The 144179-nt window shown below is 40.5% G+C and overlaps 5 protein-coding genes across 7 annotated transcripts in view; 3 read left to right on the top strand and 2 right to left on the bottom strand.

Annotated features, from left to right (window-relative positions):
- sacm1lb (SAC1 like phosphatidylinositide phosphatase b) overlaps positions 1-33410 on the top strand; it is a 38616-nt gene extending 5206 nt beyond the window's left edge. The window contains exons 4-20 of the mRNA XM_048260798.1: positions 5034-5161; positions 14825-14974; positions 15083-15142; positions 15371-15404; positions 17428-17529; positions 17981-18066; positions 18523-18609; positions 18732-18800; positions 18950-19029; positions 19120-19218; positions 19346-19484; positions 21056-21125; positions 21214-21286; positions 24392-24485; positions 30472-30564; positions 30674-30731; positions 31009-33410. Of these exons, the coding sequence (XP_048116755.1) occupies positions 5034-5161; positions 14825-14974; positions 15083-15142; positions 15371-15404; positions 17428-17529; positions 17981-18066; positions 18523-18609; positions 18732-18800; positions 18950-19029; positions 19120-19218; positions 19346-19484; positions 21056-21125; positions 21214-21286; positions 24392-24485; positions 30472-30564; positions 30674-30731; positions 31009-31145 (1559 nt within the window). The 3' untranslated portion in view covers positions 31146-33410. The remainder of the gene's footprint in view (positions 1-5033; positions 5162-14824; positions 14975-15082; positions 15143-15370; positions 15405-17427; positions 17530-17980; positions 18067-18522; positions 18610-18731; positions 18801-18949; positions 19030-19119; positions 19219-19345; positions 19485-21055; positions 21126-21213; positions 21287-24391; positions 24486-30471; positions 30565-30673; positions 30732-31008) is intronic.
- A 6331-nt stretch (positions 33411-39741) lies between these two features.
- Positions 39742-42354, top strand: LOC125305821 (small nuclear ribonucleoprotein Sm D1). Its single transcript, XM_048260812.1, has 4 exons — positions 39742-39887; positions 40127-40203; positions 40515-40706; positions 42107-42354. The coding sequence occupies exons 1-4, from the start codon at positions 39874-39876 to the stop codon at positions 42181-42183; spliced, it is 360 nt and encodes a 119-aa protein (XP_048116769.1). The 5' UTR covers positions 39742-39873; the 3' UTR covers positions 42184-42354.
- Positions 42355-42530: 176 nt separating this feature from the next.
- Positions 42531-94885, bottom strand: LOC125305810 (sodium- and chloride-dependent transporter XTRP3-like). Of its 3 annotated transcripts, XM_048260795.1 has the most exons (12): positions 94643-94885; positions 65459-65655; positions 61441-61581; positions 60729-60820; positions 57267-57494; positions 56551-56661; positions 54986-55227; positions 54290-54452; positions 53165-53369; positions 45662-45821; positions 44666-44831; positions 42531-44165 (listed from the first exon to the last, which is right to left on the bottom strand). In XM_048260795.1, the coding sequence occupies exons 2-12, from the start codon at positions 65586-65588 to the stop codon at positions 43986-43988; spliced, it is 1818 nt and encodes a 605-aa protein (XP_048116752.1). In that variant the 5' UTR covers positions 65589-65655; positions 94643-94885; the 3' UTR covers positions 42531-43985. The 3 variants fall into 3 exon arrangements, with proteins under 3 accessions (XP_048116752.1, XP_048116754.1, XP_048116753.1); XM_048260797.1 differs by lacking the exon at positions 94643-94885 and having other exon boundaries at positions 65459-65739; XM_048260796.1 differs by lacking the exon at positions 94643-94885 and having other exon boundaries at positions 61441-61516; positions 65459-65532.
- On the top strand, positions 93454-101112 carry ggctb (gamma-glutamylcyclotransferase b). The gene is made up of 5 exons (XM_048260808.1): positions 93454-93584; positions 96855-96976; positions 97174-97319; positions 97860-97992; positions 100504-101112. Exons 1-5 carry the CDS (start codon positions 93512-93514, stop codon positions 100666-100668), a joined length of 639 nt encoding a protein of 212 aa, XP_048116765.1. The 5' UTR covers positions 93454-93511; the 3' UTR covers positions 100669-101112.
- A 21680-nt stretch (positions 101113-122792) lies between these two features.
- On the bottom strand, positions 122793-124656 carry si:ch211-198c19.1 (uncharacterized protein LOC100151013 homolog). Its single transcript, XM_048260809.1, has 2 exons — positions 124621-124656; positions 122793-124120 (listed from the first exon to the last, which is right to left on the bottom strand). The coding sequence occupies exon 2, from the start codon at positions 124117-124119 to the stop codon at positions 123514-123516; it is 606 nt and encodes a 201-aa protein (XP_048116766.1). The 5' UTR covers position 124120; positions 124621-124656; the 3' UTR covers positions 122793-123513.
- Positions 124657-144179: the final 19523 nt, after the last annotated feature.

Here is a 144179-nt window from a genome sequence, read left to right as displayed (position 1 = left end):
CCTCTCAGTGTTTCCCACAGAATTGGATTCAATTTGTGACGGTAGCTGACTTGGACGACGACGGGGTGTTCGTGATTAACACAGTTAAAGGGGTGGACATAGGACCTCATTTCCAAGTAAGCAAGTGTGATATTTATCAGTGGAGACCGTTTTCAACACGTTTCATCCAGTCCTTCTAATTGCAGAGTTCGCAGGTGCTAGGCTAGCGCAAGTCAATGGTATGTGCTAGCCTGCCACTAAAACAGTCTTACCTACTCCAAAGGACACTTTCGAGGCAAATTCCAGACAATCGATGTAAATGTCTGTGTTGATAGAATAGTGTAAGAAATACAACTACCCTCGCATCGCGTTGCAATAGTTATACTTTGTTCCCTGAAGTTGGTAGTAGTCATTTTGCATCTCAGCGGCGGACTGATATTACCAAGGCTACTACTAGGTATCCCCATTGGAGTGCGGCTTTACTGTTTACTTTTTGGCGCAGTACTACTAACTGGAGCAAGTATAATTCCGCCGCTGCTAAGACACTAGTCCCTCAAAATGTAATGCGATCGTTGAAATGCAAGGATAGAATAATGTTAGAAATAAAACTATCAATACAGACATTTACATCGATAGTCTGGCGTTATAATTTATTTGCCTTGGGTGTACTTTGGAGTGGGTAAGACTGTTTTTAGTGGCAGGCTAGCACATACCGTTGACTTGCGCTAGCCTAGCACCTGCGAACTCTGCAATTAGAAGGACTGGATGAAACGTGTTGAAAACGGTCTCCACTGATAAATATCACACTTGCTTACTTGGAAATGAGGTCCTATGTCCAAAATCCTGAACCACCCCTTTAACGTTAAAAAGCTGCTGAATGTGTGAATGCAATTCATAACGTTTTCTACAGAGTTAAAATAAAGGTTCCTACTTCTCCTTGGGACAAGCACTTTTGAATTTTGGAAAACCCTTTTCCATTTACATCGGGATTTTGCAAACATTCAGTGTCAGAGTCAATAAAATGAGCCCTTCAACGAAATTGACAAGCAGCTGTAAGTAGGCTAAGCATGCCAAATTTGACATCCAAACAGTATTCTAACGTTAGCTTTGAGATACTGCTTGATTGCATAACTTCACTTAGTTTAGTCTCTTCAATGTAGCCTACTATGTTGTGATAAGACCTTAGCAGAGTTAACTTCAATGCAGCAGTTTTGAACAAATTTGCGCAGCATGGTCACGATGCTAAGTGGATTTAATAGCAATTTAGCCAGACGTCTTCTATGCAATGCTTCTATGTGGTAACAACAATCCTTCAACAATCGTGAATATGTTGTTAAATGCACATGCAGAGGAGGGGCAGCAGGCTACGAGAGAGAGCGGGGCGAGGTAAGGAAAGGCTGTGTGCGTAAAAAGCGCAGCCGCAGCTCAATGGCAATGCAAGGATTTGATCTTCTATTTAATTTAAATTAAATTAAATTAAAACATAGACTATTCATCTGTGGCGGCCGATTTTGATTTCATGGCGCCCCGCCACAGATTAGTCAATGTATGGGAAACACTGCCTCTGTTTTGTAGGCTAAATCAGCATATTACCCTGGGTCATATTGGAAACGTAGCCTACTGTACCATAACATACATGATTATGCTGTAGGCCTAGAGGTCTTTCCTTCATAAGCTAGGCCTACCCATTTTTTTTCTCTCTACAAAGTAGGCCTAAACATACTAAATGTTGATTATTCACATTACTGCAATTAAAAGGAATGAAAGCTAGCAGAGGACAATTGACATGGATGCATACGATCTCTTTCCAGAAAGCTTTGCTGGAAAAAACATAATTAGTTAAGCTATTCGAACTGACGCATATAGGCTAGTTAACATCAGATGGCATAGGCTAGGCCTATACAATGTTTTCAATATATAATTTGACTGCAGCCTTTAGGCCATTGATTTCATTAAAACATATGCTAATGATATTGATGAGGGGGTGTTTACAAGGCGGAGACCTGAAACCATCCGGCTGCGCACAGTTTGATGTTCATTTGTGGTTTATAATGGGCACATCTGGAAGGGTGGCGTACACACGTTTTTTTTGTGCTTAAGTTAATTTTCTCTGAATCACACGTACGATCATTTCAGAAATGATCTAAGATCAAATGAAGGAATGTTTCTACGCAACCCTTTTATAAATGAGGCCCCAGGAATAGGAGGGCCCCAAATGGGAGATTTATTATTCTCAAAATGCCAGAGGTGCAAAAAGTATTTACAGTGACTAAATAATAACATATACACATAAACACATAACAATACCATAATTTGCAATACCATAAATTCACTGGCCCAACACACAGCACAGAGAATGTTCTCTCTCTCATAGCCCAGAACATACTCAATACAAGTTCCATACTGCCCCTATAAATAGGCCAAAACCCCACCCATAGGCTATACCAACACATAATTTAATCAATTAACAATATAACACATGAGAAGTGACAAAAATACACAAAATACATTGCAACACATTCCCCGTGACAGTATCATAAGCTTTAAATGCATAAAGAAAATGTACTACTTAATAGCATTCCCGTAGCACATTATTTCCCCCCTGTGGCTCTCTTATGCAATGGTAGCCAACCGTACCCCACTACCTGAAATAGGGGAGCAGTTGCACCACTTCCTGTTTGCCAGTGGGACAGTGTGAACCCCTTCTACAGGTTGGCTACCTTTCTATCGAAATTATTGTCCACCACACACATTGTTCCACCAATACAATAAACACATACTTTTAGATGTAGCATGTTATGCGTGTCGTGATGTTAACTACACTGTTACGTTGCTGGTAGGCCTTTCCCGACAAACATTAACAAACATCTTAGCGAATGAACGACCAAACAGCACAACTACGCACATAACAAACGACATATCAACTCAGACAGCTTATTCCATATCATGTTGTAATTATGCCGGCATATGTGTGGAACAATGATGAAAAGTTGTGAATGTTGCGGGTTACGTTTGTCAGTTTATTGATGTGCATGCGTAACGTTTGTGATATCAAAGGTGTCCACCGGCATGGACTCGCGCCGTGACAGAGCCCTTTATATCTATATTAGACTGCAATGCACTTTTTACTGGTCTCCCCAAAAAACGTATAAATAAATTGGAACGCCTACAGAACTCTGCTACTAGACTTTTAACTAAGATCAAGAAGAGAGAGCACATCACCCCTGTGTTAGCTGAACTGCACTGGCTCCCTGTTTCCTGTAAAATTGATTTTAAGATTATGTTAATTACTTACAAAGCTCTGGCATATCTTATCAACCGCAAAGGCAACTTAGATCTTCCAATGCTAGTCTTTTATTTGTACCCAAAGTGCTTCACAAAAAAAGTGGAGAAGCTGCTTTTATCCATTATGCCCAAAAGCTATGGAACACCTTGCCTCTGTACATCAAACAGACGAGTTCAGTGAATATCTTTAAAAAAAGACCTGAAAACATACCTGTACATGAGAGCCTTTAGTTAACTCATTTTTTATCTTAGACTGCTTTTTCAGATTATTCTACATTCGACTGCTGCCATTAGAGCTGCAGCCAGCCAGAAGCAAATGGGCTCCCCCTATTAAGTCAGGTTCTGCTCAAGGTTTCTTCTGGGAATATGGGAGTTTTTCCTTGCCAGTGTTGCCATATGGCATGCTTGTAGGGGGTTAAGGGTTAAAGCTGCCAGTTCTACTGTTATGTTCCTTAAACGTCTGTATATAAATTCATATAATCATAACAAATACTAACAACATGCTAAGGCTAACCGCTTAAAGTCTACATCAACGGGGCCTAAGCATAAGCATTTGTTAGCCTAACCATTTGTTAGCAAAGCCTATACTACCGCAACAACTTGCTGTGTTAGTCTCAAAATGTATTATTATTATTATTATTATTATTATTATTATTATTATTATTTTCTTCTCTATTATTGTGTTAAATGTTCCAAATGTAAAGCACTTTGAGCTGCATTCTGTGTATGAAAGGTGCTATACATATAAAGCACCATCATATTGATAGTGACCTAAAACAGACATACTCTGCTCTGCCTTTTGAGTTCTCACATAAGTGGTAGTGTGGCTAGAAGACAGGGAAAAAATGTGTAACCTGTCACGTCACTCGCTCTAGTAAGCTAATAGTGATCACACTGATGGGTGCATAGAAAGTACGCTGGAGTAACTTTTTTTATCTGGAAATTCTGAGCAGTAGCCTAATGTTACACTTTTGCCCATACCATGCCATGAAAGCAATCTATTTAATGTGCATTCCGACTGGAATCACAAGCTTTTGCTGTTATAGTAGGCCAAGGCCTTTGTGCTACTCCCAAGTGTTTGCACAAAAAAAGTTTTGTATGCTGATAAATTCATTGCTGTAGCCTACATGGGCATAGTATAGCCTCATTTGCGATCTCTAAATGTAGCCAAATGTGTGACTGCTTTTCATAGAAAATACAATAGTTTTCTTGAAACACCATGGCATATCTGATTTAGATTTTCTCCATGTTGACACTGTAGCAGGTGCACTTTCACAGCTGTGGCACTTCCAACTTTGCTACTGTTTTGTTCATGGTACCTGATGGAACACTTTTAGTAGCTGCTTTCAGACCTGGGTGTAAGTCCGCATGTTCTGCGAATGTCAATCGGTTGGGCCATATATCTGAACAACATAACCAGACATTTGGAACTCCAAACTTAGCATCAGGCATTTTTTTAAGATATGAATAGTAGTGATCGAATAAGTGTGGGATAATTTTAATTGACCACATAAAAATGATCAATATACATATATCAATGTACCATCAAAATTAATTTGATGATGATGCCAAAAGTAGTTGCCTGATAAAAATGTAAATACTTGTAATATACTGCATAGGGTTGCTTTAAAGCATTTTCTTACACTTTCTTACTACCTTTTATTGTTATTGTACGTTTTATTGTATGTTTTCATTAAACCTAATTGTTTATGATATCATGATTCAATTTCTGCTATGATGGTATAAGTTGCATGTCCTCATCTTCTCAGGCATGTACCTCATTGTGATCACAAAGAAGAAAAAGGTGGGGGATCTGCTTGGGCACTTGGTTTGGAAGGCTGTGGAATTTGATGTCATCTCGTACAAAAAGACAGTCCTTCACCTCACCGATAATCAGGTGCGACCGCTGTCATTGTTTTCCAGAAAGCCTTGTGGTACATCTGAGATGAGGAAAAAATCTAACCAAGTGTTATTCATCTTATATTAAGATTAACAAAAATCTTGTTGATATTGTTTTTAGTATAAAGACACTTACCTAGCGCTCTCTCATAAGATAATTTTGACTTAATTTATTAAGAGTTTGACTTATTTAAAGTAATCTTATCAAAAGACACTGGCATCCAAACTGGCTTGTTTTCATGATGAGACGTCTTAAAATAAGTCAAACTCTTATTAAATTAAGTTAGTTGATTTTGCGAAAAGTGTTAGGTAACCAACTTCATTTTTTGATCTTAAAGTAGTTTTTGCAATGCACATATGGGTTGAGGGGTGTGTCAATGTGTTTGTGTGTAATTGGAAGGGCTTAAATATGGACTTAGGATGCTTGAACTGGGATTGTCTGCAGTGCTTGTCCATGTCCATGTTCAGGTACAGGCTGAATTTGCTCAGTTTCTTGCTGCTTCAGCAGGGTCCGGGAAACTGCTAGATTAAAATGAAGTAGATAAAGTTACTGTCTTAAAGCAGGTTTATAGAGTGATGAGTAATATGTTGCTGCAAAACAAAAAGGTAACCGGTGCAGTTTGCTGCTTTTCATCTAGTGGTACCATGTAGTACTGTGATGGTGCTATTTACATATGACTAACTTACCTAACTAGCAGGCAGGTAAATGGCATTTGTTTTCATGACATTGTGAACATTTTTGACTGATAGTGTAGGCCTAAGGTTACACTGGTGTTCTAAAAAAGATGACAGTCCTCTGACTAAAATGCTGCGTGTTTTCTGTCAGTGACAGACAAACGTCACCAATATCATGCTGAGCTAAATAGCCTACTGCAACTGCGATTTGAAAAAAACGATAGTGTTGCAAGGTAGCCTATAACAATGAAAACCGTTATTTAAGTTAGCATTTGACATTTCGCTTTGGCAGTTCTAAGGCTAGGGGTGTCCAAACTGCGGCCCGCCACGCACTTTAATCCGGCCCGCCGAGCATTTATTCGTTTATCATAGATCTGGCCCGCCACGCACTTTAATCCGGCCTGCCGAGCATTTAATTAGGTTATCATAGGCCGCTCGCTTTTTTTTCCAGCAATAGACGACATTGTGGTTAACTTCAGGCTACTGCTTTACACTCTTTTTAAAGAATGTTTACAATGTCAAAACAGCTTGTTGCAGCACATCTAACTACAGTTTGCTACTTCATTTAATTGGAAATGCATTTGAGTGTGCACAAGAGGGTGAGAGTGCGGCAGGAGAGTAGCCTTATCTGACAGCTTTGTGGTAATTTCCCACGCTACTTATTGTTTTCACTGATCTGTGGCCATGACATCACACCAAACTGACATTGAAATTAAAGACACGTGAAAATAGATTATTGACAGAATGTTTTACAACCCTGTCCGTCAAAACGATGGACAATGAGAACGTCTAGTGCAACTTCAAACGAGCCAAAAGCGCAATCTCTGAAAATGAGTGTTGTGTGAAACAGCAGATAATTAATGTTAATAAAATGGTGTTTAATAAATTGTTCAGAACTGACATGGTGGACCAGAACGAGTTAATTAAGTGATGCAAGTTACTGATTATTATGCTGTTTATTATGTAGAATAGGAAAAAACAAGAACTTGAATTTGGGACACTGGTGTTTAAGTCCAGGACAGTGCCAAGTAGAATTCGGGACAGCTGCGGGACACTGAGAAAAAAAGTTGATTTTGAGCCCTGGTGGTTGGGGCATCATATTCCATTTTCATCATAGTCCATTATATTTTAACTGAGTGACTTGCTGTGACAAGAATTTTGCCATTCAGCCACTGTTGAAAATCCGCCATGAATGGCCTGTCTTCACAACATGTTGCACTACATGCTATAAACCCAGTTTTATTTTTTTATTCATGTTGTCAGTGTCCCCATGGCACCACTTGCATTTCTGTGCAGCGTAGTGGATAGAACCTCTGCCTGCTAAGAGTAGAAGACAGAGCTTGACTCACAGCAGCACACAGACGTCTGGCGCAGTAGTGAAACGAGGATGTGCCAAACAAAGATTCTCTCTGAAGACAAAGATTTTCCTGTGTGCCTAAGCTCCTTCTGACCTGCTCACATTCCTCTTCCGTCAGGCTTCTGTCAAGCACTCACTCACTGTTGCATTGTTTTGTGCTCAAGTAACATGAAATATTTGTGACTAAGTTATTCTTATAGCTTTAGCAGCAGGTTTACATTTGTGTTTCTCTTTGTAATGTAGATATGATCTAGCCTGACGTTGTCATACTCATTCTAGTCAGAATATGAGTCTGATACTGCTCCATTGGGATGTAGTTATGGGGCGTGTTTCAACCGATACAGGGGGGGAATGCCTCTGCACTCAATTGGATAGACCTAACCAATCAGAGCAACGAAATAGCTTACCGTGAGATGTAGGAAGAACACACAAATCATCCTTCTTCTCCACAAATACCTTAACATTGTTTTCTGGTCTTTTGTAAAAGTTATTGTGCCGTCAATATCTCCTACAACACTCGTTAGCGAAATCTAAGAGATATGTAGCAGGGTAGGCTATTAGGAAAAACTGATATTTCCCCTTCGTTTTTAAAAATAATTTCGTCAAACACCGATATGCTACAAACATGTTATAATAGCTGGGGAAGGCTGTCGCAAATCCCTCGAACTGGTGGTCAATCAGAGATTTCAAACGAACAAGGGAACAACATGTCACAATGCAACTCGCTGTTTTCCCTTGAAAAATGAAAGTGAAACCATGAGTTTTCCCACATCTCAACTTTGGCCAAAGTTTTCAGAAATAATCGTTTTCAGTGATAACCTCATTGAAATAATATGCATTTTTCCATATGGGGTCTTAAAAGCCATCTGCCTCCTTTTAGCCACAGTGTTTTTGTTGCAAACAAAATCAACCTAAGTGTGCTCAGATGATGTGATAGACGAGGGGCTGTTGCTCACCTGTCCATCATCGTAAAGCCCGATTTGATTGGTCTGAACAGCTCTGGTTCGAGCATAGTCGCTCCACAACGGAGCAATGCCAGACCGAACTTCCCGACCTCAAATGTTGTGGGCGGGGCTAGATATGATCATGAGGTCCCTTTGCAATACCATACTCGAAAAATGCAGATCATCGATCATATTTCAGGCCATGTCATAGTCTGCAAGAATTGGATATTTCTCAGTTTGGACAAAAGTAATAGGGATTGTCAAAAAATTGCTAATTGTGAAGGAGCTATAAGCTTAGTGCAATTGGCTACTGATTCTGCACCACATTTGGGTCCAAGTGCCCACAGGGAGCTGGGCTGGAATCTGACCTGCGGTCATATACTGATTTCCACCTCATCTTTCTCTTTCATTTGCTTCCTGTCACTCTTCACTGCCCTAGCTGAATAAAGGCAAAAAGGGAAAAAAACTAATGCTGTAAGCAGTCAATCCACTCAAGGTGTCCTGTGAGAAGACTGAGGTTCCCGGCTTCAGAAAGTAAAAGTCCTGCCATGTATTCCACTGCCTGTCCACTTAATACAGGTGTTTCTTAGCTGAGCTACAGTGGGCATTACTTTGAAATGGCCACTTCAGTCGCGCATTACGCGGTGTGAAGCTGCGTGAAACTTTAGTACCAGTTTCAGCCACTGTGCGTCGCTCTGCCACTGTACATCGCTCTGTCAGTAGTATGCCTGCCGCCCCCTCTGAAAAAGCAGGAGGCTACCTTTAAACATCATTGTTGCTGAGAGGAATCCCAGCCTACGAATTCAATAACAAAATAAATCATGCATAATTAAACATTACCTCGATTTAGGCTACTTGGGTAGCCAATGGTATAAGGCTTGGCTACACAGTGGTACTGGTGCCGCTCCACAAAACGAAAAAATATCTTAATTTGCTGTCTACGTTATTGTCAGTGTTGGGGTAACGTGTTACAAAGTACAATTCGTTACAGTTACTGAATAACGCGTTACTCTTGATATCTCTAATATATTGACTTATTGTTTCCATAGGCATGCTTGCTTATTGAAAATATAGATTACCCTAGAAACATTATTTTATGGTAGAGATATGCGCGGGACAGAGCACGCATTCTCTCCTTGCACCGTTCTCCCTCAAACAGGTTGGCTTCAGCACGCACCTCCCCTACGCAAATCAAAACAGTGTCTTGTGCAAGAACTGTTCATGCAGACTACAACTGGCGCGGTGTAGCCTACACAACTTTGTTCAGAATTGATGCAAGTTAACTTTGCAAAGTTAGCGTTATAGCCTACTTATCACAACGTTGTCAATCGCAAACGCTAATTTATTCTAACGTCTCTCGACGGAACTACCTGTTTAATTTGCGGAGGACGAAAGCACCTTTTCGATAATTGAGCCAATAACTGTTCAGAACTAATCTGTAGCCTAGGGTAGTCTTCTGCAGAAAACAATGTTGTTGGCGATTTAATACTATCTAGCGACGTTTTTAACAGGCTACGCATAATAGAGGCTTAGACAACTATGACCCGTTTTGGTTTAAGTAAATTAATTTGCCCTACTTCTTGACTGCAATGTAGTCAATTGACTGCTTGACAGGTTATTTTTATTTTTCTGTACAATAAACAAATACATCTGCTTTATGCCGCAGAATTACGCACTTGGCCAGCCTACAGAACGGGCACATTTTGGAGAGAATAGAGAATACCCACGCAAGAATCTGTAGACTATTTGTGGCGGGTTACCAGCAAACAATGTTTAATGCATTAACTCAAGACTGTCTGTGGGTCTGTAGGTCTGTGAGTTAGGAGTCCTCTCGACGACTTTTAAGCTGTCACAGAGGTGGGAAGGTGTGATTTGTTGGGCAGGGCCGGATGAACAATTCATAGACCCCTAGGGACAAATGTCTGATGGGCCCCCCCTGCCCCCCAGCCAACGTGAATCGGGCGGTCAGTTAATAGGCCTAAATCGTGAAGATTTTTCTTGCCATCTAAGGCACGAGCGCATCTGTGAGGCCAAGCCTCACCAAGTAGCCCATTTGTTTACAACTAACATTACATTTAATTAAACTGCTTATAGGCTATGACGAAATAGTTTTTTAACATTTTGAATATCAGTGTCGGGTGAATTAGGAAATGTTCTCAAAGTAGCCTTATGGCTGAAAGCTGCTTGGGCTCCCCCCCTGTCAAGCAATATAACCATACAAATGCACGGCCTGCACTCATTGTTTCAAAAGGAGTAATTTCGGCTTTGTCGGAACTGGCCATTGTAGGCTACGTAAAAATAAACTTCCAAAACTAACGAAAAATATTTATCTTCTTTCAGTTAATTCAAAAGTTTCCAAAAAGTTAAAAACAGATCACGTGACGCGCATCATTGACATAATGCGCAAATAATATAGCCTAGATATTCCAATATATTTGAATACATGTGTTTATTTTAGAGGGAAAATTCGAAAGTCATTTTTGAGCAATTTTGACAGCCCTAGTCCACTGTAGGCTATGCCAATCGGTTATTACTGTAGCACCTTCCACCTAGCCACGGTGAGTGGGGGTTGTTATTAGGTTGGATTTTGTAGTTAGGCTACTGCAAATGTAACACCCTCGTTTCTATGAAACTGGAAACAACTGAACCAGGAGACTTTGTCACAAGACAAAACAGATGTCTCAAAGCCCATTAGATTAACGTGAGCCTGTGGTTTAGATTTGTAAGACAAATATTTGGTTAGACTAGGCTAGCTAACTTTACACTGACACAACGTAACAATGCTCTGAAGTCGCGGTCAACATGAAATCCAAAACTTTTTGATCACCAAGTTGAAATTTCCAGCTCAACCACAAATAATTCCGATTCTTTTTAATATCATCCAATAACTAATTCAATGTTGATTTAGGCCTATAGGCCTAACTCGGCCTACTTAGCAACACCATTGAACACCACTTAAAAGTTCAAGGAAGAGTTGCCATTGCTGCTGCTGTGCCGAAGAGATGTGGACGGCACGGCAGGGCATTCCCAATGAAAATAAATTAACGCAACACAACACAGACCCCGCTTCTCTCGCGGCAGTCACTGAAATGAACGCAACACAGAACCCGCTTCTCTCGCGGCAGTCACTGACAGTAGCCTAGAATAAATGCATAGGGAAAAACACTTCCCCATGACAAAGACATCGTAAAACACTGAAAGTTAATATTTTGTCACTAGCAATATACATCTGTACTTTGTCAAATACAGTTGCATAGCTCTGAACAAAACTGTTCAAGAGTTATTTAAGGAGAAGTTGAACGTGTGTTTTGTTTCATTCGTCCCTCCTGGCTGGAACAAATGAAACAGCATGGGGGACGAATGAAACATCCTACAGCTTAAATTATGTAAACTTCCCATGACTTCAATATTTGACAACATATCCTGAATGGTACTTCAAGTATGTGTTATTTTAGATAGATTGCTCCTGGGCTATATGTCTTGGTTCATGTCTGTTAACAACTCGTTGCCGTCAAGCGTGTATCTCGCGGTTGCATCCATTACAAACAAACATGCAATGTGAACGTCTGGGATTGGGGAGAGCACTAAATGCTCTACTGAATAAGCACAAAGTCAAACCTTTAAATGAAAAACACTCTTTAATCAAAAAAATAAACCGCTAATGAAGTAAACTTGTGACCATCAAAAATCGTTTATAGCCTGTAACTCCGTGATAACAGGATGTAACAGGAAGGCATTTAGCTGAGCAACGGAGGTTAATATGCTCTATATTTTGTCCAAATGATGTCTGTCTATCATTGTTGCACTCGGAGAAAACCGGAATGTTTCATTCGTCCTGCATTTCTTCTACGGCTGCAAACAGGATTCACTTGCAGTTAACCAAATATTTCTTTATTAGGGCAGGGCAGGCATATTTCTGGCTATTAAATTATTTCTAAACCAGTCTGCTAAAGTCTGTAGTGAAGTCTGTGTAGGGTTTTCCAGGCTCCATTTCTTTTTACGAGACACCCTGCTCACAAGAGACATCTGCCGGTTGTTGCAGCGTCACTGGAAAAATACAAATTAAAGTCGCCTCATCCCATGTGATGGTACGTGCGGACCGCGAGGGAAACTGGCCTATTTGAAGTAATGCCCACTGTACCTGGCTGAAGAGTGTTAAATTAAGTAGGATCAGTTAATGATTGGTTGAAACAAATTTTTCGTAGGATTTTTTTACTTTCCGAAGCCAGGTTGTTGGGTCATTCCGTGTCAAATCACCCAGTGGCTGGCAGGTCACCCTCTCCCAAAAAATCTGAAAAATAAATGTTTGAAAAAAAATGAAAAGGTGTTTGTAGACCAAACCTATGCATAAATCTTAAATAGTATATCTGTATCACTAATGGTTCCAAAACTACAGCCCTTTGAAGTTTCAAGTCATTTTAAGCATCGTGGTGAACAATCCTTTTTGTTCAACTTCCAACATTATTGGCTCTTTTGGTATTTCACACACATTAGTGAAACTATGTGAATAGAAGTACATTTTCCTGTTGAATTAAACAATCAAAATCAGGTGTATCTTGTGTAATTCCCCCTCTGCAAAGCTCTGAAAATGGCTATAAATTCATTATGTGAAAAAACATCACCACCTTTGAGGGCTTGTCATTCAAAAAGTATGTGACACAAATTCATCAGATTTTTTTCCCACTCATGTATGGATTATAAGGTCATGTCCATGCATTAACTTTGGTTGTTAACATTATCATATTGTCAGAGCATTTTTATTAAATTGGGCTTGATTTTCAAAAAGCCCGTTTTCATCTTCTCATTTCACCACGTGGACAGTTAACAGGATTTTTTAAAATTTTACCATATATCATTCTGTATGTGAGGATCATCTGCCCAAGTTTCTTCATTGAGAAGATTTTTTACAAATATTGTCTATAAATCCACTGAATTTGTTCTTTATCTGCAGTACCACTTTGCACCACATGTGGTGCTCTTTTAATACAATGGAAGTCAATGGAAGAGTAAGAGAGTCACTTGTTTGCGGCACATACCCAATCTAAACACACAGTTTATGGTTCATATGGTTCAAGTAAAAAGGGGTTTCTAAAATTCAGTGCATTGTCAGATGCAGAAAAATCAATACTAAAGATTTATCATCTTTTTACAAATGCCTCTTGGATCCACGAGTCCTCAAACCTTGTTATGAATACTTGTGATGGAAACACACATGGTCATCTTCATCAAGTGAAATACCTTGATGAACTGAATTTTAGAAACCCATTGTTTCTTGAATATGTTCCAACTTCTTTCCCAGATCACATGGAGACAAAGCACTAATCTCCATCTTGATGCTCTTTGTCTATGTATCACAGAGGACTGCATCCCATACATATGACGATGAATATAGACTTTGCCTAACCAGCTGGCTAGAAATTATTAAAGTACTCACATAGGCACTGATAGGTTGAAGCTGGTGTAGAAAACTCATTACAAAGATGGTAATTATGCTAAATCCTCTTGCTGCATGTATGATGACCAGTCAGTCTTATGTGTGTATAATTGACTTGATCAGTTTATTTTCTCTAAATAAGATTTATGTATGAGTAGTATGTTGTTCATGTTGCAATAATTATTTGGACCAATTCAACTATGAACCATAAACTGTGTGTTTAGATTGGATATGTGCAGCAAACAAGTGACTCTCTTACTCTTCCATTGACTTCCATTGTATTAAAAGAGCACCACATGTGGTGCAAAGTGGTACTGCAGATCCAGTACAAATTCAGTGGATTTATACACAATATTTTAAAAAAATCTTATCTAATGAAGAAACTCAGCAACAAGCCCAAATTTTGGGCAGATTATCCTCACATACAGAATGATATATGGTAAAATTAAAAAAAAATCCTGTTAACTGTCCACGTGGTGAAATGAGAAGATGAAAACAGGCTTTTTGAAAATCAAGCCCAATTTTAAAAAAATGCTCTGAAAATATGAAAATGATAACAACCAAAGTTAATGCATGGACAGGACCTTATAATACATATATGTGTAGGAAAAAAATCTGATGAATTTGTGTCACATACTTGTTGAATGAGAAGCCCTCAAAGGTGATGATGTCTTTTCACATTATGAATTTATAGCCATTTTCAGAGCTTTGCAGAGGGGAAAGTATACAAGATATGTCTGATCCAATTGGATTTTTTAATTCAACAGGAAAATTTACTTCTATTCATATAGTTTCACTAATGTGTGTGAAATACCAAAAGAGCCAATAATGCTGGAAGTTGAACAAAAAGGATTGTTCGCCACAATGCTTAAAATGACTTGAAGTTTCAAAGGGCTGTAGTTTTGCAACGATTAGTTATACAGATATACTATTTAAGATCTATGCATGGATTTGGTCTACAAACACCTGTGATTTTTTTTCAGATTTTTTCAGAGAGGGTCACCTGCCAAATTGCGCTGAAATTGGGTGATTTCACACGGAATGACCCTGTTCCTCTTTGCCAGAGTCTGAAGACGGGACAATGTACTTACATTCTAATGAAAAGTCTATGTCTTTACTGCAGTTGCAATATTGCCATACCTGCAAAAGATGCCCTGTCAGTGTGATGGGATCTGTTCATTATTATTGGCAAGCACAGCCTAAAAGGTGGTCTACATAAATACATGTTCATCCTTTTTGTCCCACTATTAGATGCAGGACAACAAGACTTTCCTGTCCATGATCAACAATGTGTTGAACACAGACGGTTTTTACTTCGCCACAGACTATGACCTTACCCACACACTGCAGCGCCTGGCCAACACCAGCCCCGAGTTTCAGGAGATGACCCTGCTAGAGAGAGTGAGACACACATACACACACACATACTTAAAGAGCTACAGCCTTGTGTAAAACTTGGCCACCGTAAAGCAGTTGTTGCATGTAGTCACGTCAATGTTTGGTTTGCAGGCGGACCAGAGGTTTGTGTGGAATGGACATCTGCTGAGAGACTTCATGACTCAGCCTGAGGTGAGAAGAGAACCCCCTGTAATCCCCTGAGTACCTGTTACCAGCTAGTGACGATGTGTGTGTTCATCAGGGGCTTTCTATAGTTAATACCATCATATGTTTACATACGCCAACATTGATCTCGGTAGTATATGGACTCAGGGTTGACGGTACACACAAAGTTACAAAGGTAATGGGCTGTTAATGGAGTTAACTGTTTTCACTGCTGTTCTGTCTCCCTCTCCACAGCTACACAAGTTCGCCTACCCTGTGGTGCATGGTTGTATCCTTCAGTATTGTTACACTAATTACTTTTAATGTTGCCAAACTACTGTTTGATGTCTTTGAAGAAAATTATTTATCATTCATTAGGGATGCACGATATATCGGCGGCCGATATATTATTGGCCGATAAGTGAAAAAATGAAAATATTATTATCGGTCCGATAATTTGCGCCGATATTTTTTTTTTTATAAAAAGGACTTATTTATTTTTTTATAAGTCCTAATTTAGGCCTACGTAAGGTCCGTCTGGCTACACTGAGCTACTTGAGCTTGGTTGGCTATACTTTTTCCTCAACATAATGTCAGCGGTGTGAATGTATTTCACCACTCTAACCAAATCTGTGGATATGCGTTCATTTGGGAATCTGTGCATCTCAAAATCGTCTCGTGAATGATCCGCCATTTAACCTCACCAGAGCGGAGCTCAGCCCTATCTAGAGCCGTCTTGTGCTGGTGTTTTTGCACCTTACCGCGCTGATCGGGGAAACAAATAAGCAAACTTGTTAGTGGGATGAGTACATAAGTAGGCCTAGTTCTAAGTTGTGTTTTAGTATTATATTTGCATTACGTTAGCTTGGGTTGTGTATTACTACCTAGAAATATGCTAACCATTCCTGCTTCAGTTCCAGACCGGTCATCATAATAAGTTATTAAAACCTTCGGGGCTAACCCCTTTCATTTCTGCTGCAGCAGGTTGTGCGCAACAGAGTAGACGGACATAAGATACAGTCTGAGGAGTTCAGGAGGCTGAGGAGGCTTTATTCAGTTGAAACTAAACATAAGTTTCCCTCACAAACTCTGATTTGGTCACTATACTGTAGCTTATTCCCAGCTGAGCCATTTATGAGCGTTTAGTCCTAAATTAAAACGATTCATACTCTAGCCACTCGCTCGCAATTCACTGACGTCAGGTTCACTTAAAGGAGCCACACATACTGTAGGGCTAGGCTACTGTTATGTTGTTGACTGCTGCACTATTGAGGACTATTATGAGTTCTGTCCTATCATTTGATGGTAGGTAAAATTTCTGCAATAAAATTATGCTTATTAAATGCTTTCCCCAAATTACTTTTCACAATTTCTTTTCAAGAGTAATATTATCAGTTATCGTATCGGTATCGGCCACAACAAACCAATAAATATCGGTTATCATTATCGGCCCTAAAATTCCATATCGGTGCATCTCTATCATTCATACAGGCTTATTGATACCCAAAAAGGAGGCATGTTTTACAAGGCAAAACTTGTAACTCAGCTGACAGAGAATATGCAGTGTGGCCTTCTAGCCACTGAGGGGAGACAGAGCATCAGGATTACTTACACTATTGGGCCATGGCCTGAACATGGTGAAAGCTGCTGTCTTTAGTTCAGTCAAACAACTTCCTAAAATGTGGTACTCTCTAATGCTCAACAGACATTTCGGTGATGTAATGTAAAGATCTCTGCAGAAATACATAGGTTTAGGTTGTGCCTATTGTGAGTATTCCGGTTTGTTACTATATCTAGTTTTACCATGCTGTGTGCATTATCATGTGTTATCTGAGGTATATGCAGTCCTTTGTTGCTTTTCTTTGTTGCTTGCTTTATCAAAACAAATCTGGCTCTGTTGCTTTCTGCCATGGTCGTGGCATTGAGTCACAAGTTCATTAAGGCTTTTAGAAGACTTATATTTAGCTTTATGATTCTGTGTTTAGTTCCTTATCAGTTAATGAATAGTACATCAAGGACATTAACCTATTTTATGGGGGAAATGAGTTGGCTTTCTGTTGAAAGATTGGTGTCGGTAAAGAGCTATAACAATAACATGTAAATGTTTACAATGTCTCATAGTGGGTTGTTGGAAGAGTTGGTAAACTTCAAGGTTTTCCGCCTGAAGTGATTACTGTTGTATTTAAGTTCCTCTGTTTTATATACGTTGATGAACCACGTTTTGGTTTAAATGCTACCGCATTTGGTTTAAATACTACTAGGAAGTTTCTTTCATGGCTTGAGAAAATCCTTAACCCGCTCCATCCCACCAGACATCACAATGCACTCCTGCTGTATCAACGGCAAGATCTTCGGCTGGAACATCATCTCCAGGAGGAGCTGTTTCCGAGCAGGAGTGCGGTATTATGTGCGAGGTGACTGGTTCATTGTTTACTTTACCTGCATGGTTTGACTTATAGCCCTACATTTCAGAACCTCCCAGTTCATTGCTAATAAGTAATATGTGTTATGCCCAGGCATAGCTTAATGCACAGTCTATTTGTAGAAGTAATGCAAACACAAAATTCACCATTAGAGAATATATTATTGATTAGAGGTCAGTGGTAACATCCTCAGGTGAACACAGATAGACAGCAATTAAGGGAGAGAGAGTGACTCCTGACTCCAGAGTAAGAGCTTTTGTCTTTTCATGCCCTTAAAGGGCATTTGAAAGAGTGACAAGACAGCACCCTGGGCGGGATACAACAAAGACTAACTGTACACATAAAGCTATGCTCAGTTGCTTTCATCTTTACTGCCATATGCTGTTAGCATAACTTTATGACAACATAATACATAACTTTATTTAACTTCTCCCTCATTCAGGCATTGACTCTGAAGGCCATGCTGCCAACTTTGTGGAAACAGAACAGATCATTCAGTACAATGGCTCAAAAGCCTCATTTGTGCAGGTGAGTTATAGATAGCCCCTGTTGTGGAATATTTTAATTATTGCTTAATAGTCATAGCACTTATGTCTACACATTTAAGATTCTGTATAGCACTTATGTCTACACATTTAAGATTATGCAGAAGACTCTGCATAATCTTATTGCAATGCTAGTCTTCTTTTCAAAGGAATGGATTACTTGCCCAACCAGAACATGTACACATGTTCAAGTTTTGCATTTAGAACTTCCAAGCTATAAAGAATGTAGTTTTTCCCTTGCTTTTCCATGAGGTGTTTTTAGCCTAGTTTAATGGAAGTTTTACATTTGGGGTTTAATGAGAGATTTAACTACAACGGTTATCTAACTCCTGCCCTCTCTTTGAGTATAAAGTTACCTTGTCTGGCCTTGCAGTTCCTCGGTGTTTGGTGGTCTAATAACTTCTTATAACTTGTCCCTCTCCCCTTCTCCTCTGCACAGACTCGAGGATCCATTCCCTTCTACTGGTCCCAAAGGCCAAACCTCAAATACAAGCCCAAACCACAGATTAGCAAAAATACCAACCATGTAAGATGACCGCTCCCTATGCATCACTGGTGAATTTATGTACACTTTTTAATTGTTATATAATGGCCTCCATCCAGAGAATCTCTGTAAGTAATGATTATCTTCTTCCTGTTTTCTTTCAGCTTGATGCTCTCCAAAGGCATTTTGACTCTCAGATCATCACATATGGGAAACAAGTGATTTTAAACTTGGTAGGTGTTTTTAACCCATTTAAATTATATTCTTTTTTAGTCCTCGACAAATTATTTTCATTGTATTTGTCTATACTTAAATTTTCATAAAGAGTAAGATTTATTAAAAAAAACTTTTCTAAAGGAATGATACATTTGTCCTGTTCTAGATTAATCAGAAAGGTTCCGAAAAACCCTTGGAACTTGCCTTTTCCAAGATGGTGTCCAGTTTAGGGAATGGCATGGTGAAGTAAGTGAGCCTGTGGATTCTTCTCTGAAACATGTTGTATTTGCTGATCATAGCCTCTCTGGCTAACTGCACTGCTTGTCTCCCTTGTAGGTATATAGCATTTGATTTCCATAAAGAGTGCAGTCGGATGAGGTGGCATCGCCTGCAGATTTTGGTGGACATGGTGGCTGAGATGCAAGATGAATTTGGGTATGCATTACCTGAAATTTGTCCACCTTCACACATTCACGCAGTCTTCAGCATTCCACAGATCTGGTGCATTTAGTGAGGTGATTGCCTTGTCTGGTGATGGTAACTAATCTCATCACTTCCGCAGTTACTTCCTGGTGGATGCCGATGGCTCTGTGATTGTTCAGCAAGAGGGAACATTCCGCAGCAACTGCATGGACTGCTTGGACCGTACCAATGTGGTGCAGAGCCTCCTGGCCCGCCGCTCCCTCCAGTCGCAGCTACAGGTGACGCTCCCACAACGACCTTCTTGCTCACACATTTACTTCTCTCTTCAGCCCCCCTTCAACGTAACTTTGCCTTTGCTTTATTTCTTAACTTATTTTGGGGATAATTTGTTTTTTTCTGAGGCGCAGGTCATTTAAGCAATAAGCTCCGAGAGGCCATAGGTTACACTGATTTTAGAACAGCTAAGGGGCGTTGTTAGGCACGACGCGCTAGCGGAGTAAAACCCTCCTTAGCTGTTCTACAATCAGTATAACCTATGGACTCAAGTGGCTTATTGCTTTTCTAAAACGGTTACTAATAAAGGCACAGCAACGAGAAATGTAACAACTTATTCATAGATAATAATCTTTCCGCCAAGAAAAATATTTCTTCAGTCAGAGTGGTTGCCAAGCAACGTCGAGATACAGCTACTCTCTTTTGTATCACGTTAGTGCAGTAATATAGAATGAAATGCGGTCAAGGTATGTTTGTGCTGGACTTTACAACGGCATTGAACGTGATTCAGTCAATCATTATAAAGGACCGGAACTATCCGAATGTGTGTGTAGCTGTGCAGTACTGTGAAAGGCACATCATGAATTCAAATTGAAAGGAACAGTAATTGCAGCAGTTCATTAGCCTGACGAGCCAGACCCACATTAAAATGTAGGATCTGGGCACTCACCGTTCGCAGTGCTCAGTCCGAGGGGCGGGATAATCGGTTGTCTTTCAAATTCTCTCTGCGCGCAATAGGACAGCGCTATGAGTCCCACCAGCGGAGCTAGTTGGCTAGTTCAAACTTTTGCCAACTTAATAAAAGCTTAACTCGTGTCACACTGCCAACAGCAACATTATCTTATTTGTTTTCAAGTAGCAGGGGATTCAAGCCAAACCGTTGCAACTCTGCCATCAATCATTATGTTAAGCCCGCCTAACGACTCTATACACGATTTGATTGGCCTGATAGAAGTTTAATTTTTCGAGCTCACAAGCCAACGGAGAGTTGCTAGACTAGCCCTGATCATCGCTGATCACTTCCTGGAAAGTTTACACAAGTAAGTAACAGGCAACACTTCATATTTCATGAAAGACGTTATATCTCCATTTCTAGAAAAAAACAGCGATTTTGATGAAAACTAGCCACTGTTTAGCTTGGGATTTCTCAGGAACAGAGGCGTGTAGAAAATACACGTTTGCACCCACCGAGAGCTTAAAGTCTCACCTTTTAATCGAGCCATTGTATGTGTTCATAGCTATAACACAGAATATGCTGTGGCTGTACAAAAATCATCAACAATGGTCTAGATTGCTGGCACTCTAGGACAAAGCTCCCGAAAACAGCTTGGCATTCAATGAGTTAAAGGGTGATGTTTATCAGAGATATGGTTGTAAAAAGGGCTTGACATGGAGCCATCCCAGGAGCAGTAAATGATTCAGCGGGGGCTTGTGTGTGTGTGTGTGTGTGGGATGCAGTTGTTTGTCATTTGTATTGTCACACCTGCTTGACATGCAAATACAAAGGTACAGTAGAGTACAGTAGGCCTGTACAGTACAGCGCTCTGACCTCAACTCTGTCCTGTGGTCCCTGCAGAGAATGGGTGTCCTACATGTGGGCCAGAGGGTCGAGGAGCAGGCCGACTTTGAGAAGGTCTATAAGAATGGTGAGGTTACACCCACTAGTCACTAGTCACCCTTCAATTAATTACAGTTTATAATTGCTTATTTTCTCTCTCTCTCTCTCTCTTTCAGCATGGGCGGATAATGCCAATGCATGTGCCAAACAGTATGCGGGCACGGGGGCGCTGAAGACGGATTTCACACGGTGAGGGTATCACTTGGGCATCACTGCTCCTCGCAACAGCAGGTCCCACTGCTCCAGGAGAAAAGAATGATTAATGTAGCTAGGGCTCTTTTACCCAATCTCTTCTAACTTTTTATTTTCCTAGTATGGTAATATAACCTGAGCCATATTCTGAAGGTGGCTGGCAAGTTGATCCCACAGACACCTTCCCACAACAAGGGAAGGTCTATATTAGACTGTACTAAACAGTCTTCACTTCCTTCAGGCCAAATATATGTTTAACTTATATATATATATATATATATATATATATTAGGGGTGTAACGGTTCATGTATTCGTATTGAACCGAAACGGTACGGGCGTCACGGTTCGGTGCATGAATTTACACAGAGAATACACGGTATAAAAATATAATATAATATAAAAATGTCATGCGCATACTGTTAAGAGTTAGAGGATCCGCTGGTCTCTTTAATATCGCAAGTTTGAGAACTTAAGTTACAGTAACGTTAGTACAGGCGAAAGAGTGGTGGATAAGATGAAACTGTGTGTCGGCGTTGTTCAGCAGTTGTTGGGTATGTGAGTGGAAAAAATGCTACACATATTCAAAGCCATCACCCAGATGATGTAGGCTACCAATCACTGAAACGAGGGGGGAAAACTTCCCCTGCGCTTCAGCAGCCTTTGGATACACATACAAATAGGGCCAAAACCTATGGCTTAAATTAAATGATTTCGTAATGACAGAAAGCTATGTAAATTGCGTGGTAATTACCTTTATGTTGGGGTAACTTGTAACTTCTCACATGAGGAGCTGGTAGTGTTAAGTGCATAGACAGTAAAATAAAGTGACAACGCTAACCAGGCTAATAAACAAACCATGCTACGGTGAGTTAACGTCAAAGGGCAAAGTCACGTGACTTCTAGTTGTAGTCTGTTTATGAAATAAAAAAAGCAATTTCGTTTTTTAAAAAAAGGCAAAATAGTGTGATATTTTCACAGTTAGTAGGCTAGATTATTACTTTATACACAATAAAAAAAATATTGAGGCAAATTGTAGACCCTTCCATATACAACTAAACACAGATGTTGCTTATGTGGATTTTTAAAAATCATTTTTCTATGTAATTTGCAGTTTCAGAAATAAGAGATGCTGTAGGCCTATTTTCAGTTTTATAGCTGATTGTCTTATTTTGTTTACAAGTTACAGATGGAGTCTGGGTACTTATTGTACTGTTTAGCCTACATCTTACACACTTCAGGCTGTTGCAGATAGCTCAGGGAAGAGACTGTATGACACTAGGTGGTACAGCCTGAGACATGTACAAAAAAAATGCTTTCTGCATTTTTGTTTTGCTTTTCCCTCCATTGTACCGAACTCGTACCGAACCGTGATGTCCGAACCGAGGTATGAACCGAACCGTGACTTCTGTGTACCGTTACACCCCATATATATATATATATTAGTTCACTTCAGAAACCCCCAGCAGACTAGAGTGATAAATACTAGAGTGATGAAATTGCATTTTTGCACAGTATGTTTGTTTGCTGTTTATTTCTGTGCGGTGTTCTCTTTTTATTAGGTGTGTCACGATTTTGATTTTAAATCGAAATTGCATCTCAATCTCGAACATCAAACTCAAAGGTAGAATCGACGAGTCACATCCAGCATGTACGCAAAAACAAACACACGTTTTAAACTGTGGTGTCAACACTCCTCTAACTTTAGGGTGCAGCCAAAAAAACATCAACCGACCAAAATCAAAGCTCCTCTTGCTACTCTGAAATCACCGGTGTGGAAGTATTTTTGTTGTAGCCTGACGAGCCAGACCCACATCAAGATGTAGGATTTGGGAATTTACCATTGGCACTGCTCATTCCGAGGCGCGGGATAAACATAGCGCTACAACTCATGAGTCCCATGCATTTTCCCGCCAGCGGGGCTAGTTAATCAAACTTTTCGCGATTCAAAGACCGCTGTTCGCCAGCAGCAGCATCCATCTTCATTGTTTTCAAGTAGCAGGAAATTCACGCGGAACCGTCGCCGACTCTATACACGATGTGATTGGCCTGATAGAAGTTTCATTTTTCCAGCTCGCAAGCCAATGGAGAGTTGCTAGACTACCCTGGCTGCAAATTTGCTGCCGCTAGGGTACATCTAGATTTCTAGGCTAATTTTGTCATTAGCAAGTGAAAAAAATTATCTAGTTACAGTTCAAAATTACTTTAAGGCATAAAATGCACATTGATAAGTGCATATTTAATGAACACTAACCTTGGGTCTCCATACCTTGGGAGTGTGCTGAAACAATTAAATTATCATTCTGTGTTATTTCACTATGTTCACATTTATGTTTAATGTTTGTTCTGTTTACAACCTCACGGTTGGAACAGTTTCAAAATAAAAAGTGGTTTCAAAATAAAAGCTCCCGAAACAGAATAGGAAAAGTCCAAAAAATAAGTGAACAACATAAGGATTGCATTGATAATAATATTTAAAAAAAGATTGAAAATTTAATCAAATCGTGACACCCCTACGTTTTATTCTGTGTACCTGACTGAAGTTTCCCTTTGGGATAAGAAAGTTACTGAACTAAACTCATCAGCCTGCTCGAAAACTACAGACAGTGCTGCCTCGTCTGTGTGTGTCTGTGTGTGTGTAGGTGTCTGCATCTGTGTGTGTGTGTGTGTAGGTGTCTGCATCTGTGAATGTGTGTGTGTAGGTGTCTGCATCTGTGTGTGTGTGTGTGTGTGTGTGTGTGCGTGTCTGCATCTGTGTGTGTGTGTGTGTGTAGGTGTCTGCATCTGTGTGTGTGTGTAGGTGTCTGCATCTGTGTGTGTGTGTGTGTGTGTACGTGTCTGCATCTGTGTGTGTGTGTGTGTAGGTGTCTGCATCTGTGTGTGTGTGTGTGTGTGTAGGTGTCTGCATCTGTGTGTGTGTGTGTGTGTGTGTGTGTGTGCGTGTCTGCATCTGTGTGAATATGCTGTGTGTACGTATTGGATTTATATGTGATGGATATGATCAGGAATACATGTTACCCAAGTGATGACTTATCATGTGGCTGAGCAGTATTTCAGTGGTGCATATAATCACATCTGCCTCTAATCCCCATCCCCACCTGCAGGACAGGAAAGAGAACCCATGTGGGCCTCCTGATGGACGGCTGGAACTCCATGATCAGATACTACAAGAACAACTTTTCTGACGGATTCAGACAGGTCAGCATACATAATGATGGAGCATGGAAGTGATTGGCAGTGATTGCATATTTTTGTGTGACCTTCATTTTATCAATAAATAGTATAATGTATACATTTATCTATAAATAGTATAACGGATATTTTTTTTATTGATTGATTGATTTGTTTATTTAAGTGTCAAACATCATAGTGCCCAGCCCTCATGGGCTTATTAGACACTGCAGTAATACTTTCACTGTTATCTCCAGATAACCATGTGACGTAACACAGAACCCAACATAACATAACATAGCTAAACCACTAAAGATAAGGATACATACACATAGAGATGGCTTGTCATATGGGATACAAAATACTTTGCCGCAGAGACCAGGCCTTTTCTATAAACTTTGCCAAAGCAAAAACATCATTTTCAAACAGCCAGCATAAAATCTCCCCTTCATGTTTCCAAAATATATCTGGATTTTTTAACTGAATTGATTCAAGAAGAGAGTTCCTTAAGTCACAATACAAAGGACAATAAAAAACAAAATGAAATTCACACAAACGTAAGTGTTCAGGTGTACCTTTAAATCGACCCACTCTCACTGCCAGAGGTAAGGTACTGGTTCTCAATTGAGCACAGAGGGACCAATACCGACCGAGTCGAACCATACGGTTGTGTAAAAGTAGAAAAACCAAAATCTGTACATAATTTCATTTTACTCAACACAGAACCTAGAGCACTTCCAGCAGACTCTGCTAATACTTTCCTTCCCTCTGTAAATTTCATATTTTCATCAAAAACAAAACCAAGATATTTATAATGACTAGTATACTTAGAATACTTTAAGGGCACAGGGCCAAACTGAAATGTATGAATACTCTGTAGTTCACTTTTTTTTCTTCTAAAATGAACAACTTGTGTGTTTTCGCTATTAATAGTGAGACGCCATTTACTACACCATGAACTCATAATATTCAGCATATTTTGTAAATTCACTTCTTCTTCAGCTATCAAAACAATGTCATCTGCATAAAGCAGAATACTTAAATGTATGTCCTCAATTGGCACACCAAGATTACCCTGTTTAATTTCTTGAGCTAAATCATTTATATAAAAAGCAAATAAGGAAGGGGAGAGTAAGTCTCCCTGCTTCACCCCAAAAGGCGTTGGGAACCAATCCGTTTTTAAATTATTTATTTGTACACAAGCAATGGGGTCTCTATAAAGGGCTTTTATAGAATTTTCCATTGATACCAGATGAAAGTAATTTAAACAGCAAAAGGTCTCGGTTAACACAATCAAACGCCTTTTTGAAGTCAACAAAGCAGGCAAAAGTACTTTTACCCTTGTCCAAACGAGCTCTCACCACAGAGGACAACACATAAATATGATCAATACAGGCCCTGTTTTTTCTAAAACCATTCTGTTCATCTATCAACCCTCCAAAAAAGTATTAAGTCTGTTGTTAAGGACTCATGAGTCAATTTTATAAACTGTGCTGATCAAACTAATCCCTCTATAATTCAACGGGACTCTAGGGTCATCTTTTATAGATTTGGGGATGGATTTGATTATTGATCTATTCCACTCAGATGGGATAATACCATTTTATAAACATATGTGACACAAACAATGTAGGACATTACACAAGTTAGGGTTCTTCAGCACCTCGTTAGGGAGATCTTCAATGCCCACAGCTTTATTCTTCTTGGCTTTGTCTAGCACTAAGTACCTCATCTAATGTAATATCACTGTTCAGTATATCATGTTGATAGTATATACTTATTCAGTATTAGTATATATACTCTTTTGAGTCCTGTGAGGGAAATTTGGTCTCTGCATTTATCCCAATCCGTGAATTAGTGAAACACACACAGCACACAGTGTACACACAGTGAGGTGAAGCACACACTAATCCCGGCGCAGTGAGCTGCCTGCATAGCGGCGCTCGGGGAGCAGTGAGGGGTTAGGTGCCTTGCTCAAGGGCACTTCAGCCGTGCCTACTGGTCGGGGTTCGAACCGGCAAACCTCCGATTACACGTCCTAAGGCCACGGCTGCCCCTATTCATCCCAGTTTCCAGCTCAAGTTTTACTTTACAAGTTACTTCTAAGAAATTATCATCAAATAAAGTGGAACTATAAGCATATAATTCACTGTAATCTTTTTCCCACTTTTTTTTTAATATTTGACCAGATTCACAAGAAGAACCTCCACTTTCCAATTAAACCTCCATGGGTATTGATGTTTTCTTTTTTGGGCCTAACTTATGTATTTCCCTCCAGAATTGCTGAGGGTTACCAGTTTGTAACTGTTCTAATTTGAGGGCTTGGCCTCTTTTAAACCTTCTTTTGAAGAACCTGAGCTTTCTATCAAAATTAGCCTGGTATTGTATGAATTCATTATGCAAGGCCCTCCTCTTCCAAGGTTCCCCAGGACCACATTTAAGGAATATTCTCTCTGCAGAACGCAACTTCAACTATAACTCATTTAATTCATTATTCCAATAAGGTTGTTTAGCTCTGTAATATTTCTTTGTAGAATTTTTTTTATAGGACAATATTTCTCCATCTCAGCATGTAAAACGTTAGAGATTAGTATAACACTGGTCCATCTTTTCCTGATTTTCCTGTACAATCTGTAATTGGCCTATTACCTCCAGTAAAGCGCTGCAACACCTCTCTGAAGACAGAAAATCAACAGGGTAATTCCTGTCTCGTCTTTTTACATACTGTAAACAGTCAACAATATTCTGAGTATTAACTACCTCCCCCGCTTGAAAACGTAAACAAAGAACTGAATGGTCAGGGAGTCTGCTATGCTCACCAATCAAATTAAAACCTTCTGGACCAACCCTGTCAATAAGTTCAGAAGGGGAATAAACATTAAATCCAAGACATGTTTTCAAATCAACATGAGGTGTCACTATTTAATCAACAACAGCTTTGCCCCTTACAGAAATGGAAGTAAAGTTGTCATTTTCAGGATTTAACCTCCCGTTAAGTATACAACATTTAGAGTCCTTCAAAAATTCCATAAAGGTATGACCATGCTTATTTACAGTTGTGTCCAGAACTATTCGGGGAGAGATGTCATCTCCTTCCACATAGTCCTTAAACGCCCCGATTCGGCTATTGACATCGCCACAGATATAAATTGAATCCACCTTGTTGGTAACAAGCAATGCCAATAAATGGCTGAAGTAGAGATCTGCGTTCCTGCCCCAGATAGCTGATTCCGGGGACAGGTAACATGAAATTAAAATGAAAGAATATTGCGACTCTTTATGCACAAAGCGTAAACAAAATATTCCATCAACTGTTTTATCAACAATGCTAACTGAATACCGCTCCAACACAACATTTTTAACAAAGAATCCAACTCCACCCGAGGCTTTAACAGCCCTCTTATGTGCAATACGATTATGTCCAAACCAAGTGAATCCATCAAAGTCCAGTGTGTCATTGCATAAGTGAGTTTCATTCAGAGAAATAAAGTCAGGGTCTAAGGATTGAAGTAGTAGTCTCCTGAGTTCACTGTTTGACAGCGTCCACCCATTAACATTCCAGTGGGCTAACAAAAACTGTTCATTAACAAACCTGACGGGCTTTTGCTGTCAAGTAAAAGGCCTTCCCGACTGAAGTTTCACGGATCAAAGTTGTAAAGTTTAGTTCCACCATTCGTTCAGCATGTGATTTCGCTGAAGACACGTATACGTCCTTAAAGCTTTCGTTATCTTTCAGCTCCGATTTTCTGCGCAACACGGACACTTTCTCCTGAGCCGAGCTCAGCTCCACTTTAACAGGCCCCGGTCGGTCTCTACGCGCCCGCACACACTCCACCGCAGCAGGGCAGAGCGCAATGTCACATCCAAGGCCGACGTGCAACAGGTCTTTCACTTTAGCCATTAAATCCTCTCCCTCTGAATGAGGAAGCCCCACAACGATCAGCGAGACCTGGATCAAAACTCTTCTTCGCCTCTTTCTCAGACATTTTCCGCTCAATATTTTCCATTTATGCACACAGAATTCCCACCTCAGTGTCCAGATTTGTAGTCATGTCTTTTGTGGCCTTCTCTATCTCTTTCAGCACAACCTTCTGACTTTCAGCGATCATCTTCTCCATCGATTCACACAACTTATCAACTCTAGAGTTTACTTGCTTTTCCATGCTATCAATTCTTGCGTTGACTTGCTTTTCCATGTCAGTCTGTATACGGTCCAATCTTGCGTTAATTGCTTTCAGTTCTTTCATCACCGCAGCACTGCTGCAACACATTTTTGTTGCTGTTTCTGACAGATTGAAAGATGAACATTCCAGTCTGCTTAGTCAAATTAGTGTTAATTTTATCACCTATTTTTAATTTAGTCTTAGTCTTAGTCTTGTGACGAAATGTCCTTTTTAGTCTTTGTCATATTTAGTCATTCAAATATCATTTTTGTTAGTCAAGTTTTAGTCGACTAAAAGTCTCATCATTTTAGTCTAGTTTTAGTCAAAAGAAAACTAAAGGTATCTTAGTCTTAGTCAGTTTTAGTCAACATATTTTAGTCTTTTTTTATAACAAATTATTTCTGATTACCATTTGAGTCAAATAGTGTTTCACACATCTCAATTGTCCAACAACATTGTGTGTCCACAGGGCTACTCGTCTGTTATAATTACTCATTGTGATTTTTTGTCAGTCAGTATGTTTACATGCACAGGTAAGTCGAGCTACAGTTATAGCTCGGCTGGGATTTGACCATAGACAGTAAAAGATTTGACTGGACCACTGTCATATTCGTAGACCAGTGTTTCTCAAAGTGTGGTCCGGGGATCATTGGTGGTCGGCAAGCTATCCCAAGTGGTCCGCGAGCAGACGTGGTAAAATATAATATAGATGAGTTGTTTGCAATATAACTTGTATGTAAATCCAAACAGTTCTGCAACACTGTCTATGTAAGATATGCCAATTTAAATCATACAGTATGAATCCTCTGACACAATAAGCAAAGTGCAAAGACAATAAGCAAGGTGGTTCAGTGAATAGGCCTATTGTATAGACTAATTATAGGCCACTGTTGAAGTATAGTATAGTATAGTTTTTTTTAGCTAGGGTTATTTAAGTTGTCCTGAAACTGAAAGAGTTTGAGAAACACTGTTGTAGGCCAAACTATTAATGTTTTACTCCGCCTCGCTAAATGGCGATATGCGCCCAAACACAACACATTCCCCAAACAGACTCTCCATCTTAGCCATAGCTAACATGCTAGCTTAACTTTCCATATTAGCTTACTTGCTAGCAAACTTTGCATCATCAGTCTAACTAGATGAATAGTTGACATTACATGCTGAACATTTTCGTATGGACATTCTGGAGGATGTTAATTTGTATGAGAGAAGCTTCAACTTCTGGGTATGTAGCATTGTGGCATAAAGCTTAGGTAGTTAGCTTGCTAACTCTGGCAGAAATCTCCAGTGTTCTTGTTCCATGTAGTTTTTAGGTTGCAGCCACAGGGTTGCAGCAGCAGCACGACTAGCCTCCAGGAAAGCTGTTGCGTATAAACTCATTCGGAATATTTTGAAAACATAACAGCTAGATATTCTGTCTTCTCATTTTGTAGACGAACATGAAGGGAGATTTTATCTTAGTTTTTATTTCATGCAAAACATTTTAGTCTTGTCTTTTTTCGTCAACAATAATGTATCTTAAGATAGTCTTAGTCAGTGTTTCAGGACATTACTGCCGTCTCGTCATCGTCTCGTCTTAGTCATGAAAAAAAAAGGTAGTTGACGAACATATTTCCTCTCGTCTCGTCTGACGAAATTAACACTGAGTCAAATGGTATTTGTTGTTAGATTTTCATGTGAAGGCAGGTATTTTCCTTTCTTGTAATGTATAAATATGTAATTTATGTTGTGTGTATTGGATGCTGAGAGATACTGTATGTTATTTGATGCAGTGGCTGGAGCCTAAGACAAAAGATATCCTTTATATACTTACTTATATGTACTCTGCTTTCTTTTTGTCTCTCTGACAGGACTCTATAGATCTTTTCTTAGGTAACTATGCGGTGGATGAGGTGGACATGAGCACACCACTTCATGAGCCCAAAGACTGGAAGTTCCTCACGGTAAGAGCTAGGTGGAGAGATTAAATATCAAAGACATAGTTAAGGGTGAAAAAACATGTTTTGAAGTGACATTTTTCAGACTTGACAAACTTGCATTTTTGTTTTTCAGTTGCCCATTATTATGGTGGTGGCATTCTCTATGTGCATAATATGCCTCCTTATGGCAGGTAAGAATGCGTCTGATTTTAATTAATAATTTCTCTCAAATCTATGTAAATTTCAGAATATTATTTTTAAGAGGCTCTGGACAGCTTGTTTAAAAACAGATTGAAAGATGAACATTCCAGTCTGCTTAGTCAAATAGTATTTGTTGTTAGATTTTCATGTGAATGCAGGTATTTTCCTTTCTTGTAATATGCAGTGTTCTTAACAGAGTAAACCTCAAGCCTATTTACCTCTGTGTGGGGCCTGTTGAGTCACTGCATAATGCCACTTGATTGACAGGTGATACATGGACAGAGACGCTGGCCTACGTGTTGTTCTGGGGCACGGCCAGTGTTGTGACGGCTGGCGTCATCCTCTTCAACGGCCGCGACTTCGTGGACGCACCCAAGTTGGTGCAGAAGGAGAAGCTGGACTGAATGTGCGCGTGTGGAAAGCAGCTGGGTCCCGCCGACACCCTCAACTCTTCGTCATCCTCCTCCACCGGACCCTCCTCCTTCCCGCGCCTTCGGCAGGACTGGAGTCTGTACTGAGCAGCAGAGAGGTGGAAGGGTTAAGCAGACGAGGAGAGGAGGAAGGTTTGGGGATGATATGGGCCGGGGCGGGACTGGATTGGACGGTGAGGGAGTAGCTCCAGGTACAGATCAGAGACTGGACGAGAGGGCGCCCTCACCGTGGCTGCTGTCCACACATACAAGGATAAAACATGGACGCATGTGCACACACACACACATACACACACATACTCACTTAGATGCACGTTGCTGTGTAGTGGGGGAGACCAGGTATGAGAACCTTCCCAACTCCCAGCCACTGCAACTTCATTGAGATCAGGGGTTTTCTTCATCTCTCTCTCACCATCTTCTCCTCTAGTCTCCATTCTCATGTTCTCTCATGCCCTCTCATGTCTCTCTCTCTCTATCTCTCCTTTCCCCTCATCCACCTGACACCATGAGGCCAGTCCGTTCCCTGGTCTCTTTATCAACTGAGCTTTTAATTACCCATGAAGCCATTCTGCAGTTGCGCTGACGCCACACTGCCATACCCCACATACACAAACTCTGATGCCAGCTCTTCACATGCTAGCCTCATCTCCTCCCAGAGTTTTGCCAAATCTGTGAGCAAGGAATGTTCTTCCACAAGGGAACAATCTTCTCATCAAAGGTCCATTGTTCATACAGCTAAGACCTGTGGCTGCATCTCAGTGTTTAGCGGTTTGTAGACTTCCAGCAGTAACACGGTCATCAACATAGGATTTTATTTCTGCTGAATATGTACAATATTATATTTTGCCTTTATTTTTGACATTATTATTACCTTGATTTTGGGGTCATCCTTGTCCATATGATATGAAACAGTAACTGTTGAATGAACAACAGACTGCGAAGGGAAGGTTAGCTTTTGGAAGGGGCATGCAGGAACACTACATGTGCTAATAAGAACTTGTTGGAGCGATGCTTAAGTGTCCTATGGCAGTCTTTGGCTATGCTGCTTTCCCAAGATGGGGAAGAAAAATGTGTGGGATTTTTTTTCATCACTGAACCGTGCCACGTCTCGTCACATCCTCCTCCCTATGTCCCTCTCCATTCCTCCTCTCTCAACCCCATGATTTGCTTCTTTGTATTCCCTTCCTCTCCTTCTGTCTCATGTGTGCTGTTTACTGCTGTGTCTTTGGGGCCTCTGCGTCAGACTGCCTTACGCTTGGGATGGGAGTGGGGAATGCCTTGTCTTTGTGTGCTTGTGAGATGTTTAGTGTACACTGTCCCATCATGGCACAGCAAGAAGCAGGATGTTCTCTTTTCAAACTCTGCTAATGGGACAGTGCACCTATAATCTCCATTAGTGTGGTCACACACGAGGCAGTCCACCCTTGCATCTTCCATTCCAGTCATAGTAAAATGGTTCTTATTCAATATGCCGCCATACTTTCAGCATACTCTGTATTCTCCCTTATGACATAGCCTCAAAGGCGACATATCATTGGATACCTTTTGTGTCCCTTCTGTTTGAAAACAGCATGTACAAATGTTTCCATCATGTACAACTGAGTAGCAGATCTCAGTCTGTTACTTTCTTTGCAGGTCCCTTATTTATGTATCAAAATGTCAGTGTTTAAAGATACATAATTTATTTACCATTTACAATTTTATCCATGATACCACAATTGTGCCCACAATTTTGTGACACAAAATACCATGTGTCTTTGGTGGTAAGAGGCTCTGGCTTTTGCCCTTCTAATAATGTACTGTATATATTTTCCTTTGGAGCAGTGTAGACAGTATGCTTGTCAGTAGACACTATTGTTATTAACTTGCCAAATTAAACATGCCTGGACCTTCACCACCATAGTTAAGATACAGTATTTAGAGGAATAAATGACATGTTATGAAAGATATTTTTAGTGGCTTTGACTGAATCACCTTGCTCTACACTGTTTCTTAGGCATGGGCCTCACAATGGGAAATGGCAGACTTTTAAATGTATTCACATAACACAGCACTTTCCCAATGAGTTCTTAAATTATTATCAGTTTTGGATAATTTCATCAGCTCTTGTTGGCTAATTATTTGGGATGTTTCTTTTGTAATAAATATTTTGATTCATGGGAATATGTAATGTCAATATTTTAAGTCTGACGTCTGTCAAGGAGGTTTGTAATAAAAGATGGCAATCTTAATACTTAATACTCGTCTTTCATAAGCTCAGGTGATCACTATTAGGACCGAACAGGCCAAATGTCATATGAGAACATCTCTACTCTGCCCTATTGAGGAAGATTCAACAAGTTCTTCCCTAATCTGTTACACACGTATAGGGAGGAAAGATTTGGCTACAATGTGTTATACACTGGCTTAAACGTGCCATAGGCCTTTGCTTGTGCTCACTAATGACATTCCTGAAAGAAATTCCAGTGGAACAATTTGGCTGTGGATTTTGCAGTGAGGGAGAAAAACAGGCTTAAAGTGCCACACCAGATTATCCAGAATGAGTGCACAAACAAGACTAAGTGTACAGTACCCTATGGTTTCACACCACACACTAACGTGCATGCGCATGCACTCCCACACAGGAAGCAGCTGGGGCTGTCCAATTAGAAAAATGTATTCTTCATGACCTTGATGCTCAGACAATTACAGTACTCCGCACATAATAATAATAATCTGGATGTTGGTACATTTATATAGTCACAAGCCTTTCAGCTATTACTTTACTAGACTGGCAAATTTGTGACTTTAAAGGTTGTATCAGCGATTTCAGGCCCAAATCCTAACGATCCGCAGGCTGTCTGCCCTATAAGCAGGCCGTCAAAAAAACGTGTCTCTGTAGGCAGCCTAGGCTCCGAGATCTGTACACAAAAACTACCAACAAGGGTTGGCAACCCACTCAAAGGCAAAATAGAGTGTTTCAACCGTGCGCGTTTAGGAGAGTTTTAATTGCACGGGAGGTAGGGGGCTCTGTTTTGTTTGAACATCAACAGAAGTTACGTATCCCCGCTATCGCTGATACAACCTTTTACAGCGTTTTTCCTCTGATGCTGTCCATAAAAACGTTCCATAATGCTGATAAGCTCCGTTGTAGTTGCTTGATTATGATTTGTCTGATTATGGCTTGTACATTTCCCTTTGCGCAGGGATTACATACCTCAATGGAGATATGATATTGCGTCTTTATTATAGCCTTAATTAAATTGGAGAATGACAATGTTTGTCTGTGTAGATCAAGGCCTTAGTCATGATATCAACATTGGGGGGCAAATTGGGAGGGGGGGACCTATTGTACCTACCTATTGTATCTACCTATTGTAGCCAGAATTAAATTTAAATCTTTCACTTTGGCCTATAGGACACTGACTGGATCTGCTCCTAGTTATTTTAATTCAAGAATCAAGGCGTAGGCCTACATCCCCAACCGCCCACTGCGGTCTTCTGATGAGTGTCTGTTATGTCGACCAGTCACTAGGTCTAATTCAAGACTCTTTTCCTCAGTGGTTCCATGTTGGTGGAATGAGTTGCCCAGTGCTCTCCGTTCCTGTGGTAGTTTTGGGTCGTATAAGAGGGATCTAAAGACATTCCTGTTCAACATGCACTTAGTTCTTTAAGCGCTTCTTATGCGTTATGGTTTGTGTAATATTGTTTTATTTCCATTAGGCTGTTGATTCATATGATGATTAATTCTCCTTAATGTAGTCTTACCATGTCATTGTTTTTTATATTATTGATTGAATGGACGTTATTGTTTATTATTGCTTTTTCCCTTTATTTTCATGGCTTATTTTATTAGGCTATTGATTGAATTGACATTGTTGTTTATTATTGCTATTCTCCTTATTATAGTTTGACCAACATTCTAATCTGTTCCCTGTTAAATTTTAAATATTATTTTGCTTTTTGTATAGTGTCGCTTTGGACAAAGGCGTCTGCAAAATCCCATAACCATACATTACACAGAATGCAATGGCTGAATGCTCGATCGCACCTTTTTAACTAAGGCTTAGACGCTAGGTTTGGACATAAGCTATAGCCTAATAAAAATAACACTGGGTTCCGGGGGATTTTGTTTTATTATAGGCTACTGGCGACTAATCACACAATTTTAACAGTTTGAAAGGGACAGGATTAAGAAGCAGGCTACTAAGACAGGCCCCTGACTCACGTTACCCCATGCAGCCTACTTGGTTTCTGACAAAAATTACGTTTTGTGCCAACATAAACACTACCACAGTCTTTATTTGGTGAATTGAGGTGCAAATTCCTTCCTTATTATTTTCCGCGATTCACATTACAGTAACTGTAGACTATCACCGCTAGTGCATTAACGTTTGTTTCTTGTGTGCTGTCGCCACATCTGAGTACGTTTTGCCTGCATGGATGCGCGATTGAGTACGCAAACTGCGCGTCTAATCTAACAATCAAGATGCAACTACCATTTCTAAGAGGCCTTTAAACAGGTTCATTTCTGACATTACTACTTGCATATGAATGCATTAGGCTATTTATGTTGTAAGACGTGAAAAAAATGAATGACGCAGGCACGCACAAATTCATAATTTAAACTAAACGGGCAGTCACTTTCGCTATCGAGGAAATAGGCTACGACATGGACAATTCTTCAACGTTCCCTTTTAAGTCTGATCGGCTCCAAAAATTAACGGGGTTTCCTTAGCCTGTGCTACACCTTTCCAGCAAGTTTTGCGAGAATTGCAGGCCTACCGGTAGCTTTTGCGATATTGTTCACAGTAGCCGCAGTAGGCCTATGCTGCAGTAGCCTAAATGGAAGATTTTGATAGCGAAAAACGCAAAACCACCAGGACAAACCACTCAGGGGTGTAGGCTACTCTCTCTGGAACTATGTTAGCCTACTCATTAAGTGCTTTATTTGCGTTTGATTACATTCGTCAATGACTATTTCTGGTGATTGATGGTTTCCTGGCGTTTTTTGCCCCTGTATTTATTTTGTTATGTCCGTATATTTGGAGGGACATTTTGGTAATTTCTGAATACAATGTCTATTGTGACTACGGCCCTGGGGCATGTACTACGAAGCGGGGTTACTGGCTTATCTGGGTAACTTCGAGAGTAACTTGATCACGTGTGGCATAACTTCCCGATTAACCCGTAGGCTACTACGAAAGGTGGATATGTTTTAACCTAGGTATGCTGCCATGGCAATTTACCCTGCATCTCAAACCTGCTCCGACCAGGTTATGTTCTTGGTTAACCCGAGGTTTCCGTTAACCACACCCTTTATAAGTAGGCTACCACCCCTCCACTAACAATTCGAGACAGTCGGCGTACCTGGATGATCCATAGGCCTACGACATTGGAGCGCAAATCGTGAGGGGCTCTCTTCGCAGGTCGAGGGGTTTTAGAGACCGCCATATACTATAGCCTATATACCCGGACGATATTCTCTATGAAGATAGGCTATAGATTGTCAGCCGAAGGAATTCGTTATCTTTGTCAGATGATCTAGGCAGAAGTCTCTAATGTCACCCGTCATAGCAATAGGCCTACCCTTACGTGGACATTCATGTAGCCTATTCCATCTAATCGGTGATGCTGAACATCTGAGCAAGAATACTGTATGTCCGAAAATAAATCGGACATAGGCCTAGCCTACATGTATGCTGAACATCTGAGCAAGAATAGCCTAAAATAAATCTGACATAGCCTAGCCTACAGTAGGCCTAATACATTAAAATCACAATTTTAACAAACTTGTTGAATTGAATGTCATTACTGTACCCTGCACATAAAGGCTACACATTTCCACAGCACCAGAATCCGACCGAATGCCTCCCTCAACCCCTTCCACAATCGGCCTTCCACTATTATTTGCGATGGCCAACTCCTCTGCTACTGTAAAACACTCCTTACAGTAGTGTTCAAAGACACATTTTTCTTGTTAGCTGTAAAACAGAGGCCAAGTGAAAGCTATAAGCATACTAGGCCTACATGTTTTCATAATTAAGAAATATTAATGCAAGCTATAACTATATAAACCTACTATTCTGAATAATGTGTTTGTGTTTCATTTTCACCTGCTGCCATGTGCGTTTGGCAATGGTGTTGCATCTGAAATGTTCACAGGATTAGGCATACACTAAATCAGTCAATGGGGGCTACTTAAACATTAAATCATCCTATTACTGTAATCTATAGGCCCACTTCTAAATTGTGTTGCATCTGTAGGCATTTCTATGAACTCAAAATAGGCAATTAAATGTTTAACTCATTTCAGACATTCCGCAAGCTATTAATCCTCCGTAACACATATTTGAAGAACATGTGGAAATAAAACTTTACAGGCATTTAGGCTACCCGATCTGCAATACGTTGCCAACAGCCTTGCCTTGCTTTGTTCACTGCCGACGTATTTGATTTTTGTCGTAGAGTGGGTTTTAATTCCTCATAACTTGGCATAATAATTGTGCATTCCTCATCCGTAAAATAAGGTGATCGCGTCATCATTGAAAGTGGTGACTTGCGCTGCAACCCGCCCCTTTTATGTGAACGCGCACAAACTCCAATTAGGTTAACCCATGGAGGTATTATATAGAGTGACTAAGTCCCGCCCCCATTCATTTCAATGGCCCATGCTAGGCTAGCTACTTTAGCCAAAAAAGTTTGAAATTGACCGCAGCCTTTATGAAAATGGCGTTTCATGGGTGTTCGTTTCCGGCACCAGCTAGAATTAGCCTATTAGATTTCACGTTACAGACAGAGACAACGTCAGGTACAACGGTATGTCGTTGATGAGGATTGGACATTCCCTCAGAGGAAGAATTTTGTTCAGGAACGCTTCACTTCACCTCGTTATAAAGCAAAAATGTATTTCATTGGATAACATTTTGGGAATGGTGGTAGAAGTTTGCCTGGTCTCTGAAGTCCTAGGTTATTTAATGTGATATATTTATATGTGATAATAAACAATGCGAATCAATATTGAGTCACTTTAGGCTACACACATAATGATGCTATATTTGGACAGGTTGTAGGCCTATTACGAAATAGGCTATCTAACGAAAATGGCTATAATTAAGTAGACATGGGATGTATGAAACTTGTGGATAGCTGGGATTTTTGCTGCACCCAGTGTGAATTTGCAGCTTGTTAAACCTAGGCTTCATTTGCAGGCAGACGAAATGCCAGCGCAAATTAAACTTACCGATAAGCGCACATCCCTCGGGTATTGTGGTTCGAGCAGGCATTTCTGTCTGCAACTGTAGTTGATATTTGGCTTTTGCCTCGACTGGAAGCCTGGCCATTTAAATCAAATGCATAGCCTAATCATGTGAATGTTGCAAGAAAGCAAACTAATTAAGTCATTGACATTTGTTTCGTTTTTAATTAGGCTACTTGAGGAGATGGGTTACATCAGTGTTTCTCAAACTTTTTCAGACCAAGGGCCACTTAACAAAAAAAAAAACCCTCACGGACCACCTAGCTAAAAAAAGAGTAGTACCTACTTCAAAAGTAGGCTATATTACACAATAGGCCTATTCACTGAACCACCTTGCTTATTGTCTTTGCACCTTGCTAATTGTGTCAGATGATTAATATGATTTAAACTGGCATAGCTTACATAGCCAATATTGCAGAACTGTTTGGATTTACATACAAGTTGGTTCAATATTGCATCTATAGGCTAAGTATTTTACCACGTCTGCTCACGGACCACTTGGGATAGCTTGCGGACCACAGTTTGAGAAACACTGGGTTACATGATCCAGACGTTGCGTTGTCATGGACTACAGGTATGAATACAATCTACGTTTTAAAATAGTTTTCATACACAACGCAATGAGTAGGCTAATAGGCCTAATTGGATATAGGTCATTGCTATGTATCTGCTAAAATGTATTGTCATAATCAGTTACCTTGTCAACCCACACATAAGGCAAATAATATCCTGATATGACAACATTTACTTTTTCTTTTATTTACCACAAAGTCCGGTATAATACAGCCTAACCATGTAGGCATTAAGACAAGTATCAGTAGCTTAATCCAAGTAGTTAGTTGTTTATTTGTCGTCTTACAGAAATGCAAACCAACGTGGACGCGCGAGGACGCTCGTGCCCAACACTAAACTCGTGCATGAGCTGTCATCTACCAATCAGCATGTAAAAACTGGTGCCGGAAGTTGCAACCATGTAACACCATGTTTTCAAAAATGACGGCGGCCAAATGCCATGCTAAGTGGCTGAAGCTAACCCTTCAAATCCTGACCCCCTGGGTTAACCCCGGCTCAGCAAATCAACTTCATAATCAGCGTTGTAGTACCGATTAACACCACTTAATATAACAAGGTTTTGTCAACCCCGGTTTAACAAAGTAACACTGGGTTACATCTGGGTAGGTTAAGCTCCCTTCGTAGTGCAGGCCCCTGGTGTAGATATAGAAGAGCAGGCAGAAATAAAGTTGACTTCTCTGTGAAGAGTTTGTAAGAGAAAGTAGGTCCTCCAATCTAGACTCCTTCACGAGATGGCGCTCTTACAGACAATGGTGTCTTTTGTGTCGTTTCCTGTGTGTGAGGCAGTTTGAATCAAATGTGTTGAAACCAATGCTGGACGTACACAGGCTCTCTGTGTTCCAGCATAATTTTTACTAAACCGGCGGAGGATTCTCGAAATCTACTGCCACCATGAAACTTGTCCGGTAACGTTAACGTTACAATGCATTTCGTTTTGTGTATGCTTTGTGGTTATTAGGCTACTAGCAGAAGCTAGCTTGTAACAATGTGTAAAGGTCTATTGTCATACACGGAGCAGGACCTACCATTCACAATTATGTCACTGCCTTTATCTTTTTATTCAGCTAAAGTAATGCACTGCAGGAAGTGTGCATGTAGGAACGCATCTGTTATAAACGTATCCCACTATTCGCGGTTTTCTCAGGTTTCTCATGAAATTGAGTCACGAGACTGTGACCATTGAATTGAAGAATGGAACACAGGTACACGGCACCATCACAGGTGTGATCCTTTTCACATGCTTTCCTTTTCTCTGCACAATTTGGGCAGTCTTGGCCTACTGGTTAGCACTTCGGACTTGTAACCGAGGGTTGCCGGTTCGAACCCCGACTAGTACATGACATTTGAGCATTTGCTATTTTGAGACAAAATGCACAAAAAATTAATTATCATTCACATCATACAACTGCCAAGGTATTTCACTGGCGTTATGGATGTGACCAAAAGTCCATTTTCCGTGGAACTGCCCCATACAATCTGGGCTAATGCATCCTGACTGCATGTTACCAAACATGTCTGCTCCTCTACCACAGGTGTTGACGTGTCTATGAACACTCACCTCAAAGCTGTGAAAATGACTCCGAAGAATAGAGAGCCTGCGCAGCTGGAGACTCTGAGTATCCGTGGCAACAACATCCGCTACTTCATCTTGCCTGACAGCCTGCCATTGGACACATTACTGGTGGACATTGAGCCAAAAATCAAGTCCAAGAAGAGAGAGGCGGGTAAGTCACACGAGTCATTCCATGTCAAATCAGACAAAAGGAAAATGGTTGCAGCACCGACTCAGATTTTCCTCAAAGTTTGTCTACACAATGTTTAGGTTCCATAACTAAAATCTGTAAAATAGTTTTGTTCAATTCTGTTGTTTTCATAGTCTTTTTGCCCTTGATTGTTTACACTCTCTAAAAGGCCTTATCTGGGAGGCCATGTTTGGACATTCATATCATTCATATCATATTATTCCTAGCCTGACCAAACATGTCTGAATGGAAGACAAACATGTTCTCAGTACGATTCAATCATTAAAAGATTGTACCAGTCTCATTGTTTTTTTAGAAGTCCCTAGTTTCAGGAAAAAAACATGCAAAAAAGTGATATTAAGGGTCTCAAAACTCCTTTATTGTGACACACCTGCCATCAATCAGTATTTTCTCTAGAAATATAATCCTTTGTTAATGTTGTCCCAAAATGTGAAGTCTCCAAAACAAAAGGCCATGACAATAATAAGGATAAAACAAGGCTTTTAATTCTGTGAATGGGACTTGGGTACTGGTGGAGATGTGAGAGTGACACTGGTCAGGAAGCAGAAAATGACCACCGAGTGCTACCTGACATTCTCTAAAGGGCCAAGAATAGATTATATCATATGCTGGTGGCAGTAGTGTCTTTGTGGAAAACACTTCTATTAGACCCTTGACAAACATTTGTTTGAACAGGATTAACAACATTATTATTTATTTAGCCATGGCTGGTGTATGTGAAGAACAGCTGGTACACAGGCAGCTTAGAATCTTTGGTTCTTATGGCATTCCTTCAGTGAAGTGTCCTGAAACTTTTGTCATTTTAACTAGAGCTTGCCAGTAAATTTGTCCCAGTTTTGTAATTGTTTACCTGTGGTGAGCAGAGGTCAGTGAGATGTTGACACTGTCTGCCTTTGATGGTGTAAATCAGTTGCAGATTTCCAGGGAAATCTCCCAACAGCATGACTCCAAGCCTTAGGGGACTTGAATGCTGCTTGAACTGTCTAAATGTTGCTGCAGCTGCAAGGTCCTCATCTCCATGTTAGTTTGTATTTGGTTGAGCGAATCACGCCACTGAGCAATGCACGTTGCACACATAGCATTAGTGTGTAGTTCATTTTGTTGTGGTTAGTCCTTTTATTGTCCTTTGCAAGCCAAAAAGAACACACTCTCTCTCACACACACACACACACTGAACACTGTAAGATGGTTTGTTTTGGGGAAAGCTGAAATGTAGTCGCTCAGTCATCGCATTTCATCTCTGTATTTTCTCTTCCTTCTCTATTTATCTGGCTCTCTCACTGACAAACACATACACACACACACACTCACTCTTTCTTTCTCTCTCTCACTCACCATCTGTCTCTTTCTCTTTCTTTTAGTGGCTGCACGTGGTCGAGGTAGGGGTCGAGGTAGAGGACGTGGGAGAGGAAGAGGACGAGGAGGACCCAGACGATGAAGAGCCTCTGTTTCGTTACTCTCCTAAACAAGAAAGTTTACTTTTCTTGTCATGGGCAATATTTTAATATCAAGTTTGAGCTTGAGATTTCTCAGCAGGATAAACTGTGTTTTTGTATTTGTGTTGATTTGTTGTTTTCTTAGAAGATTAAATCTTCAATTCTTTTATGAATTCCTTCGTGTGTATCTTCACTTTGTGGCTCATATTTTAAATGTGAGTGATTGTTCAAGGTCTTAAAGTTTAATGAAAAAATGTAAGTGGACGTTAGAGGAGTTTGAGGCTGATTTACACAATAGTTTATAGGAGTATTCAGCAGGTTTGATGTGTAGACAAACAATAGACACCTGTAATTTCTACTGAAAGCCTTTAATTCCATACAGATACTACAAATATACACATCTACTCATATACATTTAAGCTAGGAGATTGCCTTCAAATGCAGCTCTTTTAAAACAAGGCTGCTGACAGAATCCATCTAAAATGTCATTACCAATTTGGTACTTTGGTTGTACAAACTGGGCACAGATATTCCATCTTATGTTAACTATTTGATCCACAAACTTTAATACGATCCTCTATCGTAACAGTTTACCCAGTTGCATACTGCCAAGTTTTTTTTTTTTCCTTAATCCAACCCTTGGCAAAGTTTAGTAGTATTAACGCCTCTGACCCATAGGGCTTTACAGGATTTCCAGGTTATATAGTTCAGGAGGCTGTAGAGACTTCCAGAACTTTCACTGAAGCAAAAATAACTCAGATGTGAATCAGTTTCGCACAGATAGACTTGGGATATCTAGCTAGCTTTTTTTTCTTTTTTTTTAACCAAAGGGCCCAGATTCATGATTATGTGTCTTCTAAGGGATAGCGTTTCACAGCCTTTTTGTCCTTACATGATGGGAAGGTCTGTAAGCACTTTTCTTGTTATCAATATGGTCACCAGATCATCTGTAATACACTTTCCCTGCATGTTATATCTTTGGCCCTTGGTCAGTGCAAGTAACCAGGTTTAGCATCTTGAAAAACAATTCTGGTTTGCTGACTACACTTAGCAGACAAGTTAACATATATTCCAAAGTAGTGTTACTTCACATTGTTCATGGTTTCATTCCAATAAGTAAAACCTAGATATAAAACTATACAAATTCTAACTATCACATAATTTGGCAAGCTACATCCCACAATTTGCAAAAGTAAAAATCTATGTACAAATATTTTACATTTTAACACTACCAACATTTTCAGGTATGCTGTTCACATTAAAAATGTACATTCACAGTATTTCTTGATCAAATTTGGCAATCAATGGTCAGTATAAAATCTGATGTCCATTTCTATAGTGTGTTTCCTGGCACAGAAAGTAATTATATCCATTGTTCCTATAGTTATCCCTCTAATATGCAACCTCTAAGCCTCTTTTGAAGGCTAAACACCTTACACAAAGATGTAGAAACTGTTCAATTCATTTGGCATATATGCATACAAAATTGTGTGTTGAAGCCTACAATTAATGCTGAGATTGAATATATGGTTCTTCGATTTCAATTGACACTGTATACACTGTTGAAAATCTAAAGATTTTGTAAGCAAAAAGAAGCCATCATAGGAGGCTACAACCCCACTCCCAACTAAAAACTGAAACAGGAAAATGCCCACATGAAATGGGTGAGTGACTGCAAGCGTGTGCATGTGTAATGGAATGCTATCTGTTGCTACCCCAGACAAAGAGGGTCTTAATGACACCTGGTGGGTTCAGACGGTCGGGTGTGTGTGTGAGGGGGGGGATTAAGCAGATGATGGGCACTCTACACTACCGAGACGGTACTGACGGTGTGTTCATGGCGGGGCACAGATTTAGCTTCTTTCTGCTTCTTTTTGCAGAATGCGTAGAGTGCTGTGATGGGCACACAGCAGACAGATGAAACAAGCAGAAGGGCGATAAAAGCCTGACCATACCAGGGATATTCCATCACCACTGACTTACCCTGAGAAGGTTAAAGACAACAAAGTATGACAGTAAGACAACCACAAAGAAAACACTCACTATGTCTATGAAATCTGTTACCGTCATTGACCTACTACAATTGAGATTTACTTATTAAAATGACCATGTCCATCAGAGGACCGTCATTAGCTGGCAATGGCTAGCTTGTTACAAAGTCAAAGTCAAAGTCAGCTTTATTGTCAATTTCTTCACATGTTCCAGACATACAAAGAGATCGAAATTACGTTTCTCACTATCCCACGGTGAAGACAAGACATATTTTACCAATTTTAAGTCCACAGACAAACATAACATTCAAGTAAACAAAAAAGTAAGTAAATAAGTAAATAAGAGGGCACATATAATAATGAAAAAATAAGAGCAGCAAAATTTTGTTGAAATTGTGCATAGACAGTCAATAAAAAAACTAGTGCAACTAGTACTGACTAGTTACTGACTACTCATGGTATGTGCAATGTGGAAATAGAGGTAGTATCTCACCAGGACTGCATCCCAGGCCTGGTATGTTGGTGTGCCTCCACGGATGTAGTCAACAATGTAGAATATGAAAAGACTGATGAGGAGAACGGGACTGACGACTGCCCACATGATCTTCCAGTACCAGTTGGGCCGATGTCCCAGCATGTCCTCAATATCCTTTTCAAATCTATTGGATGAGATTTCTCAATGTTAAAAACACAAACCTCACACAAATAATGCTTCAGAAAAACCTGATAAAGGAAAATGGCTGCTTAGTTTAACCTATAGAACACATTCCACATTTAACAAGACAACTACACAAACCCTATTTAAACAGATAACTTATCTTCATTTTTTAATCTAGCTTAAAAGTTTTTGCTATGATGTGAGGTCCTATCCTCATAGATAATCAGAAAAATGGTTGAAAATGAAAATAACTGAGACTCGCCGTTTTAACACTCCAACAATAGAAAAAAATGAAAGGTCACCATTCTTGCAGTGTTCACATATGTAGCAAACATCTTTCATCAGTGACTTATCAGTGGCATCTACAGTATATCAGTGAAATATGTTCACATAAGAGAACGTTTCGTTTCTTGAATAGAAGGTGATAAGACCTCACTTTTCTAGGACTTCTAGAATTGTAAGGATTTTTTTAGGAAATCCCTCAAATATAGTTCTAATAATGAAAGCACAGTTCTTGCTGACACATAAAAGATACAAAAGAGATTCCCACAAGATCATAAAGTGAGAACAGTGCAAGCTGTCCAGTCTTGGTCATTTTAATTTGACATACAATTTAATATTAGGATATGTAACAAAGGTTTAGGTACCGGAAAGGAAGTTACTCTAAAGGAACTCTACAATGTCTCAGCTCTATTTACACATTTCTTTCTTACTTACTTTTTTCAGTACTTATACATATTAGATGAAAGAGACAGAAGAAATAAGGAGAACATTAGTCTGCATTCTCCCTTTTACCTTGTCTCATTACACAGACACCCAACTAAAATGCACCTTTTCAGTCCGTAGACATAGCTGACAGTGATGATCTCAATGAGCACAATGAAGAGCAGGGAGAATGTGGCTCCATACTCGTTGAACATGGTGAACCAGTAGTTCCCCGAGCGGGTGGTGAAGCCCAGGCCAAGCAGCAGGCAGAACACACACACCAGGCCTGGAGGTATGGGGAAACAGCAGAAAATACAATCAGTCCCTTTTGTTGCTTATGGACAACATATCTGAGCACACTTTAGAATCTGTTGTAGGGTTACTACAAAATATCTAACTTGAAAATACTGTAAAACTTCAAATAAAAGCCGAGTCCCAAATAGATGCCTGTCTCTTTTACATGCCTGGTGTGGCTACAGGTTTGGATAAATAAAGGCTGGTCTCAAATAGAGACCTAGTCTATTTTTTTAGTTTTGGGTTGTGGGCCCATTTAATCTCTTAAAGGTTGTATCAGCGATTTCAGGCCCAAAGAAGGCCCAAACATAAATGATCACATTCATCTAATCTTTCCTAACGATCCGCTAGCTGCCTGCCCCATAAGCAGGCCGTTAAAAAAACGCGTCTCTGTAAGCAGCCTAGGCTCCGAGATCTGTACACAAAAACAATTGCTACCAACAAGGGTTGGCAACCCCTCAAAAGCAAAATAAAGTGTTTCAACCAATAACCGACGAGGGGGAGGGAGTAGCGAGCTAGCTCTCTGTTCTGTTTGAACATCAACAGAAGTGACGTATTCCCGCTATTGCTGATACAACCTTTAAAATCCGCTATATTGTCTGTTTAAGCCAGTTCTATGGTGCAGATTGCGCATGCTAAAGTTCTGATTAGATGGCATTAATTAAGACTGCGGCGAAAGCCAGAATTCCAAATTGTTTAAACTTTTTTCAATATGGACTATGCTATGTCCTATATCATTCATTTCATCCCATTTTGTTTCATATTTTGTGCATTATTTTATCTTGTCATGACAAGCATAGGCTGGCGGTAAGCCTATAATTATTTTTATGCTGGCAACAAAACAAAAGGGTTCAAAAATGTTCTTCTTTTTTCTAAATGCGTTTCTTTCAAATACCACCACGGCGACAAAGAGAAAGAAGTAGGCTATGATTCGAAATATAAGCTGACTTTTGTCAAATCTGCCAAACAAAATCCGTGAGAAACTGTGTTTCATTCGTCCCTCATTACATATAAGCAGTATAAGTATATATACTCTTTTGATCCCGGGAAATTTGGTCTCTGCATTTATCCCAATCCATGAATTAGTGAAACACACAGTGAGGTGAAGCACACACTAATCCCGCAACTGCAACAACAGCAGCGCTCAGAAGCAGTGGGGGGTTAGGTGCCTTGCTGAAGGGCACTTCAGCCGTGCCTACTGGTCGGGGTTTGAACCGGCAACCCTCCGGTTACAAGTCCGAAGCACTAACCAGTAGGCCACGGCTGCCCAAAGTTTGGCTGCGATGTATATCCGGCAAATATGGTAGAGCATGCGCAGTATTGCACAAGAGAATTGCCAGCAGGAAAGTGTGATCAAACGTAATAAGTGGGTGGATTCAATTAATATAAGGTTTGGTTAAAGCTGACCAATAGCAGTTTTGAGCAATAGCTTTAAATGGAATGTGTCAGAGGAGATTACAGTAGTCTTTGGAATCTCAATATTGCACATCTGAATAGTTTTTCAAAGAACTAGATGTACAACAGGTCCCGGTCCAAAATATGACCGTCGCCCAGTCCTGCACATTCTCTCCGCAAAAATAAATCACGCTTGGTAATTTGTCTCCATCTCCTACTCCATCCCCTACTTTTGTGTATGTAAATGAGTCTATACATAGTGGCTGTTTGTTTTTGTGTATATGTGTGCTTCTGTGTGTGTGTGTGTGTGGGTTTGCTTGTGAGTGTGTGGAGGGGTAATGAGGCGTGTGTGTTTGTGTGTGTGTGTGTGTGTGTGTGTGTGTGTGTGTTATTATGACCGCCGCTAGCGAAGCGGTCATATAGGGATTGTCAAAGTTTTTTTGAGGATGAAAAATCTTTTATGGTATGTTGGTCTCAAGGGCCCACATCAACCTGGCCCATAATCACTCATTTGTGATTTGCACCCTCCCGGTAAAAAATGAAAATGCAATATTATTCTGCTTTAATCGCCCCTATCTTCAGTTAAGATGTTCAGAACTGCACCAAATTGTATGTGTATGATTGACATGGCATTCTCTGGGGTATGCCAAGTTTCTCAGAGAATTTCATCCATGGGGGGGTCTAAAAAAATTAGGTTATGTGTACATTTAGTGACTGTACACTCATTGGCCTGTAGATGGCGGTGCACACATATACACATGCACACACACACAGGCACCCACATACTATCGGTATTAGAACGGCCGATACATAATTACAAATTCAGTAGGATTAAAAGAAAGCCAAAAATATTCATCATCATCATCATGGCTGCATTTCCAGTATTGGCGATAAGTAGTCGTTTGTCCACTAGATGGCGCATCGTTGCAGTGAGACGTAATTTTGTTGGAAGTTAAAAGTGGGTTGGAAAAACAATGGACGCTTCCTACAAGGACTGTAGTTTACCGAAGAGAACGTCTAATAAGGATAGGACAATGTTCACATTAAATGTAATTCCCATTTCTTCTTGAAGCCGAAATAAATCTGAGGATGTTTATCGGACATGCTTGGTTTTTACTGCAGGTACGTTAATCTTATAATATCAGTAAGGACCTAGGTAATGTTACCGTTAGCGTTGGTTGAGTGATGGAGGCCAATTTGATTGATTGCGTTTGTAGAAAACTATAAAAGCAAATTGATAGCAGCACTGTAATTGTATCTTTCGACTGTCATTTGTTGCATGTGCTACAAAAATCATTCTGTGCAATGGAAGATTTACCAACGTTACACCGGTCTGATACAGTTTGCCTATACATCGTGAGACTGAGACGCCTGTTTATTTTGTTTTAAGTGCGTGCAGGGTGTGAGAGGGGAATCGATGTGCTTTGATTCCAGCTTGGTAGTTGTAGTCTGTGAAATTAAAAAGCATGTGTGTGTGAAGTAACACACACAAACACAAACAATGACACCTTCATTTCATTATGGCTGCTTTAGCAACACACCTTAAGCTACTGTGTAGTGGGTCCCATTTAGAAGTGGCTACTTCATTCGGCGCTTTCCTTGACTCATGGAGCTGCGTGAATTTTATTACAACTTTTCGCCCGCGATATGGCAGTTTAAGTCCGCTTGATACTGTAAGGCGTAAGCCATTGGTTTCAAAGGGAGATTTTATTTTGTGTCGCCAGCATAGCCTATTGACAATTTATGTTGTAAATAGGCCTACCTTATAAGCCTACCTGTAGCTTAGGAAGCTAACAGCTTTCTATTAGGATCTAGTTTGTTAGTTACAGTTTTGTCATAACTCCCTGATGCATTTTGCATTTAGAATAGCCAGAGCGTGGAAATCTCAATCGGAAAATTAAACAATATCGGTGCCTATGGACTAGGCTGGGTGAACCCAGCCTGATCTGCCCGCTATTATTTATTTTTTGATTTCTTAAAAGATTGAGCTTGGTCTGGTGAAAGCCAGACTAGCCATGGACCTCAGTTACACAATGCAAGGGAACATGAATCAGCCTATATTTGCCCACGAACAATAACGGACAACAGCTCTTCAACTTTGGCCCGTTAAAATGTGTATGAACAGTCTAGCGGCGCATTTCATCAAGGCCCATTTGGACATGTCAGTTATTTGCACCACTGGTTAGATGTAAAACAGCATTTCGTTTCAGACTACTGTTACTTAATTTGTGCATTGACAATAAAGTATTACATGAACTAAAGATGACTAAAATCTTATGTAGAAGAAGAAACATTCACAAAAAAATCCATCCATCCAAAAATGACCTTTGTTTTTGGAACTGACAGAGATGTTTTTGTTTATAAATAAATAAATAAATAAATAAATAACATTATGCTGATACCTTTTGCTTTTCCCAAATACAATGTAGCCTACAGGTGTAAGTGACCTTTCATCAATCCAGTTGCAATGGATGAACTGTGATGAACTGCCCTACTTGTGATTGTTTAGAGATTTTAAAGGTTTTATAACAATGCTACATCTTCTTTGGCTATTCTACAATCTATTCACCTTTTCAGCACCAGTATGCTACTTTCTGTGCAGCCCTTGACACACAATCAGGCATGCCAAACAAGCATACACAAAAGTTTCAAGAGTGGGGGATGGAGTAAAATATGGAGACAAATTGAAGTGTGATTTATTTTCGCGGAACGGATATACTGGACTGAGCGGCGGTCATATTGTGTACCGCTATGCGGTACATCTAGTCTGTGTGTGTGTACTGTGTGTGTGTGTGTGTGTGTCTGCTTGCCTGCATGTGCATGTGTTTTATGTGTGTGTACCTGCGATTACAATGCTTCATTTTTGCCATTTTTAACTAGGTGGCACTAATTCCTCAAATGAGTGGATATGGGATGTGTTGACATGGCCCCTTGAGACCAACATACAAAAATAATTTTGTCATCCTAGGCCCTACAGTTCTCGAGATTTTCACAGAAAGCTGTGTCCAGCCATCTACAGGCCAATTGGTGTACAGTCACTAAATTTACACCTACATTAATTTATTGTATGGCCCCCCATGAGACCATCATACCTGTGCCGAAGAAAACTGCTCCATCCTGCTTCAATGACTACCGCCCTGTGGCACTGACACCCATCATCATGAAGTGCTTTGAGCGGCTTGTCATGTCACATATCAAAGCCATTCTCCCCCCCACCCTGGACCCCTTCCAGTTTGCATACCGAGCCAAGCGGTCTACAGAGGATGCAATCTGCTCTGCCCTCCACCCAGCCCTCACCCACCTGGAAAAAAGAGACTCATATGTGAGATTGCTGTTTATAGACTTCAGTTCTGCATTCAACACCATAATACCACAACAACTCATCTGCAAACTCGACAAACTGGGACTCAGTACCTACCTCTGCAACTGGCTACTGGACTTCCTCTGTCAGAGGCCCCAAGTAGTACGTGTTGGCAACAATACCTCAAGCAGCATCACACTGAGCACAGGGGCCCCCCAAGGCTGCGTGCTCAGTCCGCTGCTCTTCACCCTGCTGACGCATGACTGCACTGCAACCTACAGCAACAATCACATAGTGAAATTTGCTGGCTGACACAACTCTGGTGGGTCTCATCACCAAGGGCGGACGAGACTCAATACAGGTTGGAGGTCGACCATCTGACCACGTGGTGCAGGGACAACAACCTCCTGCTGAGCGTCAGCAAGACCAAAGAGATTGTTGTTGACTTCCGGAGAGGTCACACCCAACACCTGCCACTGACCATCGACGGTGCTGTGGTGGAGAGAGCGAGCAGCACCAAATTCCTGGGGGTGCACATCAGTGAAGACCTCTCCTGGACCACCAACACTGCATCACTGGCGAAGAGAGCTCAGCGCCGCCTGTACTTCCCTCTTGGAAACTCAGGCGAGCAAGTGCTCCACCAGCCATCATGACCACATTCTACCGAGGCACCATTGAGAGCATCCTCTCCAGCTGTATCGCTGTGTGGGGCGGAAGCTGCACTGAATACAACAGGAAAGCCCTGCAGGCATAGTGAACACAGCTGGAAGGATCATTGGTGCTTCACCCCTCCCTGAAGGACATTTACACCACCCACCTCACCCGCCAAGGCGACCAAAATTGTGAGTGATGCAAGTCACCCCGCTCACAATCTGTTTGATCTACTGCCCTCTGGGAAGAGGTACAGAAGCCTGCGCCCCCGACTACCAGACTCACCAACAGCTTCATACACCAAGCTGTAAGGGATGCTGAACTCTCTCCCTCCTCTCCCCCCTCCACCCTCAGCTACATAACATCCTGGACATTGGACCCACAATGGCCGCTTGCACTACTCCACTTGCACACTTGAACACTTTTTTTTGCTTGTACACTTTACAACTTGGTGTTGTTGTCCTGAAAACACAACACTTCTGCTGCTCTTACATAACTTGCACCACTATGCCACTTTCTTTATTACTCAGGTCAAACAGAACTACCCAAGCCTCTTATTGGCCTGACTTTGCACTAGTTTTTTTTTATTGACTGTCTATGCACAATTTCAACAAAATTTTGCTGCTCTTATTTTTTCATTATTATATGTGCCCTCTTATTTACTTATTTACTTACTTTTTTGTTTACTTGAATGTTATGTTTGTCTGTGGACTTAAAATTGGTAAAATATGTCTTGTCTTCACCGTGGGATAGTGAGAAACGTAATTTCGATCTCTTTGTATGTCTGGAACATGTGAAGAAATTGACAATAAAGCTGACTTTGACTTTGACTTTGACTTTGACTTTGATGAACGCCTAGTTAATATCTGATAAAGTTATGATAGGCCCATTATTGTATGTGATATGTGATAAGCCTATTCTCATCTGGCGTTAACCTATTAATTCGAAAGATGTGCAAAATGAATAAACTGATCACCGCAACATAGGAAGATTGGTTTGTCTGCCTTGTTTCATATGTGTTGGCTATGCATTTAAATACTATAACCACTTCGTTCTCAATACCAATTGCCTATAATTAAATGATTGACCTCTTTGGAAAGCTAAGACACTGTTGTTTCTTGGGAAACAATCAACACAAATAACAAAAATAAGTCACGCTTGTCAATTTGTTTCCATTTCCTACTCCATCCCCTACTCTTGCAACGTTTTGTGTATGTAAATGAGTGTATGCATGTGTGCGCTTGCTTTTTTTGTATATGTGTACTTCTCTGTGTGTGAGTTTTCGCATGTGAGTGTGTGTTTATGTGTGTGTGCAGATTTTTATGTGTGTGTGTGTGTGGGTGTGTTTATGTGTGTGTGTGTGTGTGTGCGCATGTGTTTATGTGTATGTGTGTGTGTGTGCGTGCATGTGCTTCAGGAGAGGCACCAAAGGGAATGGGTAAGACTGTTTTAGTGGCAGGCTAACCATGTACCGTTGACTTGCGCTAGCTTAGCAGCAGCGAACTCTGCAACTAGAAGGACTGGATGCAACGTGTTGAAAACAGTCTCCACTGATAAATATCACACAGGCTAACTTGGAAATTAGGTCCTATGTCCAAAATTCCGAACTATCCCTTTAATCCTACCCCGGGCCCTTGAGACCAACATACCATAAAAATTTCTTCATCCTGGGTGTCACGGTTCAGGTAGTTTAGGTGCATTTTTGGGGTTTTGGGGGGCCCAGCGCGGGGGGGAGTGGCCGGGGACCAAACAAACATTTTCCGTAAAAGTCTAGTGGGGCTACATGCCCACCAAGTTTCATGTGCCCCGGTGTTTCGTTGACCAAACATTCAGGAAGTAGATGACGGGGGAAAAAAAATTGACAATCCCTATATGACCGTTACGCTAGCTACGCTACGTGTGATCGATCAGATGTGGTCATTTACATAATGTTATGTATGTTATTTTCATTCTTATTTTCCTGGCTACTCTCTTCTAACCAAGCTCACCGTTTAGGGTCTCATTGCTGAAGTTGCGCGCCAGCACTTTGAAGTCACGGAGTGGGGTGATGATGGCCGTCACGTTGCCCAGCATGCTGCCCATGCCCAGTAACAGCAGCATAGAGAAGTAGAGCACTGACCACAGCTGGGACGCAGGCATGTTCTTAATAGCCTCGCTGTACACAATGAATGCCAGACCTGTGCCTTCAACAGCCTAGAACAACAAATAAGGGATACAGGCACTGGTCAATTTTTATATGCAGATGTACAGTATATGGACAATGTGTTGACACCACAACAAATGTTATGATGCTGCTATGCTCTTGTGATACACATTTCTGGGCATAGTTTGCCTGGCAAGTTTACCAGTAGCAAACTTACTAAAACAATAATCCTTTACATTTCTATCTATCTTCTGAAATTGTCCTTGTATGCCATAGATTACATCATACTAATTATTCAACAGTTACATAATGACCAGGACTTTGGCACATCATCTTTTCTTCTCCCATGTAAACTGAGTAATACCTCATCCTTTATTTATGTGAATTTGCAGGTGAGCTTGTAGAACCAGAATTACATGAAGACTTAACAAAGCTTGTTTAACACACCACTGGTGTAATCAGGTATTTTTGCATACATTTGTTTTTACATGCAAAATACAATGCGAGAACAAATCAATACAAGTTAAACCTTAGATAATCAATTCCCAACTGGGGACATTATGGACCTTGAGTTGGATATGAAAATCCATTTGATCAACTCATAGTAGGCCTAGCTTATCATACAAGGGAGACACTGATTCATAACATTGTATGACTGCAACTCCTTATTTATGGTGCTGAAGTTAGCTGGGCTGTTGAAAACAATGTCTCACCTTTCCAGGCAGCTCTCATAGTTGAAGAAGAAAATGACCCAACCTCTTATCTACATGCTCATAAGTTTCCACAAATAAGTTTGATAATACTTCTTATCATCAGCAAAACTGATTCATTCATTGATGAGCAATCTCCTCTTATCTACCCCTTAAACAAGCACATAACACACACACATACACACGCATGCACACACACACACACACACACACACACAGTTTATGCAAAGGTGAAAAGAACAGTAAATGAGAGATATTACAGTGTCTAATTCGGCAACCAGATCACAGGTGTCCAGCTTCGGAGCCAGATTGGCAAACTGGTCTGGGTGGGTGCGGTTCAGCTCTGTGATCCAGTAGTCAACATTGTCCAGGGTAATGGTGTCCTCTGCCATGTCAAAGGTGTTCAGGAGCAGCAACCTCATCCTGGATTAGAGTATATATTTACAAATTTGGGTAAAGTTTAGTGTAAACACCACAGAACTGTTCTCCACAACTCATCAACTGATCATCCATGTCCTAAGATTCTCTGATAAGATCAAGCAATAACAGGATTATAAACTGTAAAAGAGAAGGAAACATCATTTACATCTTATGGGTATCTATGATCTTTAAATCATTAGCCAGCACTCATGACGCAAGCCAAACATTTCCTTCTACCACATGTGTAGTCTGGTAAAATCTTACTCTCTTCGATCGGAATAGCTTGTTGCCTACTTTTCCTGGAGAAGATACAGCAGGCAATCCGATTGACATGGCTGTTCAATCGGAATAGGAACGGAATACACCACCTCTTTCATTACGATTAAAATTCTAATCGTATCAGGCATTTCTATTCCAATTGGGGTCTATGGACTTTTGAATAATATGTTGTGTCACCTGGATGATCAACATTGCATGACTGCAACCTCTTATCTATGGTGCTGAAGTTAGCTGGGCTGTTGAAAACAATGTCTCACCTTTCCAGGCAGCTCTCATAGTTGAAGGTGGCCTTGAAGCCATAGATGGAGAAGGTAACGATGCTGGCAAAGATGGAGGTGCTGCTGTTGATCAGGGACACCACAATGGCCTGCCGCTCAAAGTTGTTGTTGTGGTGGTTGTAGCTGGCAAAGGCGATGAGCGAGCCGAACCCCAGACCCAAGGAGAAAAAGATCTGAGTGGCGGCGTTTATCCACGTCCGAGGGTCAGCCAGCTGCTCCAGCTGATATGGACACACAAACACATACACACACACACACAAACACACAAATACAAATACAGAGAGAGAGAGAGTTAAACCAATCAAGCCCAGGGCCGGTTCTAACTCAAAGTCATTGGCCTTGGCTCATTTTCTGTGAAGAACATAATGTTCAATGTAACATTTTCAAATAACATTTTCAATGTAACATTTTAAATGACTGCACACGATACCCCCCCACCTACACATAACTATTACATATGTGGGGTTCGGGTCTACTGGACCCGAGTGTAATAATTATAGGGGCTATGTACCATAATTGAGTCCTCCTCCTAAGTGGGCCTGCTGTGTGTGTGTGTCTGTGCGTCTGTATGTGTGCGTGGCTGAGTATAGGTGTCTGTGTGTGAGAATGTTGTCTTTCTGCCCCTGCTATTTCCACACAGAGTTACATTTGCCCTTTTTTACAAATTGTTACATTTCAAGCACTTTCACCTGTTCTAAGAAATAAGCACTAATAATTATCAAAGATCTTGTTTCTATTTTTTTTTTTACCTTTTTTATACCTTTTCTCACAAAAATGGTCATATGAACATAAATGTGATCTTTCAGGGATAAATGGCAAATATGAACCATAAATGATGTCTATATCATTGGTAATTGAGCTAAAGTAAACATCTAAGTATTTTTTTTTTTACCTAAATTGTCATGACTGTATTGATTAAAAAGCCTAGCAATGTGGTGGGTCCACCAGACCCAGGAACATTAGCTGAGTAGCAAAAATATAAACACCTTACAGTGTTTCCCATACAATGACTTATTTCTGGTGGCCCACCACAATATCAACATTGACCACCACACAATGATTTTCCAGGTTGTACTAAATTGTGCTAAAATCTGGTTAGCATCATAACCACGATGTGTTAATTTGTCAAAAACTGTTGCATTCAAGTTAATTCTGCAAACCAACCACCACAAATGGAATTCAATTCTCTGGGAAACATTGCCTTACAAGGGTTAAAGCATCAGGAGGGGGGACTACCTAACACACATACATAGACCCACTGTACAGCTATGTACCTGCTAGCTACCATTATACTCAACACCAACTCATCTACATCCAAGCTGGGTTTGAAGCTGCACACTGCGCAGGTGCACAACTGAAAAAAAGAATTCTTGAATTTATTTTGGTGAGCAAGACACAATGCTTGGGTGGGCTTAGGCCGCCCTTGCCCCTGCCTAGAGCCGGCCCAGATCCAGCCACACGAAAAATTTTGAGGTGAACTGTTTGTGACAGTTAATTAGTTCCTTCCTGTGAACAAACCCCTGTAAATAAATCACTTCCATTACCTTAGGAGTAAACATATACTTGACACCATTCATGGCTCCATGCAGGGTGACTCCCCGAATGAGATAGATGATGAGGACGACGTAGGGAAACGTGGCCGTGAAGTAGACTACCTGTGAAGATTGAACACGGTCAAAAGTTCACTAGTGGTGTTTACAGAGGTTTGACCCACTTAGTTGGGTGCAGGTGTTTCCTACAATTCAGCCACGCCTGCATAATTCTGTTGTTTACTTTTCTTTAAGCACTCAACCACTGCATGGACATTTACAAGATATGATTTATCACTTGATCAGCAAACAGTAGTGCAAGACCTTCCCCCCTGAGTTTCTGCCTTAGGCTTACATAAGGTATTAGGCCTCTCCAAGAAAATGACAAAGACAATGGTTGCATAACATAAATACTTTCTCTTTGACTGCTGAGATTATTTGTAAACAATTAACTGCAGCTTGATTGTATTAATTGTACATCTGTATAACACTTTGTACACGCTGTATTATACTCAATCAATTATTTAATTAGTCAGTTATAAAATTAATCAGCAACTATTTTGGTAAGTGGTTAATCGGTTTGTGTTATCGTTTAAATTGAAATTCTCTGATTGCAGCTTCTTAAATTTGAATATTTTCATCTTCTTCTTCTCTTCTGCAGTACATTTTGGCATGTGGATAAAAGAAAGGCATGCGAGGGTTAGGGTTAGTACATAAAGTCAGTGGCCTACTTTGCCTGTGGACTTCACTCCCCGCACAATGAAGAGGTAGACGATCATCCACGCCAGGACCAGACAGAGGGCCTGACCCATGTGTACTCTGCCATTGTCATCGATGGATGGAGAGATGTTTAGCGTCTCCCGGTAGAAGAAGTACTGTGTCGGCGTGGCAACCTCACACTCCTCTATGTACCCTGTCTGGTTGCTGTTCACCGGACACTCAGCCCACGGCAGCACCGACTGGCGTTCCGGCCAGGGGGAAAAAGGCAGAAAAAAAAGTTGCAATATTTTCTTATGGTGACGATAATGGGAGCAAAGCAGTTGATCAATATTTGTTAAATATAAATAATTAAATCTAAGGTAAGTTCCTATAAAAGGATCATGAGCCTTGGACCAAATGATGGCTGTGTACAAGTGAAAAAGTGCATACCAAAGGAGTTATGAAAAGACAACTAATAAAGCTAGAAAATGTAATTTCAAGGAAATTACCAGTGCATGAAAATGCAAAACATACTGTATAATAACATAAAATGCAAAACAAATTTTATTTGGAAACAGTTGTGGGCAGAGGAAACAGTTGGCAGGAGTCATAGTTGATAACTGAGAGTTGAAATGGCTGAACAGTTAGTTGAGTAGTTTAAATAGTTACATTATTTAATAGTGAATTATTGTAGTGAGGACATTTATTTTGAAACAGTTATGGGCAGAGGAAATAGTTGAACAGGATCTGTAGAGCCAGATTGTATGTTTAAAGCCTGAGACAGAGTATATAGTTTAAAAGTTAAATGTAGATAGTGTAATGGATGTTGATAGACAGAAAGTTGAATGGATGTTGATAGGCAGATTGTTTAATGGATGTTGATGGGATAGTTTAATGGGTAGATGAGTGAATGGTTTGAAGAGGATGAATGGATAGAAAGTTGGATGGAATGTGCCTTATATCCTTGTAGAATGGAGATACACAGAGAGAGTTGGCCTAATTGAGCAGAAAGCAGTTGATACAGGTGCAATCAGTTTAACTAGCTTTTTGATGGGACCTAGTTGAGCAGCTGGAAGTTGATACAGGTGCAAATCAAGTTAATTAGCCCATTATGATGTCATAGTCCCCATACAAAGTCTATGGGGAAAAATAAGCTTGTTTTTTATTAATATCTCAAAAAGTATAAAGTTTACAAAAGTGAAAACATTCCTCAAGTCTCCTTTTCAAGACCTACGTTACAAAGTTTGAACGAAGTTTCTACGTTAAACGGTTGAAGCTGAATTAGACGCAGAAATTTGGTGGGAAGAATAACTAGAAATGTAATTCCAAGGAATTACCTTAAAAGTAGACTGTTTAAAAGTTGTTGATAGACAGCTAGTTTAATAGATAGTTTAATGATAGTTTAGCAATGCTAACATGCTAACTATGTTAACCATGTGACTTAGCTAACCTAGCTTATCATTTTTAGTAGTTATGCTAACTAGCATGCTAACTATGCTAATTATGTGACTTAGCTAACCTAGCTAATTTTTTTTAGTAGTTATGCTAACTATGCTAACTAACATGCTAACAATGTTAACATGCTAACCATGTTACTTAGCTAACTTAGCTACTCATTTTTAGTAGTTTTGCTAAAAATGCTAACTAGCATGCTAACATGCTAACCATGCTAACTAGCTACAGTGGGTAGGAGTCATAGTTGATGACAAGTAACAATTACAATGGCTGAACAGTTAAAAAGTTCAGTAGTTTAAAGGGTTAAATTGTTTAATAGTGAAATATTGTGAGGACTTTTATTTTGAAACAGTTTTTGGCAGAGGAAGCAGTTGAACAGGATGTGTAGTCTTAATAGGGCCAGTTTGTATGCTTAAAGCCTGAGACTGGCAGTTGATCCAGGTGGCCTGAACACCTGCCATAGGATTCTAATTGCTTAACGGCCGTATTATGATGTCGCAATCGGCAATGTTAAGTCTATGGGGATTTTTAAAAAGTTTTTCTTCAATAGTTTAAAAAGTATAAAAGTTTCAAAGTTGAAAAGACATAGCAGCTTCGTCTGTTTGAATACCTACGTTACAAAGTTTGAATGAAGTTTCTAAGTTAAACTGTTCAAGAGAAATAGCGTACGGAAAAAGTGGTAAGCGGAATAATTCACCCCTTGCAAGTGACGTCACGTTTTGTTCGCGCCACAGCAAAATAGCCTAGTGGACGGCAAGAACACAAATCAAATCAATGGGTTGTAATGGGACATATCGCACAGCTAGGAGATTATAGTGAGATTTAACCGTAGTAATGCCCTTCCATGACTGTTGGCTTATTGTTTGGAATACAACAACATCCCATGTTCTTGCATAGATATATTTTGGTTTGTTTTCTTTGTGTTTCGGGAGTATTTCAACCACAATTGCATGCTTATCTCCTCAGTGTATGAAGCACAGCAGCGGTTGCTATAGCAACCAAAGACACAAGTCTTTGGCAAGATCTGAATGTAAACAGATAATACCGTTCAAGTTTTTTTTTAATTTCCTATTTCTTTCAATTCTTTAACTTAAGACATGTAAGAAGTAAGTTTATTAAGCTGGGCAACGTACAAACTGGCGAGTTACATTAGCCCTAGCACTATGAGCTACGATAAACGTTAGCTAGAATAGCTAGCTTCTAAGTGTGGCAGCTAGTTATTATTTCATGTTCTGATATGACATTCTTAACGTTTTGACTATGTTACAACTGATAAAAGCAAGACAAATAAAGTAACCAAATCGCTTTGTAATATTTTAGTCCAGAAATACTTATGGGTGTTCATTAACCATAATGTTAATTACAGTAGCCTAACGTAACGTTATCTCCCCTTGCTGTTACCACCAGTTTTAATAACTTTACATTTGCGATCATGACCCATTTCATCTAACAACACCACTGGCATCTTCTTTGACTATCAGACCCCAAACAGCAATACATTGAACTACAAAGATGTTATAGTAATGGTGTTCAGATCATCATAATCTTTATGACATAATGTAATTTGCCGTCCGTCTCCCATCTTTTTGCCGTCCAGCATGGAGCCGTCACGTGACTTAAGTCATGTGTCTGCAAGGGGTGAATAATAATAAGAAGTTATTGCCTAGGAAGAACAGTACAGTGCATTGTCATGCACTGTAATAATAATAATAATAAGAAGAAGAAGACTTCGGATAACAGAACAGTGCATTTTTATGCACTGTAATAAGAAGAAGAAGAAGAAGAAGAAGAAGACTTCGGATAACAGAACAGTGCATTTTCATGCACTGTAATCAGAAGAAGAAGAAGAAGACTTCGGATAACAGAACAGTGCATTTTCATGCACTGTAAAAAGAGGAAGACATTTTTTTCTGCTCTGACAAGGAGCTTTTTGTTAATGTGGCGAACCACATGTCCATAAAGTCCGAGTCAAAAATAATTTGACGCTTATTCAAATTTTCTTACCTAGGGCAGTTAGCTTCACAGTCATTCAGACTTACCTGGAATGAATGAAAGAGATACCAGAAGCTCCATGCATTGATGACATTGTAGTAGAGACACAAGTACAACGATGTTACAACACTTGCAATACCTGTGTGGGGAAATTTTGGGAGGAGTCAGATCATTATTTATTTTGGTACACACACACACACACACACACGGCATGACACTTCAATACTACAAGCTTCTTCGTTAATTTGATACACTGAATAGGAACACATCTTCCTCTTCTCCTCCACCCCACCTACTCATTCCTTCAAGAACTGACTTAAATCTTAATCAATCTTTACTGGACACTTTAGGTGTGTATGTGTAATCCAAATATGTCACTGCAATGTATGAAAAAGGCAATCTCACACTGAACTTGCTGTGACAAATCTGACACTGCACTTCCAACTGGCTCATTACTGATGAAAAAGGGCAGGGGATCTTAATCAGTCTTCCTGGATGTGTCTATAGTAACCATCACTGCTCTGTTGGTAAATGTGTGACTAATCCTGCAGTGAACCCAAACCCAAGGAGGCTATAAAACTCATAGGTCCTCTGTCTTGATTGTCTGTCATTTTGTCTGCTACTGCTAAGTGATTGAAAGCAAATGTTTGTTGCTTGCATGCCTTCTCTGGCTCTTCACATGTATGTAAATGTGAATCACAGGGCCACGGGTGTGTGTATACACTGTATGTGTGTGAATGAGTATGTGCTCCAACTCACCCACACCCCCCAGATAAGGGTTAATGGCGCTCCATGCTCCAATGCTTCCGAGGCGCATCTTCTGTCCGATAGCCAGCTCCATGTAAAACAGAGGAATGCCCTCCAGTATCAGCATCAACAAGTAAGGTATCATGAAGCCCCCTTTAGACACACATGCACATACACACACACACACACACACACACACACACACACACACACACACACATTTAGCACTTTCACACAGGGATATTTATTAGTAGATTACAAAACTGAGTTTGATATCAGTGCATAAATCAGTTAATTACACTGTGGTTTATAGTCTGTACTCTGTAGACTAATTCAGGACTATAGCTTGCCAACAGTTTATTACCCTTTCATTTAAGTCGAGCGACGAGTATGAATGAACAGGTATGATAAGGGATCATATTCCAAAAATAATTCTGTGGATTTCAGTTGCTGCTCCTGGAAGAAACTGGAATCCATGCATTTCCACAGAATTATTTTTGGAATCTGATCCCTTATCATACCTGTTCATTCTTACTAAATCCGCTCGACTTGTCGTAATAAATGAACTAAATTCAAGATGGCTGCAAATGCTAAACTCTGTGAAGATACTGTCTGTATAAATCGTCTTGTAAGTAAACCACCAGTGCTTTTTCAAAGTTCTCAATGTCTCGTTTTAAATGTCAAGGCCCTCGGAAGTCTACCAATGAAGTATGGGGCTACTTTGAGCCTCGTAAATGGTGTAAAACAGTGATTTATTTGCATGGCTGATGCCCGAGGCACCCCCATCGAAGCCGAGATGAGCTATGAGACATACGTTCACACTCGGTATCATGTTTCAACACACTTTAGGTCAAAATCACAAAGGAATTCTCCTTTAAGCTAATTAGAGTGTCAGTGAACTTTCAGAAGTAGTTTATGACTTTTTTTTTCACTAAGGTATGAAAATAAAGTGACACAGAAGCTAAATCCCGAGTCATTTTTCAACATAGGAAAGACAAGAGAAAACACTACATTTTAAATAAAAAGAAAGTGTATTAAAACAATAATTAAAATATTCTAATCAACTGGAAATGTGACAAACATGCTTGGACAAGGACCCATGGTTATATTGTCCCCAAGCACAGTATGGAGGATGGTAAGATAGACAAAATATTCCTTAAGAACCACTGTTGCAGAGTTACAGAAAAAGGTATCATCTTGGGGTCACCAAATCCCCCCAAAAATCTTAAAAAGTGACCTCACTGCTAATAGATTATTTAGAGGGCATGCCAGGTAAAAGCCTTTCCAGTCATTTAATTACAAATGTAAACGGCAGGAGTTACTGAATGGTACAGTGACTTTGTCTGGAAGTGTGGTCTGTTGTCAGATTAAATTAAATTTGTGCTCTTTAGCAAGAAACACTTTAGGTGGTTTTGGCGTAGATAGAAAAATGACTATACTTAAAATAATCCCATGCCTAATGAAAATGATGGTGGAGGGGCTGTTATGTTGTGGGGCTGTTTTTATTCCAAAAGGCCTTGGGAGCCTTATTAAGTTGCATGGTATCATGAACCCCACGAAAAACCTGAACATTTTTTTAAAGGAAATCTGTCAATCTCTGCCAAGTCACTAAAGTGGGTCATGATTGGATCATTCATCAGGTCAATGAACCGAAACAAACATACAGATCAAAACAAAAATGGTTTAAAAATATGTATTTTTCTCAAAATAAATTCGCTTCCCTTCAAGTTTGGATTTTTCCTCATTGTTTTCATTGTGAGATTACAATAAATCACCAACAGATTATTTTTTTATACCTGTTTTAGTCAACTTTAGCAGAGGTGCTAATAATTCTGGAGGGTACTGTAGTAAACCATGCGTCTGTTGGACATGCCTCAAACTCTATGTGTCAGATCATTAACAGTTTTTAACCTGAGACGCCATGCACTCATTCCAAGGATCCCACCAAATCTGTTTCTCTTCTCATTTGAATTTTCCAAATAACTTAAAAATAATTATAAATAGAACACCAATAACCAAAACACAGTTAACAGTTACTTTGTGCTACCAAACATTCATTCAGGGGCAATTTCTCTTAACAGAGCTAGAATAGATTTTCTATTTTTTTCAATCCTCTCTCTTTTCTTTGATGTCTGACTGGAGTGGTTGAGCGAGAGACAAGCTCAATGACCCTTAAAGCCAAGTAAAGGGTCGAGGTACAGTAGATTAGGTTTTTCTGGAGTCCCAGTCAATGGAGACGCTCATTAGAAGTTACAGTTATGGAATGGGGGAGGAGGGAATGTTGCTTCTGTCAACTACATAACTGCCAATTAAACAGTGTGTGGCCATGACTCCTGTGGCGTAGTGTCCTTCCTACTCATTTCCCTTTGCCTCAGTGCCTCAGTCTACAGTGCATTTCCAATGAAAGCACTTGGTGGTAAACAGCAGATTACTTTGAGTGTAATCTGGCAGAGTAGAATATTTGAAGGTTTCGCACAAATCACTTTTTGCTGACCGATTAATCACAGATTACTCATAAATGGAAAAACAAGTCTTTAACACGTGCAGTTAAGGTGATGATATGGGGCTAGTTTGGGCAAACACATAACTAATTTCATGTGTAATGATTTTCCTGAAAATAGAATTGTTGCCTATGTGTATCATCATCTTTACACTGGCTGCTTATAAAACATACTGGACATAGGACAGAGTTTTTAAGACCTCTGTTACTTTTTTGTTGGTCTGAGATGGTTTGATTTGAGCATTCTACATTTTACAAATACACATCTCTACCCATTCTATGTACATAACTGTATAACCTTTATAGACTTTGAAGTTTAACTATACTCTGACTGCAAGCTCTGTTATTTCACACAGTTAACTGAGTAAGCAACATCAAAAGTTACTTGGGGGTATTAAAAATACATAGATGCATAAAGCCCACTCCAGTGATAAGAAGCCAATGCAAACATACCGTAAGTACATGTATCTCTGTCTCTGCATGGTGATCTATTTAGGGGCAGCCGTGGCCTACTGGTTTGGAGGGTTGCCGGTTCGAATCCTGACCACAGGCACGGCTGAAGTGCCCTTGAGCAAGGCACCTAACCCCTCACTGCTCCCCGAGCGCCGCTGTTGTTGCAGGCAGCTCACTGCGCAGGGATTAGTGTGTGCTTCACCTCACTGTATGTGTGCTGAGTGTGTTTCACTAATTCATGGATTGGGATAAATGCAGAGACCAAATTTCCCTCACAGGATCAGAAGAGTATATATACTTATACTTATACTATTTCCATAGCCTACTGAAATCACATCACCACAAGAGTTTTCAGTGCATTTCTTGTCTGGATTGTGTTATCTTACATGTTTATTCTAATATACAAAAATGATGGCCATAATTTGTTTTAGAAGATCTTAGAGCCAATGTATCTGTGAGCATTTAGGAGCTCCCTGAAGTGTAGTTGTCTCTTGCACAAGGTATGTCTTTTGCCATGTGCTAATGTGTCTTGTGCTGTGCCTTTGTCTTTCCAGGCATTGGACCTATTCGTCCAATGCGTAGAAATACCCTTTAAATAAATAAAAAATGGCATGTGTAGCAATGATTTTGGTCAAACGTAGGCTACATAGGCCTATTATATTTTACTTATGACATTCATTAATTTGCTGTAAAAATATTTGTCTGCCCTCTAAGCTGAGAGGGTCTTTCACTCTTTGCTTCAACTAGTGTGTATCCTCGTTGTATTTCAAGGTCTTATTGCTTCGGGGTTCATGAAAATGTTTAGTCTAATAACCAGTTTGGGGTCACACAGCAATACAAACGACGAACAACTCTGACATGACAGATGCCCACTCGATATTGCAGTGTCTGCGTGGCATTGCCGAAGTTAGGCTTTAACATCTAACGGGTTTCACTGCTATAAGCATACCCTTTTAGTTTAGTTTTTTTGTGTTAGGATAAGCGCAAATCATTCAAATAGGTAGGCGAAGTGGGCTCCACCTGTTACAAGGCTTCACAATTCATAGACACAGGGCAAGTGGTAAAGAGATCGCATACCTCCACCGTGCATCTGACAGAGGTATGGAAAGCGCCAGACGTTTCCAAGTCCCACTGCGTATGACACACAAGCCAGGACAAATTGCATTGGGTTATCCCACGATGGTCTCGCGTCCTTCTCCATCTCCATATTTCGGGACTGGGTCAATACGTCGTGTAAAAACAATCGTTGTAGCCGTGGACTAGAATGGACCAGTCTGTGGGAACAAACAGATCCAAAGATACAGATTTTAAAGTTTGAGTGTGAAAGAAAGGTTTCAGCACCGATTAGTCCGACCTCCGTTTTCACATGCAGTTATAAAGCTTGAGTGGGAGCGTTTCTAAAGACATCCTCTCATGGTAAGGGGAGGGTCATGCTGGTTAATTGGTCTCACTTGCGCAATTCAGGTGAATATTTAATTGCTGTTTCTTTAAACGGCGGTTATCTCATATGGAGATAGTGTGTATGTTAGAGTCCCCTTTTAAGACCAGTGTTGTAAAGCATTACAAAGTAACGTGTTAGGCTACTGTAATTCCACTAGACTACTTTTAGCGGTAACCAGCATTGTAACGCAGTTACAATTGCTGACATTTAAATGAGATACCAATGTGAGTTATGCTGCGCCGCATTGTGATGTGTGCCTTATCTTGTGTGAAAAATGAACGACTTCAGGAGACAAGACTCAGATTCACATTTGCTGCTTCTGATCTAACGTCCTTAGCAGTGTTTTCCGCGATTGTGTTTAGTCATTGCAGATGCATTCTTTACATTTATAGCAGTCTCCTCACATTCCTCCTTCTGATTTTAAACACGCAAGAGTTCAGGCTACATCAGGCGACATCTTAAATGCCTTTCAATTGTGTTTCCATCTCGTAAAAAGTGGTGCAGTAGGCACATTGTTGTTAATCTTTCTGCTCTTCTTCGCCTATTGCGCAAAAGCCTCACGACATAGCCACAACATAACACCAATATTCCTACTGTAATTACTAATAAACAGTAACTTGCCCAACACTGTTTATGACTAGCAGTAAAATTGTCTGTCACAAGTGTATACTATTGTTTAACCAGTTGACCAAAAAATAAAAGTAATTCACTACATGTTTCATAGTAGCCTATAGGCCCATTATGTTGCAACCAACGTTTATAGAATATGGTTCTTCATTCAGTCCTATTCACTGAGCCAACCACAATAAGTACAATTAAATTGAAATTGAAATTGAAATACTTCCTCAAATGCTACTCTGAAGAGATCAAAAGCATGGCACTCAGGACAAAGTCTATGTAGATCAAATAAAAGCATAAATGGGTGGTGTGCATGCTCACTCAGCAGGGAGCAAAAACATTGACTATGTCAATGAATATGCAATGACTTAAGCCTATACTGTTATAAATATGTCATAAGATGTGTTCAATGTTAAGAACTTTTACGCTATATACGTAATATGCCATGTTATTATAGTGTTTTCCTGTACCTGTAATACAGTGTTTTGTAAAGTGTCTTTAGAATTGAAAAGTGTCCTTTTGAGTATCTGACGATGCTGTGATTTAATGTATATATACTTTTTTTAATTCCCATGAGGGAAATTTGGTCTCTGCATTTAACCTAATCGGTGAATTAGTGAAACACAAACAGCACACAGTGAACACACAGTGAGGTGAAGCACACACTAATCCCGGCGCAGTAAGCTGCCTGCTACAACGGCGGCGCTCGGGGAGCAGTGAGGGGTTAGGTGCCTTGCTCAAGGGCACTTCAGCCGCGGCCCACTGGTCGGGGCTCGAACCGGCAACCCTCCGGTTACAAGTCCAGAGTGCTAACCAGTGGGCCACGGCTGCATGATTTCTGCACATTATATCATTGAAAGAAGTGCATATTCCTTTGCTATAAACTTTTTTTGTTGTACATTGTACAGTTTAAATAATACTTGCCAAATAAAAACAAAACAAGAACAACAAACATACTAGCTGTGATACACTGACAGCATAATGAATATGTTTAAGTTTTGGTTTGTTGGGACGTATTGTGCATTACCACATGTGCAGTCACCTGCTGTGCTCTACTTGCAAGACAGCAACACATGTTGAAGAGGACTTTAGCATGGCCGTGAAGTCCCAACAAGTCTTGCTACAGGGGAATGCCAGTCATATTGAGGTGCTAGAAAGTTCACCAACTTTATGGGGAATGCCAGTCGTATTGAGGCGCTACAAAGAGCTGGAGTGGGATTGTTTCAACAGCTAAATGGTTGAAAGCAAAGGATACTGTTAAACAATATTGGTGTATTAATTGACAGTGATCTAAATTTTAACAGCCACGTGAAACTGATAACTAAATCAGCTTTACTACCTCAAAAATATTGCCAAACTTAGAGGGCTGATGTCAAAACATTAGAAAAACTCATTCATGCATTTATCTCTAGTAGGGTTGATTACTGCAATGGACTGTTCACAGGCTATCAAACAGCTTCAGGTGATATAAAATGCAGCAGCTAGGATTCTCACAAAAACAAAAAGAACTGACAAATTCTTAAATCCCTGCACTGGCTTTCAGTAAGTCACAGACCTTAAAACACTACTGCTTATTTATAAATCAGTAAATGGAGCAGGACCTAAATACCTATCAGACATGCAGTACACACTTGCTCATCCTTTCAGGTCCCAGGTGAAAAATCTGTTTAGTAAAACCTGCTGTTAGAACTAAACATGGTGAAGCAGCTTTTAGCTGCTATGCGGCTCAGCTCTGGAACCAACTTTCAGATGACATTAAAAAGGCCCCCACTGTAGTCAGTTTTAAACCAAGGCGTAAGACCAAACTTTCTGCTAACTACAAATTCTTAGTTACAAATTCATAATCTGCCTTGAAAATTATTCTACCTTGTCTTTTATTACTTTTTTACTACTTTTGGTTTTACTTTTGCTACTATGGCTCGTTTGAAAGGTGAGACTTTAAGCTCACAGTGGGAAGAAACCATTTATTTCTACATGCCTCTGTTCCTGAGAAATCCCAAGCTAAACAGTGGCTAGTTTTCATCAAAATCCCTGTTTTTTTTCTAGAATTGGAAATATAGCGTTTTTTATTAAATATATGCTGTTTGAGCCTGTCACTGTTCTGCCACTTACATTCCTAAGTCAAAGGACTTGTGTAAGATAAATATATTTTTTTCTGTTCACAAAACCACCATGGGGGGCAACAAAACAATAATACCACATTTCTACTGCTGTCGGGCTCCATAATTCGTCCTCCTCTTGGTCGGTAACGTCTGTGTCGCTATCGTCCTCTTGCAAGCGCTACTCGGCCTATCAACCACTCCGCTCGGCCCGGCCCATGGTGGAGATGGAACCCCCTCCTCAGCACGGTGGTCAGTCACTCTTTCTAATGTTTTTGACCTGGCGTGTGGTCTCCCCTGATTGTGTGGTGATTCTGGTCTCCCCTGATTGTCGTGGTCAGAGTTATCTTGTCTTAGTAGAAAGGTGGACTCATCCAGTGTTGTCTGGCGAAAACGCATTTTTGGCACTCACAGTGTTAATAGGAAATTACTGCATTGAGGACTACAGTTGGTGGGAGTCATAATTGATGACAACTTACAGTTTGAATGGCTGACCCGTTAAACAGTTGTTAAATTATTTAATAGGGAATTATTGTAGTGAGGACTTTCTTAGCCTGCAAGATCTGTCTGCAGGCTAAGACTCCCGCGATATTTTAAAGTCATGTGACATGGTGACAAGGTGTTAAGTCCCTCCCCGGCTGACAGAAGTCGGAAAGGATTTCTAACCAGTAAGCATTGCGTCCATCCCAGTGGTCGAACAAGCCTATCGTTGATGACAACTGACAGTTTGAATGGCAGACCAGTTAAACAGCTGGATAGTTTAAATTGTTAAATTATTTAATAGGGAATTATTGTAGTGAGGACTTTTATTTTGAAACAGTTATAGGCAGAGAAAACAGTTGGCGGGAGTCTAGTTGATGACAACTGACAGTTGGAATGGCTGAACAGTTCAATAGTTGAGTAGGCTATAGTTTAAATGTGCATAGGTAGATAGTTTAATGGAAATTGATAGACAGATAGTTTAATGGATTAAGTGAAGAAAAAGAAGTGAAAGAAAGTGGGGAAGTAAAAAGTGAGCTACCCAGTTCAATGGAGAGAGACACAGAGAAAAGGTTCCATTGAAGTAGCTGCAGTCAGTGAGAGAGCACAGGTTGATTGCATTCTAAGTCGTTAATAGCCCTTGGAATGTGCCTTATATCCTTGTAGAATGGAGAGACACAGAGAGAGTTGGCCTAGTTGAGCAGAAAGCAGTTGATACAGGTGCAATCAGTTTAATTGGCTCAGTGAGGGGGCCTAATTGAGCAGCTGGCAGTTGATACAGGTGCAAATCAGTTTGATTAGCCCATTGTGATGCCATAGTGCCAATGCAAAGTCTATGTGGAAAAATAAGCTTGATTTATGTTGATATCTAAAAAAGCATTAAGTTTACAAAAACGAAAAATACATTCCTCAAGTGTCCTTTTCAAGACCTACAGTATGTTACAAAGTTTGAACGAAGTTTCTACGTTGAACGGTTGAAGCTGAATTAGACGCAGAAATTTTGTGGGAAGAATAACTAGAAAATGTAATTCCGAGGAAATTACCAGTGCATGAAAATGTGAAACATATACAGTATTAACAATGCAAATCAAACTTTTATTTGGAAACAGTTGTGGGCAGAGGAAACAGTTAACGGGAGTCATAGTTGATGACAACTGACAGTTGAAATGACTGAACAGTTAAATGGTTGCGTAGTTTAAATAGTTAAATTATTTAATAGTCAATTATTGAAGTAAGGAAATTTATTTTGAAACAGTTGTGGGCAGAGGAAATAGTTGAACAGGATCTGTAGTCTTAAGAGAACCAGATTGTATGCTTAAAGCCTGAGACAGAGTAGATAGTTTAAAAGTTGAATGTAGATAGTGTAATGGATGTTGATAGGCAGATTGTTTAATGGATGTTGATAGATAGTTTAATGGGTGGATGAGTGAATGGTTTGAAGAGGATGAATCGATAGAAAGTTGGATGGAATGTGCCTTATATCCTTGTAGAATGGAGAGACAGAGAGAGTTGGCCTAGTTGAGCAGAAAGCAGTTACAGGTGCAATCAGTTTAACTAGGCCTTTGATGAGGCCTAGTTGAGCAGCTGGCTGTTGATACAGGTGCAAATCAATTTGATTAGCCCATTGTGATGTCATAGTGACAATGCAAAGTCTATGGGGAAACAGTGGGGATTCTAGACATTTTTAACAAGAGTGGGACTAGTGAGACCATGATTATTTCAAGGGTGGCATGAGGCAAAACATCCAGATAAACAGAAACAGGCTCAAGATGAGAAATTAGCACAAATACATTAGGGAAACCAGGCACCAAACACCATACTCATAAATTGAAGGACAAAAAAACACAAATACCTTACTCTCACATAAAATTTATTTGTATTTTAATAAAATGCAAATACAAATAAACAAACATATTAAAGTTAATTATCTAAGTTGTCTGTCACTGGGCTATGCTGTGCTAAAACACATTCCATCATGGGGATATTAAAATTAAATGAAGATATACAAATATACTCATCCAAGAAATTTTTCCCCACAATAACTTATACTATCTATGGCCATCTATTGTTGTAGCTGTTAAAATAATTTGACCTGCTTTTTTGTCTATTTGTTTATTTTTTATTATTGTTTTATTATTTTATTATTTTTAATATTCTATTAATATTATTGTTATTACTATTTTGATTAATATTAAGGATCATATTGGCCTATGAGGGTTCAGGGGTGCTGTTAAACATACCATTTTAATGCAGTTTGGGAGAGACAGAAATATCTTAACAGAACAAGCAGGGCTCACCTGACTTAAACATTGGCTACCTGCATATCACTTCACTACTTGACAGTAACCTGCATCAGGGCCAGCCCTAGTACTGCAGCCAACAGAGTGTAGCACTGTAGCTGTCTGCTCTAGCTGTTGGGAGGGATGGGCAAAAATACATCAAAATGTATTTTAAAATAAAATATCAGATATACCCTAATTTAAAATGTATCGAAATAAACTATAAAATACATAGCCACACCATGTATCAAAATCAACTGTATTTTTCTATTTTGAAAGTACCAAAAATACTCTTTAAAAGGAGCATATCACTTTGCAAACCTTCCATAGATATCTAATCTATTCCTTCATCAGTACACTGACTCTGTTGATTAAGTAGACAGTGTTTGAGTTTTTCAGTTTTTCTCTGCCTACGAGACATGCCATAACTTGCAAACAGTCAACAGATCAACTATGCTGACCTGCCTGTTACATCTCATAGCCTAAACACTGTATCAGAGATGCACTCAAAAAGTCACAACTAAACTTGTCAAGCGGTACAAAGTGGAGACCTTACCTAAAGATCAGGATTTACAAGAGGGACCCCTGAAATCTTCAATATTAAAAGACTATCTGACTATCTATCTAAGAATGGGCCACACCTGAATACTGCAACTGATTAGTTTAGTCATACAGGAAATGCATTGAAGCTCTCATTACAAATAATGACTTTTCCACAAAGTATTTAAGAAATTTCAGTAGGCGTGTTCAATACTTTTTACCTGTGGCATTCCACTTTTTTACTCATAACTCTACGTATGGACATTAATGTTTGGATTTTTTTATCCAAACACATATATTTATATGTGTGGATTACCTAAGTTAATACTAATGTCATGCAAATAGCCTCACTGGAAGTATACTTACTGAAAAAAATGTTGTCGTGTTCAATACTTATTTTCCCCGCTGTAAGTGTGTTATACATAAATAGGCACTGGCAGATGCAATAGGTAAATATCTTTGCGTGTTAGCACAAGGATAGCTGTAGGCCAATAAATGCAAGCGTGTTTGCCAAGATCAGGGAGCATGCATGCCTCTACAGACATCAACCACATTCAGGCATTTCATATAGCCTAGCCCACATCTTAAATAAACATGTTTGAATAGTCAGTTTGAGAAGAGAGGGAAATTAACCTGGCTAGGTTACCAGCGAGAGTTCATGATTTTCAAATAGTTTGCTGGATAAGTTAATGAAGCTACCAGAGAGAAGGAATTAAGGTGACAGGACCCAGGGACATGCCAATAATCCAGCAAAAGGTAACACAGTTATTTTCAACCAAAGGATATCTAAGACCTGAAAAAAAAATCTTTCCACCACAGGAAATTACACAAACTCATCTCTCAGCACCAGCCAGCTAGCTAAAATCTCCCTTGGGATGAATAAAGTAGCCTATCTATCTATCACACACACCTTGGAAACTAGATGGTAATGATGGTAGTTGTGAATAGCAGCAACCGAAGTCTGAAGTATCATCACAGAAGGTAGTTTTTACTGCCATTGAGGCCAAAAGGGGGAACTCAAGATTAAGCTGAAAGAGGCTAAGGAGGACTACAGAAGGAAGATGGAACAGAAGCTGCAAGATAACAACATGAAGGAGGTACAAGGATACAAGGATACAGTACAAGGAAGTTTATTGTCACATGCACTGGGGGGGGGTAAAAAGTGCAGTAGAAGGGGTTTAGTAGATTAAGTGGCAAGGGCTGCATAAGAAAGGTGGGGGAGGATTGGGATTGGGCGGGGGGCACCAACAAGGAGCACCCAAGAGCAACAGGGGCAAGGAAAAACTCCCTTACCAAGGAAGAAACCTTGGGCAGATCCACGGCTAACCCAACTGCCAGGGGTCTTGGTGTGTGTGTTGGGGGGATGACAGGGGAGATGGGATAGTGTGCTGTGTATGTGGGGAGAGGGCAGTGTGCAATATGTTGGAGAAGCTTCCTCATGAGACAATGTGCTGTGTATTGGGGGGGGGGGGGTCAGTGTGCTGTAAGTATGTTGGGGATGTGTGTTGGAGAAGCTTCCTGATGAAATAATGTGCTGTGTATGTAGGGGGGGAGAGGGGGAGTGTACTGCAAGTATGGTGAAGGGACTTACTATTGCAGAGTACTGTATGTATGATGTATGTGAGTGATGACAGTGAAGATGTGTGTGTAGGCGGAAGGGGAGTGGAGCAGTGACTGTGTGTGTGTAGTGTGTGTGTGGGTAGGTGGGGACAGTGTGTTGGAGAAGATCCTGAAGACAATGTGCTGTGTATGTAGGGGGGGGGGGGCAGTGTGCAGCAAGTATGTAGAGGAGGCTTACTGTAGCAAGCAGTGTGCTGTATGTGTGTGAGGTGATGACAGTGATGATGTAAGTGTGTGTGTTTTTTTGTGTGTGTGTGTGTTGGGGATGGGGGTGGGGGCAGAAAGGCTAGGCAATCAAGGACATGGGTAGATAGATGGAGGAGAAATCAAAAATAATAAATAAAAAGTTCTATGGAGATGTGCAATAGTTGGAGAAAGTCAGATATGTGCGTGTGTGTGTATGTGTGTGTGTGTTTTGACGTGTGATGAAATAAGAAAATAAATAAAAGGTCTGTAGCATAGGGAGAGGGATGTAAAAGTGCTAAAAGTCATGTAGGTGTGTGTGTGTGGGGGGTCATGAGTGCTGAGGAGTGAATGAGTGCAAAGTCAGTATAGAGTGAGTTCAGAGTTGGGAAATGTTTGAGAGTGCTGAGGAGTGAATGTGTGCAAAGTCAGTATAGTGTGTATAGTTCGGATGGCCTGGGGATAAAAACTTCTCCTGAGTCTCTCAGTTCTGGCTTTGTGACTACATAGGCGTCTTCTTGATTTCAGCGGTAGGAATAATCCATTGTTAGGATGAGAAGAGTCCTTCAGAATCTTTTGGGCTCTTAGGAGTACTCTTCTGGAATAGATATCTTGTAGAGCAGGGAGTTGAGTTCTTATAGTACGTTCAGCTGAGCACACTACTCTCTGCAGAGTACTACAATCTCTAACTGTGGAGTTCCCATACCAGGTGATGATGCTACCAGTTAGAACACTCTCAACCGCTGAAGTGTAGAAGGCCTTCATGATGGATGTAGAAACTTTGAATTTCCTTAGCTGACGAAGGAAGTAGTCATTGTCTGGACTTCTTCAGAACATATTGAGTGTTAACAGTCCATGTTAAGTCTTCAGTAATGTGGACACCAAGGTATTTAAAACTTGTGACTCTCTCTACAGGTTGCCCGCTGATCATTAGTGGGGTGTAACTGTAGTTCTGCTGCTGCCTTCTGTAATCCACTACCATTTCCTTGGTTTTAGTGATATTCAGTGTCAAGCTGTTAGATTGACACCACTGTGCCACCTCATCAACCTGATCCAAGTAGAGCTGTTCATTGTTGTTACTAATCAGGCCCAAGATCACTGTGTCATCTGCAAACTTGATGATGGAGGTATGACTACTGTTGGCTTTGCAGTCATGTGTGTAGATGTTGTACAGCAGTGGACTCAAAACACAGCCTTGGGGAGCACCAGTGCTGATGGTTAACGAGTCAGATGTCAGACCTCCCACTCTAACCACTTGTGAACGGTTGGTGAGGAAGTCAAATATCCAGTGACACAAGGTGGTGTTCAGTCCTAAGGCCTTCATCTTTGTGACCAAGGTGAGAGGTACTATCGTGTTGAATGCTGAACTAAAGTCAATGAACAGCATCCTCACATAATTCCCATTCCCCTCCTCCAGGTGAGTTGAGGTGGTGTGCATGAGGTTTGAGATGGCATCCTCTGTAGACCTGTTGGCTCTGTAAGCAAATTGGAGGGGGTCGAAGGAGGCAGGGAGGGATGAGCAGATAATGTTTTTCACAAGCTTCTCAAAACACTTCATCACTGTAGACGTCAGGGCTACTGGGCGGTAGTCATTCAGACATGATGGACTTTTGTTTTTTGGTACTGGAACAATAACAGACTGCTTGAGGCAAGTAGGAACTGTCTCTTGAGCCAATGATGTGTTAAAGATATAAGTGAACACAGGAGCTAACTGAGCAGCGCAGGATTTCAAAACCCTGTTAGAAATTCCATCCGGTCCAGCAGCTTTTCTACAATTAACCCTCCTAAAGGCATTGCTCACATCGACCTCAGAGACACAGAAAGGTGCATCCTCATTTGCTTCACATGCTGCAGCTAGTGCAAGATAGTCTGTGTTTTTCATGTCAAAGCGATCATAAAAGCATTAAGTTCATCAGGGGGCTTTACTCACATTCATCATAGGAGGGGACTTTCTTTCAAAGCCAGTGATGGTTCGGAGTCCTTTCCACACTCGTGCTGGATCATCCTCCAAGAAATCAGCTTCAACTTTGTCTCTATAGCGCCGCTTAGCATCTTTAATAGCTCTGCGTAAACTATAAGTTGCTGCTTTGTAATCCGTCATATCCCCTGAAATAAGCCCAGCATTATAAGTCATGGTGCGTGTCTTTAATACCGTTCTCACTTCTCTATCCACCCATGGCTTCTGGTTAGGGAAGCTTCGGATATTTACAGTTGGGATGATGGAATCAGTTAGTATATTAATGTAACTCAATGATACTTCCGTAAATTCATTGATGTCAGCAGAGTTCGTCTTGAACATCTCCCAGTCAACGCTTCTAAGGGCGTCCTGTAGCCTGGCTTCCGATTGGTCAGTCCAGCGCTTGACCTCCTTCGTCACTGGGGGGTCCGTCTGACTTCTCTGCTTGCTCTACATAGGCAGTAGGAAGACAGCGGCATGATCTGATTTTCCGAAAGCTGGTAGAGACTTAGCTTTGTAACTGTTCTTGAACTGTGTGTAGCAGTGATCCAGTGTGTTGTCACCATGTGTAGGGAAGTGAATGTGTTGAATAAATTCAGGCATGGACCGGTTCAGATGTACTTGATTGCAATCACCGGCCACAATAAGCGCAGCTTCAGGGTGCGTGTGTTGTTGTCTATTTAACACTTCTTGCAATTCTGAAACCGCAGCATCTGTGTTGGCTTGTGGAGGAATGTAGACAGCGTTGAATATCACACCACTTGCTGTTCGTCATGATGCAAACACCGCCACCGTTCGATTTTCCAGATTCCTCAGTCCTGTCAGAGCGAGCAGCAGAGAAAAACTCCACCTGAGTGATGGCACAGTCCGGTACAAGTTCAGTTAGCCATGTCTCAGTAAAGCATAGAATGTTACAGTCCCTGATGTCTCTTTGAAACTGTATCCTCGCTCTTAGTTCATCCATCTTGTTCACAAGAGACTGGACATTGGCTAGGAGAATGCTAGGCAGTGGAGGCCTATGAGCTCTATTCCTCAATCTGTTACGGGCCCCGGCTCGTTTTCCTCAGTGTTTTTTCCTTCTGCGCCGAGATGCGTCTCCATGGTTCCCTGATGCATCTCGGAGAATCTCGGTAGAATCGTCGATTAAAACATCCCGAAACAAAAAAGGCAATTCATTTCCGATGTTTCTGAGTGTAACGCCATCATACGTAATCAGTGCAGTGGAAAAGTGCAAAAAATGAGGGGTTAATACAAGGTAAAAGAGTAAATATAAGCACAAATTAGGCGGAGCAACCAAAAAGGTGTCCGAACGCGGCGGCGCCATGGCAAGGTGTGGGACTGTATGAAATCTATCACTGGCCTTAAGAAGAGCAGCAGCTCTGTGGAGGGAGACCTGGACAGGGCGAACCAGCTGAACCACTTTTACAACAGGTTCGATTGCCCATCCCCCAGCCCCCACCCCACCTCATTACCAGTGCAACACTCACCCCCACCATCACTGGATATTGCACCCCTCCCCCACATGGCTACCACGAACAAAGAGGTGACAACGACCTCAGTCAACAGCCATCAGACACACAGACCTCAGATGCTGCCCCCTTCCCCCCTCCATCATCACTGCTGATCAGGCTATCGCACCTCTCCCCCACATGGTGACCACGAGCAAGTCAAGTCAAGTCAGTTTTATTTTTAAAGCGCATTTAACATGCACATATGTGCAACCCAAAGCGCTCCAACAAACAAGACACATAACAAGACAAACGATGCCGGATGGAGCGGCGTAGTCGCCAGCGTGCCCATGACATCAAGACATATAAGACAGACAACACAACAAATAAACAAATAAAAAGTGAAAAAACAAAAAGAAAATATATTTAAAAAGGGGAAGGTGATGTTAAAATTAGTCCAATTTCCAAACCAGCTGAAAATGTCAGTGCAGTGCAGCAACAACAACCTCTAGCCACACGACAACCCTCACAGAAGCACCCCTCCTTTATTCACCATAAATTAATAAAGTTGAGTGGTTCTGCAATGTAGGCTATGTTTCCGTGTTTTTGCAGTACCATGTCCCTTACATAACATGGCCCAGTGTCCTTGTAACATGCATGCAGCAAAGCTAGATATGAATGTGATTTCAGCCCGACTTTCAACATTTCTTTCAAGAAGACACGTAAACCACAAAGACCCATAAAGAGGGATCTGGAATGTTGGTTACCTAGCAACCAAGACGCTGTCTATTGAAAAGGGAACTGTTTTTTTGATGCGTAGAACGATGTCGAAATTAACATTTTTAAACAATATTGGGGTGTTTTCAGATTATTTAGTTTGTGGTAGAATTGTTGTATAAAAAGCAATATAGCACTTTCGTGATCGTGGGATTGGTCATGGATATTCCCACGGCTGTTGTTGCTTAGCCCACTTTCGGCCTCCGCCTCGTGGCTACGGCCTAACAACACCCGTGGGAATATCCATGACCAACCCCACTCTCACTCGTGCTATATTGCTTAATTATACTTATGTTTACCATTTCTCCTGTAAGTGCATGTTGTGTGTTATGTCTGTATGCTACTGAGACCCTTGAATTTCCCCTTGAGGATCAATAAAGTATCTATCTAGCTATCTATCTATCTAATGCCAATTCAGGAGAATATTGCAACTAGTGTCGCGACCACGCTACCGGTCGGGAGTGGCGAGTATGTGGGACGCTTTACATTTCTGATGTCTGTCACTTCAAACTGCTGCAAGTGCATCAAGAAAGGTCCCGCCTTAGACCATGTTAATCATAGACTAGTATTTGGGGGTGGCAACTGGGGTGGCCAATCGAATCTCAAGGATGGCCTGTGCCACCCGGAGCCCCCCTCTGGCTCTGCCCCTGTGGGGAAAATAGGCTTGTTTTTGTTAATATCTCAAAAAGTATAAAGTTTACAAAAGTGAAAAATACATTGCTCAAGTGTCCTTTTCAAGACCTATGTTACAAAGTTTGAACGAAGTTTCGACGTTATGACAACTGGAAGGATTATTGGTGCTTCACTCCCCTCCCTGAAAGACATTTACACCACCCACCTCACCCGCAAGGCGACCACAATTGTGAGTGATGCAAGTCACCCCGCTCACAATTTGTTTGATCCACTGCCCTCTGGGAAGAGGTACAGAAGCCTGTGCTCCCGCACCACCAGACTCACCAACAGCTTCATACACCAGGCTGTTAGGATGCTGAACTCTCTCCCCCCTCTCCCCCGTCCACCCTCAGCTACATAACATCCTGGACTTTGGGCCCACAATGGCTGCCTTGCACTACTCCACTTGTACACTTGCACACTTTGCAACTTGTTGTTGTTGTCCTGTTGTCCTGAAAACACAACACACTTCTGCTGCTCTTACATAACTTGCACCACTATGCCACTTGCTTACTTAGGTCAAACAGAACTACCTCAGCCATGTATTGGCCTGACTTTGCACTACTATATTGACAATTGACTGTATTGACAATTGCACAATTTCAACCCAATTTTGCTGCTCTTATTTATTCATTGTATGTGCCTTCTTATTTACTTTTTATTGTTTACTTGAATGTTATGTTTGTCTGTGGACTTAATTGGTAAAATTATGTCTTGTCTCCACCGTGGGATAGTGAGAAACGTAATTTCGATCTCTTTGTATGTCTTGGCATGTGAAGAAATTGACAATAAAGCAGACTTTGACTTTGAACTGACAGTTGAAATGACTAAACAGTTAAATAGATGGATAGTTTAATTAGTTAAATTATTTAATAGTGAGTTATTGTAGTGAGGACTTTTATTTTGAAACAGTTGTGGGCAGAGGAAACAGTTGACGGGAGTCATAGTTGATGACAACTGACAGTTGAAATGACTGAACAGTTAAATGGTTGAGTAGTTTAAATAGTTAAATTATTTAATAGTGAATTATTGTAGTAAGGACTTTTATTTTGAAACAGTTGTGGGCAGAGGAAACCAGTTGAACAAGACCTTGTATGCTTAGAGCCTGAAACAGAGTAGATAATTTAAAAGTTGAATGTAGATAATGTAATGGATGTTGATAGACAGAAAGTTTAATGGATGTTGATAGGCAGATTGTTGTACATGTATCAAATATATACTATAGGATAACATGAGCTGTACAGCTTCATTATGTCAAATAAATAAACTTTTTTGAAATGATCAATACAAAACTCGATCCGTCAGGCATGGATTGGTGGAATAAGTATATGTGTGTGTGTGTGTGTGTATGTATGTGTGTTTGTGATATCATAGTGACAAACATTGTGTGTGGGAGGCCTTCACAGTGAGCAGCACAGCTGTGTCAGTGAACAACATGTTCGTTTGCTTGCATCCAACTGCTCAGACACCCAAAGCCTCAACATCCCCTGCATACACTAATTGTGCTTGTCCTGGAGGAGGGGGGAAGAAGTGTAGGGTTTCATAATTGTGCGAGGAAGGCCGTTACACACTCGTCTGTGGTGGTTGTGACCACCGGGGTGGAAGTTATACTGGTGGAGCAAGCGGTGGAATCTGACTGCTCGCATATTTTGCGGAGGGCTTGGGGGCATGTTTACACTCATCTCAAGACAGATGTGGAATTGTCCGTGAAGCCACTCGACAGGACATCAGGGGCGTCGGACTGGGGGAAAAGTGGGACTGATTACCGGTACTAGGATCCCAAGGGGGAAGCGGGCCCTTTAAAAGTCTGGAATATATTTTATTTTTCCTAAATATTTTCATTTCCAGATCAGGTGCCATAATGAATGTAAGACAAAATGTAAAGTTAATTTGTAAAGCGTATTTGCTGAATAACTTGGTTGATTGAATGACTGAATTGTGCATATAAAAAATAGTGAACACTGTCCAAGGTCTAAACCTTACTAAAACCTTTAGCCTGAATAATTCCCTGGTGAAACAAAAAATGCTGTCATACAGTATATTTTTGGTGGGTACTGTAATATTGGATTCTTGGATGCCTTCGCATTGTCTAATTGGCAAAATGAGGACTATTATTTTTTTTCCAAATAAATTAAAGCTATAGCCTTAACGTTAATGCTACAATTTGCTAATTGCTAATTTTTCCAACAATGTTCGTAACAGCCTAGTAAAAAGAGAAAACAGGTGAAACCTTTTATTTATTTTGATTGCCTGCTAGTGGCAATCTCTGTCTGCACTCTCCATGCATTCATTGAATGACTGGAGGTGACCCTCACCATTTCATTGAAGACACAAACCTTCCCAGGAACAAAAAAAGAACCGGTATTAAAGGAATTATCCGGAGTAAAATGCACTTTAGATCCATTTACGGATGATTGGGAGTACATACGCTGAGTTGACATCAAAATCATGTCATTCGGATGTGTTTTGAGAAAGTTCGAAGAAAAAGATTTTACCGTTTTTAGTCAAAACTCGTTAGCCTAGAAGTGACCCGGGCATGTCATTTCGCCGCTACAAAACTCTATTTTTATACCTCTTCTACAATTCCAATCAACATTTACTTACGTGGTAGTGAGTAGAGGGTCCCTAAAGCCAAACCGAAGTATCCCGAGGTCTTTATGTGGTCGGATAGAGAGTCCAGAATGAATTTCATCAAGCCAGTACCTTACCGGAAATGTTGCTGCTGCAGCTGCCACCTGCTGCTTATAAAGCTGATCGAAGTGTGGAGGATGCCACTCTCACTCTCCTAGAAAAAATTCACAGTCACCTAGACAAGGCCAAAACATTCACCCGTGTACTTTTTATGGACTTCTCCTCTGCATTCAATACTGTTCAGCCCCATCTTCTGCTGGGACGCCTAAGTGCCCTGAAGGTCAGCCATAGTCTCATTCTATGGATTAGGGAGTTTCTGAGGGAAAGGCCCCAGCGTGTCCGTATGAACAATACCATCTCTGACTGTCTCGTCCTAAACACCGGTGTCCCACAAGGGTGCGTCTTCTCCCCCCTTCTGTTCTCCATATATACCAATGAGGTCAATTACAACAACAATGACTCTATACATCTAATCAAATATGCAGATGACATGGCCCTTGTGGCCTGCCTACAGGATGCCAACAGCCCTTCCTACTTTCAACACATCAACCATCTTATCACCTGGTTTGACAGCAGCTACCTTGATCTAAATGTCAGCAAGACCAAGGAACTGTGCTTTGGAGGAAAGAGAGGAGCAGGCAACAGAGGACCTAACTTCATGCCCATCAACATGAAGGGGAAGGATGTGGAACAGGTCAGCAACTTTAAATATCTTGGGACAATTATAGATGAAGATCTCACATTCCAACCTAATGCAGACTACATCTTTAAAAAGGCAAGACAGCGTCTCTCCCTCCTCAGGAAACTGCGACGCTTCAACACCAGCAAGCACACTCTGACCATGGTGTACAGATCACTCACTGAGAGTGTTCTCACGTTCAACATCACCTCCTGGTATGGGAACCTCTCAGTGAAACATAGGAACAAGCTGGCTCAGGTGGTAAACCAAGCCAGCAAAATTACAGGAGAAAAGCAGTTACAACTCCACACTCTATACAGCCGTTCCATAACACAAAAGGCCATCCAGGTCTTCAATGACCCCACCCATCCCCTTCATCCATCCTTTCAGCTACTGCCATCTGGCAGAAGACTGATGGTCCCAATGGCCAGGAAAAATGGGTAGAAAAAGTCATTTGTTCCTTCTGCTGTGTCTATCCTGAACCAAGGCATACTAAAATAACTCCCCCCTCCACTTACTCATGCACCACCCAGTCAGGGTGATGATGAGAAGGATCAGTAACAAGAACTGCACTAGTATTTATTCATTTATATTTTTTTAACTATTTATGTAACTACAATTTAACTTATATTGTCTGTTGCTGTGTGTTTTTATGTCGCCAGAGTGCCAAAGATAAATTTCCAGTGTATGTACATTCAGTGGACAATAAAGTTTTTATCTATCTATCTTATCTATCTATCTATTTAGGGGAAAGTCCGTAGGAGTCGATTGCCGTCAACAGGAGGCTACCTCACGCGAGACATCACGTCATGTGACATTTCAAAATTCCAACCTGTTAGTAAGCTAGGGTTTGCTGTTGCATACAACTTCATTTCAATTTCGAAAAAAAAAAAAAAACGGGCAAAGAAATTGTGAATTTCCAGAGCGTGTTACTCCACACTCGGCAATCGACTCCTACGGACTTTCACCTAAAGATGGAAACTGCAGCAGCAACATTTCCGGAAAGGTACTGGCTTGATGAAATTCATTCTAGACTCTATCCGACCACATAAAGACCTCGGGATACTTCGGTTTGGCTTTAGGGACCCTCTACTCACTACCACGTAAGTGTAATGTTGTTTGGAACTGTAGAAGAGTATAAAAATAGCGTTTTGTAGCAGCGAAATGACATGCCCGGGTCACTTCCAGGCTAACGAGTTTTGACTAAAAACGGTAAAATCGAACTTTCTCAAAACACATCCGAATGACATGATTTTGATGTCAACTCAACGTATGTACTCCCAATCATCCATAAATTGATCTAAAGTGCATTTTACTCCGGATAATTCCTTTAACAGGTTACCACTATTTAAAAAAATCGTTTCTGTTCCGGAACATAAAAAAGTTTCTGGTTTTGTTTTTGTTCCTAGCAAAATGGCAAAAGTTTCTGGTTTTCGTTCCATGAAACGGTTCAAAGCCTTGGCTGTGTATACATTATATTACTTACAGTATGATTATTCAGATTACATAGACTTACAGTACAATATTCTTGAAAACCACTTACTAGGTTAGATGTTAGCTTAGAAAGGAATAGTGACCAGATATACAGTCTCTTTAACAAACACACACACACGCACACACACACACACATACACACACACATAGGAAAGCTGTGGTTCTATGACTGCTGGTCTGATAGCTAGTTTCATGTTCCCTCCTGTCAATGGTTTTCAGTTTTGGGCGTATGGTGAGTTTAACAGATGTAACCTTTACACTATTCAAAGCTCCTATGCTTTAGTTGCTCAAAAGCTTCTCTATTGATGTTGTTGTTTGTGATGTTGATGTGAAGAGATCAAACTCCCAATAGACTTGCTTAAAATTCTGTTAGGTTTTTACAGGCTGTGTTAAAATTCTGTTAGGTTTTTACAGGCTGTGTTATAATATGCTACAATCAATTAATGTAATATATTTTAAGTCTCAATTCGTCAATTGCCCCCAGACTCCCTAGCATTTTGCGGGGCCCAGAATTATTTTCTGTCATAGGGCCCACTTCTAGCAGCACCCCTGTAGGAGATCAACATCTTGCGCCCTATTTTTAGATACCCCACACCATCATGGCCAATCCCAAAGGCAGAAAATGACAAGAGTAGTTTGAACCAGTCAGCCTTGTCAGTTCTGGAAAAACAACCTCAAACCAGGAGGCCCAGATTAAGGGCTAAGCTGGCAGGAACCGGTGGGGACCGTATGTGCAGTTCCACTCTCAATCTCTTACAGTAAACCACACTAACAGCTTTTGACATCCTGCTGCTGAGAAGAACAGAGACCCCATGCCTGTACCGTACGCCATCAGAGCGAGACCCCCAGCGCCCTTCCATAGCCCCTCACAAGAACACACAATTAACGATTGTTACACTCAACTAAGGTTGAAAACAGTTATGCAACTGTGCCTTCTAAAAGCTGTTTTGTGCATAATGCGTTCAGACGTGACCAGACGACGACTTCTCTTAAGAAAGCACTGGGCACATCTCATTTCAGTTCCCAGTGCATACTTTTTTTCCCCTTTGTCTTAACTTATGCACAACTTTCATGGCACCAGAAGGGAGGGGAACGTCAGCTGGAATGAATGCTTCTGCTTCCCTGGTTAAGCCTTAAACTGTCAGCAGAAGTGCACCTGTTTCAGCATCCCCTCCACCTGCAAATCCTGCTCTTCTGTCAGGAGGATGAGAGGGGGTGGGTCTGGGATCTTGGCTTGACCAGCGTGGGAACGGAGACCTGCGCCCGGTGTTACCCAAGTGAAAAATAGCCTGTGACCGATGTAGCCCAAAGCAACCATGACGGCACCTTTCTCTGCCTATTGAGATATGGATGTGTGGCTGTAGTTAGGTTTTTTTGTGAATGAACAGGAAGCCCAAGCACTGAAAGAGCACTCTTGAGTAGACTCTTGTGAAGGAGGTTGTGAGAGAGTGTTTATAGGCTCAGTAAAAGTAAATGTATTGGACAAGCAGAATTCCAATTCTTGATGCAAGTGTACATCAGAGGAAAATATGATAATGCTATGTTCATGTTTTAAAGGGTAGGATTTAAATTTATTAATCACAGAAAACTGTATTACTGCAATTGGTGCATTTGGAGATTACACCACATCACTTTGACCCCAGTATTCAGCAACTACAAACACACCTCAACACTGCCACCAACTGGCTAGAGAAGAGAATACATCTTAATGCATTCAGAGCCAAATCCAGAACTAAACAAAACCATGGGCACTACGCAGTATTAACTGACCATTTTTATTTGCTAAGATAAAACATATTTGAGGTAATGTAGTAATTTAATAGTTTAGTAGTAGTTTAGTAGATTATTTAATAAATAAAATTAATTACAGTGCATGATCTGGTATCTAAAGTCTTCTTTTTATTATTACAGTGCATGAAAATGCACTGTTCTGTTATCCAAAGTCTTCTTCTTCTTGTGCTTCCCACCAAATCTCTGCGTCTAATTCAGCTTCAACTGTTTAGATAGAAACTTAGTTCAAACTTGTAACGTAGGTCTTGAAAAGGACACTAGAGGAATGTATTTTTCGTTTTTGTAAACTTTATACTTTTTGACATATTAACATAAATCAAGCCTATTTTCCCCCATAGGCAATATGACATCACAATGGGCTAATCAAACTGATTTGCACCTGTATCAACTGCCAGCTGCTCAACTAGGCCCCCTCACAGAGCCAAGTAAACTGATTGCACCTGTTTCAACTGCTTTCTGCTTAACTAGGCCAACTCTCTGTGTTTCTCCATTCTACAAGGATATAAGGCACATTCCAAGGGCTATTAACGACTTAGAATGCAATCAACTGTACCTGTGCTCTCTCACTGACTGCAGCTACTTCAATGGAACCTCTTCTCTGTGTCTCTCTCCATTGAACTGGATAGCTCACTTTTCTCTTCCCCACTTTCTTTCACTTCTTTTTCTTCACTTCTATGTCAGTTTCCTAAGCAAAACCTTTGTAACCATCTCTACATTATTTGTTTTAACACTATATTTTACATCATATTGTTTTGCATTTTCATGCACTGGTATTTCCTCGGAATTACATTTTCTAGTTTAGGTTACTCCTTGGAATTTTAAATTTAGAGTAATCCTTTCATAAGCGTTTATAAATGTCTGCCAATAAATATTGGCCACTGGCCAATAATATTTTCACTAATACATGAACTACTTTCCTTGTACAACATGATTGTTGAACGTTGCTGGCCAGATATTAATATAGGCAAACGTTTCCATGTAATCAGGCCCGTCGCTAGAAGGCAAGCAAACCAAGCAATTGCTTGGGGCCCCGAGCTGGCCAGGGGCCCCAAGACAACGACTGGTTAAGAATAAAATGCAACGACAAACTGTGAGCGCCCCTTTGATAGTCAATGCAGTAAAGTGCAACAACACTGTTACCGGCAATACCGGGATCCCCCTCAAGGGGGCCCCTCTCAGTAGTCGCTGACAGCAGCCAGCCAGCCAGGTTTGTGGTCTCTGCTGCTGCCGCGAAAATATAAAACCTCGGCAGTCATAATGAAGCGGAGTTATGCGTCCGGAAGCCAGAAGAGAAAGGGAGAGGATGACAACAAAAAACAAGATTTTTTACGAACTGACGGAATATGGTTACATACTGTAATATGTTTATTAACGGGATAAGGAAGACGCAGATCTGTTCCAGAATCACTGTTTATCGTATTTAATGACATAACATTGCTATAGCTTTGTAATAGGTTTTGATGAAAGTGGCATAGCTTCTCTGCTATACTAACTATTCGACTGTGATAATCTATTTACCAAATGGGGGTTAGGAAAACCACACGATAAATTCCGTGCATCAAAGCAGACTGGAACTTTCATGTCTAGTAGTATTCATGCACGTCAGCTGTTTACTGTCTTTAAAGCACCAGGTGCGTCTGTCTAATTCTCAAACAGCAGAATGCTTAAATGCTATGTTAAGCTACAAGTAGGCCTAGGTCAATGTATAACATTAGCTTGGGATGTTTTTACAGTAAGCATTAGTAGTTGTGAAAGCAGCTGCATCTCTTCTAAATATCAAAATATGGAAATGCTAACATATCTTTTCTTTCTCCCTCAAGGTGCTTTGCTTAAATTTCTCAGCCCTCAGGCACTTCCTAAGGATACCTCCACTGATGAAGATGGCTTGAAAGGTTAATCCTATGTGTGTGTGTGTGTGTGTGTGTGTGTACTTGTATTTATGTTGGATTTTTAAATTGCTATACAACCTGCACTCTTTATAGTTTGAACAATGCATCCCTGGCCGAACGACCACAGTTTGTCAAACTGAAGAACTGTCTCTCTGACACTGTGATCAGCAGCACCGGAGCGCCACAGGGAACTGTGCTCTCTCCAGTCCGGTTCACCCTGTACACATCTGACTTCTGCTACAACACCGAGTCATGCCACATGCAGAAGTTTTCTGACGATACTGCAATTGTGGGGTGTATCAGGAACGGGCAGGAGGAGGAGTACAGGAGCCTGGTGGAGGACTTTGTGCAATGGTGCAAACTCAATCACCTTCAACTCAACACTTCAAAGACCAAGGAGATGGTGGTGGATTTCCGCAGGTCTAAGCCCACTCTGCTACCAGTCCCCACTGATGGGGTCAATGTGGAGGTGGTAAGCACCTACAAGTATCTGGGTCTCCACCTGGACAATAAACTGGACTGGTCAGACAACACTGATGCACTCTACAAGAAAGGGCAGAGCAGGCTGTACTTCCTGAGGAGGCTGTGGTCCTTCAATGTGTGCAGCAAGCTCCTCAGGATGTTCTACCAGTCTGTTGTTGCCAGCGTCCTCTTCTATGAAGTGGTATGCTGGGGAGGAAGCACAAAGAAGAAGGATGTGGGGCGAATTGACAGGCTGGTAAGGAAAGCTGGCTCTGTAGTGGGAGCTGAACTGGAGTGCATCACTTCAATATCTGACAAAAGGACCCTGAACAAACTGATCAACATCTTGGACAATGAGTCTCACCCACTCCACAGCACTATTGTTAAGCAGAAGAGCCTGATCAGCTGGAGACTTCGCTCACTGCCTTGCACAACAGACAGACTGAGGAAGTCATTTGTCCCCAGGGCCATTGAAGTGTTCAATGCTTCACTTAAGGGAAGAGGAGAGATAGACTTCTCTGCATAGTCTGTCTGCCTCTTCACCCCCTCCATGTTTGGATACTGTCTGTCCACTAGCCACTTTTTACCACTGTCTTTCTGCCTCACTGTTTGCGTGCTATATTAGCACATTAGCACATATGCATAACCCCTCCCTCCATGCCACAGCCGAACTGTGGCCACACTTATATACCTTTTCTTAAAATAGTTATATATATATAGATATATAGATTTTATTCTTGCACTGTTGGACTTACTCATTTGCACTATCACCATGACCACTATCACCATTGCACTATCACCATGACACTCACTCACACAGAGCACCTTACCTTACCTTACTATGCACAGAGAATCACAGGCTCAGTCCCTGCCTCAGTCATTGCAAGCACCTCTTGATTGATTAATCACCACTATGTGGATACTGTTTTTAGAATTGATTTAGATTAAGTGTTAGTTAGTATAATTTGTATTTTAGCATATTTAGTATATTCTTTATCTTCTACTGTCCTTATTGCTTAAACGTTCCACATACTCGACGCACCCGACCGGTAGCGCGACAATGTGACGTCACAGAAGCGCCGTAACCATTTATACTCGCGCGTCGTGGTCACGACACTAGTTGCAATATTATCCTGAACAGAGGTGTCGCTGTTGTGAAAAGATTAACGCTAACTATGTTACACAGCAGAAGAAGCTGCATTAAGAAACACTAGTAGCAGAGAATGTAAACGGGCTCTGCTATTATCTAGCCTCTGTGATGGTACTTCAGACTTTGGTTGCTACTATTCACAACTACCACCATCATTATCATCTAGTTGCCAAGGTGTGCGCACAGGTAGATAGATAGATGGATATATAGATAGATACTTTAGTCATCCCGAGGGAAATTATAATTAATAATTTAAACAGTTTAGTTAGCTGGCTAGCTAGCTAGCAGCTGGCTGAGTTTGTGTAATTTCCTGAAGTGGAAAGAGATTTTGTTCAGGCCTTAATAGATATCCTTTGTTTGAAAATAAATCGTTTCTATTATTTCCTCTTAATTCTATGTGTTGCAACTCTCGCTGGTAACTTTGTTAACTTATCCAGCAAACTATTAAAAATTCACGACTGTAACAAAACACTGCAACTCTCGCTTGGCCTCGAACTAGTCCATCTTCCTGTTTCCGCTTTGTCGCGCTCGTCTGAAAAAAAATGAGTGGTGCGCTACCTCACGCTACCTGGCTAAAATCCTGGCGTGCCAGCAAGATCTACGTCATTTTGACGTCATGGTGTCGCGCTACCGGTCGGGTGCGTCGAGTATGTAGAAGCCCTTAGTTGTGTTTTTATATTATATACTTTTAATTACTTTTTCTGCTGTTAGTGAATGTGTGTGTGTTGTCTGTATGCTACTGAGTCCTTGAATTTCCCCTGGGGATCAATAAAGTATCTATCTATCTGTGATGGCCACAGCCGCACATGGTAACACAAGCCCTCACTCTACAAATGCACATTATTAGTTTCTTTTGGTACATCATGAATTTGCTGCACATTGTATTGTTTGCAGTCACATGTGCTATTCTATTCAAATAACTCATACAACGCAACATTTTGTTTCATTTATTTATTAGTTTTTGTACTTTAGCCTTACATTGTTTTATATGGGTGCACACATTTTAACACTGTAAGGTTATATAAGTTGTTTGTTACTAATCATGTGTTTCTTTTCGTTGGGGGCGTTCCCTTCCTGGTTGGGCAAAGGCGTGGCTGAGGCCTGAGAGGACCTAAGTCTCGGTGCCGACGTATTAGACCATACCACGTCTGCCATGTGCCCGAAGGGGAATTTGGCCTTAGTTACTTTGCTCTGTGTTATGATTTAAGTCTATGTATTTAGTTTATCCCCTTTTTGTGTCATTTGGTTTGGCCAAGTCGATATATATGTTCCCTTTTGTTTCATTGTGTCAGGTCAGTTTTTTGTTCAGATTACGTCACGTCAGTTGTGCCTTTAGTGTCTTTATACTTTTGGTTGACCTCTTTTATAGGCCTAATTGTCAGTTTGTAGACTTTGTCAATTTTTGATCATTTTTTGGGTAATAATAACCCTCCATTTTGAACCAAACCTCCTTGTGTCCTCATGCCTTCACTGATCGGTCCCTTACACTATCTATCTGAAGCCCTGTTTCTTTTCTCCCACGCCGTTGTACACCGAGGGAGAGGTGCGCTTTTATCCCTCAAGATACTTTCTCCTCCGATAATAAACTTGTACTAGTAACGAAAGGCAATCGAAAATGTAGCGAGTAGATTACTGACTCAAAAATGTACTGTAAAAGTAGAAGCGCCGTTTTGAAAAAGGAATATGGAAAGTTGTCGTTTCACAAAAAAAATACTTTTTTACTCATGTGCGTTACTTGTAGCACGTTACTACCCACCCCTGTGGTGGCCATATGCCATGAGCTCTGAACTGTTTGTTTCGTAAGCAAGCATGTCTATGTGTTAGCCTACTCCAGTTGGTCAACTGACATTATCGTTGTCATTGTTTTTGTCTATGCAGCTCTGTTTCAAAATAAACAGCAGACCCTACCGAATCCAAATATATAATGTATTCCTCTGTAAAATTAGGCTAGCCGTTAATTTTGAATTTGATACCATATCAATGATTCACACAGATCAACTGTGTTTTGGGCTACATGACATTTTTTCCCTAAGTACAGGTCCCTTCAGGTGGCAAATGCAGAGGAGTATTGGCATATCCTTTTTGCAAATTGCTACGCCATAGAGTATCCCACCATCATGATCCTTAAGATTACCAGGGTGACATGCTTTGGTGACATACATGCAAAAAAACATAAATAAATTCATAAGACACAAAATGTTTTTCCTTGACATAAAGGCTGATATAAGAAATGTGAAAGTATTAGCCTATCACATCATATAATGCCAGGTGTAGCCTAGACTGTCCTAAATAAATAAATAAAAACCAAACTAAATCATGTATAAATGGACCATATACTGTATCACCAAGATTATAGTTCAAAAATAAAGGTAGGATTTTTTTTCTGAAAATAGCTTCGAGCCTTGAGGGTTAACCTCTCTATGCCTTTTGGTTGCTTTGTAGTCAGCATACTCTTCACACGACTAACAATGAAGGCAGCATTGCTTTTTAGAGAACCTGAAAAGTTGGTTTCTCTAACTTTAAGACTAACTGAATGCATATGCGTGCAAAAATGACAAGTATTTCCCCCCCACGTGTTCATGAGCAATAGACAACCTGCAGTGCAGTCACCTTCAAGTTGTACTGGTAAAGAAAATAACATGCTGATCCCTTAAAAACAGACAAACAAAACAAAACACCTTTTAACAATTTGAGTACATACATCTTACTCCTTAGACCTTCCTAACACACAAACATTACATACTTTATGCTTTTATGTAGGTTAAGTTAATAGAATTTTAGGTTTTATACTCGGTCATATATAGTGACCAATGGGAAAAAGCAGTCCCTTTTTTATACAAATTCATACAAATTGATCAGTAAGTCCTATTTGCACAATTAAAATCTTAAAATAATAGTAATGATGACATTGCTTATTCACCATAGAACAATGTAATATGGTTAATGTTGTCTATAACTGTATTATTGTGAATGTAACAAAACATTTGATCTTATATCTCATACAACAATGTACAGTGCAACCGGAAAGTTTTCAGACCCTTTCAAGTTTTCCACATTTTGTTATGTTTAAGACTCATCTTAAAATGGAATCAATTCATTTTTTTCTCCATTTTAAGACGAGTCTGAAACATAACAAAATGTGGAAAACTTGAAAGGATCTGAAAACTTTCCAGTGGCACTATAACATTGCTCATAAACCTAAATTGTGCCTGTTTTCAATCCACCTAGTGGATAAGTGATAGCTTACTGTATAAACATTTGTGAACTTTAATGGCTGGCAGGGACATTTTGACCCTGGAAAAAGTCTTGACAAATAGTTCGGTCTGACATTGCTCCATTGTGAAGCAACTATGCACGAACCAGAGCTGTTCCGACCAATCAAATCGGGTTTAACGATGGACAGGTGAGCAACAACACCTCTTCTATCACGTCATCTGAGCACGCTTAGGTTGATTTTGTTTGCAACAAAAACGCTGTGGCTAGAAGGAGACAGATGGCTTCTAAGACCCCATATGGAAAAAATGTATATTATTTCAATGAGGTTTTATCACTAAAAACGATTATTTCTGAAAACTTTGGTCAAAGTTGAGATTTGGAAAAACTCATGGTTTCACTTTCATCAAGGGAAAACAGCGTTGCATTGTGACATGTTGTCCTCGTTCGTTTGAAATCTCTGATTGACCACCTGTTCGAGGGATTTGCGACAGCCTTCCCCAGCTGTTTATAACATGTTTGTAGGTGTTCAAAGGAATTATTTTTAAAAACGGAGGGGAAATATCAGTTTTTCCCTAATAGCCTACCTTGCTACGTGTCTCTTAGATTTCGCTAACGAGTGTTGTAGAAATTGACGGCACAATAACTTTTACAAAAGACCAGAAAACAATGTTTTTTGGCAAAGGCATTTGTGGAGAAGAAGGATGGTTCGTGTGTTCTTCCTACATCTCACAGTAAGCTATTTCGTTGCTCTGATGGTCTATCCAATTGAGTGCAGAGACATCCCCCCGTCGGTTGAAACATGCCCCATAATTACGTCCCAATGGAGCAGTATCAGACTCATATTATGACTAGAATTTGAGAATGGCGTCAGGCTACTCGACAAAGGGACCCCTCAGTCAAATATCACAGGTTGTTATGTAATATATGTCTCAAAAGATCCCCTCAATCATATACCACGGGTTTATGTTGTTCACCCCTGGTATCTAATGTGGGGCCCGTCAGTCAAGGCTTGTGGGAGGGGCCTTTTCACGCCTGTACCCAGTGGCAAGATTTTGACTGTGAACATCTTTGAGATTAGCCTAACTGTATTCATAAGTGCGCAAAATGACAATTATTTTCCCTTATTTCCCTCCCACATGTTCATGAGCAACAGACAACCTGCAGTGCAGTCACCATGAGTTGTACTAGTAAAGTAAATAAACTGCTGATCCCTTAAAAACAAACAAAAACAAACTTTTTGTTGTAATTAATGTAACTGCAATTCTAAAATACTACTGTAACCTAATTCTTAAAAGCTAGGTACTCAGTTTGTAATAAGACTGCAAAGAATAATCTTGGAATTTAGACTCAGTGCAACTTAATCCTAAACAAAATTGACACTTGTAATATACACCTACATAATTTTCTAGCTAGGCCTATAGGTGTGGGCAACAACATCATGCATATTAGGCCTAGTGTTTCCTCAGACTTTTCCTTCGCCCTTTGGGAGAAATGTAAGCTAAAAAGCAAAAATACATTTGTAGGATATTCCTTAGTGACTGTCTGAATACCGCCCGCCCAAACACTTCCATTGGTGGATTTTTTTACCCTATGGGCCGCCGAGGCCCAGCTGGATGAACGGGGCCGCCTCCCGAGGCATATAGGTTCCCTTTCGCCCACTTCTTCCTCCACACTCAGGTGAAGAGCGCTCCTGAGACAAAAACAATGTTCGCCGGTAAATCTTGTAACAGCTTAGCCATGATGCTGGCAGTGGGACTTCTGTGTGAGCCCATTTTAGGTGAGTGTGCGGCACAATTTAGCGCCTATCTTCTCCAAAAATGATGGTGGGAAATAACTCAGAGTTGTATCTGTGCGTGCGTTGTATGTGTGTTCATGTTTCATGTGAAGCCTACCATAGGTCTATCCGATTTCAGAAACATTGTAATTAAACTGAAACAGAAAAAACACCTGGAAGTAGCCTACAAATAACTTTCGTTTTCTGTTTGAATAGGTCTTTTCAGATATGCACTTTTAAAAACATGATCATTGGGAATAGCAAAAATATTTAGGCTAACATCTACAGCAGCAGGCAATATTGGGTAGTAACCGAGTAGTTGGTGATTACAGCAAGGTTGCTAAGATTGTGAGAGGTCTGTAACTTTTTAACTTCAGTTGAGATCTACTGCCTGACAAAGGATCAACCCATCATCACAGCATACAAAACCGTAGGAGTGTTGGACAAGACTTCACGTAAAACAGTTAACTGTTTAGAATGTGTCCGTCACGAGACAATGACCCGTACACATAGATTAGCAAACCGATAGCGGACATGACCAGCGGATCAACGTCTTCCTCCCTTTATCAGACTATTTGGGGATCTATAGTCGTATTTTAAACTTGTGCATGTCTAGCAACATCAACCATTAAACGCACAGGATGATTTATATTCACTTATTGTGTCTGTAGGTGTAAGCGCTTTCATGCCTAGAGATGTCAACTGGGGCATTTTCTCTCTAAGTCTGGTGCTGCATTTTACATTATTTTACATTACAGGAAGCACCATTTCCTCTGATTGAACGCCCACTTCATGTAATGCTGCATGCGCGAATAGGCTACCAGTGTCAATTAGAGTTCATCGCCACAGTGGGTAGGTTACTCAAGTGCTGGCACCCTCAATAATCTGCATCTTATTGAAATTACTCCGATGCGTTTACCAGATTACCAAATTACAGTTTTCAAACAACTAAATTGAATTCAGGACCACCCAAATGGTTTCCAAATAATGATGGCTCAATTTCACTTTACAATACAAAACACCATACCTATTCAAGACAACTTAATTTGAAATCTGCTTACCTCAAAGCATAAAGTATGCCGTGGATTCCAATATTTGAATAGTCCTGCAAACTCTAGCACAGCATCAGATTCTTGAATAGGCTACGAATAAAATACTGAATTGTGAGTAACTGACAAATCGTCAGTAAAACTAGGCTAATGAACAAACGAAAGCTGTTTTTCCTATCAGATTGCAAAGTTAATGGAAGGAACAACTGATATGGTGTCCTACAAGGTCTTTTCTGAGATTGATTTCCCAGTTTATTCTGTCTATGCTGATAACAGACCGCTAAATCTTTTTGGTTTTTTCCACTCTCTTGGCTGTAGCACATGCGTTCTAGCTACGAAGCTATTGGTTCCTTCACTTTTTTCATCATTGAGATGCTCTGTGTTAAACACACGCGTGGTTGTAGTGGTCGGGGGGCGCGGTCTCTCATTTGGTGGGAGAGCTATTCCATTTATGATGCTTTCGTTACATAACTCGGTAACACAGGCAGGTGAACAATAGCGTTGGCTGTTGCTCGTGTTATCGCGGTGTAAGCATCTGTGAAGTGTCTGCAAAAATAACTGGGATAACACATTATAATTCAATAATACAGTTTACAGTGAATGTCATAGTGTAGCATGACACGGTCTGTCTAGTAGTATTATTAACCTACATTAGGCTAGGCTAGTTCGCATATCATCAAAGCAAAGCAGTTTGTGAACAACAGACTAAATTGGCGTTACTGTAGGCCTACCTCCATACTTTTAAGCACAAGTTAACCGGAGTGTTCTTTTTCAGAATTCACCACGACTGTTTAGCCTACACAAACTAATTTCACCCGACTGTATCTGTATCTAAACGTTAATCGTTAATGAAATCATTGTTGAATTAGGCCTATATGTTTTGCCAAAAAAATATTTTTCAAAAGTTTAACCTTCATGAGTAGAGAGCAAACAGTAGCCTCTCTAAATGAGGAAAAACAAACGATTTTTCTTAGTATTCGTGATAGGACCAAAGACTGTAAAAAATAGGATAGGACACGTAGGCTAGAGTCATGGGGTTTTAATATTCTAAATAAAATATATGACATCTTAGTTAATAGACCACCTCTCAACATGCAGATCTATGCAAGGCTACACTTATTCATTCTAATAATGAAAATATTATGAAACGCTGTTATGACTGTGCTTAATTGTTTTCATATGGAGGCAGGAATGCAGGCTATTATTCTTATGTCATCGGCTTGTTTATTTTCGGACTTTTGTGTCCAATGGGATGGTGTGCGTGGGGCCATGGACAGTGCTTTTTTTTGTGCATTCCATTTCAGTGGCTGCACTTAAACGTCTGACCTAAAAACATATGACGGGGTAAGGAGAAGAAACAGAATTTGTCCAGACTTACTCACAGAAACACTATGTATCTACATCATAATAAGATGCAACACGAATAGAGGTCAGTGTGTGACTCAATACATGTGAATTTAGCCTAGATAAAATTTCTACATTTAGAAATTGACACTGTAATATGAGTCAACATAGCAGCAAGTGTGGTACCTCTGCACAACAACCTCAAGTGAAGTTACCTTATGATCTGTTGTAGTTTGCGCAGTCATGTGAATAAACTGACAGCACTGATCTATATTTGTCTTGGTCTGACTATATTTGACATTTGAAAGGGTGTGTTTGGATAGCCAGACTATTTGTGCATTCCACAGAGAGAGAGAGACAGAAATAGCCACAGGCATAGTCTCAGACACAGACGACGAGAAATGACAACCCAGCACTGTTATGCACAAGGAGCCTGTAATATCCCACCGGTCTCCACAAGAGGCGCAAACTGAACGAGTACCATTCGCCTGCTCATTCAGCCCTTGTGTGGTCAGTGATAGTGCGACAAAGCCACTGTTGGCTGCCCAGCACAATGTGCAGCCGGGGGTCAGGCATGGTGGATTAGCATGAGAATGGTGCACTAGGGCCTCGGTGGTATAAAAGCAAGGGAACGAACAATGTTTCGTCTTTGTCTCGCTATTGGTGCTCCATGTCCTCACCTGCCGGGTGTGCGGTACCCACAAGCCCTGCTGATTGTGTGGCTGTTGACGCCTCTCTCTCTCCCTCCTCCTCCTCCTTCTCCCTCTCCTTTTCCTTGGATTCCTTCTCCACCCCCTCATCTTCCTCCTCCACCTCTGTTACCCTTTCACCCTGTCCCTCTCTATCCTTCTCTTCCTTGTCCTTCTCCTCCTCCCTCTAGAGGCCTCCGGTGAGATGGATAACCATACCTTCCTGTACTTTGCTTACGGGAGCAACTTGCTTAAGGAGAGGCTACAACTTAAGAACCCCTCTGCCACAGTCCACTGCATTGCCAGACTTAAGGTGAGGTCCAAGTGTCTCAGCACATAATGTTTTCACTCGAGAGATGGCTTGGATTTTCTTCTGAGACAAAATAGCCTCTCCTCCAACTCCCTCAAGATTTTCCCCAAGTCTGCCTTTCCCTATGGAATCTGGTAGTGACTATGCAAGTGCAGTGATGATGTCTTTTACATTATGATTATCTTCTCTTCTTCCTCCAGGACTATAAATTGGTCTTCGGCAACTACAAGGGTCTGGCCAGTGACCGCTGGCATGGGGGTGTGGCTACGATAGAGCACAGCCTGGGGGATGAGGTGTGGGGGGTGGTATGGAGGATGAACATGTCCGACCTTGAGTCCTTAGACAGGTAGGATTTCTCAGTCTGCTCACAAATGCACACCCAAACACTTAGCAGCTTATAATTATTTTCAAGGGGAAATGTAGATTTTCTCAAATTAACTTGTAATTGGCATGTTGCATCCTAATGAATTGCATGTTTTATGACACATTTATGTTGCATTGCTAACTCTCTGGAGCTTCCATTGGGACTTTGTGATGTAAGGTGGGCTTTGATGTTTATTTTCATTAGGCTTTTGATTAATTTGACATTGTTTATTATTGATATTCTCCTTAATGTAGTCTTACCATGTTATTGTTGTTATATGATTGAATGGACATTATTGTTTATTATTGCTATTTTCCCTCATTTCCATTGTTTATTTCATTAGGCTATTGATTGAATTGACATTGTTGTTCATTACTGCTATTCTCTTTATTATAGTCTGACCAACATCTTAATTTGTTCCCTGTTAAATTTAAGTATTATTTTGTTTTGTATTTGTATGTCGCCTTGGACAAAAGCGTAACCATAACCATAACCATGATGTATCTCTGGGTCTCTGGTCAGGCAGGAGAATGTGAAACTTGGAGCCTACAGCCCAGTGGAAGTGTCTGTGTCGACCCGTGGTCAGGAGCTCAACTGCCGAACGTACATCATGAACAGCTGTGTGTACGCTCCTCCCTCTCCTCAATACCTGAAGGTAGCAATCGCTTCGCTGTCCATTCATCCATTTCACTGTCACTTCCCTCTCTCCGGCCACCATGGTCATCTCTCAACTCCATGTCATGCCAAGTACCGATAGGGTGGTCATATGTGATCTGTTAGGAGAACTAAGCAAATAATTGATGGTAGAGTTCTGAGACGCGATTCTCTTTCCTCAGTAATGTGACGTCAATTCTTTAAGCTGAACGTCAATAGACTAGGCCCGTATTAACACTGCTGGAATAGGACAATGTTTCTGTATTTTTTTTTTTTTTTTGTTTCTGGTGTTTGCCCCTATTCCCTCTCCACTATTGTGAAAGATGGACAATAGGGCACAAATGGCAACTGGGACATTAGCAGTGGGGGGAGGGGGGGGGAGTCATTCAGCCAAGCCCCACTCCAAACATTACACCCACAGCATGCTGAAGCCTCTGGAATTTGCATCTCGCTATCATATTTGGATTTAAGCAGCATGTCAGAAGCCTTTGTTGGTGACACTTTAAATTGCCAGCCGGACTGGTAAATGCATGCCAATCCATCTTTCAGATTGACAAATTAAATAACGGGAAAAGGTCAAAAATATGACCTTTCTGGAAATTTCTTTTCCCCTTCCTCGTCACTGGTTTATAAAAGTGCCAAATAATCATGGCAGAAAGTGTGACAGGCCCGGCTTTGTGTGGCCAGCTTTGTGCTCTATCGTGTGCATGCGAGACTCATATGGTGGACGGTGACATATTGTTCTCTCTCTGTGCCAGAGGTCTGTGTATGTGCAGTATGTGCCTGAGTGAAATGCATATTCATGGGCATGTGGTCGTCACTCTCTGCTTTGTTTCCATGTAGCATGTTTGTCTGTGTGTCACATTAAGTGGTCATGTCTCAAACTGTATGTGAAGGCAGAGGCAAATCAAAGTGATGATCACTATGTTTTTAGACATACAGTAGGGGAGAGCCGGGACAGTTGAAACATTTTTTAATTAAACGTAATTTACAAAGCGATCGTACCACACTGAAAGCTAATATTTAGTCACTAGTAACCTACATCTGTCCTCTGTCAAATACAGATGCATTTTCAGCTTTGAACAAAACCGTTCAGGAATTATTACAGAAAAGTGGGACGTGCGTAATGTTTCATTCGTCCCTCCTGGTCGGGACAGTTGAAACAACATAAGGGTACGAATGAAACATACAGTTTAAGCCATATAAACGTCCAACAACTTCGACATTTTACTACATATCATGAATGGTACTCCCAAAAGGTTTTATTTTAGACAGATTGTTGCAGGGCTATACGTCTTTGTGCATGTCTGTTAACAACTCATTGCCATCATCGTGAAGCGTGTATGAAGCGGTTTTTGAAATATCATGCCCTGTGGATGATTCTGCCATGTGTTATAGCTAGAACGGTAAGCTTTCCCATTATATCATGTTTATATTGTTGAAAATGTCGTTTCACTAGGTTTTTACGTGGGTTAGGCCACTGCACATCCAAATAAGTAGGCTTAACGCCGGCCATCAGTCTCCATAGGATAACATGAGAAAACTGGACCCCCTGCCTGGTGGGCCCAAATGTATTTTCATCTTCCTAAAACTGTTTTTCCATATCTCACCTCCATAAATGATTGTTTAAACACAGATATTTGTGCATTTAATTAAAATACATGGAGTTACAGCCTGGTCGGGACGATTGAAACACGTGTTTCAATCGTCCCGACACGTTAGATTATGGGCAGCCGTGGCCTACTGGTTAGCACTCTGGACTTGTAACCGGAGGCCAGTGGGCCACGGCTGAAGTGCCCTTGAGCAAGGCACCTAACCCCTCGCTGCTCCCCGAGCGCCGCTGTTGATGCAGGCAGCTCCCTGCGCCGGGATTAGTGTGTGCTTCACCTCACTGTGTGTACACTGTGTGTACACTGTGTGCTGTGTGTGTTTCACTAATTCACGGATTGGGTTAAATGCAGAGATCAAAAGAGTATATATCCTATCCTATCCTATCCGACATATGTCACTATAGCTTGTTTTGCTTTCCATGTAAACAAGCATGCGATATGAAATTCTGGGATTGTGGAGAACACTAAATGGTCTACTGAATAAGCATTAAGTTAAACGTTTTACATGAAAAACACTCATTGATAATCGAAAAAATTTAACCGCTAATGAAGTTTACTTTTGTGCATCAAAACTCGTTTATCGCCAGTAACTGCGTGTTAAAATGACATAGCAGGAAGATATTTGGCTGATAGAAGGAGGTTAACATGCTCTATGTTTTGACCGAAGGACGTCGGTCTATCATCATTACACTCGGAGAAAACTGGATTGTTTCATTCGTCCCGTGTTTCAATCGTCCCGACTCTCCCCTACACTAAATAAATGTCCCAAATACGTGTGCCCGTAGGCGATTTTTGTTGAACTTGAGAAGCACAATTATGTTCCAACTCCTACAGAAAAAAATACTTTTAAACTGTAGTGGTGTCAATATATGTTTATATGTTTTTTCCCTCTGTCCTTGTAGGTGATTGTCATGGGTGCAGAGCAAAATGGTTTGCCAAAGGACTACCAGGAGAAACTCCGATCCATCGAGACCAACAAATTTGAAGGGCCACTTCCGGTGATGTTAGAGGTCGAACGTGCCATTAAGAGATCAAAGGAGAGAGCAAACCACCGGTCAGATGCATAGTTTTGATTATGGACCGCACCTCCGATGAAGGATGTTTCCCTGTCTACCGGTATCCACAGAGAGTTACTTAAGCCTTTAGTCAGCATTTAGGAAAAGGCAACAGGGCTCTCGTTTTTTTTTTCTGGTGAAGCACAGAAAGAATGCTTGACCACTTTTAAGTAATTCTTCACATAAAATGTATAGTTCCTCAAAAAATACCAAAGGCCTTTACAAGGCATGGAAACTGAAAGGTTCTTGCACAGAGCCTTAATTCTTTGTATATTTAAACTGGGTTTAAAGGGAGATTTTTTTTATTATTATTTGAAAAGGGTAAAACAGATGTTCCATCCACAGAACCTTTGTCTTGGTCACAATAGCCTGGTAAGGAATGCAAATGCTAATCCAACCTTTGTATACTGTAGTAGTAAAGTAAAGAAATAAAGTATCATAAGATGTTCCGTGTCAGTATGTTTAGTGTCTATTGTTGCCTATCACCTTTACATTTTCAGAGGATTCTGATAGACCGCATAGATCCTGACTCTCTCTCTCTCTCTTCCCCTTGTTCTTTCTCTCTCTGTCTCTCTCTCTCATTTCCCCTTGTTCTCTCTTGCTGTCTCAACAGTGATTTTGACATTCTACACTCCACTCTCATCAGGTCATCATGTAGAGATATCCATTGAAAATCTCCCAGAAAAGACTCAGTGAAAGAATGAGATTCAAAGATTTAATTCACAAATAATTGAACAAAGTACTAAAAGAATTGAAAGTCTTGAAAGGTGTAAGCTCTGACATCGGTCCAGGTCTTGGAGCATCTAGACACCACAGATCCTGCATCATAGCTGGCAGGGGCAGAGTCTACCCCCTGGGCAGATATACAAGGATCAAAATGGTGGTGGTGGGGATGAAAGAGGAGCATCAAATGATCACACAGGCAGCAGAGCAGGCATGTTAGGCAAGATATTATAGACTGGTGATTGGTCAGGACTTGGGTGTAATGAATGAGTGACGTAGCATTAAAATCTCCTGGTAGAACTTGCACTGAAGCTTCCATTTTCTATTAAAATAACATTGTTGCAGTTGAATTAGAGTAGTCCACATCAATGTTTCATGTCAACCAGCATACAAATGTTATTACTTGAAATACCAGGATCCTTACTTTTATAGCTAAATTAATTCATAGCAATGTATTAATATTGTATGGCTTGCATAGTGTTTCTCTGGTGCTAAGAAAACTGCTTGCACAAAGAGACGCTGTTTTGTCTTTGTTGCCCCCTACAGCTGGAAAGCTTGCACCACATGCTTGAAGTGGAATTTTCCCTGACATCAGTGGGCTATGGCCAATATAAACAGAATGGTTTGTAGTTTCATCCAAATAGTTCACACAACCTTTGTAAACACCGTTGACAGCTCAAATTATATGTTTTGTAATACTGATAAACCAATTAGATACTAGATAAGTCAATTTAAATCAAATTTGTGTAAAAAAAAACAGTCATATTATATACAATATTGTGAATTGAAGATATCTCCCTTTATTTTAGTAGGTTTTATAATTTAAGTGGTTAACTTAAGGCTGTTTTATGCTTCTGCGTGACTAGGCCTTTGCCACCACGCCGGTGTGAACCTTTCGAAGATCTCCTGCGTCTGCATTGCTCACCACCGGAACGGTAGTCAGAATGGCAAACTCAATAGACTGCCATGCTGAAATACTAATTTGATTTGTTTGGCCTTTTCTTGCTTAGACTTGGTAAAAGACTAAGATTAAGATCTTAGTCTTACATTTGAAGAAGTGTAGAGATTGGTCTGTATTTAGATAAGATAGTGTCTAGGCTTCTACAATTTGACTGTATCTAATCAGCACTTTAGAGGGGTATTTCTGATTAATTGGTGTGTTTTGTACATTGCAAGGTAAGGCACTGCACAATGACTGTTTTCAGCCATCAGTGGAGCACTACATTGCTTCATGAAAAGGTTGAGTGTGTCCAGGGTCCTTACTGAAGAGTCTATTGTCATCCGTTTGTAGTTTTAATAGTCTATTTATGCCACCGACGAGGTTTGTCACAATACTTCATTGTGTTGTCTTGAAGAATTCACACAGTTGACATCACTGCTCAGTCCCTCTGGGATAGAAGAAGTCTTGTACAGATGGTCTCCGGAGCTCATTGCTGTATGAACTATGTGTGATATGTACTGTAGGCTAGAGCATAAAGATATGTTGGTACATGGGACACAAATTGTTCTTTGTTCCTGCTGTATTTGGCTTCACAATACAGGTTTAGCCATTGTGCATCTTTTTATCAAGGAGAATGTGTTTTCTATGGGTTTTCCATCACAGGCAGATTTATATTTCACATCCTTTGGAGAGGAATGGGCATGGACTGTGACAAAATATAGTTTTCCGCTCAGAGCATTTGCTTGCTTGAATCATGCTATTTAACTGAGGCTTCTTAGTCATTGAAATAACCTGCCTAATGCCAAAGCATAACAGCCTTATTTTGATCAAACAAAAACAAATACACCCACAAATGTAGCTGCAAGCAGCAATGAGGGGGACAAGCAGATCAACAGGCTCAACAGATCAACAGGCATGCAATGAGTTGGCATGGCAGTTCAATGTTGTTACATCAGACCTGTGGCTATAAACATTCACAGCAAGTTTCTGAGATATAAAGCCTGAAATGTAAGGAGATGTAAAGGCTGAGATATAAGGTCACTTCCTGTTTGGCAGACTTCCATTGGCTATTATAGGCAAACACTTTCAAATATGCAAAGTGCCATGTAAATGGCTTGATGAAGCTTCTGAAAATCAATTGTGCAAATGTTGGTGATCATTGTGAAGAGAGTCTGGGCACTCTCCATTAGGGAATGTTTAAAAATCCCAGCATTGTAATGGGCGTCTACTTTGCGTTAACTTTGAAGTCATTGGTCCAGCCTGACCAATCACATTGATCAGAGATTCATAGCCTTTGCAAACTGGTAATACATCGAATTGGAAGTCAGGAAGCAATGCATTTACCTTCGCTGTATGAATTACACATTCTTCCAATTGCATTTTTTAAAAATGTTTGCAGGTGTTTCTGCTATGGTTGACTACTGCCACTTTTGATTTCGAAACCAATGTCACCCCTTTCATTGCTGTTTGGTCCACCCTTTTTGGGGGTTGTTGGAAACACTAGTGCATTGAAAGAGGCGAGACTAGTATCTCAATTAGATAAAAATGAGCAGAGATAGTAGGTAGGCAGGGCCAGGCTACAATAATGGACAAATATTGTGTCCTGTGAAGTATTTTAAAAGATTTGGATAAAATCCAATATGGCGGCCATATAAATTAGGCTGATGTCACAAGTTGGCATATCACAGCAAGTTTTCTATCCTAAAATATCAACAGTTACTGTTGCTAATTATGCTGATTGCAGTGCAGGTCAATATGAAGTCAAAATGACAGAATAGGGTCCGGAGTCCATGTACCAATTTTAGTTTTGATGCATGAAAGCGTGCAGAGAACTCACCACTAGTTTGTCCATTTTGAGTGGCTATGAAAGTAAAATACTTAAAAAATTACAAATCTATCTGATAACTTTTGGGTAGCTTGGTCTGATTTTTTGCATGTGTTTTTTCTTCCTGAATAAATTTAACATGGCAAAAAATTGTATACATGATGGGATGCTTTGAACTCTGTTTCATTGAAGGATTCAAACAGTAACTCATTTTCGAAAATCGGGAATACAGGTCAAAAGTTAAGTTCAACTTAGACCCAACTTTGACCTGGTGGTGCTGAAGCGATCAAGATGCAGAAATAAAGCTTGGTGAAAAGAATCATGGGACAGTCCTGAAGCAGTGTGTCTAATTTCACAACCATTAACATCTGAAATATGTCCTGTGTTATACTCAACAGAGTCTTTCACTGAAACAGCCTTTAGATTTTCACACCAAGAGAAACTGCATGCAAAACAGTGTAAGAATAAGGTATATGATGTGCTTATTGTAGTGAATGATCTGCAATCACCACAATCACAGTGCACGTTTTCCTTGATCTCTGTGAGACCTCAAGGGTGTGTGTGATCTCAAGGGTGTTCAAAAGTTGATATGAGGTGGATGTTTGTGTGTGTGTGTGTGTGTCCCTTGAAGATTGCTGTTTGCACTGTGTGGGGTAAAAGAGACACCCTCAGAGACGGCCAGTGGCATCACAGGGAGACGCACTGAGTCCTCTTCAGCTGGTCATGCCTCAGATGTGTAATGCCATTGATGTGTAATGAAACAAAGTGTGGCCTCTACATAACAGCAGATATCGACAGATAACGACCATATTCTTTCATACATGCTCAGCAAGAGAGTGCTTAATACCTCCTGCCTCACAGTCGATAGATAGATAGATAGATAGATACTTTATTGATCCCCAAGGGGAAATTCAAAACAGTCATGAGCAAAACATCATTTTTGGGCACTCTCTGCTGTCTTCAAAGGAATGTAACAGTAGTATTAAAGGCTTTACTAAAGAATCTCTTATAAAAGCTAACAGACCATAGCACTGTTTAAAGTAATATAGTGTAACATAATGTGACACAAAAAAGTACCACCTCTGTCCCAGCCACTCAGCATCCAGGGTCAGTCAGTGGAAAAGGTGCTGGTTTTTAAATACCTGGGAACAGACATTGACACCTGTCTGTCCTACTCAAAGCACATGCATGGACACCATACAAAAAAGCACAACAACGTCTCCACCTGCTGAGAAAACTCTGAACTTTCCAGGTCAGCAAGAACACTCTAACTTTGGTCTAACGTTCCCTTATTGAATCAGTTCTCACCTTCAGCATTTCCTGCTGGTACAACTAATTCACCATCAAACATAAAACAAGACTCTCCCGCATAATAAATCATTCTGGAAAAATAATTGGCTCCCCCCTAACCCCCTCTATCTACAGTCGCTCAGTGATCAGGAAAGCAACCCTGATCACAGAGGACTCTTCCCACCCCCTCCACCACTCCTTCCAGTTACTACCATAAGGCAGATGGTATAAGGTACCACTAGCCCGGAAAAAAACATTTACAAGAAATCCTTCATCCCCTCTGCAATAGCCATTCTGAATAACACCAAATGAACACTCAAGGTTCCCTACAAAACCCCCTGCCCCTGTCTTCTATGTCTGTGTGAATGTTTTTTTTTTTTTTTATGTGAGCCTTGTCAAAGAAAATAATCTTTAACCTTTTGGAACAGACAATACAATATACTTGAGTATATCTAATCTAATCTAATCTAATTTAACTGACTCACTGTAACTATGCTGTGGCAATGTAATATTTTACTTTCTGTGGGGTCTTGTTTTGTCACAAAACTACAATTTGACTAGACTGGGAGGCAAGAAAGAACCAAAAGCCATCAATAAAACTATAAAAACTACTCAAAACATATGAAACAAACTGAAGCAAATTGAAAGTGTTAAAAACAGAAAGTACAAATAAATGTGCATGACATGACATGATACAAATAAACACAATGTGCATGAAGCAGTTTTGGAAAACAAATGTTTAAAGACAGGTGATCGGATGTACTGTACCTTTTTTCAGTGTTCGAATTATACCGTGAGCTTCAGGGGGTACCGCTATTTCGACTGGTGACGTCACTCTCCATTTTATATAGGTTTACACACATGGTTTCACACTTGTGGTTCACAGTCAATTTTCCTTCGAAATATAGGCCATATGACCTAGGCTGGCCGGCTGGCCGACAAGTTAAAATAAACTAATCATACTAGCAAGCACAATTTACCTAACCTGACCCTAGCCAGATGAATTTCGTTCCCCTTAGCTCCGCCTAGCTTCACTCACATCCATCTGGGACCTCTTCCATTGAGAGTTGTTTTTATGGTACAGCCAATCAGGACGCAGGGCGGGAGTTTCATAGATGTGACATAGCGTAGAAGCGACTGTGAGACTGTTATTAGCGTCACAGGTTGGCTTCGATGTGAGTGGTTGAAGTAGCACGTCAATAGATCACGGACAAGTGGCTTATTCAATCATATGCAAGCATTTTTTGATTAGGCCCAGCCTTCTGAAGCAACACTTCAATGGATCGGTTCCAGATGGATGAGTGGAGCTAGGCGGAGCGAAATTCATCTGGCTAGGGTCAGGTTACAATTTACCTTACACGTTATGGGAAGGGATGAAATTGGGTAAACACTGTTTTAAGGTGCGCACCGTGCTTAAAATTGCGCGCCACAGTCAAATATGTTTTGGTATAGCAGTGCAATGCAAACATGGGAATGCATGCAGAGCAAAAGTATGGAAATGACAAACATAGAACTTAAATTTAAGACCCATAATTGTTTACAGATGGGCCATAGAAAGTCTCCCGTTTAGTAGCCAAGTTCACCTATAGCCTAATACCAGGCCAGACTTTGGTTCATTTGATTCGTTTTTCTTGGATAGCCTAAGCCTGCAAAACATCAATCAAATAAAAAAAATGACTTGTTTTACGGTTGGAAAACAAATATCTTCACGTTGTTTAGCCTAGGCATTTCATATCATGTAGCCTAGCCACATTGATCTCAGTAAAAATTCAAGTTTTTGCCTGAAATTGCACTGTGCCTATTTACAAGGGCATTGTTCCCACCTCTTTTAGGGTCAACCATCAAATGCTCAACCTCTATAGAAAGCTAAGAACCTGTAGTTTTCGTAGGAAAGTTTTTGCCTGAAATTGCACTGTGCCTATTTACAAGGGCATTTTTCCACCTCTTTTAGGGTCAACCATCAAATGCTGGACCTCAGAAAGCTGAGAACCTGTAGTTTTCGTAGGAAACAGTCAATACTGTGTGATGTACTGACAAAGAGTTACAGAGGCTAGAATATAGTTTTTTCTTTCTGCCGGATTACAAGCATCACTGAACTGACCACATTTCAGCCCTCTAGGTCACTTGATATCCCTTAGAAACACAACTTAGCCATAGCACCAGGCCCCGTCCCGTCCCGCCGGCGGGACACTGAAAATTATTGGGCTAGTGCATTGTGCGCCTGGTGTTATATCACAAAACGTTTGTGCAGCAATACGCTTTTAAGAAAGGCTGATCTCTAACAAATGGCAATGAGGTAAGGCATTTCACATCCAATTGATTATTTTATGTTCACGTAGCATTTCAAACAAACTGCAGGTAATGTTGCAATTATGTATGTATGGGCATTTGCGTAAAAAAGGTTGAGAACCACTAATCTACATGCAAAATTCCCTGAATATTAGTGCAAATTCCCTCTTGTTAAAACATTAAGAATGAAATTGCACAAAATGACACATAGCCTCATTAAACCTTTCCCCATGTCAGTATATCTATGGAACTCCTCCTATGGCGTGTGATTGTAGGCCTGATTTTTAAGCTAAGCAGCAGCGATGGTCGTGGCCGCTGAGTGGAAGGGAGACCTAAGGTTAAACCATAGCGATCTTGCTACTCAATGTTTTTCTAAGGTTGGCTATCACTATGTTACAAAGGCAGTGAAATATTAGACAAATGTATGGCCAGTTGGCCACCGCTTGTTAACCCATTCGTATCAGGCTTTTGCAGCCTACACTGTGCATTTGTTTTAATTCATCAGTATTATATCATAGCAAACAAAACAGTCTGAACGTACCAGAGAAATGGTACAGCCCAATGGGGGTGAAGGTTGAAAATCGTATTTCATTAGATTATATCCTGAATTGTTGGTATGTGATGGTAATACTGCATTTAATTACATGCAATATTGGATAACATTACATTTTATTACATTTTTTCAGTACCCCCCAAACTATTGTTTTCATCCCTTGGGGGTCCAAGTCTCATCTAGGGGGGTTGAACCCCCCCAATACCCCAGTAATTCAAACCATGCCTTTTTTTGTTAAATATGGACAGAAGCCCCTGGCAATACATAAACATTCCCATAGGGGGCAGTGTTGCTCCACACAGCATCTCCACAGCCCGGCTTTCCTCTGGGAGCGGAGTCCCTGGCCCCCACACAGAGGAGATCAGTGCAAATGTAATAACTGGTGTCCTTTCTCTGTTCTCACAGAGGTTAGCAAACACTCGTTACTCATCTCTCCTCACCTTTCCCTCTCCCCCACCCAGCCAGAACAAATTACAATGGAATCCTGTGGAATATGGGTGTTTACGTGCTTATAGTTTTTTTTTCACGTCTTTGTACTATTCCATGACCCTACTTATAATACCCACACAACACATACAGTCAGACACTTTCAGCAGAGAGAAGAGAGTTATTGGTACTTCTAGACAGAAAATGAGAGTAAATGGTTTCCGCAGTCAATGCATGCTCTGCACATAAGCATAATTATCACATTTCAAATCAAATCAAACTCATCAATGTGCCCAGTGGGATTACATCAATTGGGGCCATCAACTGGGGCTGATGAATGCCCACACAGGCTGCACCTTGATGTGTGAGTGTATGTGTTTTTGGCTCGGTCTTTGCTGCAGGTGACGAGGCATCCAAATCTCCATCCACTCCAGAAGACGAATTAAGGAACAGAGACGGAAGGCTGAAAGGGTGTCAAACGCCTCAATTACCAGAAGCGAAGCGTTTCAAAAAAGTGCGTGGAGAGGACCACATTCATCTGTCTTCCGATTTGCTCCAAACGAAAGTCTAATGCTTTCTAATGATGGCCACTACCGTGGCATCGCACCACACAACAACTGCTGGGATGAGATAACAGCATGAGTGATTGGGATGGGGATGCTGGCTAGATTATACTCCACATCACCCCCTCTATAGGTCACCATTGGAATACAAGTGTCCCTAACTGGTGTCCACACACACACATACACACACACACACACACACGCACACACACACACACACACACATACACACACATTCACACAAACATACACATGTGTGGACACATATTTAAGCACAAGCACACACACATGCACACACACACACACACACACACAAACACATATTAGCTTCTCTGTGCACACTGTACACACACATCGCCCCTTTGTAATGAAGCCAGTGTCCTCACTTGTCTCAGCGACTTTGGGCTGATGGGTGATGACCGGACAGATCATTCACCCACCGCAGCCCCAAATACACACCTCCACTTCATTCACATGCATGCATGTGTGTGCATGTGCGTGTTTGTGTGTGTGTGGATGTGCGTGTTTGTGTGTATGTGTGCACCCATGTGTGTTGCAGATTGAAAGCAAATGTATGCGTTGGGCTGGGGACCTTGCTTCCATCATAGATAATTGGGTTGACCTTCAGTTGGTGCTTTTGAAATAGTGTTTTCCACAGACCGCTTTGACATTGCACATCCTGTTTTGAACTTCTGGAATTACACGGGCCGCGTTTGAATACATTACTTTTCACAGAGCGTTGCCGTTTGAGAGATTACCATGCCACTCCAGATTGGTAATTATCCTGCCGAGGCATGCTGCACTTCCCCCTGTGTGCCATCGTTCTCTCGTTGCTACACAAAGCCATGGAATAGTCATAACACAACCTCTGACCTATCTGCATTACGGCAACACTGGAAGTGACTGAGAACTGAATAAAGCTAAGTGAGAGGCCACCCTCTTTTCCACAGGAAAAATTTTTGAGGAAATTTGAGTAGCTAATTATCAAATGGTGTAATTTTACTGAGCTTTTCAGGAAGGATTATGAACCATTTGTGAAGTGAATTTAGTGACATCACTGCACACCCAGTGACGATATTTAACTAATGAATTGTAAAAAGTCTGATCTTTGAAATTCTCCTTGTGAAGACATTGTATTAATCTCGTCACCATGACCACAGGACTGATCATGGCTACCGCATGGGGCAGCCTTGGCCCACTGGTTAGCACTCTGGACTTGTAACCGGAGGGTTGCCGGTTCGAGCCCCGACCAGTGGGCCACGGCTGAAGTGCTCTTGAGCAAGGCACCTAACCCCTCACTGCTCCCTGAGCGCCGCCGTCGTAGCAGGCAGCTCACTGCGCTGGGATTACTGTGTGCTGTTTGTGTTTCACTAATTCACCGATTGGGTTAAATGCAGAGACCAAATTTCCCTCACGGGATCAAAAAAGTATTTATACTTATACTTATACCGCTCCAAAAGAATCCTCTCTGTTTGAAAAAGTTAAAATGGCAGCACAGGTGACACTAGAAATAAGACATTTGGACAGTTAAACATCTGACACTTCATTGTCTCCAATTGACTGCTTGGCCTGACTGTTGTCCTTGACCCAAAACGATAAAGATTTGAGGGGAATGGAGGAGAGAAAGAGAGAGAGAGAGAGAAGAGAAATTCGGGTGGAATTTGAATTTGTGTTGAAAACTTGATTTATTATGGAACAGCGTGTATGACAGGCCTACTTCTCTCTGCCCATCAGTGTGTCCACTCCTGACCTCAGCAGGTGGTGAGTGAGTCGTCTGGCCTATCCACGGCAGCCTGGCAGGGGGAGTGCTGCTCTGGCTGCCTCCCTGCATCCCCTGCTGCCAGCTGCTACTGATCAGATCTCTCTGTCTCTTATCTCTTTTTTTCTCTTCCCTCTCTCCTCTCATTTTCCCTTCACCTCTCTTCCTGTTATTTCTTTCTTTCTCCCCCCTTCTCTCTCTCTTATACTCACATGTCTCTCTCTCCCTCTCCACACCTCCCTCCATCCCACTCTCTCTCTGTCTATTGATCTCTCACCTCAGAGACCGTGATATCCCACCCTTTGGATGTTGTCACATTAAGAAAGCACTCAAAGTGGTGATGAGTGAAAACTGGACCATCTATCTCTCTCTTTCTCTCTCCCACATACAGAGAGAGAGAGAGAGAGAGAGAGAGAGAGAGAGAGAGAGAGACTGCACACACGCACGCACACACACACACACACACACACACATAATTAAAAACGCTCAGCTATACATATTGCACTAAAAATAAATGTGCTTTCTTTACCATTCATTTTGTCTGAAATAGTATCACAGTGATGGCTAGCCACTGTCTTACTCCAATAATACAGCTACTTCCTTCCCCTACCTCCCCCAATCCCTCTCTCCCTCCCCCCTGCAGACTCCCTCTCTCTTGGAAGATATCTTCACAGCTGACTTCAACCTGGCCTCCTCATCTCTCTCGCTGATGAGCTTTATAGTCATGACGCGGCCATAGTCACCTGCTGCTGGGTTTTCACACATGTTTTGACTAAAACCTCTGTTAGTATCACTGCACATTCCTTATGCACCATTGCCTACAGGGAGCCCTTGCCACTTGTATTACACTTTCAGAAAATGGAAGCGTGCAAGTCAAGGACGTGTTGGGATGTAGAGACTGTAGGACACGTGTGTGTGTGTGTGTGTGTGTGTGTGTGTGTGTGTGTGTGTGTGTGGAGAGAAGCTGTACATATAACCCTAACCCTAACTCCTGTGGATTAGTGTACATGGTAAAGTGTGTGTGTGTGTGTGTGTGTGTCTGTCTGTCTGTCTGTACATGCATGCATGATGTCTGTGTCTTTGTTTAAGCCTGTTGACATACAGTTGCTGTCGGCACTGGTGCCTGAGAATGGTATTCCCTGCTTACTGCTGTATTTATATAAAATATTAAATCCAATTTAAATACAAAATTGCCCAATAAAATATTAAGCATGTTGTAAATATTTAATAAGAGCCCTTTACCATAGGCTTGCGTTCATTACCTTGCAACCCTTAGAATTTAATGGGCTTCTCCCCAGAGGATGATGGGTAGTCTCAGGAATTACACGCTGCCATCAAAAGAGGGCACTAAAGACCTCCTAGAGAGCTGGGATGACTGTTTCTTATGTGAACATGTCCCACTATGTCTGTTTCAGACAGAAAGAGAGAAGTGGGGGGCAAGGAGGGTGGTAATGGGGAGGGGGGGGTGCTGGCAGAGACAGAGAGAGAGAGAGAGAGAGAGAGAGAGAGAGAGAGAGAGAGAGAGAGCCCTCAAAGGGCCTTTGCTCTCGTTTTTTATTATCTACCTAAATTTGTTCCCATGTTGATATTGTTTATTTTTCACAATGTCACACTGTACAAAAGCTGAAGTAATGTAACCATATGTTGCCATTTTTTGTGATAACCCTAACACACCTAATACTTCCTCACCCATAGTATAAAACAGCTGATAGTGGCACTCTGTTGTTGACTCCAATAGACATCCTCTCCTCTGCCACGCATACTGAACAAGATGCAGTCCCCTCAGTGGACAGTTGGGGTCAGAATAAAACCATGTTAACCTTGAGCCGTTCACAGCTGCCATTCTATTGAGGCCAGGCAGCTCCACTTCAGTGCTGCTCATCATCTCCTGCTGCTGTATCTCTGCACGCTGGCCGTTAATCCTCTGAGCAGTCAAACCTCCCAGGCGGACCCCACCTCGCCTAAGCCTCTACAGCCAGGGTTGACTCGCCTGAGTGCAAGAATGTGAGCCTTTAAAACATACACACATAGGCACACAAACAGAGAAAGACAGAGTAGAGAGAGAATCTTGCAACATGCATGGGTGCACACACATACACACACACTTTGCACTCACACACTGATAGAAAGAGAAACATATATTGTATACACCACACACACACACACACACACACATAGAGAGAGAAACACATATCGTATACAGACACACACACACACACACACACACACACATACACAGGGAAGCATTATGACTCTGCTTGAACAGTGGCACATTTCTCTCTGTCATTTCCCATACCCCCCACCCTAGCATACCCCTTAGCCCAGAGCTCCCCAGAGTGGATGTACACCAGAACAGCAGTCACCAGTGCCACCAGTTATGGAAGAATTTTTTTAAATGTATGCCAAGCAATGATGTTGATTACATACCTTTTATATTTAAACATACATGTAAATATATATATATATATATATATATATATATCAACAGTATACATATTTTGACTATGTTGATGCTGTTCTCCACATATACTGGAGTAGTTCATGTGGACACCAGGTACGTCCAGCTTTTTTCATCATCAGTTAACAATGCAAGCCTGCCTGTTTGGTCAGTCACAACACCTTCAACCTCAATCTCCACCACCTCTTCCTGCCGGTCAACACTTGTAATAACTCCCACTCCGCTTTTCCCCCACGGCCATTACATCTCCAAAACACCACTCAATACCCTGCATCGAAGTCCAATTCCCTTCCGGCTGTAGTGTGAGCTCGGTGAGCAGGGGACCTCTTCATAGCCTTTGCCCTATTTATTCCTCCAGAGAATAAAATTTTAAATTAAAAATCATCAACCTCGCTCACTTTTCCTCCATCAAGTTGTCAGCCACGACTGGTCCGCCTCATGTGGCTGTTCTGTGAGCATTTGTAAGGTGGAGTTGGCCTGACAACATTAGAGCTACTATGCAGTCAAAAGGCATCCGCTAAATGTGGGAGCGACTTAGACACGAAAAATGAATGATGGAGACTGATGCTGAAGGAGTGAGGAAGGAGATGGTAGATGCATGTGAGATAGAGAGCAAGGGACAGAGAGATGGAGAGAAAAGGAGAAAAGCGGAAAGAAGTGTGTGGGAGAGCACTACTACATAAAAGGTTGTTGATGGAAAGGGCGAGGGAGAGAGGGTGCCGTAGACAGAGGAAAAAAGGAGTGATAAGAAGACAGCGAGTGAAATGAATTGGAGGATTTGCAGAAGATGTACAGACTCAGTGCAAGCTGAAGGAGAATGAGGAGGTGGTGGAGGAGGGGGTGAGATAGGCAATGCTGTTGGTGTTGCGCTAAAGCAAAGAGGAGAGGTTTGCACACACACACACACACACACACACTGTTCAGGGGCGGGGAGGAGAGTCACATTAATCATCCTGAGACATCTGCTCGTTCTGCTGCTTTACAATTCTGTCAAAGGCTCGCTCCCTCATTGCTTCAGTTTGAAGAAAAAAAAAGAAATGTCAAAATAGGAACAAAAACTGTCCCCCGTTCAGCATGGTCAGTCACAGAGTGAACCATCACACCTGGGCTCCAGTGGCCACTCTTTTAATCTGCTTTCATTTCATTACCAGTTACGGGAGACAAATTATTTGAACGATACACTGATTCTGCTGATGGTGCTCAATGGGTGTGTCTGCATGTGTGTGTGTGTGTGTGTGTGTGTGTGTGGGAGGGGGGGCATGAGTGTATTCACACATAGAGAGAGAAAATGGAAACACATATGCACACACACCATACTTTACTTCTTGGTTTTGTTGTCATATATGGTGATACTGATGTTGCTATGGTTATCATACGACTAAGAATACTGTCTCATATTGCATTTCATTGTCCAACTACAAATTACAACTATGTTTACTTGTCTAATTACAATAAAGTTGGATCTAATATACTATCATTACATGCCTGAAGGAGATATGACTTCATTAATCATTTATGTAGAGGGCATAACAAGAGACAGCCTCATTTATTTCAGTGTGAATGCCTTGGGATGTTTGCAGCATTTGGGATTGAACTTTTATGTAGGATAATAATATGGCCCACATGTACATAGATTATATTGGATACATAGACAGTGGTCTATGAGGAAAAAAACAAAAAAACATAAACATATTATTTAAATAAAGTTTGCAAAACAAAGGTGGTAAATGCATTGGTAAAAAGAGCAAATGCTTTTGGCTGATCCTTATCAGTATACATATATGTAGACATAAACAAAATAATGTTTGTGAACTTTTACCAAAATAACTTGCATGTCAATAATGTAATAATAATCTATAAACTCAAGTCTGAATTTGCTGTCTCAAACTAAATATGCGCACGCCAAATTAATATCAGTATCTGACTTCCAATTATATAATCATTTGTCCTCATCTGTTAATAACTCCAAACTGAAATCAAATTTGGCCGCATATTTACTAGCATGAACAGAATTTAGTGTTGGGCCTGGCAGTCAGTCTGCCAATTTTATCATGGTTCTGCTAGACTTTATCATGGTTCCTTTTTTTCTGTCTCGCACTGCTGGTAGCGTTAACCTGCCTAGTGCAGCTTCCAATACACAGCAGCAGGAGTTGGTTGGGCTTGTCACGCCGAGACAGCTTGTACACGACCCAAAGCCTGTCTGACCTCATGGTATGAGGCTGTCATCCATGACCTGCAAGACAATATAGGAGAGGGAAGAGGACTAACAAGCCAACTCCAAAACACCTCCCTAAAGGTGGGGGTTGGGCATGGGACCAGCTACTCCACCTCGTAAAAAAGCCTCCAGTTACGGGAATATCATGGTTCTTACACTTTATATAGAGAGTATGAGAGGGAAGAAATGGTATCACTTATTATTCAAATTGCATTTCAAAAACCTCGAAGGTCAACAGCATCCAAACTGATTTGCAATGAAGTACTTCACACTCAGCGATTTCCTTTCATTGAGAATGTGAGGCATTTGTGCATCCGATGAAGTGAAAGAGTCAAAGATGAACAGTGCGCAAAAGTTCAAATAGCTCGGTGTAAACACAGGCAAAAGGAATTGAAGGTAAACAATCACAGGAAAAACCAGCCAGCTAGTGTTTTATAGATAAAATCTACAACAGCCTATGGGAAGAATCTTAGGTCGAGCTTCAGGTTGGAGGATCCTAAAGACATATTCTTATATCATCCCACTGTCACCAAAACATAATATCATTGCAGCTTGTAGGGAAAGTAATTATACATTAAAGAACATTGTCTTTCTGTCTTGCATATCCTGTCTCTTCTCTTACTGGTCAAGTAAAGATTAAGAGTGTGTCCATGAGAGGACCAGGCGGGGGTGACACATGCTACGTCACCGATTTTGATGAAACTTGGCCAGTTTGAAGGGTCCACCTAAAAACTCAAAAAGCCAAAATAGTACAAAATTTGAAACAACCCAGGGGAAGTTAGGACCGCCTCCTTGTTTTAGGGCAAAAAAACTAAAAAAATTGCAAAAAATGTTGACATCCCTCCTGCTGTCAGATTTAAACACAGCAAAGTAACAATCCATGCCATCAAAGGTCCATCCAAGGTTAGTTTAAAACTGGAGTTACAAGGCGTAAGGTGTGACGGGTGTCAGTCCAGGACTGCACATGTCCACTATGTCACATGCTTTTTGGCGAATACCCAAAAAATAGCAATATTCAGACCTGAATATCTCCGATGAGCAACCTCCCTTTTTCAAAATTCTTTCTGCACATGAAAGGGCCATCTGTGGACTTCATAAATCAAAAGAAAAATGCTCGGCCTTTTTATTATTTTTTTTGTGGTAACCGCCTAAATAGTGTGATCCAGCCAGCGATGTCAAATACATATCTACTTCAATGATTGGTTGAAAATAATGCTTAGGTCAATTATGGTGGACAAATGGAGATATATTATCATCAATCATGTCTGCTGATCAAATCCAAGCTACATTTAATGTCCTGAGTGTAATATATTCCTTAAGGTAGCTCAAAATGACATCATCGGGTGACATACACCAGTATACCCGTAGGTCTAATTTTTGCAAATGTGATATCTCCACATACATATTTCAGGGCTAGAAACAGTCACTTGGACTCAAATAATAACTTGTAAGATTTTGATAGTCAAAGGTCAAAGGTCAAGGTCACTGTGACCTTATGTACATCCCATTGTGGTGAATAAACCTCTAAAAATCCCTGACATAATTGCAAATGTGATACAAACATTCACACCGGCCCTTTCTGAAACCAATCCCTACCCACTCCCCTAAGTTACGATGTGCACTCAGGTGGGAATCACCCTTACAGCTAAATCGAGTTCTCCATGTAAATGGGAAAATGTTGGAGTTCTTTTATCACTTTTGGGTGCTATAGGCTAGTTGGAACTGCTCACCTCAATGAACTATGATAAGCTATGCTAACAGACTGAGGTACTGCACACACACAGATGAGAAGGGTATGTATCATCTTATCTAACTCTGGCAGAGACAATAAGATATTTTCCCAAAATGTTGGCGTGTTCCTTTAACGCTTGGTTGGGAGTGCAAGTGGCTAGGGAGAGAGTGTAGCTAGTTTCGGAAAGGGCCTTTCACTCACAGATAACAAATTAATTTGAATTTGATGGTCAAAGGTCATAAGTCAGGGTCATTGTGACCTCACATTCTTGTGAGGAATGCCTATAGGAAGTTTTCTTTCAAATTCGGCAAACACAGTCACTTACATGTACACTCAAAGATGAACTGATTAGATTTGAGTGGTCAATGTTACTGTGACCTCTCAAAAAACAACATGGGCCTACTGTATTTTTACACCTTGAACACAATATCCTGGAAACACCTTGAGGGAGTTATTTCAAATTTAGCACAACTTAGGCCCTGTACACACATAACCAGATATTTTATGTTTGGGTCTTTCATCCACACATAAAAAGTGTTTTAGCCCACACAAATATTTTTTTTAAAACCTTCTAAAGAGAATGCTGGTTTACTTGGATCTGTGGACATCCAAAATGGAGATTTTTACAAACAAGTATATACGTATATATACTCTTTTGAGTCCCGTGAGGGAAATTTGGTCTCTGCATTTATCCCAATCCGTGAATTAGTGAAACACAGCACACAGTGAACACACATAATAGCTTCATGTTAGGGTCCCACAAGGAAATCTGTCTGAAACATTGAAAACATGATAATGTACATTACTTGTGAATCTGTTTCCATTGCATGCCACATGACCAGTGGTTAAAGTGGGATTTGGCAGGTGGGGGAACCCTAAAATCCAGTGTCGGTGCAATGGGGAAAAATGACTCACCGTTGGACAACATATTGAGTATCGTGGTGTAGCAATACTTTTTGGACAAGAATTGATAGCTTCTTGGTAACCTCTATACACACGGAAATTAACTCCCCAATTATTTTAACAATATAATCGCGCTGTATTGTTGGTTATTATTAAATTATCCGAGGTGGCGGAACTGTGTTACTCCCACTTTAATTCCTGCATATGACTGCTGTCTGCTGTGTTGGGCTAATGGAGTAATGCCAAGCTAGATTAACATTTTCCCATGTTAAAACAATTCATCACATAAAAAATAACAATGTTATTATAATGTGATAATAACAGTAATAACAATACTCTGTGTTTCCAGGATATCATGTTTAAGTTGTAAAAATATTTTTTAGTGAATGTGAATTTTTTTTTGTGAGGTCAGAGTAATATTGACCTTTCACCACCCAAATATAATCAGCCACAAAACTTCTGTTAGACTTTTTTTGAGGACGGTCACTAAAAGGAGCTGTAACAAATATCGGAAGCTGCTGAAAAGGCAAGCCAATGGCTATGGCACTCACATGCTATTTGGGGTCATGTTGTAACCTGAATTGACTCTGAGACGCTGCTGCTGTGTTTCCGGAGTGGTAGTTGGTGCCTACATCAAGGGCTTGCGTGTCGGCTGTGTATGTTGTTGATCAGATCATAAGTGTCCACAGTAATGAAGAGGAATGACTGGAGAATTTATGATATTGCTTGGCATGTTGCTGATCGGATCATAAATGGCCATAGCAACAAACAGGAATGACTGAAGAATTTGTGACAATGGTTGGTAGTTGGTATCTAAATATTTGTTGGTATTTGCTGGTGTCTGCATCAAAGGCTTGCGGTTTGACTGGGTATGTTAATGATCAGATAATAAACCACCAAAGCAATGAAGAGGATTGAGTGAAGAATGTGTAGGTATTTGTGGGTGCCCACATCAAGGGCTTACAGTTGGTCTGGTTATGTTGCTGATTGGATCAGAAACTGTGGGAGCAAAGAAGAGGAATGACCAAAGACTTTAGTGGTACTTCTTGGTGCCCTCATTAAGGGTTGGTGTTTTGTTTGTTGTATAGTTGCTGATGGGATCATAAATGGCCACAGCAAAAAAGATGATTAACTGAAGAATTTGTTGGTATTTGTGGGTGCCCACATCAAGGGACTGCAGTTTGCTTGGCTGCGTTGCTGATCGGATCATAAACAGCCACAGCAAAGAAGACAAATTACCAAAAATGTGTTGGTATTGGTTGGTAGACAACCTATAATGAGTGTGGAGGGAGCTGGGTCTGAGATGCCAGATACCACTGTTGAGCCTTCTGAAGGTCACCGATGAAAGACGAAGACAAAAGTGAATATTTGTACCAAATTTGAAAAAAAAAACATCCCTACAGGCATTTATGATATAGAATTTTCTCAAGAATGCAAGGTCCTTGACCTCGATCTTTGACCACCAGATTCAAATATTTGTTATCTGTGAGTCAAAGTGAATATTTGTATCACATCAGTGTTAATTTCGTCAGACGAGACGAGAGGAAATATGTTCGTCAACTACCTTTTTTTTTCATGACTAAGACGAGACGATGACGAGACGGCAGTAATGTCCTGAAACACTGACTAAGACTATCTTAAGATGCATTATTGTTGATGAAAAAAGACAAGACTAAAATGTTTTGCATGAAATAAAAACTAAGATAAAATCTCCCTTCATGTTCGTCTACAAAATGAGAAGACAGAATATCTAGCTGTTATGTTTTCAAAATATTCCGAATGAGTTTATACGCAACAGCTTTCCTGGAGGCTAGTCGTGCTGCTGCTGCAACCCTGTGGCTGCAACACGAAACTACATGGAACAAGAACACTGGAGATTTCTGCCAGAGTTAGCAAGCTAACTACCTAAGCTTTATGCCACAATGCTACATACCCAGAAGTTGAAGCTTCTCTCATACAAATTAACATCCCCCAGAATGTCCATACAAAAATGTTCAGCATGTAATGTCAACTATTCATCTAGTTAGACTGATGATGCAAAGTTTGCTAGCAAGTAAGCTAATATGGAAAGTTCGCTAGCATGTTAGCTATGGCTAAGATGGAGAGTCTGTTTGGGGAATGTGTTGTGTTTGGGCGCATATCGCCATTTAGCGAGGCGGAGTAAAACATTAATAGTTTGGCCTACAACAGTGTTTCTCAAACTCTTTCAGTTTCAGGACAACTTAAATAACCCTAGCTAAAAAAAACTATACTATACTATACTTCAACAGTGGCCTATAATTAGTCTATACAATAGGCCTATTCACTGAACCACCTTGCTTATTGTCTTTGCACTTTGCTTATTGTGTCAGAGGATTCATACTGTATGATTTAAATTGGCATATCTTACATAGACAGTGTTGCAGAACTGTTTGGATTTACATACAAGTTATATTGCAAACAACTCATCTATATTATATTTTACCACGCTTGCTCATGGACCACTTGGGATAGCTTGTCGACCACCAATGATCCCCGACCACACTTTGAGAAACACTGGTCTACTTAATATGACAGTGGTCCAGTCAAATCTTTTACTGTCTATGGTCAAATCCCAGCCGAGCTATAACTGTAGCTCGACTTACCTGTACATGTAAACATACTGACTGACAAAAAATCACAATGAGTAATTATAACAGACGAGTAGCCCTGTGGACACACAATGTTGTTGGACAATTGAGATGTGTGAAACACTATTTGACTCAAATGGTAATCAGAAATAATTTGTTATAAAAAAAGACTAAAATGTGTTGACTAAAACTGACTAAGACTAAGATACCTTTAGTTTTCTTTTGACTAAAACTAGACTAAAATGATGAGACTTTTAGTCGACTAAAACTTGACTAACAAAAATGAGATTTGAATGACTAAATATGACAAAGACTAAAAAGGACATTTCGTCACAAGACTAAGACTAAGACTAAATTAAAAATAGGTGATAAAATTAACACTATATCACATATGAAATTATGTCAGGGATTTTTTGAGATGTATCCACCACAAAGGGATATACATAAGGTCACAGTGACCTTGACCTTTGACCTTTGGCTACCAAAATGTTACAAGTTATTATTTGAATCCAAGTGACTGTTTCTAGCCCTGAGATATGTTGGAGATATCACATTTGCAAATATTGGAACTACGGGTATACTGGTGTATGTCACCCAATGATGTAATTTTGAGCTACCTTAAGGAATACATTGCACTTAGGACATTAAATCTAGCTTGGATTTGATCAGTAGACATGATTGATGATAATATATCTCCATTTGTCCACCATAAATGACCTAAACATTATGTTTCAACCAATCATTGAAATAGATATGTATTTGAAGGCCGAGCATTTTTCTTTTGATTTATGAAGTCCACAGATGGCCCTTTCATGTGCAGAAAGAATTTTGAAAAAAGGAGGTTGCTCATCGGAGATATTCAGGTCTGAATATTGCTATTTTTGGGGTATTCGCCAAAAGGCATGTGACATAGTGGATAATGCGCAGTCCTGACTGACACCAGTCACACCTACTTTGTAACTCCAGTTTTAGACTAACCTTGGATGGACCTATGATGGCATGGATTGTTACTTTGCTGTGTTTAAATCTGACAGCAGGAGGGATGTCAACATTTTATGCAATTTTGGGCCTTTTTTTTAGTTTTTTTGGCCTAAAACAAGGATGGGGGCCTAACGCCCCCTGGGTTGTTTCAAATTTTGTACTGTTTTGGCTTCTTGAGTTTTTAGGTGGACCCTTCAAACTGACCAAGTTTCATCAAAATCGGTGATGTAGCATGTGTCACCCCCGCCTGGTCCTCTCATGGACACACTCTTAAAAAAGCATCCAATTATCCAAAGTGACTTTTATTTGCTATGATGTGGTGTGCAAAGAGTGGTAAGTCTGTGTGAGTTTTGTGATGTATGCATGACATCATGTTGGCCATAATCTGAGTGTGAATTGTTTAATCCTGATTGCGCTAGCGCCATATAGGTTTATGTTTGAACATCAACAGAAGTGACGTTACCCCGCCATCACTGATACAACCTTTAATCATGATTGCGCTAGCGCAGCGCAGTCATATAGGTTTGGTCAAAGTTTTATTTTATACCAAGAACTTTGATCGACAATTCCTGGAACACCAGGACACATGAAACCTGCCTGTGTGTTACCCTTGCATGTTATTTTGTGCCAGTGTATTAAAGACCATTTCAGTCGGCTATCTTGCATTAGTGTCTTGTGCTAGTGTCTCAATAAATGCCAGAGAAGCCAAAGACACATGCTTGACTCAAGAGATCACTACACTGCTCACACTTGTTGTTTTGAGAAAGAGAACAACCAGGGCTTCTTTAACATTGTCATACTGCTGGTTTAGACGTTATGGTGCACCTGCAACTGTAGCACATTTATGGATGTGGTGAGACCACCTTCAACATAAAACATACAACGTAGACTATGTGTGGAAAGACAGTGAACAGTTGGTAGGGAAAAACACACACAATACACAGATTTACTAAATGCAATTTCCAGGTGTTCATCTTCATCACGTCATGCATAAGTTTAAGTAGGAAGTAATCCACCGGCTGTACACTCATTTTTAATGCATCACCTCCCTCAGTCAGTACCACCACAACCACCAATCAGTCATGACAGGGCTATGGGATAAAAGAACAAGAGAATTGCATCGGCCTTTCCAGGCAAACCTCCAGCAACAGCACTCTCACAATGAATAAACAAGTAGCTCAGTCATCAAGTCAACCTGTCAATTAAAGGCTGTTCCTACAGAGCTCTGCCTGATGCTTTTGACTCCTAAGCGAGAGGCTATACATTTTGTTCGATGTAGTCAGAAGCGTAGTGTAGCATTTGACATGAGCATGATAGTTAACAATTGAGTATATGTTGCACAGTTCCCAACCAGGATCTCACAAAATCAATGCAAGTTTGTAAAAGCAAAGCATTTCATCAATTTCAAAGACAGTTTGATTAGGCTTTGATTTGATTTTAAGTTTGATTAGGCTTTAAAGATATGATAAACAGCTTGCATGTGACTTCAGACAAACAGTCCTTCACTGTTGTGCGATTGTTATACAAATATGTGACATTGTTATGAACAATATTATGACGAACAAGGTATCTAATGTTTGAATGACATCTATCACATGGTTTCATCATAGCGATTGTTGTTGGATTGCACAATTGTGAAGTGCCACTGTTTAGATGGAGGTTGATGCAAAGCCCTCTTGTGTCTGAGATCTGAAACGAGAGACGGTCCGATCAGGTAGGTCTGCGAGCTCTCGTAGTGAGCCGAGACGTAGATCTCCTCGATAAGATTCTTATTGTAGAAATACTTCACCAGCAGTCTGTCCATGTTGCTGCGTGGGTCATGTTTATCGTAGTATCTCCTGACCTCATATGGCAGGTCCTGGGCATGCTTGTAGTGGTGGGAGTTGAGGTTTCCCAGGCTGTAGTAGGCGTATTCGTCGTGCTTGTCCAGTTTGGGAAGCAGAGGACCACTCTTGCCTTTGTTGCGGAAGTAGTGGAAGCCATATTCCCCATCCTTGGGGTTGCAGAGGGACACCATGTTGTTGTCGACACAATTTTGCACATACCAGAGCAGGAGTACGTAGCCATGTCTGGGTGGTGGACTGCCAAAGCCTGTGTCGTTCAGCTCCTTTACTGTGTTCAGGGTCCTCAGTGAGGAGGCTGCTCCAGTGAGTGACAGCAGTACGCCGACAAGGAGAACCAACTGATTCACTGCCATCCTTTTTCAGGAGTACAGGAATTATACATAGGGTTAGTTAAAACACGGCATCGTCTCATTTTGTGGTGTCCAAGTGACTAGACTAGGTTAGAAGATCTGTTTGGGTAGAGACAACTCAGTCTCTTCTGTCTAGAATCTACTACACCAAGGTGTCAGGACAACCTGAACAATACACTGCTTGAATTATGAGTATTTGTGATTTGTGATATTTCTGAGGGACAGAGATCATTGAAGAAAACTAAGAAAACTATCATAAGCATCATGGCCACTGTTTGAAGGCATATTTGATTTTACATGTCATGCCATTTACATACAATGGCTTAGATTCTATTGGCTATACAGTTATGTACCAAAATGAACCTCAACTAAACAAACACTTGTGTTAGCACATGTCTAAAGCATTACTTTTCATTCAGTCTGTAAAAACTGAAGTGAATAATGTATTTACAGTGTATACAGGGAACAATTATACAAAAGTCGACCAAATTCTGTCTCTCTTACCTCTCTCTTTCAGTGGAGGTCTTTCTCAGTCTTTTCTTACGGACTCTCTGAACTGATATGTAAATCTTGGCTCTGGTTTACTTTTATAGAGCCACCTCCTGTTCCACTTCACTTTTCTCCACTGTCTCACAGGATGCAAAGTTGGACTTCTCTGCATCCTCTACATGTAACTGGTTGCTGTCATGGGTGACACCCTGCAATCTCTAACTGACAAATAACCCCCCCCTGAAACCTCTTGGTTTGTCAACACAGTCTATTTCAGCAAACAAAATGCTAATCAAAATGATGAAGATGCGCCAGAATATTATGTCCTCTTAAATGTGTCATGGGGGAGTAGGAAGAAGCATGCAATGAGAGGGGCAGGTGCAGAGCTGAGGAAGAGCCCGAATTTGCATTTTTGTTCAGCTAGAAGAGATATGAACACCAGAGGACTTGATTTATGTTATATAATATTTTGAAACATGTTGGTAATACTGCACTGCCCTGGGGGAGTACAGCAAGGCTCAGATGGCAGGGTATCAGGAGGAAGCTATGTATGTGCTTAGTTGAAGAATGTACAATAACACCCCATACATGTGATATCTTTTAGTCCAGGTCTTATACTTTCATGCCATGAATAAAATATGAATGGTTCCTTTGTGTTCAGTCACTTTCATATAGACATGTGAGGGAAAGTCCACATCTGGAGAGACACATACTGTAAGTGTGTGTGTGTGTGTGTGTGTGTGCGTGTGTGTGGGGGTGGGTGAGTGTGTGTGCGTGAGAGAGAGAGCTTTTTTGCTTTTCCCCCTATACAAGAATACTGAACTGTATGCTTGCACTTCTTACTGTTAGCTCACTCCCAAATCCCAATGTCATATCAAAGCCTCTCTACTATGTTATAAATAGATTATACTTTTAAATGATCCCAGTGGTGCAAACAAACGAGGCTCTTGCACGGAGGTGGAAGGGGGAGAGAAAGGCATTAGCATTTAATTTGCAAAGATTTAACACCAAATTAGGTTTCATCTGGCTGCATATACCACCCCACCCCCTCCCATCCTCCTATCCTTCAGTACACTCTGCTTACACAGATAGGTAATCACCAAAGCAACAAGCTGTGTGCACCCTGCTCTTGTGCCTTTGATTTGACTGCTTTGAACAGCTAGCACCAGGCAGCAGGATTGCATAGTGAAAGCCCACTCACGGTGCACCCCTCCAGCCTTGCTTACGCCAGTATCACGGCCAGTATCACAGTGGGCGTGACCTTGAGGGAGACCTCAAGTTGCCAGGTGAGAGTCTCACTTCTGTTTTCTATTCATTGGAATAGGTCCACAGAAAGTACACACAGCTGGCAGCGGTTGAACATTTGCTATGTGTATATATTCTACCTCATGGAAGGGGGGTTAGTTATGGCGAACATAAGAGCATATTGCATTGCATAGCATAGTGTATTTCAATGCTAATCTTTTAATTGTGCCCAAAGTGGTCCACAAGCAAAGCGGAGAAGCTGCTTTTATCCATTATGCACCGAAGCTATGGAACACCCTGCCCCTGTGCTGTACATCAAACAGGGCAAATTCTGTAAACATCTTTTAAAAAGAACTGAACACATATGAGAGCTTTCGCTCACTTTTATCTTGCAGCCTATTTCTTCACATTATTTTACATTCTATTGCTGCTATTTACAGGGTCTTCCTATTTTCACTGCATTAATTGTATTGCATGTGTTTGTTGTATCTATCTCCTTACCATCTTGTGAATTCTAAATCTCTGATATTATTGTTTTGTTAGTTTGTTTGTATCATTACATTTTTTCTCTTGGCCCTTTTTCCCCCTCAGAACAACCATAGCTTGAAAGGAGAGTAGAGACTGTTGAAAGCTTTCAAATATACCTCAATATACCAGTAATACAATACACCTCTTTACAATTCTGGACTGTAACTCTGAAAAAAGGCCCTTGCGGTCAATACCCACACACAGGATGAGCAGCTAGGACTCGCTGAGGTGAAGTGATAATGGGGTGAAAGACACAGCAAGCAAACATGGATTTTGGTGGAGAGTGCAGATTTATTTACAGTGAAAATGTAGTGTAGCCTAGAAATCTAGACGCGCCCCTAGCGGCAGCAAATTACATTTGCTGCCAGGGCTAGTCTAGCAACTCTCCGTTGGCTTGTGAGCTCCAGAAATCGAAACTTAATCAGGGCATTGAAATCGTGTATAGAGTCGTTTGGTGGGCTTAACATAATGATTGATGGCAGAATTGCAACGGTTTGGCTTGAATTCTCTGCTACTTGAAAACAAATATCCTATTGCGTCTGCAGACCCTACATTTTAATGTGGGTCTGGCTCGCCAGGCTGAATGTAGTGAGCCAACAAACAGAAAACAAAAACACTTTAGACAAAACAAAACAAAAAACAACCAACAGGTTATTCAATAATAAAAAATGCTCAATACTCAGCTTGGAGCCTCACAGCAAGCTGCCGCATCAAAATGCTCCAAGACTTCTCTTCTAGACTCTCCAGACTCAAGACCATGGGCTAAACCAATTTAGAGGGGTGACTAATGGTTTGTACAATATCCCTACACTGATAAAATCTTCCCTTGTATACAAAGACACATACATACACAAGACATAAGGAGGTCTCCTTTTTCACAAACTCTATCTGCCAATATACTTCAGGAACCCCTGATGAAGTGATATGTCTAAGAGTATCAATATTGCACACCATAACAGAATACTAATAACCTGGATATATTTCCACATACATGCAATATGTACTAGAACACCATTTATCCCGCTTGCCTGCTTTCATATCTATGTTTCCTCGTGGCTTATAGACCTAAGCGGCTTGCAGCGGACTAAGCCACAGTGACGTATGGAAATGAGAGCACACAGCAGTATGCTATTAATGTGTCTGTGAGGGCCTAACTTTCACTCTCATTTCCTCTCTTTTCTCTTCTCTCACTCTCTGCCCCACAACACACACACTCTCTCTCTCTCTTTCTCTCTCTCTCTCTCTCTCTCTCACACACACACACACACACACAGACATACACACACAAACAAACACACAGTATATCCTTCAATATGATTTTATATGAATAGTTTGGTTCCAAAACACTATATCCACCATTTTAATGAACTCATAAATATTTTTTTACATTTTTTTTCCAAGTAATTTCAGTAGACCTGTAATTACGTATTGTTATTTGATTTATCTTTACTCAATCAAAACAACACAACTGCAATTTAATTGATATTACCTGAAATACACAATTAAATAGCCTGGCTTTTAAATGTTTTTTAAAAATGTGCCAACATAGCTAAATCCAACTGTAAACATTTAGATATTAAAACAAGATATTAAACAAATCACAAAAATACACGTTCAAAATCCAAATAAGACTCTTAACCAGACTAGCCTGCTAACACTGACAGACTCACAACAGTTCTCTCATCCTGTGTCTCCTGCTGTGGAACTTTCTGTCCTCTTAAGAATTCTGCACTAATTGCAGTTAGCTCCTCCCTTTGACTCAAATGAGGTGTTACTACTAATTGTCGATCTGAGTTACGGTGTACATATGAGGACATCCTCAAATGTCAGAGTCAGGTGTCAGATATCAGATGAAAAGGCATCAGGTCTCAGGAAAACCTCTGTCATGTTTATGGAATTACACGTCAGGTAAGGGGGTAACACTTTTCTTGACGGGTGAGTTCATAACACATTCATAGCAGCTGTCATAAACTACACATAAAGCATTCATGACTGTTTCATGAGACATGACGTGTTATGAACTCACCTGTCAAGTAAAGTGTTACCAAAAAGGGGGCAACACTTATCGACAGTATCGACATAAGAGTGACATGACACTGTCATGAACATATGACACTGTCATGACACATGAACTCTAACCCTAATCCTAACCTGTAACCCTAATCCTAACCCTAGCTCTAACCCTAACCCTAACTTGTTATGACAAAAAACAAATTTCACTTAATAACAGAAGCGTTATGTCATAAACGTTTATGACTTGTTTATGACACATTCATGACAGTGTCATGTCACTCTTATTTTGATACTGACAAGTAAAGTGTAACCAAAAAGGGTCAAAAGGAAAATCTGTGTCAGATAAAACTGCATCAGGCATCCGGCCTCAGATGAAAAGCAGTCAGAGTCAGGTATCAGACATCAGATGGAAAGGCATTCAGATCTCAAGAAAACCTTTGTCAGAAAAAGCGAAAAGGCCTCAGATGAAAAGCTGTCAGATAGCCTACAGCAGAGCAGGTAGTTAGCTGAATAAGATGAAGTAACTTTTTTAATGCAGAGCTTCCTTCCAAACTAGGGATTATAGCAAACATAACACAAAATTATATTCACTTACTATGTAGTTAGGGAATATAAACAGTTTATGTGCTGTTTACACAACAACAAAGTCTTTCTGATATGGTTATGGTATTAATAATTGAAAATGTACGGTAACTAGCTGTGGAAGCTTGCATACCCCGGTTGGCAGTGGCTATCCAGATATACTAGCTAAAGTAGCCTATACTGTATATACTAAATGCTAGCTAGCTAACATAACACCAAACCTTTTCTCAGTTTTTCGTCTGAGGTTGTTTCGTTTGAGATTGTTTCGTATGACGCCACTTTTTCTGACAGGTTTTTCTGAGACCTGATGCCTTTCCATCTGATGTCTAATACCTGACTCTACCCTGACAGCTTTTCATCTGAGGCCGTTTTGCCTGATGCAGTTTTAAGTGACACAGATTTTCCTGACCCTCAAGGTTGAGCTATCAAGTGTGATATTGATAAATAAAATATCAGTGTCCAGTTATATATCTTAACAAGATAAAGTGTCTGTCATTATATAAACACTTTGTTCCTATGAAAAACAGACTACCTAGCATGACCAGCTAGCTGCTAGAGCAATAGCAGACTTTTGGTGGTATGAACTAGCCTAAAGGTAGCTTACTACTAAAATGTTCAAACTAAGTCTGTGTGAGTCTGTACACATTTGTATAACTAACATTACAGACGAATCTTCTTCAATGTGTGTTTTAATCCAAGTTGATGGCAATAGAAACGTACATATGCGATGCTACAATTAGCTGCAAGTCTCACGCCTCACATTAAAGTGATGGTGTTGGGGGCAATTTATTTCTGACAGACAGAAATATCACACCTTCATTGATAGCAGTGGAGGTGATGAAAGTGAATTTGAATTGAAAATATTGGGAATACAACAGATAAGCAATGAAAAATAAAGCGTTAGTTCAGGAGCATCACAGAATCACATTTATCCTGTGGTATCGCAAAATGTTAGCCCAGGACCATCACAGAGTGACATTCATCCTGGACTGTTGTTTATTGTTAGTCCTGGACAATCACAGCCGTAGTTATTCTATGCTGTCATTAAGTGTTGATCCAGGACTACCAGCATTATGTTTAGCCTGGGCCCACATAGAGTGACATTCATCCTTACTTTGTCCACACCTTATTTTAATCATTCGAATTTATGTTTCAGAAAACTGGGAAACCTTTCAGGATGTCTGGTAAGTGTGAAAGACTGCGTGATAAAAAGTGTCATCATTAGTGTATTTCAAATTATGTCAAATTAAAGATATCCTTTTCCTTTTTATTAGATAACCTTGTTGGAACGGTTGGACCTCACACTATCTACGTCTCTAGTCTGAAGAATCTTTTCGAGGACGCATATTCAGATGAGGTTCCAACTAATTTTCAGCCATGTGTCTCATATGATTGTCACATATGATTTTAAGTTTTAAAACCAGATAAATTGCTACTTTTACTATTTAAAAAAATATGTAAATACAACATTAAAAGCTGGAGGGGGGGCATGGTAGAATTTGCCTATTAACTAGAGATGCACCGATATGGAATTTTAAGGCCGATAACGATAACTGATATTTATTGGTTTGCTGTGGCCGATACCAATACGATAACCGATAATATTACTCTTGAAAAAAAAAGAGAAAAGTGATTTGGGGAAAGCATTTAATAATAAACATAATTGTATTGCAGTAATTTTACCTACCACCAAATGATGGACAGAACTCATAATAGTCCTCAATAGTACAGCAGTCAACATTACAGTAGCCTAGCCCTACAGTATGTGTGGCTCCTTTAAGTGAACCTGATGTCAGTGAATTGCGAGTGGCTAGAGAGTATGAATCGTTTTCATTTAGGACTTAACACTCATAAACGGCTCAGCTGGGAATAAGCTACAGTATAGCGACCAAATCAGAGTTTGTGAGGGAAACTTAGGTTTAGTTTCAACTGCGGGTAACTGAATAAAGCTGCAACTCCTCAGACTGTATCTTATGTCCGTCTACTCTGTTATGCACAACCTGCTGCAGCAGAAATGAAAGGGGTTAGCCCCGAAGGTTTTAATAACTTATTATGATGACCTGTCTGGAACTGAAGCAGGAATGGTTAGCATATTTCTAGGTAATAATACAAAACCCAAGCTAAAGTAATGCAAATATAATACTAAAACACAACTTAGAACTAGGCCTACTTATGTACTCGTCCCCACTAACGAAGTTTGTTTATTTGTTTCCCGAACAGCTGTAAAGTGCAAACACATCAGCACAAGACGACTCTAGATAGGGCTGAGCTCCGCTCTGGTAAGGTTAAATGGCGGATCATTCACGAGAGGATTTTGAGATGCACAGATTCCCAAATGAACGCATATCCACAGATTTTGTTAGAGTGGTGAAATACATTCACACCGCTGACATTATATTGAGGAAAAAGTATAGCCAACCAAGCTCAAGTAGCTCAGTGTAGCCAGATGGACCTTACGTAGGCCTAAATTAGGACTTTAAAAAATATCGGCAAAAAAAAATCGGCCAGAATTCTGTTATCGGACAGATAATAATATTTTCATTTTTTCACTTATCGGCCAATAATATATCGCCCGCCGATATATCGTGCATCCCTACTATTAACCTACTAGTGCTGTTCAGCAAACAATGTACAGCAAATTTTGGGTTCAAAGAGTAATTTTAAAGAAAATCATGCAGGAATTTGAATTGATCTAACTATGTTTCTTCAACAGGTGATCAATTCTTTCCTTTTTCTGCTCTGCAAGGTATTATTATTAATACTGAGCATTTAATTATCAGTACTCATGAGGCAGATATAGGATGTGATAATATACTTTGACTAAGTTTTTAAATGTAATCTCACTATTTTTGTGTTTTTGTTTGACACAGGACTCTCCAGGTACCATTCATGTACCAAGCCACATAATGACCAAAATCTCGGAGGGTTCTTCTAGAGCCAGAAACACCTACTTTTTGAAGGTGTGTGTGTGTATTTTCTTAATGTGCAGTAGGTCAGCAGACTTGGGCTTACTATACCTATATAAATTTGAAAGTAAGTGTGGTCATTTAAATTTTGAAGTTTTTAAACTCTTTTCTTTCTCTCCTGTTAGATGAACATCTTCCAGAAGTATGTCGTGGGAGCCATGCTGGAGAACAGCAACCATTGGACTCTTTTCATAAGTGCTCTGCTGCTTGCTCTTTTTCACATGCTTTCCGTGCATAAAAACAGTTGAAATTTGAAATCTGTAAAACTCACAATGTTCTCTGCTCTAGTATGCAGGCATAGAACGGAGAATTGTAGTTTATTTGAACTCCCTTGGAGAGTCCAAAGCCAAGGAACAGGATATCCTGAACAACTGGAGGTGATATCCGCAAACAGTGGCAACCTATTTTTTACCTGATTAACACTATACTGGGGTCCATTTCCCTAATGCATAGTTCCTAACTATGATGCACCTTCTGTGGTAGCCGAGTTACAGTTATAACTCCTTGAATCTATACAAAATAACTACCTCATTATCTTTTCTCCATTCTGACCAGCTCATTTGCTGCAGCGAGGGGCTGTGATGGGCCCTGGGAGATTGTTAATGTCCAGCATCCAATGCAGACAGATGGACACTCTTGTGGTGTCCATGTCATTCTGGTAATTTTTGTTGATATTGCATTGCATTGTTGCACTAAATCAGTGATTATTTTTGTCAACATAGCACTGAAAAAACTATATTTTTTCAGTGCCCTCATCACATTCTCATACTGTACATATTCAAACCTGGAAGCTACTTATAAGTACAGTTCAATCTTCCGGAACATTTAGCATGTCTGCTGGAGCAGGTTTTGGTCACAAGCTTATTTCTCTAATCTTTAGGCCACTTTGTTCTTCATTCCCCAGTATGCACAAGCGCTCTTACATGGTGGGGCAGTTGAGCAGGGCATTGTGAAGGACTTTGGATGGGAGATGTCCGAAATACGAGCACAGCTGTGCCATGATCTTTTCAGGTCATTAGGTAAAGTATTTCAGTTATCTAACATTATACATAGTATACATAGTAAATGGGATAGATTTGTTTATGCTTTTACTTAAAGTCCCACAGTGGCAAAAATCGAGTTTGTAACTGTATTCCACATGTTCATTTTTCTGTTCTATGTAGCTCTGTCGAATATTTGGGCACTGACACCTGATATTCTTAATGTGCATAAAACGATGATTCAAATGACACTAAATAAGTTTGCTATAGGCTATTTACTTCCACCTTTGACTTCCACCTTCGCTTTTAGGACTATAAAGGCCTAAAAATAACCTTTTTTTGTAATGCCCACTATGCTTTACCACCAACACATTCTGATGATGTGAGTACACACAGAATGAGGAAGAAACCCTGAATACAAATCATGTTCATTTATGGTATACAGGAAATTGGTTAACCATCAGCATGGTTTCTATGTATTAACTTTATATTAATTTAATCTGTAGACAGGACACAAAAGTGCAGCGACTGCTGGCGGTTAATGCGATCTGAAACAAAGGTGAAGTATACCATGTAACCATTTATGGGAATAATCTTTATTGGGGCAGTTTAAAAGTGATGTTTGGGTGTAACTATCATGTGTTTGACCTATTCTCAGTCCTCACTTTGCTTCGAGTACCCATGTACACCTGGGGTATTCAATTATTTAAGCGCTCCTCAAGCAATGGCCCGGAGCATCATAATATTTGAATGATTAACATGCCTGTATAGGCTATCTGTCTATCTATCTATCTATCTATCTATCTTTCTATTTATCTATCTATATCAAAATCCTTTTAGGCAAGTCCCTCCACTCGGCGGCCATATTGCAATGCTTTTTGGGGACTTATCGGGCATCTATTTCGGCAGAAATGCGCATGGCTTCACAACACCAACTTTGCTCCAGCTGCGAGATCACAACACATGATTGGCACAATGTCTTCACAACACACCACATGATTGGCTCAATGTATTCACATGTCCACGTTTTGCCGCGGAAGGGGTGGGATACTGTATGTGTAGACAGACTAACCCAATGCATTTCTATAGAGGATTTTCTGAGTGCTCTCTGTTTATATATCCGGCTATTGGGAGTAAAACAGAGTAGCCTGAGCTATTTTAAGATCTTAACGTGAACTTGAAATAAGATTTGAGCTGAGACAAGGAGGGATATTCCACAGCTGGTTCCTTGAACCCATCCATCAACAACTTTAATTGTTTTTTTGATGTTGAGCAGAAATCCTACTTTGTAACATCAGTGGTGCTTCAGATTGGCGCTTTTAATGATCACTAGGCTACTGTCTAAGAATACAAACATGTCCAAAAGACATTATTAAAAGCTCTTTCCTCGCTGTCTACCTTTCTCCTCTTTGAGTAATCCATGATTTGAAAATAACTTATTTATTGCTCTTCCTCTCTCCTCTCTTTCGTTTTCCCTGTCAGACTCACTGATCTACAGTATAAAGAACAGTTCACCATAGTAACTTTCACTCACTGACTCGACTTTATCATAATGTACAGATTTGATTGGCTGAGTAGCAGCAAGCGAGATGATGATTTCTCAAGCTACTGAAGTTTATCTGTTATACTATAGCCTACGAAAACATTTAGCGCAGCTATGAAAAATCTATAGTGAAAATCTCAATATGGTCCGGGTCCGGATAGGATCACGTCAGGGTCCGGACCCGGACCGCGGCACGCCAATTGAAGACCTCTGATGTACACCATGTAGGAATGACAATTAACACACCTTGATCCTAAATTTAAAAACCTTAATCCTTAAAGTGTAACTTTATTAGTATTTGACAATTTTCTTTCCATTTAAGGTCAAGTGTGATGGCTGTGCTGCCTACAGGCATGCACGCTGTGCAAAAAAAGTGTGTCCTATCTGCGTCTATTGTATAGGTGAGTACATTTTCTGACATGTCTACAACATGAGCACAGATACTGACAACTAATTGTGTTCAACAATTTATCACTCTTATTTTACTTAGTATAAAACTTTTTTAACATTAACAGATGATTGATAATTGCATGTGAACTGATTGTGAACTTAGTTGTACTGAACATCATGAATTCATGATTCTAAAATGCTACAGAGCACTTACATTCATCTTTATACTTCAGAGATCAGAAAGAATTTAGCAGACAAGGGACAGATTTTTGGGAGTATATGGGGAGAAGACATGCAAGAAGAAGGAAGGAAAGGAAGGAGGAAGGAAGATATGTTAGGAGATGAAGGGGGAGAAGATCAGGGAAAGGGAAACCTTGAGGAAAGTCACAGCAAGGACGAAGATCAGGGAAGGGTCCAGGAAAAGGAGGAAGAAGAACAGGGACAGGTCCAGGAAAAGGAGGAAGACCAGAGACTGGCCCAGGAAAAGGAGGAGCAAGGCGTTATTGCAGTCCCTGGTCGCCTAGCGGTCACAGGGGCCAAACATTTTTTTTACAAAATGACTCCGGAGGAAATTCAGAGAAGAATTAAAGGTGAAAACATGCCAGTCAATGTCTTCAGGAGTCTTATTGGGGTAGGTTTTCATGAAATGTCTGTAGTGCCAATTTATAATCACATTAAGTATAAGTATATATACTCTTTTGATCCCGTGAGGGAAATTTGGTCTCTGCATTCATCCCAATCCGTGAATTAGTGAAACACTCTCCGCACACAGTGAAGCACACACTAATCCCGGTGCAGTGAGCTGCCTGCAACAACAGTGGCTCGTGGAACAGTGAGGGGTTAGGTGCCTTGCTCAAGGGCACTTCAGCCGTGCCTACTGATCGGGGTTCGAACAGGCAACCCTCCGGTTCCAAGTCCGAAGCGCTAACCAGTAGGCCACGGCTGCCTCAACCCATTATACAGTTGCCACTGAAATTATTCAACCCCCTCTTGATAGTGTTTAACTATTTTTTTTCAAGAAATTTTCAAGAAAATTTAGTACCTGACTCAATTTAGACAGCACTATATAAAACAAGATGTGGTTTAACTAAATTCAACCCAAAATGGCTCCAACAAGCTTCTTCAAATTACCACTGTGCTGCCAAATCCTACAAAGATAGGGACTCTTTTTTTACTTTTAAGCTATAGATTCAAAAAGAAATAGAGTCCTTACAATTTTCAATTTCATTCTCTTTCTAGGGAAGAAGGGCAAACCTGCCTCCAGTGGTACTGCAGCTGCCACCAAAAGAGGGAGGGAGAGGCCATGGACTTGGCGGATGGGTTTGCAGGGAGCCTGGTCCACAATGTGATTTCAGCTGACATCTGTCAGGGTGTCACTAAAGACATGGCAGACAAAACAAAGTAAGTATTATGATCCAATCACAGTATTATAGTTCTTCAAGTCTGAAGTATCACCTCAATGCACCTGTCTGTACTGTATATCATCACATTGCACTTTTCTGCTTATTTGCACCTCTGGTTAGACGCAAACTGCATTTTGTTGTCTTTGTACTTGTACTCTTCACAATCAATGGCAATGAGGTTGAATCTAACCTAAACTAATCTTTGACAGTGAATGGAAACTTCAGTCATTTGCATTTATCATGCTAAAAATCAGATTCTAGGCACTACGCTAATGCCAAACCTGATTTACATTTACAAGGCGGGATGTGATAAAAGCATTGATAATGGTTTCCAGATTGTTGTGATATAAAAAAAAAGGTTTGAGCTTAGCTAAAGTTCTTAGATGATAAAAGCGGCCCTTCACCACACTGCTCACTAGTTTACTAAAATTCAAAGAACTATCAAATAGGACACCAATATTTTTAACTACATTTTGCAGATATGCAGAAAGGAGGCCTAGTGTGCTGATTGAGCTGTTAATGATGCTGGGGTAGCCAAATTAACATCACTTCTCTTCAGTCATTGAGTTGTAGAAAAGTCTATAATGTTAGTTTGGCTTTTCATTGATTCACTCGTCTGCCAAAATTGTTTTTAAAATATGTCTAAATATGTAAAATATGTAATAGCCAAAAATGGATGCATGTGATTTAGTTTATTTTTTAATCGATTCACAGCCCTAGTTTTAAACCATATGCCATACCATAGGTCTTATAATAATTTGTTGTTTTGCTGTGATTGATGTTTTTTTTTCACAGACAGACTCTGATGAAGATGATTGAAAACAGCAAAATATATGATTGCGACTCTACTTTTAGCTTAGAGACACATTCATTCGGACCAGCTGCACTGGGGCATGTTCTTTCCGTGCTGTGTGGGAAATTGGATCAGTTGAATTTTTAGTTCCAAATTGTAAAAAAAAAAAAAAAAATACTAAACAGAATGTTGTCTTTATTTACTCTTTATTTACTTTGCAGACTTTTTAGTTTGTAAATTTATAAGTAAGTTTGTAATTTCATACATTTACATGTATGGGCAAATTGAACACACAACCGGTATAAGTAATTATAATGGGGTGTGATGAAATAGTGTGTGTTGGGGTGGTATGGTATAATGGTTAGGCTAGCCTACAGAAAATCTAATTAACCAAATTGTGTGATATAATGAGTTTTTAAATGTATGCCTACAATGGTTTATTAAGGAAACATATAGTTATTTATATGGTCAGTCATAATGTTTATTTTAATGAATAGTAAGGGAATTTAAACCATAGTCAATGCAGACAAAATTCCATATCTGCTGTGAGTCATGTCAGCTGGTGTTGCCACGTCGTGGACGGTCAGGCGCAATCTATTACTTAATAATGTGTGTTCTACATAGTGTCACTTTTTTCCATAGACTGAAAGGGAACAAGCCCCCCCCCCGTATTCTCCATAAAGATTAGTCAATTAAGTACCTACTTCTTCCTTCTGACATTCTCTAAATGACTTATGCCTACTGGTTGTGTGGGGTGTAATGGTGTGTGTGTTGGGGGGTGTAAAGATGACACAGAACACACAGGATAATTTGTGTTCTAGACACATGCTTTATTAGTACTCTCGCTCATGTTATACTGAATCAAACAATTTTTAATCTCATACAGAATCAGAACCAACTTCACCGTGATCACAGAGTTCATAGCTTAACCAACCCTTGTTTTATTATAATACCCCTGAGGTCAGATCAGACCCGGATCTGGGCAACATCCGCTACAACTAACAGCGGAGACAGTCTTTCATCACATATCATCATCAATATGCACACATGATTATACTGTAAGAGCAGGGTTTAGAATTGCCCTGACCCCCATTACTGCTTAGAGAATCTGAGGCGTTTATGTTTAAATGTTGAGCTTCTCAATTGCTTTTTGAGAGGGTAATCAGGGGTTTCCACTGTCTTCGCTAGTGTTTCAGCTTTGCAAGACAAAGTGCCTGAAACCAAAGTGCCTGAAACCTTTTCGACTTGGAAATAATGGTCTGATTTTATGGGTTCTGTCAACAACATTAATGGGATATGGGACATTGATGTGACCTTGACTCTCTGCCTGTACAACATGGCTATGTAGTCTGTCTATCATATCTTCAATGGGATTGGGAATGTTTGTCCAACAGCTAACAATCTGCGTGACATTAATTAATTTTTCAACACTTGTCAACTCAGTAGTACTCCATGGTTGGCACAGACACTGCTGCACTGTCTGAATTGCTTTGCACCAATTTATCTGTGTGTAGATTATCCATAGTACTAGTGCTACATATGGTTGGCCCAGGGACATCTGCATTGTCTGAATGACTTTGCACTGATTTCTCTGTGATTAAATTTCCAATTGTAGTGCTTCCAGTGGTTGGCAATGGGACATACTGAGTGTCAGAATTACTTTTACAGTGCCTTTTGAAGTAATGGCACACAGCTGGGTACTGTTTAAATTCATGACAGAACTTCTCTGATGTGGCTTTGTATTCAGCAACCTCCAAGAAATATGAAAAACACAAGTTTACATGGTACATGAATCAAATCATTTTCAAAACATTAGTGGATGTAGTATGCTGTAACATGATAAGATATGTCAAAACACTACAAATACTACAAATAAGCTATGTACAGTACACCTAAAACATGCCTAGAATTTCAACTCACAACATATCGCTATAGCCTACTTCACCATAGTAATGCCTATATTATCAAGTCCACGCATGCACAGACCTACTTACAATACACTTACAGTTTTACAAGCCTTGAGTTTGCAAAAAAAAGATATTATGCCATCTCTGATCTTAACATTGGAGGGTCCATGCACACTAGAGTCCGTTTTGGATAACCATCTTTCAACTGCCTGTTGATTAAGGGAAACAATTAAACAATGGAGGACACTGACTAAATCTGAGAGTGTAAAGAAAAGCTATTGCAATATGCAGTGGACTTAAAAATGACCTACCTGCAAGACGTGATACCAGCACAAAAGGATGGCAGACTCTGGGAAAGTACTTGATAATGCATTGATTTCAGCATAGTCCTTGTCAACCATGAATGCCCTAAAAGGAAGGTTATGGCAAAATGGGTGTGACCAAAACTCAGTGCATGGTGGGGGTGTAGGTTCCAATACAGTTTAAATAAAAAAATAAATGTAACTTGGACACCATTCACTGCCAATGTAAAGATGTGCCCAACAGGCTTACGTTTTTAGATTAGTAAAGATACTAGAGAGGCATGAGCCAGGTCATTGACACGAGAACCGTCACACAATTGCAACATGCACACATAAAACAAAACACTGATTTCGGTTTACCTTGGAGGGCACAAGAACTGCTTCCTCAGTTGTGCAAGAGCTTTCTCCAGAGTGCTTTGGCATTCGTTGCTAACAATGGCATATGCCACCGGAACTCCTCGTCCATGATCATCCCTTACAAAGAGTGTGAGCAGAGGAAAGTCATACTGATTGACACAGTGAGTCCACAAACACAAGCTGCTTGCCATATTTATCTAAGTTTGACTTCATCATCGTCGTCTGAAGAAGAATAATCAGCTCCTGATATGACGTGTATGGCTGGTAAAATAACACATGCTCTTGCATTGCCCCAGTCAATAAACATTCAACACTCTGGTTATCATTAGAATTGAAGTGTTTCCTTCTCAGTTGTTCTCACATGTGACAGTGACACTGAACAGAGCTCCCATGTATAAGGTACTCTAGCTCTTCCTCTATGGAGCATGTTTGAGTTGTTCTCACATTGTCAATATGCCGTGGTGTGACAAAGTACATTCTATCATGAACGTTACTGTGTCCTTGATTTCTGGCCCACTTGTGACACTCAAGATTATGTCTGGTTTTGTTCCAAGGTAAAGGAGCTCTTCTATTTTCATTTTCAGCTCAGGGGCCATACAGTTTGAGTGTACATCCTCAGGATCGCTGGTGCTATGGTTAGTATGGTGGTCATGTACACGCTGTACAATTACTGTGTAACCTTCCCAATCAGTGTTGACTTTGAATGAGACATAAGCCTTGCAGCCTACGGATCGGTAACTGTTGAAATTGAAATAATTGTTTTCCTGGTCTTTCTTTGAGGTGCAATTGAATGTGCTGTATTGTCCATATGTACATCTAGTTTAGCTTTCCTGGATCCACCTTTTCGTTTCTCTTCATTGATAACTGCTTTTTTTAATAATATCCTCCATCTCTGAAAGAAAATAACACATGGTTTTAACCTCCACAGACTTTACTCACAATACTTTCCATTATACAGTTAATAAATAACCCAGCAGCTAAAACTAACCTAACTGGGCATTCGAAATTAAACCAAACTTAAGCCAAGTGCCCTGATAGGTTAGCTTTAGGTGCTGGAAAAATGTAGTTTTTGCTATATAGACAGCACTTGTGACCTTGAACAACAGGGCTATAGATCGCTTAATGCCAGAGTTATGATTTAATGGCAGCAATTACTCTGGGACTGTAATGCTGTGATTGTCCTGGGCTACCACTTAAATGTACACTATGCAGGTTTAGGTATCTTTACAGACTGTATAGTTCCCTCTAGAGGCATAACGGTGCATAATCTTGCACGAAGGTCAAGAATAAAAATGACCTTGACTTTACAAACGCTCTATGACAGTCCAGGATAAATGTAATGCTGGTGGTCCTGGATCAACACTTAATGACAGCATAGAATAACTGTGGCTGTGATTGTCCAGGACTAACAATAAACAACAGTCCAGGATGAATGTCACTCTGTGATGGTCCTGGGTAGCCTAGAAATCTAGACGCACCCTAGCGGCGGCAAATTAATTTGCTCAGCCTGTACGTCTAGTATCGAACCATTGGAATTTCTATTGGCTTAACACCGTGGATGTTCTCCAATCACAGCGCTCTATTTCGTTACAGAGTCTTAAGGCGGCTTAACAGGATAACGACATCCTGCGACGGTGAACAACAAGGAAGGTGGCTATGGCGAACGAAGAGCGGTTGTTTGAATCGGCGTTGGCGTCAACTTTGGAGGAGTTGGACTTGTGCTTTTCTTTGAAAGTAGAGCAACACAATGCACTTAAGTACGGTGTTCATTTTAGGACATCCTCAGACTCAGGTGTCAGACTCAGAAAAACATCGGTCATCTTCAGACAAAACAGCCTCAGCGTCCGAAAAACCTCTGTCATCTTCAGACAAAACTGCATCAGCGTCAGAAAAACTTCTGTCATCTTCAGACAAAACTGCCTCAGCGTCAGAAAAACCAGACTCAGGTGTCGGACTCAGAAAAACATCTGTCATTTTCAGACAAAACTCCCTCAGCTTCAGAAAAACTTCTGTCATCTTCAGACAAAACTGCCTCAGCGTAAGAAAAACCTCTGTCATCCTCAGATAAAACTGCTTCAAACCAAACTGCCTCAGAAAAAGTGGAGTCAGGTCTCAGAAAAAACGCTATCAGAAAAAGTGGAGTCAGGTCTCAGAAAATCAGGTCTCAGAAAAAACGCTGTCAGAAAAAAAAAGTCAGGTCTCAGAAAAAAAAAACGCTGTCAGAAAAAAAAAAGACGAAAAAGTCTCAAATGAAAAGTTATTGTGGGGACAGAAGAAGACGACGGATACAGAACGGTGAGTTTAATATTATGCTTAATACGTTATTCTGTCACTGGCAGGGTAAGAATTTCACGGCGGCCACGACGGCCGTGAAGCCCCTTTGAAAATCATAGGTTTACAGGCCACGGTGGCCTTGGTGCCCCCTTCTTTCAATATTCTGCTTTGTGTCCTACTAATAGCGATTTTTATTTAGCCTGCGGCCTGTCAAAATAATCTTAGCATTCACAGCGCAAATTAATTTAGTCTTTTACGCAGTGGAGAAAGTGACATCGCAAGAAAGTGCGTCCAAATTCACCCATTCTTCTCAGTTGAACTACTCGCGAAGTAGCCTATTCATCACACAGACATCACAAGTGATGTCACATGAAAGAGCTTTTTCTCAGCTTTTAAACGATGTTAGCCGATAATTGCTGTGTTGAACGGTTCGCGAGAAAAGTAAATAATATAATTCAATTTAATCATACATTCTACTGAAGGTTTTGCGTCCATGATCTCATCTCGGTGGAACACTTTACGAACCCTTCTTTTAACACATGACAAACCACATATCAGAATAAACAGCAGACTTTACCGAACATAAAGGTGTAAAGCAGTCCCCTGTACAGTTAGCCGTTCCAGAGTAATCCAGTTTTGAATTTGCAGTAAATTTCGACATGCATTGATGTCTCCAAATTTGGGCTTTAAGTTTTACAATGTGTTTAAATTGTTCCACACGATTTCATAACGGGCCAAATACAAAATAAATGTTACAAATATCGCCTAGATATTGGTAAATCAGAGGACAGCTGAGTTTATGAAAGTAGCCTGATCACAAAATGCTAAGCATGCATCTAGGCTATTTGAGTTTCTTAAAGATGAGCTGTGCTTAAATTTAAATTGTTCAATACATGATTTCATAGCAGGCCAAATATAAAATAAATGTTATATATAGCATAGATATCTGTTTTTATTAGATGATCAGATGATTTACAGTTATATGTAATATGTCATGTTTCATGTTTTTGTTATGTTTCATACAATGATGCAGGTCTACTGCAGTGAATAGGCTAAATACAACTTTGATCATTTGTATAGCCTACTACTGTATAGTTAACTTTGGCCTTGGTGCCCATGTGGCCTTTGTGCCCCCCACCAAATATGCCCAACTGAAGGCCAAGTGGCCTTGCCCCCAGAATGGTGAAATTCCAAGCCTGGTCACTGGCATGTTATATTTGGTGCTTGGTTAGATGTAGAAATTATAAGTAAAGGTAGAAAGTGATCCAATGGTATACACATTGTAGGAAATCCATGGAAGTAACTTAGCTAACCTCACTTCGCTAGTAACATTAGCAGCTGCTGTAAGGCACATTCCGGAGTAAGCTACGTACTACATACAGCAAAATAATTTGTTTTTCGTAGGATTACGGTACATTCAATGAGCTAGGGAAAAGTGGGTTAAACATTTTTCCACCACGAAAGTCCAGAACGACACCTGGACCATTATTTCTTACTTTTGCTAACCGTTTCCCAGTTGTACACTACCTACCAGTAAGAAACCTGCATCATTATCATCACATCATTATTCCCAAACCCCCATAAAGACAAATGTGCTATGTCATGATGTAATACCATATAATACCATTATGATAATACATGAAATAGCAGGTACCAACAACAAGGCACATTTCTCTAAATAAGTTAAGATAACATCTCATATCAAATGAATTCAACAACGCTGCAGTTATTGTCCCCTGGGGATTACATTTGAAGTACCTGTCTATCTTTATGTCTGTCTATTATTGTTGTGCAATGACAATGACAACTGCTAACGTTTTATAATGGTATTATATGGTATTACATCATGGCATAGCACATTTGTCTTTATTTAATACTTAATACTTTTCTGAGACCTGATTTTCTGAGACCTGACTCCACTTTTTCTGACAGCGTTTTTTCTGAGACCTGACTCCACTTTTTCTGACAGCGTTTTTTCTGAGACCTGACTCCTTAGAGATGTTTTTCTGAGGCAGTTTGGTTTGAAGCAATTTTATCTGAGGATGACAGAGGTTTTTCTTATGCTGAGGCAGTTTTGTCTGAAGATGACAGAAGTTTTTCTGAAGCTGAGGCAGTTTTGTCTGAAAATGACAGATGTTTTTCTGAGTCTGACACCTGAGTCTGGTTTTTCTGACGCTGAGGCAGTTTTGTTTGAAGATGACAGAGGTTTTTCTGACGCTGATGCAGTTTTGTCTGAAGATGACAGAGGTTTTTCTGACGCTGAGGCAGTTTTGTCTGAAGATGACCGATAT

The sequence above is a fragment of the Alosa alosa genome, chromosome 13, assembly GCF_017589495.1.
Source record: "Alosa alosa isolate M-15738 ecotype Scorff River chromosome 13, AALO_Geno_1.1, whole genome shotgun sequence".
NCBI lineage: Eukaryota > Metazoa > Chordata > Actinopteri > Clupeiformes > Clupeidae > Alosa > Alosa alosa.
This window is presented reverse-complemented; position numbering and strand designations above follow the sequence as displayed.

Bases quoted from the DNA above. Each gene is read 5' to 3' on its own strand.
- LOC125305821 (XM_048260812.1), top strand. The intron at 40,204-40,514 runs GTGTGATCCTTT...CCTCTACCACAG, and splicing joins GGTACACGGCACCATCACAG to GTGTTGACGTGTCTATGAAC. The intron at 40,707-42,106 runs GTAAGTCACACG...TCTTTCTTTTAG, and splicing joins GTCCAAGAAGAGAGAGGCGG to TGGCTGCACGTGGTCGAGGT.
- LOC125305810 (XM_048260795.1), bottom strand. From the start codon at position 65,588: ATGGAGATGGAGAAGGACGCGAGACCATCGTGGGATAACCCAATGCAA. The intron at 61,582-65,458 runs GTATGCGATCTC...GTGTGTCTAAAG, and splicing joins CTGTCAGATGCACGGTGGAG to GGGGCTTCATGATACCTTAC. The intron at 44,166-44,665 runs GTGAGATACTAC...TAACCTTCTCAG, and splicing joins AGGCCTGGGATGCAGTCCTG to GGTAAGTCAGTGGTGATGGA.
- ggctb (XM_048260808.1), top strand. From the start codon at position 93,512: ATGTTCGCCGGTAAATCTTGTAACAGCTTAGCCATGATGCTGGCAGTG. The intron at 93,585-96,854 runs GTGAGTGTGCGG...TCCTCCCTCTAG, and splicing joins TCTGTGTGAGCCCATTTTAG to AGGCCTCCGGTGAGATGGAT. The intron at 97,320-97,859 runs GTAGGATTTCTC...GTCTCTGGTCAG, and splicing joins GACCTTGAGTCCTTAGACAG to GCAGGAGAATGTGAAACTTG.
- si:ch211-198c19.1 (XM_048260809.1), bottom strand. From the start codon at position 124,119: ATGGCAGTGAATCAGTTGGTTCTCCTTGTCGGCGTACTGCTGTCACTC.